Source organism: Anser anser (assembly GCF_964211835.1).
Source record: "Anser anser genome assembly, chromosome: 17".
Lineage (NCBI taxonomy): Eukaryota > Metazoa > Chordata > Aves > Anseriformes > Anatidae > Anser > Anser anser.
Window position 1 is genome coordinate 7487755 of NC_139738.1, and position 140378 is coordinate 7628132.

Here is a 140378-nt window from a genome sequence, read left to right on the forward strand (position 1 = left end):
CCTCCCCTGCACGATGCCTGCTCCTGAAAGCAGCTGGGAGGGTCACGCTCCCCCCACCCTGGCTTGTAAATCACAGCTGGTGCTGTGACGGGTCCCGGGGGGAACGGATGCGCCGCGAGGTTGCTCACGTGCCGTGGGAAGTTGCTTGCTTCCTGCCCTGGGCATCGCCGGGGAGAGAAGCTGCTCTTTGACAAGCTCCTTAATTAGCCAGAAAGTTAGGTCATAACCACTGCTGTGTCTCCCCTTGTCATGGTTAGACTCCAGGGCGTATGAAAAATTGAAACAGTACAATGAGCATTTAGAGGAGCTCATGTTAATTTTAGAGAATGAAAGAAGGATTTTTTTCCCCCCCGTTAATAATGATTTTTTGAGTGTTGAATACCCCCAGTAAAGGAAGAGAGAGGGGTCTCTTTTCAGTGGCTCTAAAAACACGTCTCTCAAGCACCTGTGGTTCAGGAGGGAGGTGCTGGGCTTGAGAGCTGTTGCAGCAACCTCCTGCTTGGGATATCTGGGGCTCTGGGAGCTCAGGCTTTGGTTGCTCCATGTCAGGGCAATACAACGGAGCAAAAAGCAGATTGCTTAGCCTGGGCAGCACAGAAAGAGTGCGTTCAGATAGGGAGCAGTGGGTGTGACACAAGCACTGCTCAGGGTGGTTTGGACAAGCTCTTGGCCACCAAGGAGCCAGGATTGAAGTCATCAGCTTCACGCAGAACCTGATGCTGTGGTGGGGTGTGAGCCACAATTCCTGGTTTGATTTCACTGCCCTAAACTCAAGCAGATGCTTGAGGTTGTGGAGTCCTTCCAGGGGTGGGGAGAGCCCCTCTGGCCCTTTGTGGTGTCCTTGGTACTTCACCTGGGGTCTCTGTCACTCTGGTAGCTCTGGGTGCCAAAGGACAGTCCTGGTGGCTCAGCCCTTTCCTGCAGCACCTGGAGGACTGGATGGATTGCCGTCGCAAGCAGTGTGCTCTGCAGGACAAGGAGTGCAGTATCTGTGTTAGCTGATTGCGGTATGTGATGGTGAGGACAAGTATTCGAGTGCTCTAAACCCTACTCATAACCTTAGGTATGTGTGTAAGTCCTGAAAAGCGATGTCTTAGGCTAAGGGCTTAGATGCTTGGGATATTCTGTGTTGATGAGATCTGGAAGGTTTTCCTCTGGTGCCAGTTATCTTTCAGAGCTGGAAGATGCCGGACTTGTTGCAGTTAGCAGTGGTGAAGTCCCAGATCCTGCCTCTCGGAGCAAAAAGCTCCTGGTTGTGAGGAGCTGAATGTCACTTACGTTCTTATTGCTTCTGGAATCTTCGTCTGGGGTCTCTGGATAGCACGTTGAATGCATTGACTCTTCCCTGTCCTTGTGTCTAGGTAATGAAGCCCTGGTGTCGAGGCTGAGAAGGGATGCTGGGTGTAGCTGTGGCCTCTAGTGGGAACTCCGAGCTGAGGCTGGAGGCCCACCAGGGTCTGCTTTCAGTGCAGAGAGAGGTGAAGCTGGGAGGGACCTGCCTGAGGTGCCACCTACTGCGAAGTATTGAAGTATTGTCGTGGACCTGTTTTGGCTCAGCTGCATTGCTCTTGGCACAGAGAGCTGCGTGAAGGGCTGAAGGGCACCAGGGTGCTTATAGCCCTGCTCTACTAGTGCACAATTTGGAAAAACAGACCCAGTTCAGGCCCTCTGCAGACTCCAGAGAGGAAGAGAGTGGTGCGTGACCAGGCTTTATCCCCTACCCCTTCTTTAAAACCCTCTTGGCCAAGTTATTTCTGGAGCTTGCCTGTTTAGCTGCTGTAAGGTTCAAAGCCTTGTTTATACAACAAGAGCGGTTAAAATAATAATGGTAAGAGCTGTGTGCGGATGTTTCTAAAAGGCATGGGAGCCCAGAAAATCTGTGCTCATTCAAGAATAGTAATTACTTGTATGGCTTCAGCAGCAGTAAAAACAGCCCTGCAGTGTTTCAAAGTTGAAAGCCTTTGCCAAGCTGCTGAAGGTGAATGACTCGGGTACACGGAGGCTGTCTCATTGCATTTCTCAGTTCTTGGCTTACCCTTTCCCAGGCACTCTGCCATCTCTTTGCAATGCCGAGCCTCTGTTTCCTGTGCGTCCAGAGCCATCGAGCTACTGTGAGCACATCACGCCTGTCCTTGAGTCTCTGGATCAGATTTGGGTCAAGGTTAGATTCTAACTTCCTATATGTGTGGTTGACCTCCACCAGCAAACAGGAGTGCTTGAAGCAAAGTCCAAGCACTGAGAAGTGAAATGTTGCGTGTTTACCTTTGCTTTGTGTGTTTGGTATAGGTGGAGTGGAGCGTGCTGGAGACCCTCACCACTCTTGCAGCGCTCAGGAGCTCTGCTGTGCCATAGAGGCATCAAGATGTAGGAGTCATCACAACTGATGGCAAGAAGGTGCGTTCAAAGGACAAAGGTCCTTTCAGATGATGTCTGTATGTGCATTTCATCTCCTGCCTGGTCTGTGGGAAAGCTTGCTGCTTAGGTGGTGCTGTGCATCCAGGTGATGACTTTATGTTTCAGATTCTGAGGAAAAATCCTAAATACTGGACAGAGATGTCAAAGGCAGAAGTCTCACCTTATACTCCTTCCCTGAGACTGACTTCAAACACTTCCCAATGATAATTGAAAATATCTATCCCAAGATAATTGAATTATTTTTTTTGTTGCCACCTGACCTTTCAATGAAAGCCAAATCAGGGTTCTCTACGACATGCATGCACGCTTGCCCATGAGCACCAGCAAAGTCCCCCAAATGGTCCAGCACAGGAAACCTGGCTTGTGATGGTTGTCTTCTAAAAGGCTAAATTTCCGCAGCTCTGATGCTGCTGATGTACGACCTGGTGTGTAGGAGCTGTGTCATCCAGCATGCTTAAAGTAGCTCTGTCTGACTGCAATGCTCCTGGCTGCTTTTCAGATGGATGGCCCTGTGAGCAGTGAAGAAATTCACATAGGTGTTGGGAAAAACCCTTAAAGCTTGTCACAAGCCATCTGGGTGGATAACAATGTATGTACAAGTCAGGCTCGCATTTATTTGGCTGGCAGGAGTAAATGAGGGAGGAGATGCAAGGGAGTGGATAGCGGTGGCCAGGGCTATGATTTCAAAGCTTGAATGGAGAAAGGGCATCTCCTCTGCCAGGGGAAGAGCTGCACTTGAAGCAATGCAGTGGAGCAGCAAAGTGAGTCAAGGCTTTGAGCCAAGTCTTAAGTGACTGGGAAAGAGCCAGCTGCCTTGGGGCAGGGGCTGGTGGATTAGCTCCACTTGCAGTGGGCCAGGAGATGGGTTGCTGGTGTGTTATCTCCACTGCTTGCCGTGGACTAACTGCAGAGAGAGCCCTTGGGGGTAGGTGCTGCTGGAGATGAAGCTGGGCTGTGGGCAGCCCCATGAAAGTGCACACATCAAGGTGCTGCTGGCTTTGGAGGAGACCTGGAGAGTCCTGCATCTTCGTGCCGGGTGGCCCCAATCACGGCAATGCACAAAGCCCCGCTGTGCTCTGATCTGCTGTAACGCTCAGCATCATCAAAGCACCAGGCAGACACTGGCTCTGCCAGCTTGTGGAAAGGCGGCCACCTCTGGAGCTGGGATTTCATGCAAGGTGGGTGCTTTGTGAGCTTCTTGTCCTCGCTTTTGGGGGAAATGTTTGAGAACTTCATCAGCCAGGCTGGGAACTGTCCTCTTTGCGTTGCTGCATCCTGCTCATTGTGTCCCTGTCTCTCTGCAGGATGGACAGGAGGGCGGAAGGTGCTGCTGGGGCAGAGTCTGCTGTGGGGCAGGAGGGTTCCCATCTGCAGCTTGTAAATCCCACAGGGGAGCTGCGCTTCTGAGCAGGGCAAAGTGCTTCTGAGTAACTGGAAGTGTACTTATAGCTTGCCCCAGGATGTTTGCTGCTAAGGAGATGCACACGGGGCTTCAGCTGTGAGTCAGTGCTGGTGTTCCTCACTTGACTGACCCTGGTTTGTTCCTGTTAGTGGCATGCATGGGCTTAAACAAGAGCAAAGCTCTGGGCTGTAACGTTGTAAGAGTTGGTGCCCTAACAAATGAAATAAAAAGCCTGAGGGGGAGCAGAGGTGCACAGAGGGACTGCACCAGGCTGCCGCAGAGTTGGCACCGGCCGGAGGGAGGGATGTAGCTGGGGAGCTGTGAGTATGTCCCTGCTGTCAGACTCACACAGAGGTAGCAAAGCTCGGTGCGAGGGGCTCAGAGGGTGCGCTGCCAGGAGGTTCATGTGGATTTGGTTAGGGGCGTGAAATAGCGATGCTGCCGAGCGCTCCTTTGCCATTTATCACTGTCTGGGCAGAGGGTGTGGGAGATGGGTGAAGGCAGCTGACAGCCCTACTTGGTAGCTGTAACAAATAAGTGAATAATGACAAGTGAAATCCCACCCAAAGCACAGTCGCATTCTCCGCGGCTCACCACACGCATTTCTCCACTCAATCCTGTCCTCTGTTTAGCACCTGCAACACCTCCAGCCCCGGAGAGAGGGGCTGTGGGTGTTCATCAGCTGCTGTGAGAAATGTCCTTCATTCCTACTTGGAGCTCCTTTTCGAGCTGAACTCATTTATTTCTCCAGAAGAGGATTTTGGATAGGTCTCCTGTGCCAAGATTATGTCAAAAGGGAGGTAGAGGAGCAGGTGAATTTGGAAGACAGATGCCTCACCTGTTATGTCATGTTAGTGTCAAGGCACAGAGATCAGCGTGAATAGACGTTAAGCTGGAAAACACAAGGAGGGGAAAAATAAGGCACAGACATAAGAAAAAGGGACTGTCACTGTCTGCTGGCTTGATGCAGGAGGCTTGGAGAGGCTCTGTAGCAGCCTGCGAGCACTGCGCGCTGGGCTGCTATTTGGGTTTTCGTTGCGTGCCTTGGCGTGGTAAGGGTCACTCGAAGGAAGCAGCTTGAGGAGGGTGCCTGTCACCAAATGCCAGCAGTCAGGTGAGGAGGTGGGCTTCTGGTGAGCAGTGCGTTGTGGTCAGGGTGGATGAAGGTCAGGGGTGGCTGGATGTGAGAAACTGAGCTTGGGGGCCGCTTGCATTGGAAGTGAGGTGGGAAGGGCTGGTGTCTCGGTGGGTGCACCTCTGCCTCATAGAAGTAGCGTCTTTCCTCCACAATCCCACAGCACATCTGAGGGCCTTTGCCTTCCCTTGGTGCTCTGGGGTCACCTAACAAGTGTTACGTGCCACTATCCCCTAGCAGGCAGCTGGGGACGGTGCACGTGTTCATGCTGAGCCGCGTCTTCGGCTCTTGAGGATAGAGCTGGTTTTGGATGTCACATTTGGGGGACAGATGGCATGGAGGGCTTGGAGGTTAAGAAAACCAGGCCTCAACAAGAAATAATCATTCTCAAACTGCTACCTGTGCCTTAAGCAAAGGACAAAACCCTCCATTCCCCTCTTGCTGTCCCTCTCCTCGGTGTCCTTTCTGCTGGGCAGCCCACAGGGCCTGGGTGCTCTCCTGCACAGGCTCTGGGCAGATGGAGCAGGTCTAAATCCACCCAAACACAATCTGCAGGGTCCAGAGAGCATCCAGCATCCAGCTCGAAGAAGCAGGGTAAATTCATCAAATGTCTGTGGAGTGGACTGAGGGCAAGGTAAGAGGCGAGATGCAGGTGTGAAGGAAGCGGTGGCAGGGCTGCTGTGGTAGCCGCTGCTTCTACTTATGTGCTTTTGGGGTGTTGGGGGTACAGGGAGGAAGAGGATTCAAAAAGAGAAGCTTTGGGGAAGTCCAGGGCAGTGCTGAGCAGAGGCTGGCTCTTGGGGCTGTAACTCTTCACTTTTAAGTGTGGGGCTGCCCGGCTTTCTTTATCCACCTCCTGTACAACGCAGCAGCAGTAAATGGAGTTCTGTCCCAGATCAGTGACATCCAGGTCCTGTGCATGCTACGTGGGGAAGCCTCCGCTGCCAAGGGAGTAAAGGTTGATGCCCTCCCCAGGGGTACTCCATGACTCTCTATTTGGAGAATCAAGATGATGGAGCAAGAGGCTTGAGGGCCTCAAGGCACTGCAGGAAGAACATCAAATACGAGTTCAAAGCATCTGGGGTAGGAAATCAGCTAAAGCTGGGCTAGGGCGATGAAACTACTTGAGACTAGCTGGTGTACAAAGATCACACTTGTGGCTTTTTCCTCCCACTGGTCTCTTGCTGGACCACAAAGCCCTCTGAGAAGTTTGCCTCCAGTTAATATGCTGCCTGATGAATAAGCAGCCGTCGAGCTCGTGGGTCTCCACCAGTCCATGTTGTGCAGCCACAGGCTAAGGGACGCAGGACACAGACATCTATCAAATGAAATGGTTTCTATTTCGGTAGTGGAGGTAGCTGTGATCAGCTCCAAGTCATGGCTAGTGATGCTTGGCAAGCGTGTGGCCGCTGAAATGGAGCAGTTCACCAAAGTTAAGCACTGTGGGTGCTGCGTTGCCACTCAAAAGGCAACAGAGTCTGGAGGAATTTACAGCAGGAGCTGTCAGTGAGGATCTCTGAGGTGGGGTTCAAGTTTACTTCATACACATGAGCACTGATGACAGAGCAGAAGCAGTGGCTGTGTTCGTATCTGCTCTGTGGTTGTGCTGTGGAAATACTCCTTTATCTCTGCGATAAAGTCATTATACATGTAAATGAGTATAACTGCAGCGTTGTCTGGCTCTGGTTTCTTTAAGCCATGGTTCAGTAACTAAGTACACATGCTTAGCTCTAAGAAAGCAGTACTACTTGTGAGCTTAGTGAAGTATTTGCAGGATTGGGACAGAAAACATCCAAATCCTGCTGCAGTGATATGACCCCACTGATTCATGCTCAGGCACTGAGAACAACCACCAGCTGTGGACAAACACAAGACCGACGAGCAAAGCCTGGTGCTTCTTTCCTGTGACTTAGCCATGTGCATTCAAATCGCCTTATTGACCACAGATGTGTTCCTTGCACAGATACTCATTGCTACCTGTGAATGTTCAGCAGTGAGGGATCCTGAAAAAAGCCTGCTCATCCTGTGGGGCAGGCTGGTGGTGATGTACTTGCTCCGTACAGCTTCAGTGCACTCAGTGCTGCTGCATTCCCAGGACTGGATATAGATCATGCATGTCATGAGGGGCCATGTGACAGGAGGAGAAACGGCTCTGTAGGAAGAAGGCTGTCCCCCCCCCACTAGTTACTCAATGCTATAAAAAGTTGCCCTGACCCAAGTTTTTCTTGTGCCTAGCCTCTGGCCGATTGTCTGGCACAGATAAATAGAGCTTGCATATGCAAAAGTGTAAGGGAGAGGAATAACTGGTGATCTGAAGATATTTATAATGACTTTGCTCTTCATCTCCTCTCCCTGCAGCCATGCATGTGACCCAGCCTCTGCGCTGGATAGACTTGTTATTGTCGTGTCTCGGTCACGGCGGATGCTGCTGACACATGATTGAAAGATGTCAAGGAGACCATCAAAGCCGGCTTCTCACAGGGAGCCCTTGTCTGCACAGAGTCCTTTGGACCGACATGAAATGAGTTTGAGGTGGTGGCGGGGAAGCCTTAAACAGGCAAGATAAATTACAAAGCCTTCTGGTCATTAGATGAAATAGTGTAGGGAAAATAAGGAACACAGGGGCCTTTGCTAGCTGATGAGGTAAGTTATAGACTGACATGTGCGCAGGGTGCACATGACAGGGTGCAGAGGAGTAACAGAGGCTGTGTCCTGAAGGCACTTGGGGCATGCACATGGGGTGAAGTCCCTCTGCCCACGCAGACTTAGGCAAAGCCCTTCCCTTGGTGAGAGAAGCCCCGGCTTGGATAGCTGAGCTAAACCCCTAAAATTCAAATATACCTTTAAGTGCTCATGTGGCTTCAGATCTCATTTTTACCAGATTCTCAAGCTGGTTGCTGGCACCTCTGCTTTTTCCTCCTGTGTTGGGCACCTGTGTGCCCCTCTTTGCAGTCCATCCAGCTCAGCACCAGGCAGTAATGTCCATCTCTAAATCCACCCAAAAAGCTTAAATACTTGTTGCATGCTTCAGGTTTGTCCTATTTCTGACCCTTCCCCAGGGTGAGAGCACTTTTTGTGTTGCTTGAGGCTCATGTCCAGGTAATAAAAATGACTTTCCTCCCAGAAAAAAAGGCAAAAATGGAGGGGAAGATGCCTTGCTATCTCCCTTCTGCTTGGTTGGAGAACATGAGCTGCCCCCACCTCCTGGGTACCTGTGTGAGGCTGTTTATCACAGCATGCTGCTATGCATACAGCTGGTGGAGCTCTGTGACTGAAATAAAGATAAGCACCCATTCTCGGGGGCTGTAAATTATTCCTGTTCCTGCAAACTCACTGGCTTATGACACAGGGCGCTCTTATATGTGAGCTGGAGCTGTCTGGATTTATGCCATGGGCCGAGCGTGCCAGATTTGCTCGGTTTTGCTCCAGTTCCACCGGGTGCTTGCAGAAAGCCCTGCCTGGAGAGGAACTATTCAACTGCTCCCTGGCCTGTGAATTTCCGAGGTTAGCCATGTGCTGCCACCCCTGCTTGGGTCCATTTTTCACTCGGGTGGTTAGTAACAAACGTCACGTGAAGAAGTTGCCGGCTGTGTTTATGGGCAGGAAGACTTCATCCAGCCTAGGAAATCCTTCCTGACGGTGCTCAGCACATGGAGTGTATTCATCCTTCTGCTGGAGTCCCGCTCCTTTGGTGGTGACCAGGAGGGTGTTGCTTTATGGGGAAAAGGTGTTGTGTGTTTTATTCATGCAGGTTTTTCACTCCTGACTATTAAACTGGTTCTCTGCTGCTCTAGCTCCTGTGTAAGCACTGGCTGCCACTGTGCTTGGGGGAAGACCTCATCAGAAGCAGAGGCACAGATGGATTCTTGGGCTCTTTGGATGAGATGTGCTCCAAGTGAGTTATTCCTTGCAGAGAGGAATGGTGAGGCAATGCCACTGCTGGTTTCCATACTTGTCAGACTCTGTAACCTGTGGAATATGTAGCTTGGTTAAATATAATACTGCTAGCATCACTTTCCCAGCTTGCAACACGCTTTTTCATCTCTTCAAACAATCTCACATTAAAGACCCAGCAGGAGGCATGCATCCTCCCCAGGGGAAGGTGGGGACTATGGGAAGTTCTCAGAGCTATCTCAGATGTCAGTGTTAGAGGCTTACAAATAAATGTTTTGGCTCCTCTTGAAATGCATCATGGATAAAAAATAATGCTGGACTATGTCCAACAGTGATTCTCCAGATCACAGGTGGGGGGGCTTGAGGTCCAGTGCAAGAAGCTGAATCATAGAATCATAGAATATCCTGAGTTGGAAGGGACCCATAAGAATCATCGATTCCAACTCCTGGCACCACACAGGTCTACCCAAAAATTCAAACCATGTGACTGAGTGCGCAGTCCAAACGCTTCTTAAACTCTGACAGGCTTGGTGCAGTGACTACTCTGCACTAAGCTGCTGGCCCCAAGACCTTTTGGAAGTCAAGCCTGGTCTCCATAATACTCAGAAAGATCACTGTGCCTTTACAAAGCTCTGGGTTGATAAGAAAGGTTGATGTTGGCTCAAGATATATTGTGGGCTTGAAAGGTTTTAGAGGCCTGGGTGTCTCGATCTAACACTGAAGTTGCTCCTCTGGAAGTTTGCAGTGTGGTAGCCAAAGGGTAGGTGGGACATGAGAGGACGTTTTAAAAAGATGTGACTCTAGATATACCCTGTATGTTGAGCTCTCAGCAAAGAGGTGCACAAGAGCACCCTGGAATAACTTATGGGGTCCTCTGACCTGAGGGAGGGGATGTGGATTTCTTTGTTTTCAGAAGCAGTTCAGAAAGCAGAAGCAGAAGTTCATCTTTGTATTGGAAAAAACAATAAAAACAAAGCAGAAGTGGCTTGGACCCTTCCGTTGGGGTGTGTTGACCTGGGGAAGCCACATGGGGAGATGGAGATGACCTGGGTGTCCAAATACTGGGGCTGGCTGGTGGGAAGGCAGATGAACAGATATGTTACCAGGCTGGTAGTTAACTAAATGGGGGATGCTGCAAACAGTTAAATCTTGACAAATGTAAAACTAAGCAGTGCCTAAGAGCATTTTTTTTTTTTTCCAAAGGCAAAAGCAGCCTTAATGAGACTAGCTGGTGGAAGGGGGTTCAGTGGCACAGCCAGCTGAGAGTGGTTCTGGATCAGATTTAAGTGTTCAGTCTTGCACAAAACAAGCTCTTACAGAATAAAACGTTCCTGGGCTTGATAAAGCCACTTCTTTGCAGTGCTGAGAAGAGCCATTGCTTCCTCCAGGGTTTCTTCTGAAACTGGGAGTGACGTCTCTCGTCCTCACACTTGAGAGGGTGCAAAAAGGGCTTGCAGGAACATATCTTCTCCCTCCTGGCCCTTGTTAGGCTCCAAGGCACTGTAGCATTAGTTCCTCCTGGCTCGCTGCAGCAGACACTGATGAAAAGAGCATCTCTTGTGTCCTAATTGGGAATGCTGTATCTACGTGGCCTTGGCTAAGGGGTGCAGCTTGTCTGCAGCAGCTTCTTAGGCCTTCCTCTGGACTGTCCAGCAGGGTCTTCTGCTTCCTTCCATTGACCTCCTCTGCACTGGGTACTTCAGACACCAAAAGGTTACCCAACATCCTAACAGATTTGCCCTGACCTGCTCTTCTGCTGGAGGCTTTCCGCAAGCCAGGAGAGAAGAGCTGATGTGATCGTTGCTTTCAAAATTACCAGTAAGTTCACATCTGGGCCAATTCCTAGCCCTGGGAATGAAAAGGAGAAAGGATGCAGAGAGAGGTGGAACTTAGAACTTTCCAGACAAGTAAAGGTTTCCTCCTCATGCCTTCCCCAGTGTATCGTGAGGTTTGTGCCCCTCTGGCTACCCCAGGTGATACCATCTCTCCCTTTATGTTGCCCAGAAATGCCCTTTGACTCTCATCTATCTGGCTGTGCCTCATCGATCTGCCGAGCTGCATTTTTTTCACATTCCACGTATTTAATTTTTTAGTGCTTGTTTTCCTTCCAGGGAACATCTGCAGCAAAGTCATGTCCAGCTTCCCCCCCATATGACAGCTTTGGGAGATGAATATAAGGCGTTAACAGCCTTCTGGCTGCTTAAAAATGAAAACGTGGAGAGAAATTAGCAGTGAGGTTCTTCACACCCAGGAGGAGGAGTCTTCCTGCAAGCTCACTTAAAAGCAGCAATTGTTATCGTGTTCCTAAATGTGGTTTTGAGTGGGTTGATGGGAAGAATATGCCACTGTATAAGCACTGAGCCTTGTCTAATAGTGATTTCCAATACAAGTTACGTGAAGACAGACTAAGGCAAGCTACTGCCTGTGAAAAGGTTTATTAGCATGGTGTGAAGAGCTCTTTCTGACAATTTCTGGGCACTTGGGAGGGATGAAATCACATAATGCCCAGTGCATTGGGCCTCAAGGTCCTCGAACTCAGTCTTGCCTTGCTAGAGCCAAGGGTCAGATCATAAATTGGTTGAAATTCACTGAAATGATTGTTTTTGAAGCTCTACTCTGCCCTTTCCTTCACTGTATGGGGTGAATAGTGTCAAGAAATGTGTCCCTCTTCTCCATCAGAGTGTAAGAGGAGCAAGGGTCTTGGTGTAAGAGCAAGGATTTGGGAACTGAGGTGAGTTTCCTCCAGAATTACTGTGGTGTGAAACTAATGCTAAAAAAGACTTTTATGGCCCAATCTCAGCTTTGAGCGTGTTCTTTTGCACCTTTGGGATTTTCCTGCAGAAACGTGCAGTCCTTTGCTATGGCAGTAAAGCTGCCCCCAGAAAACCACCGAATATTGCAAGACTGAAAGAACAAAATTTCTGAAGGATGTAAGCTGCAAATGAAGGAGGAAAGAAAAAAAGATATGCCACCAAAAAGGGCTGTTATTTATGAGAATGAGAGCTTGTCAGCTTTCTGGGGTCCTGATGCTGGTGCGGTGGCAATGTTGGACCTGCTGCGATGGCCCAGGTGTGCCCAGAGCAGGCAGAGCCTTGTCCTGGGGAGCAGAGGGAAGCAATTAACGTGAGACCAGAGAACACATGGTGCTTAGGGATGAAAATAATGGGGAGAAGGGGAGGAAAATCCCAATTCTTTCTGTGTTTGCACTTCTCTGAGAAGCCACTAGATGGCAAGAACAACCTGCCGGCAGCTGGGAGGCACTGCGAAGATGCTTAAAGCTCAGATGGTGATTTTTGGGGTGATTCCCTGCTGCATTTGACATTTGGGTGTCTCTTCCCCTCCAGCACCAGCTCTGAATGCATCCAAGATGTTGCTTGGACAGTTAGCTTAAGGACGATGTATTTTTAACCCTTCAGATGTGTGCATGGCAAGGCCAGGACAGGTCAGTGTCTGAACTTCTCTGCTCTATCAAACATTCTCCTCATCAGGGGAGAGAGAAATTTTCCTCTGATGCTGCATTTTGTCTGTGATTGACCAAACAAACAAACAAACAAACAAAACAAATAAAAAAAACTGTTTAAGCGAGCTTGGAGGAAATGCTGAGATCTCGCAGTCTTGTCATTGCACAGCCAGCAGAAGGTGCAGCGGTGGAGGGATGGTCTCCTCCCAGGTTGCTCTGTGCTCTTTGCAAGCTTTAATACCTCTTTCCATGCTTATTATTGGTCTGCCTGACTATTTTTCCTTTCTTTCCCCTCTGTCTTTCCTCTGTATCAGGGAACTGATATACTTTCATTCACTGCTAATGGGTAGGGCTCTGATAAAGGCTTCGGGAGCATTTGGGGCAGGACGTGGGCCAAGGGGAAACAGTGGGGTTCCCAGCACTGCTCTGGGGTGCTGGCAGTCTCCAGGGAGACCTGCTGGCTGGGCTGGCTTCATCCCAATATATATCCCGTTTGGTAGTTTAGTTCCTCTGGGCGAGGAAGAGAGCATCGGCCTGGGTCTTCTAGCCTTGAGCAACTGCATTTTAAGGCAGCTTCTCAAGACACATTCATTTTTCCACTGAGGGCAAGCGCTGATGTGCGAAAGGGGATGGTGTGGTTTTATGTGTTTATAAACTACTTGAAGACATCTCTGATCAGTACTCTGTGCTTTTTATTGGCCATAAATTCACACTATAGCAACACTTTATTGCACCATAAGCAGACAGGTGGCTACCTCTCTTAAAACCCTTAAAATGCTGCGTTTCTCACCGGCTCCTGGTCTTCATCCCTTTATACACCTCCCAGGAAGGGAAAGGGAGGTGTTTGCATGAAGCAACTTCAGCCAAATGCTTTAAATGGCAGCATATAGGAGATGGGAGCCACCTATGGGGGCTTGGTCTTGAATTGTGGGTGCACAGAGAAGGAATTAGGTTGCTCCAGCTGGAGGTGATGAGTGCCTGCACTGCTGTCGGTCTCACCATCCCTAGTGCTGGCTGCTGGAGAGGGGGACAAGGGCATTGTGGATCTCATGGGGGCACCATGGGATGAGGCAAGCAAAGCAGCTGTGTTTTAGGGGGCTCCAGCACTGAAAGGAGGATGCAGCACCCATGGGGACTGATGTGGGGGTTTGGGCTTCTGTGTGCCAGCCAAGGGCTGAGCATTTTCCACATGCAGATGTGTGTGAGAGGTCTGCCCCGGATCTTCATTCATCCATCAGGGGTCTCTGCGTGGCTGGTGAGCTGCTGGGCATGTGGCTGATGCTGCCTGCAGAGGTGATGCTAAATTAGCTCTGAAAGCAACAGCTCAATAAGGAGAGCAGAAAGGCTGTGGGTATGGATTTAGACTTCTCCTGCAAACGATCTCTGAAGTCTGGTACTTACTTTTAATGATTTCTTCGGCAGCTGCTGTTAGCTCCCGTTTGAGTGCCTGCTTCTATCTGTGCTGCGCTCGGGAGTTCATTATCTCACTTGATGGCAATGACTGAGACAAGGGAGTCAGCAGTGCGGGGGGTGTTTTGGGAGATGGAAACTTCATGTGTGCCTGTCGCTTCATCCTGCGTCCTGGTAGCATCCGTCTGCTTTGTGCTGCAGAGGCTGGGGTCATGCGGGAGTGCCCGGTGCCTGCTGGTGCTTTCGGCGGGTCGTGGTCGGGGGCTGTTAACGCCAGGCACTATTCTCAAAGCAATAAGAGGGAGCAAAGGGGGAGCTAGAGGTGAGAACCTGATGCACGTCATATTAGCCCTGTGGTCTTCCTGGCTTCCACTCCGTTTTGGCGGACCAAGGGCTGAGAACAGGGAGCTGGGAGCATGGAGGCAGTGACACGGAGGTGCCATAGGATGGCAGCCCCTGGGTGCTCTCTGGAGAGAGAGGAATCACTCTGGGGACTGGTAAGGACTTGCTCTTTGGTTTCTAAAAGCAGGGAGGAAGGTGAGGATGCTGCTTGCGCAGGCTGCAGCCCAGAAGAGGTCAGCACAGCCCAAGGATTGGGTGGAAGCAGGCAGGGGATGCGGGGCCACTGCTTTCCTGGGCAAACCCGCTCCTTGTGGGGACAAAGGGGGCACCGGGCTCTCACTGCTCTGCATCACCATCCCTGGTGGCATAACTCCTACCAAGCAGAGGACGTGAGTCTTGATAGCTGAAGCGGCCAGAGGTGGGGAGGGCTGAGATGGGAGATGTCCACGGCTTGATTGTCCCCTCCCGAGTCTCTCCAGATGCTCTTGGTTAGTCTTTTGGGAACGTGGCCCTGCAGAAACAGATGCTGCCCTATGCTGCTGCTCCCTTGCTCTGTTGTGATCTGTGGGGATGGTCTGGACTTCCAGGGTCCCAGGATGCTGTCATGGAGAGAAGTGGGCTTTTACTTAGGCATAAGGAGAAGTTTCTCCTGGAAAAAGACAAAAAAAAAAGCCAACCCCAAGGATCTGTACATGCGAGAAAGCAAGGAAAGTTTATAACAGCAAATGGTGATTTCAGCTCTGCTCCTGGGGGTTCTACTATGCAGCAAAACAAAGCTCACTGCAGCTGTTGTATATTTTCCTCCAGCTCCCCAACTTTGCTGCATTTTAACGTACAAATTCCAACCCCCCCCCCCCCCGGCATTTGTACTCTGAGCCCCTCCATGCCACATACCAAGCAGTGCAACTCTCTGCTGCAGTGGCAACAGGTGCTGCAGATTCACTCCCATCCGTCCTTCTGTCTTGTCTGTCTGTCTGCTGAGGGGTCGAGCCCCAGGGCTGCTCTGTCCCCCCCAGCCCTCACTGAAACTGGGTGGCACAGCGCCGAGTTCAGGGCCTGAACAGATGGTCCTGGCCCGTGCCAGAGCTTTGTGCCGGTGAGGGCAGGGAAGTGTCACGAACCAGTTGCTAATTAGTGATTAATCAGCGAGCTGTGCTGAAAGCAGGAGGTCACAGCAGATGATGGGAGAAGGGAGGAAGGACAAAGAGACGGGGCTCCTGGGAAGGTGTGGCTCAGGTGTTTGCATCCTTGGGGGAGCTGGCGGTCGTGGTGCAGGGGGAGTTTTCCTTTTTGGTGAAGCAAACCCCTGAAGGATGTGCTTTAGAATAGGAAATAAGTAAATATTTCTGGGCCTGGCCATCCAGATGGAGGTAAGGTCATTGCAAAGGGCTATAAAGGTGGAAAAAAAGTGGTGAGGGTGGTTTTGCAAAATAGCCCAAATAGCAGCCAGATTCCCTGCAGAGCTCTTCTTAGGTCATCGTGGGCTATCTGTTAGCCTCTTAGGGTGGAGATAGAAATTTCTCTCTTTCTCATGACCTGGTGTAAAGCCTTTGGAAATATCTTACCCATTCTTTTTTTTTTTCCTCTCTTATTCCAGTGTTGTCCTCAAGAAATGGGGAAAAACTCAATGGCCTGGGCTGGATTTCCTTTGGCCCAGCTGGCTGCGACACAGGGTGCTGGTTGGGGCACTCGGGCACGCGGCTCCTCACGTATCCCCACTCCTGTACCCAAACTCCATCTGCCAGGAAGGGCGAAGCAGATGGGAGAGCCTCATCCTTCCCTGCACTGCTTCCCAGCCTAACCTGCAGCCAGCTCGGCTCATCTTCTGCTCCTCGGCTCTTGGTTCTGCTGATGCCTCTAAAGAGGCAACTTTGCACCTTTCCCCACAGCAGAGAAAGGGAAAATAAAGCAGAAGGGCCAGTGCCAATAAAGCAAAATGAGGAAAAGGCTGTAAAGCCAAAGTGACTGGAGAGCTGAGCTGGCTTGGCATGCAGCTTGGTGTGTTTTAAAGGGAAGCAGTGCCTAATGCATCTGGACAGGACTGATGCTCGTGCTCCTCGTGGTTACGGGGCCCCCCCCTACAGCTATGTCCAGCCAAAATTAACTTCTCTCAACACAGCAGCATCTTCATGCAGGGCTGGGAGAAACCTGGGCTCTGTCTCCCAGTTTTTAGGAGTTCTGGTTGCTCCCCAGACCAGAAAGGCATCCCAAGGGATGAGATGAGGCTTCCAGGTCCCATTTATCACTCCAATTCGAGGTGTCTCCATCTTTCAGGGCTCTGGAGAAGCTGAGCCTTGTAGCAATCAGGCTCAGCACCTGCTTCTGGCCTCTTTTCCTTGGGCTTCAACGTTGTGTGTGACCTGGATTTAGCCAGGTTTTCCCTGGGGCATAAGCAGCCCACAATTGTGCAAAGTCTCCTTTTTTTTTTTTTTTTTCCATACACTGCAGTTCTACTGCAAAAATAAGGGACATATCCCCAGCCGATGCGCTTACACACTCAGTTAATCTTGTCAATGCTCGGGTCAGCGGCGGAGGTCTGTGGCAACAGCCTCCGGTGAAATATTTAAGCTAAATATGGTGAATGGAGTTAAATCCGGTTGGAGGCCGGTCACTAGTGGAGTCCCCCAGGGCTCAGTATTAGGGCCAGTTCCCTTCAGTGTCTTTATCAATGATCTGGATGAGGGAATCAAGTGCACCCTCAGTAAGTTTGCAGACAACACCAAGTTAGGTGCGTGTTTTGATCTGCTCGAGGGTAGGAAGGCTCTGCAGGAGGATCTGGATAGGCTGGAGCGATGGGCTGAGGCCAAATGTATGAGGTTCAACAAGGCCAAGTGCCGGGTCCTGCACCTGGGGCACAACAACCCCAAGCAGAGCTACAGGCTGGGAGATGAGTGATTGGAAAACTGCCTGTCGGAGAAGGACCTGGTTTGATTGGCAGCTGAATATGAGCCAGCAGTGTGCTCAGGCGGCCAAGAAGGCCAACAGCATCCTGGCTTGTATCAGAAACAGTGTGGCCAGCAGGTCTAAGGAGGTGATTGTCCCCCTGTACGCAGCTCTGGTGAGGCCGCACCTCGAGTACTGTGTTCGGGTTTGGACCCCTCGCTACAAGAAGGACATGGACGTGCTCGAGAGAGTCCAGAGAAGGGCAACGAGGCTGGTGAGGGGTCTGGAGAACAAGGCTTACGAGGAGCGGCTGGGGGAGCTGGGGGTGTTCGGTCTGGAGAAGAGGAGGCTCAGGGGAGACCTGATCGCACTCTACAGGTACCTTAAAGGAGGCTGTAGCAAGGTGGGGGTTGGTCTGTTCTCCCACGTGCCTGGTGACAGGACGAGGGGGAATGGGCTAAAGTTGCGCCAGGGGAGGTTTAGGTTGGATGTTAGGAAGAACTTCTTTACCAAAAGGGTTGTGAAGCGTTGGGATGGGCTGCCCAGGGAAGTGGTGGAGTCACCGTCCCTGGAGGTCTTTAAGAGACGTTTAGATGTAGAGCTGGTGATGTGGTTTAGTGGAGGACTTGGTAGTGTTAGGTCAGAGGTTGGACTGGGTGATCTTGGAGGTCTCTTCCAACCTAAATGATTCTGTAATTCTGTAAAGGGCAGCAAAGTGATGGTTCCACAGCCTTGATCACGACTCAGGCTTCATGTGGATGTGGGATGGGAGCAGGGGATGTGGGAAAGGAGGAATAGCAGTGCATCACCTTGTTGGTATCCACCCAGCAGATAAATAATTGCCATGTCCCAAGGGAAGCAAACAGGTCCTCGCACCTCCCTGTGGATGCTTGCCCTAAACCTTGACCCCAAATTGGTGCTTGTGCTGTCTGCTGGGCAAAACCGAGCAAAGGAAATCATCCAAGTAATCTTTTCCCTTTGCAAGCAGCTGGATGCTGCGATGCATTGATTTTAGCTCACTGACCTCTTTTCGATCTGGAAAAAGGCTTGGAGAAGGGGAGCAGGGAAAGTGATCTTTCCCCAGCCAGCTGGGAACCATATGGCTGCTTTGGAGCCGCAGCTCCGCATCCAGCCCCAGCCTTCCCTCTGTGAGGTTTTGCTCCTAATGGCTTTGGCAGGAGATGCCTGCTTGTGCTCTGGCCTTGCCAGGTGAAACCCGTAGCTGGGATGGGTGACAAAAGTGGGTCAGGATGGCCGCAAGGTCTCCGGTTTCCCAACCGTTGCCCCTCAGACCTCCTGCTCCTAGGCTCAAATTTGAGGCTGTTTCTGTGTTGCTGCTGTTTATTATCTTTAAAGCCAATGCTCAAGACAGCTACGGTGCTTGTGTGATGTGGATTAAGGTATTTGCAGTGCCTGGCAATGCCACGTCGGCTTAAACAGAGCAGTGCCCTTGCCTTACCAATGAAAACATCAAGGCAGACAGGCTAATGAGCCACCCTGCTTTAACAAGCATGTGTTTACAGGCCAGCAAAACAAGCAGAAAGTCAGAAAGCGTCAGGAAGACATGACTCTCTTTTATTAAATGCTGATTTTATTGCTGGTGCTTTTTCCAGCCATAGCGACCTGCTATTTCAGCCCTCGTCTATCATCCCAAATGAGGAAGGGAGGAAAAAAAAAAACCAACAACAATTAGCTGGAAACAAAGTACTCGTAATAGCTGCATTCTAATTACAAATAAAAAGCTCTCCAAATAGGCCTATCATGCAGAAATAAAAAATTTCAGATGCTTGGCTTGGTGCAGATGCTTTTCTTTGTGCAAGTGGCTGTTAGTGCTTCATCTCGGTTTGTTCGTTGAAAAGAAAGGGGAGAGCAGCTGCATGGTGAGCCCGGAGCTCTCCTCGCTGCACATCTGGGGCTGCATCCATGCCCCGGCTGGGAGCCCTGGGCTTTTGTGCACGTGGGGATCGGGGGGGTTGGGGGGCACATCCCAATGTGTTTTTCTCTTGTTTGGCTGCTTGGTACGTCTGAGGGGATGGGATAATGCAAGCTGGAGCCGGGTTTGTTGCCACAGTTGGTAGCAGTGGTTCAGGGTGTACAGATGTAAGGGGTGCAAGCCGCTATTGGATCAGGCATCCGATTTGTGCAGATGCATCGTCCTTGTGAGAGGGAGAGGTCCCTGGCAGGATGCAGCCTGTCCAGGCAAGGAGGGTAGCAAAGAATGCAAAGCAAGAAGCAGTCAGGGCAAGTGTTATATGAGCAGGGCTCATTTTGGTGCCGGTACACCTGGATCAGTCTCAGTCCGAACAACTGCTGCAGGAAAACCCCCCTGCTTCAGCAGACAATGATGGTGGCAAGGCTGAGGCTCTGCTACCCCACTGGGAGCCGCAAATCCCTGCCTGGTGTGGTTCTGGCTCTTGCTCAGGGCTTTCAGACCCCAGCAGCTCCTTGCTGCAGCCTCCTGACAGCAGATATCCAAAGTGCATCCAAATCACTGACCCTCAGGAACTGATGCTTGCAGGGTTTTGGAACCCTGTGCTCCTTTATTACAGCATGTGGTAGCTTCTTGTTGAGCGTGGAGTCAAATTCCCTTAAACTGTGTTATTTGTGGGAATTCGGGCTTTTTTTATGCTGGTGGCCTCTGGGCACCCCCGTGCTCAAAGGTGATGCCCCATATCCCAGCCAGCTCCTCTTCCTTGCTGTGTGCTTTCTGTATTGTGCTTTTAGTATCGAAGCCTCCCCTTGACTGCTGAAACCCAAAATACTTGCAGAGGGAAAGGTAGGAGAGGGGGAAATCCACGACTCCCATCCCGTTTGTGAGCCCAGCTCCCTCGCTAGATTTCTGCCTGATTCGCGATCTTATTGCTGAGCACTAGGGCTTTTGTGGAGGGGACTGTGACACTATCTTGGAAAAGGCATGTTGGCACATGCATCTGAGCGAAGGGGTGTGAGGAGGGAGTGTGAGGACAGGGCTCACTCTATGGGGTGCCAAAATATGGGGGATGCTGCTGAAGCCCCCTCCATCCTCGCTGGTGGGAGTTTTAGGGTCAGCTTTGCATGCAATAACTCATCCAGGACAAAGCGCATCAGAAGAACATCCAAAGATGCAGCTGAGCTGATGACGAGGCTCTGAAATGCCCATCAGAGTGAGCATGCGGAAATCCTGGGCCAGCGGCTTCAGAGCTGCAAGTCCATGAAAAGCACAGGGCTTGCATCAGGCTTCGGCCTCAGATTGCATGGGGCTGATGTCCTGCAAACACAACCCATGGGAAACTGGGAAAAAGGTCAGGAGGTGCCCCTCGTAGCCTCTCTGACTTTTGGGTTTGGAATTGATTTCTTGGCTGGGAATTGAGAAAAGAGGGGGGAAATCCATTATTTTCACCTGTTTTGAAGCAAAATGTGGTAAAATGGATTTGGAAGCGTTGTGAGCATGCTGGAGTGTTGGCAATGGCAGCAGCCCTTTGGGAGTGGAAACAGAGCTCCTTTGTGACAGAAATAATACTTTTGTAAAATTTCTTCTCTTCTGAGGGGGAGAAAAGAAGAAAAGGGGCTCTATTGTGGCCAAAAAGGAACCAAAAGCAAACCTGCTTCCCTTCTGAGGCTTTTAATTCTCCCTGTGAATATTTTGCTCACGGTTGATTGTTTCTTTACCATGGGCTGTAAGAAAAAAAAAAAAAAAAAAGATAAAAAAGCCACTTTGCCAGTGTTTTTTGTGTTGTTTATAGCAAAGGGGGTGTAAATCCCATTGCCTCCCACTGAAACTGAGGGACTGAAACCACTGCAAACCGAAAGAGAATCCATCCCTTTTTGTTGAAGGTTTAAAAAACATCAACAAAAAAAAAGCTGTCACAGAGTCGGGAAGCCTCAGCCGCGAGTGAAATTATGGATTGTGTTTGCGTGTCACTGATACTCAGTGAACTGCTATTGTGTTTATTTTCTAAAGATCTGTAGCCATCAGAGAAATGCAATGTAATTGCTGCTCTGTTTATCGACGGCAGGCAAGGAAAATCCATCGCTGCAGAGACTTAACGCCCTCACCGCCGGATCTCGGCCAGGATGAGGTCCCTGTTTTGCTGGCGGAGCAGAGAGAACATTTTTGGGGACTGCTCCACAGTCGGGGAGCAGTTTCCCCATCCTGCAAAGTTGCATATTCCCCTTGTATCTCGCCCCAAAGGCTCTTGTGGGGGTTGTGGCATCCACTGGGCTATGGGAAATGCCGGCTACAATTTCTGCCCTACCCAATCCTGGGTGTCTAGCGTGATTTTGGGTGCTTGCTGCCACAGCATCAGCTATCAGGAGTTTTCCTGCTCTGGTTTGGACCAGAAATCTCAGCTGGGGGCAGAAATGCCTTTCATCCAGCACAGTACCAGTGAGACTCTCTCCCTTAGGTTAGTATTTTCTGGGAAAAACCTGCTTTCCCCCTGTTTCCTCCATCCTGTAAGGATGTAATTCCCATCCTCCTGGGCTGTGCACAGCTCACTCCTGCATAGGCTGTGTGGCTCCGAGCTCTGCTGCCGCCAGCGTCCTCTGTGGGAGCAGCTCAGCCTCTACCTCTGGCAGCATTTAGCTCTTGAGCCTCCCCAGCAAGGAGGCAGCTTCGCCACAGCATCCAGCTGTTCTGCTCCACTTTTTTTTTTTTCTTCCCTTTGGTTTCAGCACCAAGATCTCCAGCTGCTTTCTTAGCCACTGTCGGTATCAATAGGCATGGTGTGGGGACTGGTGACCCCCTGAGATAAAGGCAAGTCCTCTGCCACATCCTCCAGCATTCTTCTTCCCTCTGCCAGAATAGGAAGCGCTCTTGAAATGTCCGCTGTTGGGAAGGGAGGGGAATCCCCTGGGAACTCCTGCAGGCTGGCAGCACCCCTTACCACACGATGAGTTATCGATCCCACCATTCCTATCCCCGACAAATTTCCCAGTTAATTACAATTGCCGTTCTGCTAATGCCTTTGTTTTGGATCCTAGGTAGATCCTACAGTGGTGGGTTGGAAAATGCTCTTAGTGCTCTGTAGGGGTGGCTTCTGCAAGATGCCTGGGTAGCGATGGGCGAAGTCCTTGGGGTGCTGATGCAGATGCTCTGGTCCAGCACCGAGACCCCTGTCTGATAGTCTGAGGGGGGACAGAGTAGCACTGGGGAGCAAAAGCACTGTGCCTAAACCTTCCTGGGGTTCAGCTGCTTTGCAAGGGAGCAAACAGCTTCCTGCAGAGCAGCTAGACATTGATGGGGGGGACACAGCTGCATTCTCTTCCCACAGCCCTTGCTGGTGGCATGCCAAAGCACACGAGCAGCGTGCTGGGGCTGCTCACCTGCTGCCTGCAGTGCCAGTTAATACGGGATTTGTTGAACTCGTTGGTACAAAGGGGGGCTGCACTGGGTTGGAGCCGGCTTGGTCCCCCCAGGACCTCTCGTGGAGCCTCTCTCACTCTTGGCACCGGCCCTAAGCCCTTTATCAGCAGTGGCCAGTCCGGGCACATAGGAGCTCAGCTGCGCTGCCTCACCAGCTGATAATGCAGGGGAGAAGGATGGAGGGGGTGAGAAATCCCCCTCGGTCCAGAGCTGACCTGAAAGAGCCCCCCTTGGGGCAACAAAATGCCTGGGGGTGAAAGGGATGAGAAGCTGGAGGGGCAAGAGATGGTGAGCCCTGGTCCCTGGGGAAGTGCCGGGTTGGGAGCGTTTCTGCTACTGGCTCCATGCTGACCTCCTTTAGATTTTGTACAACCCTGGGGAGCCCCAGCAACCCCCGCATGTGAAGGGAGGTGGGGATGGGGCCACAGCATCCCTGGAGTGTTAACCAAGCTGCTTTTTCAAAACATTTTTGGAGAGCATGAGACAGTCCCTTGCTTGGGCTCCTCTTGTCCACTCCATCCATGCATGGCTGCCATGCTTCACGGTGTTGGAGAAGCTGAAGGGTGAGGGTGCAGTGAAGGGGAAAGCAATTGGTGTCTGCTGCTCAGGTGGATGCCCAGCCTGGGGCTGGCCCTGCAGTGTCCGCTCTTTGGCGGTGGCATTAAATGAGATTGTAATAGGGAATAATAGCCCAGGGCTGGTCCAGGATCTGCTGCTTATCCTTCTTGGCCAGCTTCAAGCCATCCCAGAGCACTCAGGGGATGGATGCTTAGCTCTGACAAGCAGAGGAGGCTTGATGTGGAGGATGCTTACAGTGGGATGCTTTTCATTGGTTGGCCATCATAAATTAAACTGGGATTTAATGAAAACAAAACAAAGCAACAACAACAACAAAGCTGGGAGGACACAGGGGTCCTGCCCAAGGGGCACGTAAGGCAAGACAGACTCTTGCAGCCAAAGCTCCTCTAATGCTCAGGGTTGGTGGGATGACGGGCAGCAGCGGGGTCTCGGGCTGCAAACCCACTCCGTGGGGTGGGATCCAGGACCACCTGTGTCCTCCCATCCACCATCCTCAACGGGGCTCAGTGGGGAGGGAACCTCCTTCTCTCTGCAGGGCAAAGGAGCTCGCAGGGGCAAGGGATGCTCTCGCGGTGGGCAGCGTCTGGTCAACGTGGATGCACCAAGCCAGGGAGACGCTTGATGGCCAATGCTCTGCTGCTTGCCCCCAAGCTAGGATGCTAGCATGGGCCTCGCTAAATCTGAACCTCATCAGTTCTGAGGGTGGCACACCGATCTGGCACTGGCACAAACCCTGCTTTCAGGGAAAAAAGGCATTTTCTGGGGAATAAAAGAAAAAGCCGATCGTGGCACTTGGAAGGTGCTAGCTGAGCAAATGACGCTGTTTCAAAGCAACTTGACATCACCAAAAATCCTCCTATCAGAAAAACAGCGACTAATGAAAAAGTTACTTGTTTTGATGGGAACTGAGACATTTGGGGCAGTGACCTGGCATGGAGGTTTTTGTCCCAAAAGCACCTGTGCCCAGGGCATTGTAGGAGAGTGGTGAACCAAAATAGCTGGTATAATACTAAATGTGGTGTTGTCTAGCTAGGTATGTGAGAGAGAGCATCCCTCCAGATTGTCTCTGAGTATGGGGTTTGACCTCATGGTTGGCCCCCATAGGGGAGTTGGGGCTACTTTCAACAGCCCTTACCCCTGCCTGCCTCTCTTGCCTTATATAACCATCCCGTTCCCCCTTCTGCAGCTTTGGTTTTCCCTTCTCCCCCCTCCCCTTTGGGTTTTCTGTAAGTAAAAACCAAGCTTATTGATTTTGTTTCAGTAATGGAGAAAAAATTTGCCTTTGGCCTGAGCTTTCAGGATGGTAAACTCCAGCCAGCAGTGTAAGTTTTATTTTATTTTATTTTTTTTCCTTTTATAGCATTTCTAATCTGTGTTTATGATGCCAGCACTGACACATCCTAAACTATAGCATGGCTATAACCCCTGGAAAAAAACTCCCTGCAGGATTGAAATAGTGGCTGGCAAACATTCCCTCCTCGCTGCAGCTTGTGAATAAAAAGCCATCAATGCTTTAAGCAAAAGCTTGTGCTGGGGAGGGAGAACTTCTGCTGGAGCCTATGCATATTTTATCGCCGCGCTTATTCACTTTGAGCCCTTCTCCCTTCAAACGCCGCGCAGATTTTAATTAAATATTCGTTCACCAGGCTGTTATTCCAGCTTGGCCAGCCTCCAAATGACCGTGTTTTTTCCCAAATGATGGCAAGGGGATGTGCTCCATTCCCCCAGCTCCGTCCCCTCCCCGTCCTCGCCGAGGTTCGTCGTCCGCAAATGCCGCTAATTATGTTTGTCTGGCTGGCCGCCTGCTCCCCTGATAGCATCTTTCATTACCGCCAACCTCTCCGCACTCGCGAGGAGCTGGCTGGCATTCCCAGTGTGCTGGGAGCTCCGCTTCTGCTCGCGAGGCTCTATTCCCATCTTGCAACTTTGGTGGGTAAATCTGGGGGTGAGGTCTGCGGCGACAGGGTGGCTGCTCCCACTGAGCAGCTCCCAAATCCCTGAGCTCTCCCCTGGTTTCTCTGCCTTCCTGCGGGAGCTGGATGCAGCCTGTGAGCCCTGCGGGGCATGCAAGAGACCATCGAGCGTCCCTCGGGTGCCATGCAGGAGGATGGGTCCAGGTCATGAACAGAAAAGGACTGGTGGGAGATGTGGTGGTAGGGAGTTGTCTTGGGCAGAGCGAGCATGAAATGGTAGAGTTCTGTATTCTTGGTGAAGTCAGGAGGGGGCTCAGTAAAACTGCTACCTTGGACTTCGGGAGGGCAGACTTTGAATTGTTCAGGACACTGGTAGGGAGGGTCCCTTGGGAGCCAGTCCTGAAGGGCAGAGGGGTCCAGGAAGGCTGGACACTCAAGAAGTCTTCAAGGCACAGGAGCAGGCTGTCCCCGTGTGCTGTAAGATGAGCTGTCGGGGAAGAAGACTGGTATGGCTGAACTGTGAACTTTTGCTAAGTGTCCAGGAAAAAAAGAGAGTTTATGTCCGGTGGAAGAAGGGGCAGGCAACTCGGGAAGAGTACAAGGAAGTTGCCAGCATATGCAGAGAAAAATTCAGGAAGGCCAAAGCCCAGTACAAACTCAACCTGGTCACTATTATGGTCAAGGATGACAAAAAATGTTTTAATAAATATATTAATGGCAAGAGGAGGGCCAAGGAGAATCTCCATCCTTTACTGGATGCAGGGGGAAACATGACTACTGAGGATAAGGAAAAGGCTGAGGTTCTTAATGACGTCTTTACATCTGTCTTTACTAGCCAGACCACTTATCCTCGGGGTACTCAGCCTTCTGGTGGATGAGAGAAAGGCTGTTGGTGTAGTCCGCCTAGACTTCAGCAAGGCCTTTGACATGGTTTCCCACAGCATTCTCCTGGAGAAGCTGGCAGCCCATGGCTGGGACAGGCACGCTGCTGGGTTAAAAACTGACTGGGCGGCCGGGCCCAGAGAGTGGTGGTGAACGGGGTGAAATCCAGCTGGTCACCAGTGGTGTTCCCCAGGGTTGGTGTTGGGGCCCATCCTCGTTAATATCTTTATTGATGAGTTGGATGAGGGAATTGAGTGCACCCTCAGTAAGTCTGCAGATGACACCAAGCTGGGGGGAAGTGTCGATGTGCCGGAGGGCAGGAAGGCCCTGCAGAGGGACCTGGGCAGGATGGGTCGATGGGCAGAGGCCGTGGGATGAGGTTCAACATGGCCAAGTGCCGGGTCCTGCACTTGGGGCACAGCAACCCCACGCAGCGCTACATGCTTGGGGCAGAGTGGCTGGAAAGCTGTGCAGAGGAAAAGGACCTGGGGGTGTTGGTCAATGCTCACCTGAACACGAGCCAGCAGGTGCCCAGGTGGCCAAGAAGGCCGACAGCATCCTGGTTGTGTCAGGAGTAGTGCAGCCAGCAAGGCCAGGGAGGTGATCGTCCCCCTGGGCTCTGCTCTGGTGAGGCTGCACCTCGAGTGCTGGGTTCAGCTTTGGGGCCCTCACTACAAGAAGGACATTGAGGTCCTGGAGTGTGTCCAGAGAAGGGCTACGGAGCTGGTGAAGGGCTTGGGACACAAGTCCTGTGAGGAGTGGCTGAGGGAACTGGGGGTGTTTGGTCTGGAGAAGAGGAGGCTCAGGGGAGACCTCATTGCTCTCTGCAACTGCCTGAGGGGAAGGTGTGGGGAGATGGGGGTTGGCCTCTTCTCACAGGTAACTATGATAGGACTAGAGGGAATGGCCTCAAGTTGCGCCAGGGGAGGTTCAGGTTGGAAATGAGGAGACATTTCTTCTCAGAAAGAGCAGTCAGGCACTGGGACGGGTTACCCAGGGAGGTGGTGGTGTCATCATCCCTGGGGTGTTTAAGGAGAGGTTGGACGCGGTGCTCAGGGACACGGTTTAGTGGGTGATACTGGTAATAGGGGGATGGTTGGACCAGATGATCTTGAAGGTCTTTTCCAACCTTAATGATTCTATGGTTCTATGATCGTTAATGTCTGCTTCCAACTGAAGTCGAACAGCGTGGGTGCAGCTGCTGTCTCCTTCCCGGTTGCAAATCAGGCTCAGGATGGTTCCTCCAGCATCTTCTCCACTGAGGGGTGATTGGGCAATTCAGTGGAAGGGTGGAAGAAGCAAATGGTAGAGGACAGGGCCCTCCCAGCTCTGTATGGTTCATGGAGGCTCTCCCCATGGCAGCACAGATCTCCCAAAGCGATGTAGGAAACCCCCCAGCATGCAGGAGAAACCACGGGTGGGGGCTGAGAGGTGCCACCTCGCCACAGGCACCAGGGTGCCTCTTTCCCTTCCTCTGCCCTCAAATCCCACTTGGCTCCTCTGAACAACCTCAGGTACCAACACATGCTTGCTCCTGCATGTCATGAACAAGATGCTTAATTTGGCAGCTTGCTATGCTTAATATTTCCTTCATGTATTACATTGGTTTTAAATGCAAAACATGTCTGGATAAGCTCACTTCTTCACTTTTTGCTTTTTTTCCCCTCTGATGTAGCTGACACGTTGAAGGTAGCTGTGTTTAACTAATAAAAAAGATTTTAAAATGCTAGTTTTGCACTTCTTTAATTGACTTCCAATTTCCATTTGAATGCAGCCCGACACATTGCAAAGGGAAAAAGAGCTCCTGGTAAATAAGAAATGCGTCATTCACTGTTTTCTACCATAATCAAAAATGTAAAAATTAAGAATCTGAATCAACGTACATTAAACTATGTAATTGCCTAAATAAATGTGGCGGGTGGATAATGGAACTTCCTGATTAGAAGAAAACACCAAATTTATTGCAAGGGCTGTATTTGGTTGCAAAGCAGTGCATTTTAGCAGTTGCACCGCCTTAGGAGGGAACAGCTCTTCTTTTGGGAGGTAAAGGGAGCTGGTCTGGGGGACACGAGCACAGCGACGGGTGCTGGTGCCTGTGAAAGGGTGAACCAACAAAAAAAAAAAAAAGGTGCTTTGCCAATCTGATTAGCAAAAATAAATAACATCTTGATGTTGCAAGCTGCAACGAAAGAAAAAGCCATCTGGGTTTGAGTATTGCCTTGCATTTGTCCTTTTTCCCTTTCTTCAGTGCTGCTTTCCCCTAACCTCAGCCAAAATTCATTTTGCCCTCAAGCACAGGATTGCTGCGTGCTTTGTGCCCAAAACCAGCTTTGCCCTTCCCTGCAGAACAAGCACTGCTCCAGTACGGGACGTCCTCGATGCCTTCAATCTCCAAAATGCCTCCCCAGGCGAATCATGTTAATATTGGAGAGTGCAGGAGTGGGGGGAGAGCCTGGCCCCCACGGTCAGAGCTATTAATCTCTCACGGGCATGCTGGGGAATGAGAAAAAGCTGTTCTGTTTTTATTCGCTGTGTGCACACTCACCTGTGCAGGGCTGTGCAGCCTGGAAACAAGGAGTTAAATCATGGGTGAGACATGTGAGAAGGGCAGGGTCCCAGCAAAGCTTTTTGGAGCTGAAATAAAAGCCATCAGCTCAAAGAGCTCCTGCTGCCTACATTCCACTGAGCCTCCCAGCCTTCACTTCCCAGTGCCAAGCCTGCTGCTGCAGGGATGCCCAAGGGGTCCAGGCCAGGCTTTTGGAGGATGTGGTGGGGCTCGTGTTGCAGAAAATGGGGATGCAAAGGGGCTGGGCTGCTCTGGTGACATGGCCAGTACCTGGGTTTTGCTGGGGAAGAAGGAGAAACATATTGCAGCATGTGTGGGCATGTGTTGGGCTTGCTGCTCTGAGCGTGGGCTATGGAGGTAACCAAATATCAAGGAGCTAAGTAATAATAATTATAATTAAGAGTTTTTTCATTCCCCAAACTTACCAGCCCAAGCCTTCCCACAGAGAGGTGCTGGGATGCTGGATTGTACAGCCCGAGCACGTCATTGGTGGGGTGTATGAGGAGACCCCAAGGGTGACAGAGGTGGGGAAGTGCTATGTGCCCCAGGACCATGACAGATTTTAGGGGGGAGGCGCATCATCGCCCTCCACCACCAGAAGAATTGTGCTATATGGTGCGGGCTAACAAAAAAAGTGCAGAGGTGGGGTTAATTAGCATGGCTTTGCTTCCTCCCAGGGTCTCCTAACATGGGTGAGAAGGTTCCCATCGATGCCACCGACCATTGCGGGAAGCCCTTTGAGGCCATTTGCCTGTGCAGAAAGAAGAAATACATTCTGTGGGGTTGTTGACTTTGAGCTGTGGATTAATGGCTTTTGGTACCAGGTCAGAAACTATTCCGGAACACATGGCCATAAAACCCATGAATGACCGTGGCGAGCCCTGTACCCTAATTGTGCCATTTGTGCTGTTCACCGCAATGGCAAAGGGAGGGAATGCAACGAGGCAGCAACAATCCTCGGGAGAAAAGCCAAACAAATTGAGGATGCTTCCCCGTTCGCACCCAGAAAATGCACTCTGAAAGAACATTAACCTAAGCTGCAATCAGCAGCAGGGCATAAAAAGCAGCCCCCACGGGCCAGCCCAGCACCATCCCTCATCTCTAAGTGCTTCACACGCATTACAGAGTTCGTGCTTGACTAAGGATGTGGGGATGGAGCGGTTTGTCTGTCCGGCAGCAGCTTTTGTCCGTCTGGGCCTGAGAGTGTGCAGCAGTGGTGCGGAGCAATGAACGTGACGGATGAAGAGCCATTTCTCTTAACGGCTCGAGCAGCTATGGGAAGAAAATGCAATTACCCAAAGTGGGCTTTTGGCAGGACACTGGGGTGTAATTGGAGTGAGGTCGATAAAACCCCAGGAAAAGGGGATGAGAGGCCCTGATGCTGAACTGGCTGCTCGCAGTGAGGGCTCGGGTTTGCTTTTGGGTTCCTCCTTGGAGATGTTGCTTGTGTAGTAATTAGCAATGTAAAACATGCACCGGCCTCTTTGTTCCCATTAGGTTCTAAACAATGCACAACAGTAGCCTGTGGTTAATTTTACCAAATGCTTGCTTTAATTTTATTTAAGACCAGCTGTCTATAAATCTATAGTGTCCATTTACGTTGTGTGCATGTAAATGTATATCTATATGTTATTCCGGGCTGAGGATAAGGTAACGGGTAACAAGGCAAGGGTAGGAGAGGTACCTTCTGGGGATGCTTTGGTCCCCAGCCTCCTGCCCTGGGGTGAGGCTCAATGACAGCTTGATGCCGATGAGGACCAAACCTCTCTGCTGTACTTCTACACCCTAAACCCCCACTGTGCATTCGGTGTCCAGGTCAATGTTAAACACCTGGTGCCTGCAAAGCAGCTACTTACAGGGCAGTGCACAGCCTGCAGTGAGCCCGGGTTTGTTTGCATTTGAGGAAGCACACCTGTGTTTAAATACCTGCAAGCAAATGAGTCCACCCAGCTCCGGCTTTGCTCTTCCTTGTGTCCTCAAGGCTGGGTTTGTTAGTGTCTAAGTGCAATCTGTCTTCTCCCTTTCCACTTACAGGGATTGGCAGGATGCTGTCATGGTGGCTATGGGTGACGTTGCCCTGATAGTGTTGGTTCAACAGCATCAACAGCACTTGGGAAGTAAATGCATGCTGGTGGCTTCTGCTACCTGGATTTCACCATCCCATCGGGTCCAAGCTGCACGAGACCTCAGCATGGATGCTTCAAACCTGCACCTGCTCCATCCGTCCCTGTGGCAGCACCAGGACGGCAGGGAGCAGGCTGCCGCGGGGCGAGGGGAAGGGCTGCAGCTCCTTGGTCCCGAAGCGTGGCGAGATGTGGTCGGCCAAGAAGCGGAGATGGAAGCGCCGGCCGATGCAGTGGACCAAGCCACCGACCGCAGCGCACTGAAAGCAGGACGGGTAGGGCATGGCGTAGGTGGCACACTCGTACCACAGCTTGGCCTTGGCGCCGCAGCGGTAGACGCCGATGCCCATGCTGCGGTTGAGGTCGAAGCGGTAGATGAAGCCGTTGGTGCTCACCATCTCAGCTGTCCTGTCCTTGCTGCCGCCGGCCGGGCTGACGATCCAGCTGTCCCTGCGGGCAGCATAGCGCAGCAGCACGTAGCGCAAGGTGCCCCCTGTCACGTAGATCTCCCCGTCGCACACCGTGGCCGTGTGGGCCACGGCGAAGGTGTCATGGGGCAGGGGGGCGGTGAAGGTCCAGCGGTCCTGGCGGGGGTCGTATCGCTCCACTGTGTAGAGGCACTCCCCACCGATGGCATAGAGACAGCCGTCCAGGGCCACCAGCTTGCAGTGCGGCCGTGCTTGGTTCAAGGGGCAGATCTCCCTCCAGATGTTTGTCAAGGGGTCGTAGCAGAAGACACGGTTGGAGGGTCTCTGTGCACGGCCCGAGCCCTCACAGCCGGCCACCACAAAGAGGTAGTTGAACATGCTACACATGGCACACCCCTGGGAGACCACCTCTGGTGGCATGTGGCAGAGGTGATACCAGCGGTCCCCTCCGTCATCGTAGTAGCAGAGCCGGCTGGCGTGGAGGTCAGGTTCCTGCGTGCTGATGTCTGCCACGGTTACACACATCCTCCCCTTCATCCTCCGCTGGAGGATGAGCTCCCGCTCCCTGGCGTTGAGGCGGCCATAGATGGAGGGCGTCCTCAGCACCTGCAGGTAGTTGTCACTCATGACCTTGTAGGCAGCCTCCTGGAGGTGGCTGAGCTTCTTCGCCTTGGCCATGCAGAGGACCTCGTAGCAGTTCCCCAGATCCAGGAGGGTGTCCGGGGCAGGGGGTGACATTTGGAAGAAGTTGGCGCCAGCCACCAGCTCCAGCCGGGGGCTTGCTGGTGGTGTGTTGGCTGGCACTGGTGCACCGAAGCCCTCCATGGGAAGCTGGAGCTGGGGGTTTTCAGCAATCTGGAGGACACTGTTCTTGCGGCTGAAACTGCGAGTGGGAGCTGGGGGCTTGGTGGCAATCTCCAAGCTCCCCACAGGTGATGGGACTAAGGGAGAAGTGATGGGGTCCTGCATTGCCACGGGTGGTTGCTGGGACTGGGTGTCAGGTTCTGGGGTGACAGTGCTCTGCAGCTCCTCACTGACATGCTCCAAGCTCTGCAGCTCTTTGTTGACTTGCTCCAAGCTCTGCAGCTCCTCGTTGACCTGCTCCAATTTCTGCAGCTCTTCATTGACATACTCCGAGCTGCAGCTCAGGGCTTCTCCCAGAGGGGCATAGGGGAGAGACCTTTTCTTTGACACCGTCTGGGAGATGGACTGGATGTAGTAGTCATACACTTTGCCTTTGAGGCCAGGGGACATCTGTCTGGCCCCATCCTTCGCATTCCTCTCGGTGATGTAGTTCTCTTCCACCTGGATCTTCGCAAATGAGGAGAAAGAGTAGGAGGTGTCCGACCTCTTGTTGCTCGCTGTTATCATTAGCCCCAGGTCTGAGGTGACACTACGGGTCTGGATCACCCCCCTGCTCCCCTTCTGGCTCATGCCCCCGATGGCCAAATCCTGCTCTGTGCTTTGGGCACCTCTGTCATCCCCCGTCTGGGTGGAAAGCTCAGTGCATGGGCTGAGCACGCCGCGTCCGTGCCTGCTGCCCTCCTCCCCACTCAGCATTTCAGCCAGGTCCCCACCGCTGAAAAATGTAGGCTCCCCTCCCGGCTCCCCTCTTTCCTCCTCCTTGCCCACTGGCAGACATTGATCTCTTTGGTCCAGCACTTTCCGCGGCTCCAAGGCACTCACTTGGGCATTGCCACCACCTTGCCAAGCCCCACCACCAAAAACCTGCCTGCGCCGCAGACTTGCCACCGCCTCCCCATCTTGGGCAGTGTTTTCCCTTCTCTCCGTCTCTCCGCAAGCGTCGGCTGCCAGGGTGCTGCCTCCGGGGCTGCTGGGGGCCGAGCGGGATTTGTAAAACCTGTACGCCAAAGTCAGCAGGAGCAGTGCGGCGGCGGAGAGGACCAGCTTGCCGGCCAGCTGCATGTCGGACTGCCAGGGCACGGTTACCCGCTGGCTCATTTTTCCATACCAGGGCAGGCGCTGGGGAATGCAGAGAATCCGATTAATGATTGCCGAGCCCCCAGCAGAGCAGGAACACGCTCAGCCGGGAGTTTGGGGCAAGGTGACTTTGAGCGGGCGGGCTGGCAGGAGCTGGCATGTAAGCTTTATATGTTTGAGTAAGGTGGGCTGGGCTGGGCTCGAGTGCAGCCAGCGGGGAGCTGGTGACACAGAGCTGGCTTTATTAGCCTGGCAAACAGAGAGGCTCAGAGAGAAGCTTGCGGAAGCACAAAGGCGACAGGAGGGAAGGTATCTCCTCCGAGCAGCCCGGGGACACCACCCCGCTCTGTTGGTTTTTGCTATTTAATACTGGCCAGGCATTGGAAGGGGAAAACACTTTGCTTGGTCCAGGGAAGGTCCTTCTTCCCTGCTTTCCCCCCTGGGTGGGTGAAACCAGGAGGAACCTGAGCACGGGGAAGGGAGGGAGAAGGCAGCCCTGTGCCAGGCAGACCTTTGGTCTGACACCGAGCAGCTGCTTTGTGCCACTGAGTGACTAATTTGGCAGCCTTTGCGTGCAGCATGCTCGCTAACGAAGGGTGATGGGAAGTGTCCCTAAAGGCACCGAGCTCTGTCGGTGGTGAGCCTGGAAGCCGCAGGTGAATGCGGAGCCATCGGGAGAGGAGCTGCGGGCTTGGGGAAGGGGAAACTCCTGCAAATGAAGCTAGAGTGGAGGCAGGAGTGAAACTGCAGGCTGGGGGGTGGGGGTGGGGAAGGAGGATGAACCCTGGAAAGCAAACAAAACCATTGGAATGAGGAAAAAAAATCGGGAGGGGAAGGAATTGGAGAGGTGGGAGCCATCGCTTTGAAGTGATGCATCACCGTGCTGGGGCTCCTCGCGATGCACGTGGGGATGGCAGTGGTGGTGGTGGAAACTGAGGCACGGTGGATGCCAGCCAATGTCACGTCTGCTTCCTTCTCCCCCTGACCAAGAAGTCAGGAATGTGACCAGTTTCCATCTGAATTCCGAAGATTTTCGGGAATGACGCTTGATGTCCCCAGGTCCCCATGCCTGTACCACGGTGGGGGCGGGGGGAGGGGAGGAAAGGAGGGGGCTTGGGGCCGCCCTGGGAATGGCATCCTACAGCAGCCTCTGCTGAGCAGGCTGAATTCAAAGGGAAAAAATTAATTTCCTTTCCCCCAGGGGAATGATTCTGCGTGCTGAGAGATGTGCAAAGGAACAAGGCCCTGCGGAGACTGCACATCCCAAAGGCTGAGCTGGGGGATGAGAGGGAGAGGAGACCACGAGCTCTTCTGAATGCAAAACAAACAAACAAACAAACAAAAAACAAACCCCCAACCAAAAACAAACAAACAAAAAAAACCACCAAACAGCCAAAATGTGGCTGCTGCTGTTCTTCTGCTTGTATTCAGGGCTTCACTCCCTGCTGGCTCGGTCCTGACCTGATGGGATTTGCTGGAGAAACGAGCCCTGGTGATGCTAAAACAACTTCCCACGTGAGGTGTGGGCACAGGATATAATGGTGTCAGTCTCTTAGCTGAGAGAAGGGGAAACAGGCTCCGCTGGGATCTCATGCTTGCTGGCACCTGGGTTTCATTGCTCATAAGCTAACAGCAGTTTGCAACGCTGCTCACCTTTGTGCGGGGCTTTGGTTTCGGGGCCGTTGTGTCTTTGTGTGCAGCCAGTGGAGGACCGCATGATAAACAGCAAAATATTTATAGGAAGAGGGCGGAAGCAAACTGGAGAGGTGCTGCTGGACCAGATCCCAGGAAGGGGTGCTGGGTGCTGGCTTGGTTGGTGGGGACCCCTGTGTGCATCCCAGACATTGGCACCCCCTTTTATGGCGGGGTGTGGGGGGGTGCGTTTGGGAAGGTATCACCTTGTGCTGGGAAAGGCAGCAAGGACAAGGTCAGGGGAACGAGGATATTTGGATAAAGAGCCACACCTTGGTGCAGGGCGGGTGCTAGCATTGATGCATCCCACTTGCATCTCAAGCTCTAGCCCAGGGCCAAAGCAAGACCTGTCAAAAAACACCCAACAGCCCCACTCCGTCTTGTGCCAAATTGCTCCAGGGACCCAAAATCTAAAGCTGCTGGGGTCAGGGTGGCGTGTGGCGTGAGGCTGGGCAGGCATTTGGGGGCTCGGCTAACTGGCACCATGCACTGTGCAGAGTCTGTATGCCACCTGTATGCTACGTGTCCCCGGGGGCTTTTCCTCTTTTGCTGCCGTGGTTTTTAATCGGCACCGAGTTCTGCATAGAGGTCTTCTTGTGCAGGGCTGTGTGAATTATGCATGCGTTTGTCAGCAGCCCTGTGAACCCAGGCAAGTAACCGGGCCTGGTAATGATGGGATGGAGGCAGGGGAAGCACCAAGCAAAGCCCGCTGCTGCTCCCACCAGTATTTCCAGTCCCCGGCGAGTCCGTGTATTCCTGCCCTTATGTCCCCATCCAACATCCCCAAAGGCTGGGGGCTTCCCAGAGTTGGATGCACATCCTTGAGATGTAGGGCTGCGCTGCCAAAAGCCCAGCCTTGGGCATGTAGGGGTGTCGGGATGGCAGTGGTTGGTTTTTTTTTTGATCGCCGGCGGGGTTTTATGGGGCTTGGAAAGGCTGAGCGCTGTGCAGGGACTGCACTGGAGCAGGGGACGCGGTCATTGCGAGCGGCGGTGATGTCTTGGCACTTGTGATTCTAATTGAATGTAATTGCTGCCTCCAAATTTTGCTAAAACCTTTTCAAAGTCCCCTGAAATTAGGGAACATCGATAACGCTGTTCCTTGGGGTTTTCAGCTCGCATCATCCCTAAGAAGTGCGATTAATTTTTTACAAGCTAATCATATCTCTTAGGCAGATTGTCAGCGGAGGATCTGTCATCTCTCATCAATAATGTACCAACCGGAGCAGCTCCGTATCCTCGCAGCCTCCTGCATTATTCACTGCCAGGTCCTCAAAGAACTGGGGGGGGCGAGGGGGGTGGGACGGGACAGGGATTTAATTGATTGTCTCTGTAATTCCCTGCAGGAAGGCAGCAGGTGAAGGGTAAGAGGGGGCAGGAGGTGACAGCAGGGTCCAGGCTGTGTGTCCACGTGGCACAGGGGGTTTCTCTGGTGGGGTGACACCACTCTGTGTCCATCGCCTCTGCTCGTCTGGTCGGTGAGTCTGGACTAAGAGAGAGCAGCTCCTGCGCTTGGTGGGGTATCGTGAAAGCAGGCGGCACCTCTGCCCCGAATGAGAGGCTCATGTGTATCCCTGGTCATCGCTTGGGCTGTCCTGGTGATGAGAGGGTCCAAATCTCCATCCTTTTCTGCATGGTGCTAGATATTCTGCTACAATTGTGCCAGCATCACCAGGGGAAGAGCCGAGTCCCAGGTGGAGGGGTGGATTTGGGATGCGGGATGCTGAGCCCACCAGTTCATCGGTCCTTCCCCAGAGGTCACGTTACTCCTGAGAGGGTGCTATGGGAGGGGGTGATGCCTCCCTAATGCTCGTCGTGTCCATGGTTCCAGGCTAAAATGCCACATTTGCATTTAAACAGAGGTTTGGGTGTCTGTAAATCCCCGTTTTCATAGCGAGCAGGCATAATGGTTGTTTAACCAATTTTGGATGAGGGCCCTGGAGAACAAATGGGGTTGGTGCATCTCCAGCCTGCCGAGGAACATCTGCTCCGCTGGGGCTCTGCTGCCTGGTCCACAGTGCGGGGGTAAAAGCAAATAATAATGAAGAATTCCCAAAAACGTAAAGGCTCCCATCTCACCTAGGGAGAGGACATGTTCGGAGCAGCAAAAGCCTTTGGGGCAGGGAGTCCTGTGTCGCAGTGGGACAGCTGGTTTGGAGGGCTGGGGGGTCAAGGCAGCCGGCATCCTTCCTCACCCGAAAGGATTCGGATGCTCGGATCCCCTTGCTTCAGGATGGAAGTGGAGTCACTAATCCTTCTAAATCCCAGCCAGCCGGGGGCTCTGGAGCGAGCCTGTCCCTGTGTCGCTTCCAGCCCAAATTACAATGCTGGGTGCTTTTGCGCATCGGAAGAAACTCCTGAGCCGCTGTGTGTTTATTCAGCTCCTTGGAGGTTTGGAAATCGCTGGCAACAGTGAGTGGTAGGAAGTGAATCTGCTTAATAATAATTAATCATAATCGTAATAATAGTAATAATGCTTAGCACTAGTACAGGGCTTTGGAAAGCTGAAGCACCGCATGGCTGCTGGCTAATCCTCTAGGATTAATGGCTCCCGGAGGAAAACGCAGGGCAGCGAATGCCTGCGTGGTGCTGGTTTGGTATTGGGAGGGTGGTGCGGAGCACGGGGCTGGCTTTTTGGGACTCACCCTGGAGCTGAGACCTGGAGCAGCTCAGTGCATAGGTAATGCAGTAGGCTCAGGACCCTCCTTTCTGCCAGCCTGGGTGTGCACTGGGGGTGGCATAAACAGGGGAGGGAGATGTCCCCTGCTGCTTTTCCAAGGGAAATTGGGCCTTTGCATTTGTAGCATCAGAAAGCTTTGTGTGTTCCCCCCCACCAATCAGACCTTGCACAGTCCCTGGGTACCCCAAGGTGGTTCTGGGTACCCCAAGGTGGTCCTGGGAGCCCCAATGCAAGGTCCTGGGAGCCCCGAGGCAAGGTCCTGGGAGCCCCAAGGTGAGGTCCTGGGTGCCCCAAGGTAAGGTTCTGGGTACCCCAGGCAGTCTCTGGACGCTCGCCAAGTTCCCAGCCTCTACCCACAGGAGGCAAAACATTCAGCGCAGCCTTCTACCAGGGCAGATTTTTTTTTCCTTTTAATTAAATTGTCTGAGAAAGCCAAGACACAGACAGAAAGAGACCGAGACTGTAAATAACATAGGAGAGAGAGAGAAAGAGAGAGAGAGAGAGAGAGAGAACTGATTGACAGAGGTGTAAATGCCAGGTGGAGCCATACAGAGGAAGAGGAGGAGGAAGAGGCGAGCGAAGCTTCACGTTAGCTCCAGGATCACTGTTAGGGTGAGTGCCAAAACTAGTCTGAAGCTGCGGTGGCCGGTAACTGAACCTAGGCAGGGGGAGAAAAGGGAAAGAGAGTTTACAGAGCCACAAATCGATGTTCAGCTTCCAAGTGGGACAGGGCCAGCACCTCTTGGTTTTGGGTTCCCCCTCCTCTGGCCACCACTCACCGTTGGAGTCTTCTGTTCCACGGGGGATATTTGGGTTTTCTAATGGAGAGAAGCAGCAGAGAGGTGGGTTAGGAGGGACCAGGGGAGTGGGCACGCAGGGAGGGGGTGATGCAGCGGTGCCATACCGAAGACGATGAGGCGGGTGTGGGTGTCGGTGGAGCCCAGGGGGTTCTGCGCGGTGCAGCGGTACATGGAGCCGTTGAGCTCGGCCGGCACCCGCTCCAGCACCAGCTCCTTCCCAGCGTGTTCGGTGCTGCCATCCAGGAGCCGGCTCCCCACACGGGTCCACGTGAAGAGGGGCTCGGGGAAGACTTCGTTCTGCACGCAGGGGACACCAGCGTGGGGACCGTGACCCTTGAGCCAAGGCCACCCCTGTCCCGGCTTGGTGGCCACAGCGCACCCTTGAAGCGCTGGTGTGGATGCAGGGACCCCGTGACCCCACGGGGATGGGGGGCGGCATCACCGCGTGGGGACACTGACCTGGAAGCCCTGCACCAAGATGCGAACGGTGTCTCCAACGCGGGCTCTAGTTGGGGTCATGGTGATCTTCGGGCCTTTGGGAGCGACTGCAACAAAAAGGGACAGGGAGAAAAGGGGCGTCAGCCCTCGGCTGGGGTTAATGAGGGTTTGCTCAATGGCGCGGGGTGCGAGGAGGCTGAAGGCTGGATACCTGATGGACAGACTGCAGGCTGGCCAAATGACTGAGGGACAGGGGGCACGTAGCCTGCAGGCTAAGGAATGGGCCAGCAGGCTTGATAGATGGCTGCTATGGGCTGCATTGATGGCCAAGGACGCACTTCCCAGCCAAAACAGGGGTGGGCTGGTTTGATGCAAGGGGCATGGAGGTGGGCACCTCAGGAAAGTGTCCCCAGGATGAGGTATCCTTGGTGAGACAGTCACAAAGCTCCAAGAGCATGAAATGCCAAGCACCAAGCACAGCCCTGCAAAGATGGGGGACCCCCCGCCCTCCCCATGCCAGCCTTGGGGCTGGGGAAGGGGCTCTTGGCTGTACCTGTGCCTAAATCCAGGGCTCACCTTGATGACTTTGGTGCTGGGGAGAGACCAGTCCGCCAGTCCCCACCCTCTGTGTTGCACAGCATCACCTCTGTATAGCCTTTTTTTTTGGGCGCCCAGCTCATACTCGGGATACACACACGTATACATATATTTATCATACTATTTATATATGATGAAGGGGTTAACGGGAGACCTGCTGGGTCAGTCCAAAACCTCTGCGTTGATGGTGGTGATGGGACACACAGGCTGGAGGCATCTTAAGGGGTGAGGAACTGATCCCGACCAGACGTGGGGGACAGTGTGGGGTGAGCTTTGCCATTACACGTATTGGAGCTGCTGGAGCTGAAGCCAGTCCTGGACTTGTGTGCAGGGCAGGATGATGCCCAGTGCAGGAGTTTTAATATATTTCTGAATTGTTACATGCAGTCTGGGGTCCTTAATGAAGGTGAGGAGGTGGTGGGAGGGCTCCCAATTAGCAAGCAAGAAATGTAAAAAAAAGCAAAAAGTCAAAAAACCAAAAATATAAAATGCAAGAAATGCAAAACTGACTAAGTGGAGAAAAGCAATAAGTACAAAAAGCAAAAATGCCAAATGCAAAAAAAAAGGCTATAAATGCAAAAATTGCAAAAGTTGCAATAAATGGGAAAAAAAGCAAAATTGCAATAAATCACCCTGTCCCCCCTCCCCCAAAAAACAAGAAACCCCTCCAAACATGGCCACTGCCCTTACCGAGCGTCACCTCCGACTGCATGGGCATGGAGAGCGCCGGGTGCTTCACCTCGCAGCTGAAGAGCGCCTCGTTGTCGATTTGGGGGTTGAGGGTCCAGGTGAGGGTGGCCCGCGCCTCCACCGTGCCATCGCTCACGGGCGCGTGAGTGTGGCGGAAATAGTAGATGGGCTCCGCCACGTGCACCCAGCGCGGGAACTCCCGGCTCACCACGGTTTCGGGGATGGCTTCGGTGGCGGGGCCCCGCTCGGCCGCCAGCCCCCGGGGGGGCTCGGCAGTGTTGGGGGGCCGCCCACCCCCCGCATCCCCTTCGGCCGCTGCCAGCGATTTGGGCACCTTGGTGTCATCCAGGTCACGATGCAGGAGGTTGCGTGGTGCCCAGCTCCCCGCTGCGGCCGGCGGCTCCGGCAGCGGGGTGGCCTCGATGGGCTCCCCATCGCGCTTGAAGTACACCTGCGGAGGGGACAGAAGGGACGGTGAGCGCACGGGGACACCGCCAGCCATCTGTCCTTTGGGCAGCAGCGCACGGGGCTCTGCAGAGGGATGCAACGGGGCTAACAGGTAGGTAGGTGCCTTGCTTTGCCTCCAGATCTATTACTTCTGTTATATATATATATGTAAAAAATCTATATATTAAAAATAAAGATGATGGGCTCACCAGCGGGGCAGGCTTGCCGCCGGACACCACGCACACCAAGGTGAAGTTCTGCGCCTGGTAGCGGCTGAAGGGTGCTGGCGTGTCAGCGGCGATCACCGAGATGGACGTCGGTGGAGCTGCGTCAAGGATGCAGAGCCGGGACGTGAGCACAGTGCCCCCCCAGCCCCAGCATCACCGCCCCCAGCCCCCTGAAAATCCCTGGGGTTGTAAACTGGGAAGCTGTGAGCTGGAGGTCGCCCCTTGCTCCATCACTAAAATGCCTTGGTGATGGTTTCAGGATCGGTCATAGACCTTCCAATGGTTCCCCTCCATCCTCTTCCGGCAGCTGGGTGCTCACTCACCCGTCACTTATCATCATCATCATCACTTATCATCACCATCATATCATCATCACCATCACATTGCCATCACTGACACACTGTCATCACCATCACATCGTCATCACCACCACATCGTCATTGCCATCACAGCACCATCATGGAATGGGTTGCCCAGGGAGGTGGTGGAGTCACCGTTTCCGCAGGTGTTTAAGGAAAGGTTGGACGTGGTGCTTAGGGACAGGGTTTAGTGGGTGATATGGTGGTAGGGGGATGGTTGGACCAGATGATCTTGGAGGTCGCTTCCAACCTTAATGGTTCTGCGATTCTATGATCACCACCACATCATCATCACCACCACATCGCCATCACCATCACATCATCACCACTGTCGTGAAGGGCCTGGGACACAAGTCCTGTGAGGAGCAGCTGAGGGAACTGGGGTTGTTTAGGCTGGAGAAGAGGAGGCTCAGGAGAGACCACATTGCTCCCTGCAACTACCTGAGGGGAAGATGTGGGGAGCTGGGGGTCGGCCTCTTCTCACAGGTAACTAGTGATAGGACTAGAGGGAATGGCCTCAAGTTGCGCCGGGTGGGTTCAGGTTGGAAATGAGGAGACATTTCTTCTCAGAAAGAGCAGTCAGGCATCGGGATGGGTTGCCCAGGGAGGTGGTGGAGTCACCGTCCCTGGGGGTGTTCAAGGGAAGTTTGGACGTGGTGCTTGGGGACACGGTTTAGTGGGTGACATTGGTGGTAGGGGGATGGTTGGATCAGATGATCTTGGAGGTCTTTTCCAACCTTAATGATTCTATGTTTCTGTGATCCTCACCATCATCACCACATCACCACCACCCTCGCAGCAGCAGCAGCAGCGCCGCACTCACCCATCACGTTGAGGAATATGTTACCGGATGCCAGGACCACTTTCTCCCGCGTGGCTCGGTCATAAATCCCCACGTGACACTCGTAGGGGCCGTTGTCCGAAATGCGAACCTCGGGGAGGCTGGGGAGGAGAGAGGGAACTCACTGCCAGCCTCCACCCCGGCTGACCCCGTCCACGGCAGGAGGGAGCATCCCGCTAACGGTGTTGCTTTTCAGCAGCAATGAGCCGCGGATCAATAAACTATTAATAACTGCAAAGGCTTCAGGAGCGAGCTGTGTAATGCGGTTTAGCAGCTGGAGTTTACCGGCACTGACAGCTCCTCGGGAGGGTAAGTAATGGCATTTGTGAAAGGAGAAGCACGCAGGAGGTAAAGACACCGCTGAGAGCAAAAACCTGCGAACTGCGGACATTAAACGCCCGTGAAACGCCGACGTTAAAGGCTCGGATCCTACGGACCCCCCTTCTAGCTGTAGAAAAGAACGGCGAATAAAAAGTATCAAAAGCACAAACTCTGAGCAAACGTGTTCCTGTACAGGGCATGCTTTGATCTATATGGTATCTAGATTTTTATATGTATTTAAAAAAAAAAACCAGGAGAGGAAGAGACGCGGGAATGCAGCTGAGGTGGTAATGCTCCGGCCGGCTGCAAAGGAGCTGCCCGGCCATGGAAATTAGGATGTAGCCACCAAGCATCCTCCCAGAGTCATAGCCATGCCAAAACATCATCTGGCTGCCCCCAGCTTTCAAAAAAAAAAAAAAAAAAAAGGATTTTCTATCCCTAGTAAAGGATTTTCCGCAGCACTCAGGTGTGCACCTTGCGGGGCTTCCCCAGCTAAGGAGGAAACACGGCGGCAAGCAAAATTCGGTGGCTCCTTGCCGAAAGCCCCTGGCTGGCTTCCCACGCCTCCTCGCCGTGCGAAAGCCCTGCTAGCGCAAACAAGCCCCGCCGACGCGAGCAGTCGCTTGGCAGCGCCTTTTAATGGACGCGTCGCTCTCAACTAAGCCTCCGCCATCTGTTGCAGCCTCTAATTACCCACGCACGCGCGCTTTGTTAGCGGAGAAGAGGGAAGGGAGAAGCGGTCGGGGCGATTTTGGGCTCTGCTGAGACAGAGAGGCTGCAGCTGGGCTGCCCCCTCACAGTGTCTGCTTCTCGCTGCAGCGGATGAGCCCTTCAAGGCTGCAAGGAGATTAGGGTGCGAAACGGTCCTGATTGGGTCATGCTGAGGTTTCTGCAGCTGTGGTCCGAGAGAGAAGGGCTCCAGCCCTGCAAAGCCCCAGGGCTGCCCCATTGCACCGTGCGGCCAGGCTGGGAAGCGGAGCAGATGCCCGCTGGTAGGTGAGCAGGGATGCCACATTGGTGGAAGAGCCACGGTCCTAAGACACGTGTCCCCTCTCAATCCTGAACTGATTTTTTTTGTTTTTTTGCAATTTTTTTTTCTGTTTGCTCCTGGGAAACGTCACTGAGTCCCTGCTTTTGCCATCAGCATAGGAGGTGTGTTTATCCCCCAGGGAGATTGCCTCTTAAACTCCAATAAAGCCCTGCAAATCCCCCCCAGCTCTCACCCCTGCATGGTACCAACCCCTCTGCAAAGCCAGTCAGATGGAGGCTACCAAAAACCACTGAAATGCCACTAAACACACTCAAAAACCAACTTCACAGGCTGCTGAAGCAGCCACTAAAGCAGAAAGAGGCAGGGATTGACCCTCCCAAAAAGCATCAAGCCAATGATTCAGAAAATGGGCTCTTTTCATACCCTCTGAGGAACAGCTCCTCTCCCCCTGGGCATGAGGCATGTTGCTGTTTTCCTCTGAAAAAGGCAACCGAGTGCAAATACTTTTAGTGCAAACATCCTGGGCTGCATGGTAATTCGGACAATTCGCAAGCACCGCACCGACAATTACCGATGCTTTTAAGTGCTCGGTCCTAGGGCAGCAAAATTTTCTGCTCACAAATTCTATTAGTTCTACAATATGTGGAGAGAGAGAGGAAAAAAAAAAAAGAAAAAAAGGAGGTTTCTGAGCCAAAAAGACAGCAGGCTGTTTTGCAGGCTGCTAGGTGCGACGTACCCAAAAGCAGGTGAGTTCAGCACATCCGCACCCCCGTGGGACAGCTCATGGGATGCATGTGGTCGGGGTCTTGCTCCGTGAGTGGGGATGTTTTGCTCTGGTTTAACTCCCTGCCCTGCAGGACAGCAGTGGTTAAATCCAGAGCTGGGCAGAAATGCTGGTTTTACAGCAGGAAAACAAGGTTGTCGAATTTGGGAATATGTAATCCATTAGCGAAGCCTCTGAAACGTCCTCCAACAGTAATTAGTCATGTCAGAAATTTGCACAACAACCAACTGAGCGGCTCAGCACAGCCCGTGCTACGTGGGGAAGCAAAACTTGGGAGTGGAGCATCCCCTGAGCATGCTCTGAGCATCTCCTGGACATCCCCTGAGCAACCTCCTTGCATCTTTAGCAACTTGTTTGCACCTCCCCCCTTGTTTGCATCCCCCTGAGCAACCTCAGAGCATCATCCTCTGAGCCTCCTGAGCATCCTCTGAGCATTTCCTCAGCATCCCTCCGAGCAACCCCTGTGCATCTCCTGAGCATCCTTTGAGCAGCTCCTGAGCAACCTCTGAGTATCTCCTGAGCCTCCTCTGAGCATCTCATCTCCAGCCCTGCTTTCCTGCTTACTTTCCACTCTATATTCACATTTATTCCCATGCAGCCATCTAATGCACTTATTCCTACTTATGACAAAACACAGTTCCAAATATAACAGAAAAAAAAAAAACAGGAAAAAAATTAAAAAAAAATCAAATTGAAAAAATTAGAAAGACTATAATTCTTGCACACAGCTGGGCATGCATGCTCATCCAAGGGATGAACCATGTCAAGCCCTTTCCAAACCATATCGTGGACTTTTGCAGGCATGAAGCACCGCGTTGCCTCGAGGAAACAACTGTATTTTCCCCATCACACACAGGGACTTTATTACCCGACGCTGGGAAAAACGAGCTTTGAAATACGATTAGCAAATTCTAATTTAAAAAGGAAACAAAGACAAAAAATTGTGAAAATAAATACTTCGCCCCAGCCTTTTTGGCTTAAATTAAGTCTCCCCCTGACACTTTTTTCAAGCTCCAGTTTTGTTTTTATAACACCAGCAATAAAGCAAGTGTGTAATTAGTAATAAAGCTGACACTCCTGCAAGTGATTTCATACTTGGAAGAAATGCAAAGACGAGCTTTCATGCTGCCTGCTATATATATATATTATTTTTTTTCCAGACCTGTTTTTTTCTGCTCATTTCCACCTCTGGAACTCTCCACCAATGTTGTTTTTTTCCCCCAGGGACAGGCAGACTGTGGGGACAGACCCTGGATATTTGGTGACAGTGCATTAAAATATGACAATTTATTTGTAGCGATTGCAGTGCAGCAAACACAGCAAAAATAGAGGTGATTTCTCAGTGCATGCAATTATTCTCATTAGCAAAATCCCTTGATTACAGCAACCAGGGCCAACAAATCCCCATGGAAGGCCAAAGAGGACGAGTATTGACTTAACACCCTCAACCACCCCAAACTGGGGTAAAATTTAAAAAAAAAAAAAAAAAAGGCTTTAAAAAGCAGCTGGCACATTGAAGGAGGTGACATTAGAGCAGGGCACCAGCACTGGGACAACTTACCGCACCGTGGACTGGTAGACCAGGTCCTCCCTCTTCCTGTAATTCTCCATGTGCGAGAAATTGGTGGAAAACATGGCATCGAAGGTGAAGATCTTCTGCTTGATGGTGCCGCCATCGGTGACCTGCAAATAAAAACCCAACTGTGAGAGAAAGCAAAATCCTTGCGTTTCTGCCCGGTTATTGCTGCACCGGGGGCAGATATCGCATCCCCAGCCCCCAGCTCCAGCCGTTCCCTGGCGTCGTGTGGTGGTGGCTTTCCTCAGCTGGGCAGCTGAGCTCCACCTCAGTCGCTCCCTCACTGCCCCTCCTCAAAGGAAAAGGGGAGAAAATAGGATGGAAGGGGCTCAAGGGTTGAGAGAAGGACGGGGAGATCGCTCAACAATTATTGTAATGGGCAAAACAGACTCAGAGTAGGGAGATTAGTAAAATTTATTGCCTATTACTAGCAAGCTAGAGAAGTGAGAAACAAAGGAAAGAAACCAAAAACACCTTCCCCCCATCCACCCTCTTCCACCTCCTCGCCCTGAGCAGTGCAGGGCAATGGGGAATGTGGGCTGTGGTCAGTCCCTAACACTTCATCACCTGCTGCTCCTCCACGGTCCCTCTCTGCCCCTGTTCCACGTGGGGTCCCTCCCACGGGATGCCGTCCTTCCCAAAATGAGCCTGCGGGGGCTGCTTACAGGCCACCATTCTTGAGGAACTGTTCCGATATGGGTCTGTACCACAGGGTCCGTCCGTCAGGAGCAAACTGCTCCAACCTGGGTCCCCCACGGGTGGCAGCTCCCCCCAGACCCCCTGCTCCTGCGTGGGCTCCTCTCCATGGCTGCAGCTCTGGCCTGGGGCCTGCTCCTGCGGGGGCTCTCCACAGGCCGCGGCCTCCTCCAGGCCACAGCCACCTGCTCCAGCGGGGGCTCCTCCACGGGCTGCAGCGTGGAGATCTGCTCCGTGTGGGACCCGTGGGCTGCAGGGGGACAGCCTGCTCCACCAGGGGCCTCTCCCCAGGCCGCAGGGGAACTGCTGCTGTGAGCCTGGAGCACCTCCTGCCTCCTGCTGCACTCACCTTGGGGGCTGCAGAGAGGTTTCTCACTCCTCCCTGACCCAGACGCCGCTGTGCAGCAGGTTTCTTTCCCTTTCTTAAATCTGCTCTCACAGAGGCGCAAACAACTTCACTTACTGGCCTAGCTCTGGCCAGCAGCTGGCCCCTTACCTAACATGGGGCAGCTTCTGGATTCTTCTTACAGAAGCCACCCCTATGGCCCCCCGCTACCAAAACCTTGCCAAGTAAACCCGCTACAGGTTGTCATTTCTAACTGGAAAAAGGTTTTTCTTAGGGACTGGAGAGGACTCATCTCTTCCACATGCCCTGCAATGCCTTCTGGCTTATTTCTCCCCACCCCCCAGCCCCTGCCTCCCCGGCCATTGTGAGAAAAGAGGAAAAAAGAAAAGAGAGAAGAGGAAAAAAGCACGAGAAGGCAATGAAGACTGGTGATGGTATTTTGGGAGCTGAAACAGCTCAGATCAGTACATTGGAGGGTGATAAAAATTGTCCTTTTTGAAACAAAACCGGTGTTGGGCCCAGAAGAAGGGAAGTGAGTGACAGAGCAGCAGAGGAACGTTTTTTGGCTCTTCTGCCCAGCACTTTCCTCCCCGCTTGGAGAAACTCAACTTTCACTCCAGATTTTATCTTTTCCCCCTTTTTTATTGCACACAGGAGGGAAAAAAAGCTGTCAGTAAAACTGTCTCCTTAGATTTATTTGCCGAGACTGAGGCTTTTATTACAAAGAAAATACACACTCGCACGGACATGGGATAAAGAGCCGCGCGAAGAATTATCAGAGCCGTAAATCTCTGTCCGTTGGGAGATGAGGGGAAGTTTTCAAGGACAGATCCCATTCCCCCTGACTTTTATATACGCCCTGGGCTGGGTTTGGGGAGGTTCAGACAGAGGAGGAGAAAACATGTTGTTGCTGCTGCATCTGGAAGTGCCATAGCTCTTGGTGTAAGACCTGGGAGGGTTTTCTGGGGTTATTTCTGTAAGATGCAATAGTGGCACGGCACAGGACCAGCCAGGATGCCACACTCCGTGTGTTTAAATTGCGTTTTTTCTCCCTTTGTGCTGCTTTTGAGTGCAGTCGCTGTCCTAGGACGGACGCTGAGTGCCAGGGTTTGTTTTCAGCTCCTGGTTTTGCGAAAATCTCTTTGCAAAACCCGCTGTGGCAGCGGTGGTACCTGTGTGCTGCGGAGAAGTTTGCAATCCCAGGCTTTGCGAGAGGCGTGGATTCCTCCTCCCAGCAGAACAGCCGGCCAGATGTGGGCAAAGGCAGAGGAGCCAAAGTGCTGCATGAAAGCACCCAGAGAGTCCCAAGGAGGGGGCCAGAGAAGCGTGGCTGGAGGCTCTCCCCCCTGGCCCCCCTACCCGGTCCCTTGAGGTTGCCCAGTGAGGGAAGGCATTGCAGCCCGGCAGGTCCCAGGGGATTACAGGCAGCTAACAGGCTCCTCTGAAAAGGCGCACACAAAACAGTCTCTCTCCAGGGATTAGACCTACTTACAGCCTTTTATCTGCGCCCCAGGGTCAGGTTTTTTTTTGAGAGAGGAGCTACACAGAAAGTTGCTGGTGACTCTACCGGGGGTTCGGCAGCAACCCGGGTTCTCACTGGGGAGAAAAAGGATGGTAACTTGGCGGCTTTGGCTGGCGATTGCCCCATATTGCATGCCCCAACACCAAATGCCCCCCGCAAGCATCGCTGCAGAAGGAAAAGGGGTGAAGGCAGAGGAAAAGGTGCATTTACGGCACTGGAGCCGAGCTCAGCCTGATGCTGCAGGCTGCCTGCTGCATTATTTATAAACCCCAGCAAAAATCTTATTCCTGACAAAAACCCAGCGATTGCCACTGTGCAGGGAGACATTAACCTCCTGCTCCTTCCCGCTGGTGCGGATACAGCCCCTCCTGCTTCTCCCCCTTTTGCTCTCACCTCTCCAGTGACCCAGCTGTTTGCTGCCCCCAAAACACACTTGCACCATTAATATTGCTGGAGCCGCTCGTCGGGGTGCTAGATAAGCATCCCAGAGTGATGGATGGGGGACCAAGGGGACGGAGGCAGCTCTTCTGGAGGACAAGGTGGGTTGCAAAAAGATAGGAGGTGCTGTTTGCACCCAGGGCACCACCCCAGCATGGCAAGCTCTCACCCCTCAGTTCCACCTTGCTTTTTGCTCAGAGCACCACCGGGGGCAAAGAAACCGAGCAATTGAGGTTTTTTTGCCCAAACCCGGACGGTTTGATCCCACAATGAGCACCGTGACTAATCTCCACTGCCACCCCCCACCCCGTGCACCCAAAAGGGAGCATGGATGCTGGTAGCCTCTCCAGCATCGCTCAACCATGCGCGCACTTGGATGTGCATGGCCCCTGCCGTGGAAGGAGTGCGTGCAATTCTGGGAGGCATGGGGGTGCTCCCCGAAGCCAGAGTGATAACAGAGAGCCCAGACGTGGCTCTCAATACACTGCGCTGCTGCGTGCGACCTTCTCTCTCTGCCTGAGCTTGAGGAATTAAAATAGTTACCCATGCTGACATTTAAATTATCATCTCCGGGCAGCGGAGACGACCCAGCCGGCATGGAGATGAATGGCACGAGTCAGCCCGCTCTCAGTTACTGCCCCAAGATCTCTACATCAGTGCCGTGTTTGTATTTCAGAGCATTTCTCTGCAGCTGTAAAACCAGCGGCTCGTCCTGAAATGGGAGCGGGTTTATAAATCGGAGATGCGACCTGCCAGAAATTCAGTTCGGCTGGAAAATATGGAGACGGTGCTTCATTTCGGCCCGCGAGAGGTTGGAGATGCTTTGCAGGAGCAAGAGGTGCTGGCAGATGGTTTGTGCCTCCAGCCCGGCTCCTTTGGGCACAGCACCCCCAGATTTGCAGTCTTTTTGTTGCAGGCTTTCCCCACAGCATCCCTCGCCCTGCCGTCACCCTCCCCTGGAGCCTTCTGTGACTTTAACGCTGCCACCGGGAGACGCCGGCGTGGGGCTGCAACGTGTCATTGCTCCTAATGGGCAGTGGCAGTGGAAGCCCCCGCGGGGACCACGTGTTGTCACCATCGATCGGGCGGCGCCGCCAACATCTGGAAGGCATCGGCCACCACCTGCCTCGCACCCGGGGTTTGCCAGTTGCAGCTGCACCGCGTCTGTGGTGCAGGGTCCGGCCCAACAAGCCCCTCAGTGGAGGAAAATGCTTTGCAATCCCTGCGCTCCCGAGCAGGGAGCATACAAGCAAGAAGTGTGTCCTTAAGGGTGGGGAGAATGGCCCGTGGGTGGGATGGGGGATATGGGGTCACAGCACACAGCCCCTCACCTGCTAGTGGGTGCTATGGAGATAAATGTCTGTGCATGGGTGCTGCGGGGAGCAATGCTTGTGCACCACGGGTGCTGCAGGAGAGCAGTGCTCACGCACCTTGTGTGCAATATAGAGCAATGCACGGGCACCATGGATGCTATGGGGATTAATGTCTGGGCACCACAGGTGCTACGGGCAGCAATGCCCATACACCACGGGTGCAACAGGAGAGCAGTATCTGTGCACCATGGGTGCTATGGCGAGCAATGCCTGTCCGTGACGTGTGCCATGAGGAACAATGCCCACGCACGATGGGTGCTACAGCTGTGCGCCGTGGGTGCTACGGAGATCAAAGCCTGCACAGGGGCACTACAATGCCAGTCCCTGGCTCTCCGTTATTCTCCTTGCTAATTAGCCTGAGCACCAAACTAATGACGGGGGGGAGAGCCACTGGCACTGGACCTGAGGGCTCCCCGCTACCCCTGGTGCTGGATGTTGCTTGTCCCCAGGAAAAACATTGGGTCCCCAGCCAGGATCACCAAAAACCTGCCCAAGCCCTTTCTGCAATTGCCACCTCCTCCTCCAAGCCCCCAGCTGCGTGCACAGGCTCACCAGCTTCCCAGCGCCGACAGCTGCCCATGCAGAGCCAGCGCAGACCCGGAGGACTTCCCTCCCTCTCCTTTTTGTGTGTATTTTTTTAAGAGCTCTGCACTGCTGCAAAAAGTAATTTTCTCCCTCCCCATCACTTGCTGCAGCGTGGCAGTGACCATACTAATCAGGTCTCGAGAGCGACCCCCGAGACAGCCGCGATTGGAGCCAGCTAACAGCTTGACAGCTCTGTGTCTTCCCGCACTCATTACAAGCTTGTTTGCAAGGATGCCACCACCCTCGTCTCCTGTGAAGGTTTTGGGCACTCGCCTAACGTGCAAGACTGCAGCCAGGAGTTCAAACCCATGTTTGCACATGTCCTCAGGCAAATCACATCCTCTGGAGATAAATCTGCAGTGGAGGACGCAGGGGGGGAAGTTTGGATATTAATTAACACCTCTGCAGACAGCACATGTTCCTGTTTTTCCATGGAGAGGCTGCCTGAGTCCATGCTCCTTCCCCTGCACGCTGTGTCCTTTGCTCGTCCCAGGTGCCACAATCCATATGGTCTCCTCCAGCCTTCTGCATTTCAATCAACCCAGAGTAGAGCTTGTGGTGAGGGACAAAACCCCTTATGCATGCCCCCCCCCCAAGGGCCATGCACACACCCCAGTGCTCTACACCAAAGTGCTGCCATTGAGTTTGCCACTGCACTCCCCCCTTTTGCCTCACCCCCCGTGCATGCCATCTACACCTCCGGAGAAGCTTTGCACCTTAAAGTCAACGAGCTCTCTCTGCTTCCTATAAAATAAAACGAGGCAAACCAGAGCCCCCACGAGTCTCGGCGCTGCCCTGCATGACTGCTGCGGTGCCACGCACAAAAGCACTGTCGGGATGATTTACAAATGGTGTGAATATAACTCTGCAGCCCCAGCACCTCCACGCCAGCTTGCCCACGACCATCCGTCGCCTTCCTGCACAGGGAGGCGGCGATGGGGATTAGGGCAGCTGCAAAAGTCTGTGAGACAAAACAGGGGAGAAAGGGGAAAAAGCATCAAAATCAGGAGGGGGGTGAGCTGCTGCTGCAAAGTCAAAGCAGTGGTGGTGCAGCAGGCAACCACGATGCCCAGAGTGTCCCCAAAACCGACAGTGATGTGCCCTGGTGTCATGCCCTTTAGTACAAGAAACAGAAATTTGGTAAATTTGAAGATGTTCCTGTAAAAAAAAAAAATACACACAAAACACAACTTTCTGAATGCAGCAAGCACCCTGGGAAATGTGGGAAAACAGGCAAGGAAGGCAAAAAACCTGGAAGAAAGGGGGATTTGCAGAGATAAAAATAAAAGCTGGGTTATTTTTTTCCCTCCCACTCTCCCCGTGGCTTCCCCAAGCACAGTTTGCTCGGCTGCTTCAGCACGTCATCCCCTCGGTGAGGGCTCACGCATGCCTCCGCGCAGGGGGATTAGGCAAATCCAGCCCCAGCTCGCGAGAAAGTGGGTTAATCCAATATTACCGAGTGGAAAAGGGAAGCAAAAACCTGGTAGAGATGGCACTATGCAAAAAAAAACCTCTTCCTCCCCAAAATGAGGGAGAGATGAAACCCCACAGCAAGTTGCATTTTGGGGGTTGGGACAGTTTTTGCTTTGTAATTCAATATTTTTCCAATTATACACCCTACACACCTAAACACATGTATTTATAGCAAACAGCAGCCGGGACTCAATGGAAACGCGCACACCGCACACTGGCAACTGAATATACATCAGTAGAGCGAGCAACATTCCCTATTTATAAACCTCGCTGGCTGTGAAGAAGAGCTTTAAGGCACAGAAACTCGTCATTCGGGGAGCAGAAACAACACGGTAGGAACAAGAAAAAACATCCTAGAGCGAAGGACGGCCCTTTCATCCGGCACCACCAGCCCCATTAGCGGCTTCTTTGCCTCCTCTGTGAGCAAACCAAAGAGCTGAGTCTTCATCTCCTGCAAAACTTCTAGCTTTTCTCCGCTCAACCCACTTCATTATTTTTTTTTTCCTTGCTGTTGGTTGGTATCCTGAAATTCCCTTGGAGGAAGCCAAAAACATTGCCCCAGAGCCTTGTATCGGAGGCTTCTGCAGGCTTGGTGCAGATGGGGTAACGCTGATGCAGGGGGAAACTACAGTCTCCAAATTCCCCCTCCCCATATAAAAGCTGATGTTACAGACCCACAGACTAGCATCCTCCCTGGGCAGGTGTTTTAGGGACAGCAGGCAGAGATAGGAAAGGGAAAAGCTTTATGGGAAGGCTCAGCACGGAAAAGCCCAGTACTATTCCCTGAGCACCAACCGCCCTCAATTTTGCACCATTTCCCACCCCGTGTGAAAACCACCCCTGATTGTGCAGAATTTCCCCCTCAGCATGAAAATCCTTTTTGCTCAGTGGGGCTGATCCGAGCCCCAGCTCTGAAACCCGGCCACGGCCCCTCTGCAGCAACCCCACACACCGAACTGAGCCAGCAAGCACCGAGCCCCCCCCCCCCCCCAGGAAACACACCAAAAAGCCTCGGGATGATTGCAAAGCCATTTTCCACCTCTCCTCCTGGCTTTTCAGAGCCCGGCCGCCCGCCTCGTTGGCTTTTGTGCAAGGACAGCGGGGCGGCAGCAGAATCGATATTCCCATCATTGAGAGAGACGGCTGGGTTTCTCTCCGTCATCCAGCCTTGACCTTATGTCACGCAGGAGGGAAGCAGCCGGCTGGCTTCGTGTCCCTGTCCCCAAGGGCAGGGGACAGGCGCCGCTTACCCGGTACCAGACGATCTCCCGCATCTTCCCGTCCGTCTTGAAGTTGCATTTCAGCGTCACGGCGTCTCCCACCACCACGGGCGGCAGCGGCTCAATGCTGACCGTCAGGTAGGCTGGAAGAGAGAAAGAAGGGAGGAAAAAAAGGCCGTGAGCTGCTGGGGAAGGATGTAGCGAAGGGTTAAAATGCTTTGCTCAGGTGGTATTGGGGCAGGAACAGCTCTGCTCCAGACGTTGCTTCCATCCTCGTGTGTGAGCCTGCCTGCGTGGCGTCTTGCCCCTTGCAGCGAGGCATTTCGGCTGCTCCCAATGCACCAAAACAGGTACCAGCTGGGAAAAACCCTTCCTGACCTTATTTACCAGCTTACGGCACCAAAACGCAAGGGACAACCCTTTTGCCACTTTTCTCCCCAGCTCCGCACGACTGCCCAACCTGCCCACATGTGCCTGAAGCCAGCCTGGACCTGGAGGCTGGCACCGACCCGTGCACAAAGCTCTGACCCCGTGCAAGCCCTGAGAAAGGCTTGCTGGCACAGACGGCTCCGTCTGCCGGGTTCCCCCCCATTCCCTTTCCCCATCTTGCTTCTTCCCCTCCATTTGCTGCAAACCTATTGCGGGAGTGTGGAGCAGCCGGGGTCAGGAGGGCAGGCGACTACATTTAATTTTTGTTTTCCTGTACTTCCTCCAGCCGCTGGAAAATGCCAGATTGACAGCCCTGTGGATCCGAGCCGTTATTTAGCATCATTTGACATCATCTCCAACCAGGGCATCCCAAAACTGCCTCTAATCCACTGCAAAAATCCTTTTATTTAATTTTATTTTTTTGAACAGCTGCTCGTATCAGGTGGGAAAACAAGGAGCAAGTTTGGAAATCACCATGAGCGGTGCAGGATGTGGTGCAGGAACCGAAACTCCTTGGCAGAGGATGCCTGAAGCAGGGACTGGTGATTTTATTACCTCACTGCACCAGCCGGCACCTCGAGGCTTGTGCCCTTTGTAAAACAAGTTACCGGCGGTTTTGCACTGCACACACACCCGCCTGTGATGTGGCCCAGCACAACCCAAAAAAAAAACCCCAAAGCCCTCTTTGCATTGCTTTTCCAGCCCCCTGATGCGCAAAAGCAGTGCTGGAGCCCGGCGTGCTGCTGCAACCAGCTGGTTGCGTGGAAATTTGGGAGAAATGGGGGCTCTCTGCTGGGGGTGGAGATTGCTTTGAGCACGCGCAGGGGGTGCACAGGAGATGACGGCTGCATCAGGGGCTGCTTCCAGCCCTGAAATAGCGCAGAGCAAGGCCTGCTTCTGTAACTTTGCATGAATCAGGGAGGAGAAACACCCCATCAGATGCTCTTGGCCATCTATGGTTGATTTGGGCTACGCGGGTGGCGAGCTGCCTCCCACCATCAAAAGCCCTTGCTGGCCACAACCCAAACCACCGCAGAAAGCCGCAGTCATTCAGAACCAGCTCTCCCGATGATCCAGACCGGCTCTTCGCCTGCCCAGGGTTTATTTTAGCAGGCAAAAGCAGGGATTAATTCCTTTCTGCTGCCGTGGCTGCCAGCACAGCACACGCTCCTGCTGAATTACATGCACCACATCCATTGCAAGAGACAGCTGTGGATGGCAGAGACGGGAGAGGAGGAGGAGAAGGAAGAGGAGGAGGGTTGTGGAAGGGTCACGCAAGGTCTCCGCGGGTGCATCTCCGCCTTCCACGCTTCACTTCTGATATTTGCAAAAAGAGCAACAGGCACGAAAGCAGCGGGGGGATCGGGGCAAAGCAGGGCGCATCCTCCCCATGCAGCTCCAAAATGAAATCAGGGACGTATCCACGCCTCGGCTACACTCCGTGCCTGGAAAAGCTCTGCCTGTGTGTCAACAAATGTGGGGAGCCTCCGGGCTGGATTGTGGCTCCCTCCTGCCCCCCGTGTGGATCAACTGGGTGAGCAAATCAAGCTGGCGGCAGTGGCGTGAGTGACAGGTGACAAAAACGGAGTTAAGGCTGCATTTTGCCCAGTGCCTGCGTGTCATAAAAATGCAGGAGTCCCAGCTTGGCTCTGGTGTTTGAAGGCGATCCCTGTGGCCTTGCTCTGCCTGTTTTTTCAGGGGGTAAACTGAGGCACAGGGGAGAAAATGCATTGCAGAGCAGCAGAGCCAAAAGCTGCTGCTTTGCATCGCCTGCAGCCCTGCTCCTGTGCATGGTGGTGCAAAGTCAGAGCATCCCCACCCAAACCCCCGCACCGGGGTCTGCTCCCCAGCCTGCACCTCCCGAACGGCTCCAAAAGTCTGAATCGGTTCCTATTTTTTTGTTGTCACCCTCCATGTGCTGCAGAAGCCCCGCTTTGAGATGTCAGCCAGGCTACAGCCACCCACCTCCCACCTCTACCCTTGCTCAAAACCTATTTCCAAACCCCAAATCCAAAAGCAGCCACCACAGGGTTGCTCCTTCAGGGCTGGACCAACAGCATCCAAAAAAGCGCCCAACGTGCAAGCACCAGAACAGGTAATTCAGGCTTGGCACTGCTGGGAGGATATCGGCACCTCAAAAATAACTGAGCATCGCTGTGGGATTCTTCTGCACTTTGCAACGCCAAAGCTCTGGTTTCTTTGCAGCCTCCTGATTTCTTGCACGGGTGTTGTGGGGGCCGGGACCCCGCATGCTTAAAAAGCAGCAGATGCCCAGTTCAGAGCGAAAGCCCACCAGAAGGAAGACAGTGAAAAGAAGGAAGGGAAGAGCACAAGTGTGAGGGAGGCGAGCAAGGAGAAGCAGATGTTCAGTCCCTAGGGGAGTCAGCCCCCCAGATGCTAAGTACATGTGTAGAGGGGGAGAGCAGGGAAAATAAAGCCAGGCACTGAAAAAAATAAAAAAATAAAAATATAAAAAAAGCAGAAATACAGATGGACCCATCCAAAACCTGCTGGTTTGATGCATTTGATGCATGTCCCCACAGAAATCTCCTAGGTAATGTCCCGGCCCCTTCTTGGCAAGACACCGGAGCTGTGATGCTGATGCCAGCTTTGATTTCGGCTTGCTCACCACCCCTCTCCCCGTACCTTTTGCTGGCAGGAAAAAAAGATACCGAGATGGGTTTTTGCCATCCTGGCATATCGCAGTTTGCTGCTAATTGGGTTTCTTAAAAATGTACTTGTCATTGGCGGCGATGCTTATGAATCCTGGTGCTCATCTCCCCTTCCCCTCGCTTTCCAAGAGTGGGGGACTGCAGAGTGGCACTGTCCGCACCCCCCCAAACACATTTTTGACTTGAGGATCGTGGCATTTCCAAAAGTGGGGGTAAAAAAATGCAGAAAAAAGCCACGTGCTTCACAGCGGGCACTTGCAGGATCTCGGGGACGGTGCTCCCCAGCAATGCCCTAGCAAGAACCTTCTCCCCAGGTGATAATTGAGCTTTCTAAGATGACACAGCCAACACTTCATCAGAGCACAGCAATGCTGGAAAAAGGCTTTTTGCAGTCTAAAGCCCGTCTCTTCGCTCGTTTTCCCATGCTCAGGCCAACTATTAGCTGGATGGATTCTGCTCTGCATTTTCGCTCCCCAAAACGCCATTAGGGCAGGAGATGCTCTCATCAGGCTGCAATGAGAGCAGGCGCCAACCCAGCTCCAGCAGCGGGATTTCCCCCCAGCTCCTGCTCCGGTGCAACCTTAAGTAAAGAAAATCAGCCCTTCCTCTTCCAGGTCTCCGCTGGGGGAGCCGCAGTACTGGGGGCACAGGAGGGTCCCGAGGCAGCAGCCGCCTTGGTTCAGAGGGGTTCCCGCAGCCTAACACCACACGATTTCAGACTAAATTTGAGCTGTGCAAGATGCTCTTCATGTTTGGGAAGTTTGTTCTTCAGCTGGAAGAGCAGGGGGAGGAGGAAAACAGAGAAAAAAAGACAAATGGCCTAAAGCCATTGGTCTACACTTCCTTTCTGGTCCAAAATTTCCCTTTTTGTTCCCGAAAAAGGAAGGATTGCATGCTATTCATACCCTTAACGCTGCCAGGCTTCAATGCAAAACCCCACCAGCGCCTCTCCCTTCCCTCCCCAGCAGTGGGGGCTGAACCCACCCCATGTGGCAACAGTGCAGAAAGCCCCGCATCGGTCCCTGTTTGGGATTTTTTTGTTGGCATGGGAGAAGAGCAGCGTCAGGCACCGCTGAATGTGAAACCGTTGTCAGCAGGGCTGAGCACCACCTTTGTGCGTGGACAGGAGCCCGGCCCCACACCTCCAGCAGCCGCCGCGCTATTCGCATCTGCCACCACCTGCAAGCAGCTCCCGATCCCCAAGCTCCTCTCCTTTCCCTTCGCTCTTTTAAAATAAGACATATTTCAGAGCCAAAGATGTGCCATGCCACCCTCTGATTAGATTCTGACCTATGGAAATGCAGCCCTCTGATTAGATCGCATCCCTGGGGAAAAAAAAAAAAAAAAAGAGTATTTTTAGTGTTTTTGATAGCGAGCAGTGGGAATTCTTGCGACATCCAGTTAGAAAAAAAAAAAGGGAGGGGGAAGGGAGAGATAAGTGAAATGTCCTTTTAAATCAGGAGTGACACATTAATAAAAGCAGCACATTGTAACATGCTCAGCGCTTTCAATTACAGAATGGCTGCAAGGGAGGAGGCAGGTTTCACCCCGGCCGTGCCAACGCAGGGTGTGGGCGGCCGCCAGCGCCGATGTGCTCCGAAGTCTTGGGGTGGTGGGGATTTCAGCACGTCCCGCAGCGCTCCCAGCCCTCCACATCCTCACCGGTTGGTTTCAAGCTACGTCTCAAGCAATCTTGAATGTACGACCACCGCTCGGTGCCCCCATTCCCTGCCCGTTTGCCCTTTTCTCACCTGGTGGCGTGTCCCCCAGAAGCGAACGCCAAACGAGCAATGGGTTTTGTCCCTTCGCCTGTCCCCGCCATGTCCCCCTCACCCCCCGGGTGCCAACACGTCCCCCTGCGCGGAGGCACCAGGCCGAGGTATTATTAACACATCCCCGTTTTAATCAGTGCGTGATTAGCGGGGCTCATGCATAATTCACACCGAGCCCGCCACCAGCTTCTGCCACTCGCACCTCCAAACCGGGGCTGGGAGGATATTTTGGGGTGCAAATGCAGGGAGGGAGGGGAAAAAAGTGACCTGTCCCCCCCCCCCCCCCTCCCCCCAGCCCATGCAGGGCTGCTTTGCGTCATTTTTCCTCCTTTTGCTCCCTCTGCTTCCTGCTGTTCCTTTCTTTTCCTTTGACTCTGGCATCTCCCTGCTTTGATTTGAGGTTTGGCCTTTCTCGTTTCCTCCAGCCTTTTGTCTCTGGTCCTCACCTTTCCTCTCACTGGCTTTTAAAGTGATGCCAGCCCGGCCCCTGCTCTTTCTCTCCTCGGCCTTTTTTGTTATTCTCTGCAATTTTGCCCTCCCGGGTTTCTTCAGCAGCACGCTGGCACCCAGCAGCGAGCGCAAGGAAATCCGCCAGGTGCACAGCCCCGCTTTGCAAAGGGTTTTATAGGATTTAAAGCAGTGGCTGCCGGAGGAGGTGCCTTGCCCCTTGCAAAAGAGCCACCGAGGATGCTAAAGGCTTGCAATCCCCCCAGACAACCAGGGGGCAATCCTGCTCCCCATTCTCAAGCAGAGGAAGATGACAGCCAGCACAAGGGGAGCGCGCTGGTGCACGAGGTGAGGCCGAAGGCTCCATGGCCACGCGCAAAGCCCCGGGACGTGGATGTCACACGGTGCCAGGGCCAGGGCTGAGGAGCATTAAGCAAACGTGCTTTTACTTGCAGCACTTCGCAACATCTTGTTCATTAAAGATTAAACGCCAGCAGTTGCTCCCATTCCTGTGAGCACAGCAAAATACTTTCTCCCTCTCTCCTCGGCTCCAGCTCCAGTGATGCCTTATTTATGATCTTCCCAGGCAATTTACAATTATAATGTGATGCTGCCTCTCCCTGCCAACCCAGGAGGGCTGCGAGGGGCAAGAATTGGTGAAGGACCTGCATCTGTCCCAGTACAGAGTAGCCAAATTTTACTGAATCTTGAGCTTTTCCTCCTGGCAAGCTGCTGCACTGATTTTTTTTTTCACCGAAATGGAGGAAAAAGTATTTTAACACAGGTTTAACATCAGCGAGCGAAATTGGATGTGACAGATGGAGGCAGCGTCATGCATCCAAAGGAGACGGTCCTTTTGCTAAGGAAAAAGGAGGCTGGGGGGGAGCCCGTTCATGTTCCTAAAGGGATGATCTGGCTGCTATGCACGAGTTTTACTTAAATTTCCAGGTTTTCCTTACAACAACAACAAAAAAAAGACGAATTCCAACAGGGCTTAGCATCCCTAAAAAACCCACTGCTGCCCACCCAAATAATGAGCTGCATTTTGTAAAATCTGTTTTTTCATTATTTGTTCTATATTTTTTTTCTTTATTCCTGCAGTAAAGCCACGAGAGCTGTCGTCACCGGGCCACCCAGAGCAGGAGGAAAAACCTCGCTCCTGCCGCAAGGAAGAGCCCTGCTGGCAGAGAGCAAATTGTAGTAATGCTGTGTAAATAGGATATTAACAGGCCGACCAAACAATTAAAGAGCCGGTAATTAAAATTCATCTTCCTTCACACCGCAGTGTATTAAAGTACAAACATTTAATTAGATGCCTCTTACCTCACCCATTTGCATAAGCAGGAGGAAGCACTTTGCAGCTGCACCGCTAATTATTCTTTATGGGGGTTGCTGGACCACACCAGCACCTAAATCCTTATCTATGGTAGAGCCAGGGAGAAAACATACAGAATGTATACAGAGCATACACAGAATATTTTTCTCTAATGAAGTAGGATGCAGTAGGCATACTGAACTCTATGCTAAGCTGCCTCCATCCTACGGATGTATCTTGTGTCTTGTTAGCTCTTTGTAATTTTAATCAATAATTTTCATCAATACATCGATTGAGCGTGGCTGGTTTGGCCTTTCAACCCCTTTTAAATCAAGATTAACTGAGAAAACCACTAAAGGCAGGGCATTGGCGTCATCAGTTATAGAGGGACCCTTCATTAGGGTTGCTGGGGACAGACAGACCCTAAGGGGTCTGCTTCAATTAGGATTTCATGATTAAAATCTTTGCAAACTCTACAAACCAATGTTTTCTTTTTCAGCTCTGCCAGTCAGATTTTTATCACCGTGTCACACTCCAAATAGTGTATAATGCAAAAAAAAACCACAAAACTTACAACTATTTCCAACGCTGGTTCCAAAATCCAACTGAGACAGGACTTTGAATGCTGCCCACAGCTTGCTTTCTTTTTTTTTTCTTTTCTTTAAATCTTGCATTTCTTCCAGAAAAAAATATCCTAGCCAAAAAATAAAACCCATCCAAACCCCCAAACCAACAAGTAAAGCCTTATGTCGTGCCGTGCCATGGTACCCAAACACCACCAGCGTGCAGCCAGTCCTAGCATCACGGAGAACATCTCCAACACTGCGCAATCACACCAGAGCTTCCTAAAGAATTACACCAACATACCTTAAGAATTGTAGACCAGTTTTGTCCTCATTATTCAGCCCTTTTTACATTCTTATGGGTACAGACTGGATCTAGCATACCAGTGCCCATAGCCAAGCCCTGGGACGGCGCAGCACCAGCACAGGCCGCAGAGAAATGAAAAGCAAGGCCTAAAACAGGTTATGTTGGGCAAAAAACCTACTGTGAACACTTTGGTTAGATTTTTATCCACATCAGCACAGCCTCAGCATCGGCAAGGATGTGTGAGAAAGGGTCTGAAGAAAAAGTCATTTGTGTCTCAAGGCCTGAATTTCTGCAGACAGCCCTGGACCAAGCAAGAGGTGCTCCTCACGTTGCGGACAGGGAGCAGTCTCTGCAACGCGGCCTCATTGCCTGCAACCAGCTCGGCTGAGCCACCAGGCAATGCCAGCCCCCTCCGTCGTGCCCAGAGTAAAGTTATAAATGAGGTTCAAACAAGGACTCGGCATCCTTCCATCTGCTTCAGCACTTCCCCATCCTTCAGGCTGTGTCTTCTGGCAGTAAATGAGCTTGGACACAGAAAAGGCGGTTTGGGCCACTTTGGGCATGCAAATGCAATGGGTGATTTGGGACTTGGGAAACTTGGGAAGCTGCGGGGTCTTCTCCCTCCCCAGTGTCCATTTCCTGCCCCTTCTCCACCTCCTTCCAGCATTTCCACCTTTGTCTCTCCTGTTCCCCTACTACTGACTATTCAAACGCCAGCTCCATCCTTCACCAGATGCCCGCTAATAAAATGGGTGCAACCACCTGCTTTTTACAAGCCTGTTGTCACCTCCGGCGTGCGTCTCCCCACAAGCAAATCCACGTCAGATAGAGCCATCCACAGCAGCTACACGCCTTGCGCGTGGACGGAAACAAAACCTGCCTCAACGTCTTCATCGCGCCTCTCCAGCCAAGGCTCATCAGCAAGGCTGTTCCGGCTCACCGGAGCACAGTATGAGAAAGCCCATTTCTCGCTTGGCTCTTTCACTCGCGGCACTGAGTTAGCACTTGTACTACATCTCCGTCAAGCGAGATGTTTGTGTAAAAGCCCCGGGAAATCGGTCATTCCCACGAGTGGGTTACGGGCTTTTGCTCCGGAGACAGCAGGACGCGCGGCTGTCTTGTGCAACGCAACCCAGCCTGTGGCGAGCAACAAAACAAAGAAGAAAAAAGGGAAGTTTTGAGGAAGCTTGGCAAAACAGACAGGTGTTCGGCCAGAGCAAGCCCATGCGCTGCTACGACACCCAGGGTGACTTTGGATGCTCCATTTGGATGCCCAACAGATCCCTGCATAAAATCAGGCGATTTGCCAGAGAGAAACTCCGAGGTGCAATGCTGATGGTGGAAATCCTGCAGTCAGAAAGCCGAGGGCAGCATCCTGCCCACCCCGACCCGCAGCAGCCTTGGGGAGAGCTGAGCCACCGCAAAGCCAAACGCACCCATCATAAAATGAGAGATGCTCCAAATGGTGGAAAAGTGACAATTTTGGAAGATAACACGAGAACAATGAGGCTCGGAGGGAACCAATAGGCAGGGGACAACCAGGAGACGCAGGGTTTTGGGGTTATCTTAGTGGCATGAATGGGAAATATCATCCATTTGGGAAATATTTCAACATCCCTAAGGGTTGCACACTGATATTACTCTTAAATGAGCGTTCTTTCATGTGCACGCCCTTAAAGACCAGACACCCAACCAAAACCACTTGTAAACACCTGCTGAGCCCCAAAACCCGTAAATCAAACCCAAAGGAGAGCAGCCAACGTGGAGAAGATGAGTCTCATCACCCCATGCGAATTATCAGCAGGGTCGTGTTTGCTGCATTGATAAGTCTTCTTGATATATTGTATTTTATTAGCCGCTACCAGACCCTCCTGCGCAGGCTGAGAAGCCACGTACATAAATTATAGATTGAATATTTATCTCTTGCCACCGCGCAGACGTGAAGTATGTTTAGCAGCATTTACTCTAGCGCAGTAAAGTTTTATTTATCATTTCTTCCCCTGCCACCAGCGTGCTCAGCACATCGCCCTAAAGCCATCGGCGTACAATGCACGCCTCATCTCGTAATGATGCTGGGGTAGAAGGGGCGTGCTTTACTGCCACATCTTCACACTACTGGTTTTGACATTAAAATACAATGTTTTAGTGCAGTGCTGAAGTGGTTTATTGCTGCTGGCGTGATGCTGAAATTGGTGGCCGCGACCTGCGATGGGTTGTTAGGTTTGGGATTTCGGAAGGGTTGGACATTGCTCATTGCTCTTTTCCCTTTATCCCCATTTACAGGGGATTTGGCCATCATGGCTGCTTTTGTGAGTTTTCAGAGTCCTCAGTGACATCTTGGTCCAGGAGGGGAGGGAAATGGAGCCCGGCAGAGTCAAAATTCCCCCAAACCCATTGGTGTCACTGATTTGGAGTAACAGCTCTGCCTGCACCTCTCAGCCTCTTGCCAGCAAGCAGCTGCCAGTGCCAAAACCAAAACCCAAAATGTGCCAAGGTCAGCCAGGGCCCCAGATGCCCCATTTTTAAAATGGAGATCGTGCTCTTCGTTTGCATGTAGGCATATATGCAAATCAGGGCTGATTGCCATTCGTGCTGTTTGAAGAACCGCACACGAGCAATTTAAGGCAGATTCCTCTGAAGCAAAATGAGTTCGCTTGCACGCCAGCTTTATTTCCACCCCATGATCTAAAGATGCCAGATTTTGGCAAAATCAGGCTAGGTGCAACGGGTGAGAGATTCCACCCGTCTTGGCGAGGACACGCTTTCCAGGCACATTGCACTGGTTGTAAATGCCTGTCCCTCCCCTCCTGCCCCAGTTTTCCCCATCCCTAGTCAAGCAAACCCAGCTCCCGCAGGATTTCTTGCTTCCCTGTGGATTGCCTCCCTGTCAGCTCTCTTTTCCTTAAAGCATCGTGCCCCAAAGTGCTGCCACCCCGCTGGCCTCGATTGCAGAGGGATAATTCCCTCCTGTGCACCACTTCTGCTAATAACTCCCAGAAGAGATTGGCTGTTTCCTTTTTGTAATAGCACCTCATTGCTGATCCTAATTAACCTCTAGATTTGCTAAAAAAAAAAAAAAAAAGATTCGTTTTTATTTTACCCCATTAGTACTTTACCAGCTCTCCCACATGCTGCATCGTGCAGTAAGGACCTTTCCTCCCTTGCAATGCAGTACTTTGCATTTATTTCCATGGCATTTGCACGTTGTATTTCCAATCTAGCCTTTTGTGAGAGAGCACGATGGAGCCTTGCCCAACCGGTGATGGAGGCACCACAGACTGAGAACACCCCAAAACCACCCCAAAACCCTTTGCAATAGCACGTGGCGCCTCCCTGACACCTGGGCATGATGCAGGCTGATGCTCGGGGCCAGGAAACCTGGCTGCCCTGCAACCTTAGCAGCCTCCTCCAGGCTTGTGCATGCTAAAATTTCACAACCCCTTTGCTTTTTAGTTAGTTTTAATCTAGTGGCACCATGGCGAGGCTGGCGGATCTGCTGACCTCCACCCACTGCACAGCAAATCTACTCCTCCCTGACCCCCGGCGCAGATGCAGGGTTTAATCCAGAACTGAGTAGCAAGAGAAGGAGAAGGCAGATCATAATCCCAGCGCGCTCTGCAAAGGATTGGAAACGCTTTTTTCCCCCCCTTTTCATCCCATTGGCCGCCCCCTTCTCGCACCTCTGGTCTCTCCCTGGTTTTGCATCAGGAAGATGCAATTCCTGCGTGCGGTCGCTGTCCCTGAGCATCCCCCGGCGCTGGACCAGGCTCAGGGTCTTGTCTCCATCCAGCACCAAAAAAACACTGAGCCGAAACCTCCCGGTAGACTCAACTCATTGGGAAACACCACCAGCACAACAGAAAAAAAAAAAAAAAAGGCAAATTATTTGTATCCAAGCCAGTTTGTTAGAGCTCCAAACAAAGCACGATGTGTTAAAGATGCGGAAACCTAGGAACAATGTTCCCAAGTCCCCAGCAGAGCCCAATCTTCTTTTTTTTTGTGTGAAGTCGGAAGAGTCTGCAGGAGCAGCAGATCACTTTGCTGCTTTGCCCTGCATCGGGGTGAGGATTATGACACCAGGAGCTAATTATTTGAAACCATAGCTCACTTCGTTAATCTAGGCTCGAGCATAATCCCAGCCCGAGCTAATTAGCGGAGCTGGAAGCAGCTCAAAGCGTGCCTTTTGAAGCAAGTCCCACCTGTGCCTCAGTTTCCCCATTTGCCGGGGGGAGGGCAAGACCCACTGCTTTACAAAACCATCTGAGATCTAGAAAAGAAAAGAAAAAAAAAAGGAGAGAAAAATGTGAATACCAAAAGGGAATTACTAGAAACAAGCTCTATTCCTCAGAAAAATGCAATTTTGAAATTTGACATCTGAAACACCAAAATCCTCCCTAAACCTTCTCCCCGCCCAACTTTAGTGGGAAAAATAGAGGTTTGGGATGGGCAGAAGGGGGAAAAAATCATTTTCCTGAAGAGCAAGGATGAGGATTTAGGTCTGGATGCTGCTGTCAGGTTTCCCACCACATTACGAGTCCCAACAAGGGGTTTTGCTGCGCCAGCACCAAGCCGGCCAAGGAGAAGCAGGTAACTGGGAGCAAGATGATGAATTTGCTTCTTTCTTTCTCTATTTGCAGGCAATCCAATTATCCCGGACTTGTGATTGGTGACAAATGAGGGAGCTGTCCACTCCCCCCTCCCTGCTGCCTACCATTTGTAAGCTCTGCCCACGCCATCGATTCCTGCACGCTCTAACTGAGAAGGGTTGTTTTTATCATTATTATTATAAAATAAAAAAATAAAACTTTTTTTTTTCTATCTTCTGAATTTATGCACCCAGGGCATAACCTCAGGCACAGAAAAGGGGAAAAAAAAGCCTGGTGCTGGGCAGAAGTGCAAAGTGCTTCCAAAACCCCAAAGCCGTTCTGGCTAGGCAAAGCCGCCCCGCGTGGCCTCCCCCTTTGCACCCCCCAGCACCTTCTGCGAGCTGCGTGCGGGGCCGAGGCACAGCGGGAAGGGTGGGGGGGCGGGGAAGGGCAAGGAAAGGCAGGGAGGGAGGCTGAAGGCTGGACGAGGGGCGGCAGGATGGGATGGACGCCTGTAGGTCCTGCGTTATCCTAGGCGATCCCAAGGATCCCCAGCGTCGGTGCCCTCGCGGGTCCTGGCACAGTCCCGGTGCAGGGCCCACCCTCCGTCCCCGGCCCAGCCCCACACACACCGCCGAGCTCCTCCTGCCCCCTGCCGCCTTCCCACCAAGGGGTTGGCCCCCATTTCCTGGAGGGGGATGGCAGCCGGACCCCAAACCAGCAGGAAAAGCAGCGACGGTCCTGTTCTTCCAACAGCTCTGAATCGAGGCTCCCTCTCCCCTAAGCTGGGCTGCTTTTTCCCTGCAAAAAAACCCACCAAATCACCCCAGGGGACAGCCCCAGCATCGCCCTCATCTCTTGCTGGGGGCTTTTTGCCCTTTTCCTTGGCACCCTCCCATCCCCTCGGCCCCTATCTGCCGCCTGTTCTTCTCCATCTCCGACACCCCTCTCGGCACTCTCTGCACAAAGCTGGATTGCTAATTTGAAGCCACCCTCTTCTCCCCGATTTACGCTCCGTGATTAATAATCCCTTTGCTCTCCCAGTAATGCCGCGCCGCTAATAAGATTAAAACATATCTCCCTCTTACAGCACCGATTCATAACGCTGATTTACCGGCACTTCGCCGCCGCTACGGAAAGGATGCACATGGCTGTTACCTTAATCCCTATCCATCTCCGCTCCGTTGAGAAATAACTGCTAATTAATACCTTTCTGTCTCCTGACTGCTTCCAGATATGCTTGACTATCATCATTTGGCTGGCTTTTCACTGCCGATCTACAGGACTGATAGGGCAAACTCCCAGCCCTGCTTGCTAGGGATACTTCAGCTCTGCCAGGCAAGCGTTTGCATTTTTGGGGTCTTTCCCCCCAAATCTGCAACAGACCTTCAGGCCTCCCAGCGTGGGATTTGTTGCCCTGAGATGGAGCAAAGGTGCTGTCTGTGGGGAGGCTTTTCCAAGCACCTTTTCCATGGGGTATGCCGAGGGCTCACAGGGCCGTGCTGGTCCCCACCTGTATCTCAAACACCTCCACACCTCCCTGCAACCTGCATTTGTCTCCGCTTCCCCACATCCATCCCTTAATTCTGCATCACAGCTCCACACCCCCAAGCAAGTTAGAAACGGGGCCTCCCCAGAGAAACCCAACCGCCCCATTTCCTCCTGTTTCAGACTTTCCTGCTCTGCCACGAGAGCAAACTGGCTACTTCGGAAACAGCAGCGAGAGCAGCGAGAGCTTGGGAGGGGAGGAGGAAAAAAAAACAACAGAGCCTCTGATCTGATGAATGTGGCAGGGGAGGCCGATGCTCTGCTTTTAATAAAACATAACGAAGCGTAGGATCATAAAATATTTCCTTTAATTCAGTGCTCCCACGAGGGTGGGTAATAGAGGCTCGGTAATGCGGTAGGCTTTCCTCGCGGCTCGCCGGCAGGGAGACGACAGCAGGATTTGTTAAACAGCCCATTTGCAAGCCTGTAAAATGCTCTGCTTCCCACCCCAGCCCCATCTGGGGGCAGAAAGGCTGGGGCTGTGCATCCTGCTGTCAGCCCCCCGACTAGCCAGAGCACCCCCATCCTGCTGCGCATTTTGGGGATGGAGATGGAGACACCCTGCTCTGTCCAGCTGGCTTTTGGGGTGGAAAAAGGTGAAAAGACGATCAAGGAAGGATGTTCAAGTCATGCCCAGCCACCGTGCACCCCCTGCTTCTCCCATCCTCATCCTCACGGGTGTGCTGCACATATTTATACACCAATGCATATACCCACAGCTCCCAGGCAGTGTGGCATAAGTGATTAACATCCCCGTGTTAAAAATCTCTCTGCATCTGCTTTGTCCTACGCCGACCACTAAATATAACCATTCAATATGCTCTCTCCCTTCCAAGAGAGATAACATTGTTTAAATAAGCCCTTTAAATTTTAAAGAGTTGGGTTGTTTTCTCGCAGCAGGAAGCTTTTAGCGGATCAGGGGGTGGGAGGCAGGGGGGGGGTCTGTGCAAACAAACGGTAGAAAGCTGCCGTGGTGCACTGGGAAAACCCAGAGGCATGGGCAGCCCTCGCATCCTGGTGTCCAGATCCTGCCCCAGCAAAACCATTTCCCATCCCAAAGTCACCCAGATGTGTTTTCCTGCTGAAAAAAAAAAAATAGAAAAAAAAAGAAAAAAGAAAGAAAGATGTATTTCTGCGAGCAGAGGGGTTTAATTTGGAAACCAGGCTTCCTTGAGTGCCGCTGCGTTCCCACGCCACCGCTATAATTACAGCGGAGTAAATTCTCTCTCCGTCAGAAGGAAACCCAGCCATCTCCAGCCAGTTTGCATACATTAAGTCTTTCCAAATACCTCCTTAAACAGGAGAAGAAAGAAAAAGAAAAAAAAAAGCACCAATCCCAGCCATAATAATGCAATAAGACGCAGATATAGTTTGAAAAGAGCCACCTCTGCCAGCACTTGTGGAAAATATTTCATCGCTACATGCACATAAGCAAGTTGTAAGATGACGGCAGCCTGCGTGGAGCTGAAGAGCTGGAGTTTCCTCTCCACAAACGATTGCCTGTCTGGAATCCCAACCGGCAGTGGAAGTGCCTTGCTGCTGCTGGAGATGGATCTTCCGCATCCTTTCTGGAGCAATATTTCCCCATTACACGGTGACTCTCCATCAGATCCAGCCGGCGTTATTCATCCATCATGGAGCAAACCCCCCTCTCCAACACCTCTACATACACATTTTGAGGTGTTCGCCACAGTGGCGTTGCCCAAATCTTCCAGCCCCCCTCTGAGCCACTGCATCCTTCTGCGACGCAACGTGGGGAGAAAAGCGAGAAAAACAGCCAAATTCAGCCGCTGGCTCTTGGGATGTCCCTGCTGCTGCTGGAAGCCGAAATCACTTGGCCATCGCAATCCTCCTCCAGAAAAAAAGCCACTTCCGACAAAAGCAGGTTTTTTGTTTGTTTTTGTTTTTCAAAAGACAAGACCCACAAGAGGGCTCGCTGGGGAGTGCAGCTCACCCATACCCCTGCCTCACCTCAAAACTGGGGTGATCCCAGTGCTTTTGCAAAGCCAGAGCCTTTTCCCCCCTCTCCCACATTTAAGACCCATCTTGGCCCCCTGTGAGGAGCCAGTGGCTCCCAGAGCCATCGCTTGCCTCCCACGATGACCACAACCGCCAGCAGAAATCACCCCTTTCACACCGTTTTCCTCCTTTCAAGCAGCACCAAGGGCAAAACATCCCCTGGGGAGCAGCCTTTCCCAGCACTCACACCATCAAAAGCAGTGACGCTACCAGCAAAGCCAGTGTCATCCAAGCAACTCCCCAAAAAAGCATTTCCGCAGACGGCAGCGCACCTGAGTGCCACCGCCACGTCCCCCCATCACCCCCCATCCCTCCCATCACTTTGCTCCTACAGGGAAAAGCAAAGCCCCACTGAGGGGCATCCCCAGATTGCTCCTGCCCATCCCTGCACTGAAGTTGCCCGAATCGCTTTGCAAAGAAACAAACAGGTACAAATGCGTGCGCAAAGCGGGCGCATCCCGGCGGAGGAAGCTGCAGCTCCCATTTCCCCAGCCTGGGCTGATAGGACGCAGCAGCAGGATTTATCTGCAAGCCCAGGGAGGCGGAGCAGGGCTGGAATAACCGCCGCTAATCCCCTCTGCCCTCCCCTCCAAAGTATATTGTTGAAGGCATTATATAAATGGGAAATTATACAGAGGTTTGGGTAGGAGAGGAGCGAAATCCCTGCTCCATTCTCTGGCCCTCCGGGACACTGAGTCTTCCAGCCAAGAAGGGTTTTGCAGATGGAGATTTGCTCCCGGCAGCAGAAGAGACAAAATGTGTGGTCTGCAGGCTGGGAAGGGCTCGGTTTCAACATCCCTCCAACGGGAAACGTGTCTTTATCCTGATGTTCCCCAAACCTCCTTGGAGCCGAGGGGTAAAGCCCTGCGATGCTGGCAGCCAAAAGGCCCCCGGGCGGTCTCCGGCAGGCAGGGCTTTGCTGTGGAGCCAGCCAAGCGCTGGAAAGCCTCCTTCCCTGCTCAAAACCTCCCTCGCCCGGGCTGTCAGAACCCTATTAATGATAGTTTTGCTTCTAGCTAATACAGCGCTAATTACATTTCAAAGGACTGGCTCCAGCACTGGCTTCTGCTCCAAGCACCCGCCGCCCAGGTGTTCACCCGTCAGCATCGCAGATGCCGTCGCAGGGATGCGATGCCACTCTCTGGGTGGCCTCGGCAAGGACAGGGGAGGTGACGGTCACCCCAAAAGGGTAAGAGCAGTGGGACGGCCGTGGTGCAGCCCTTCGGGGGGACGAAACCCATTCCATCTGAGAGCGGAAACAAGTCAGACGCAAACCTTCCCGCTGCCAAATGGCTCCACACCCTTAAAAAAACAACCAAACAAAAAACAACAACAACCAACCAACCAACCAACCAAAAAAAACCAACCAACCAACCAAAAAAAACCCAACCAAACAAAAAAAACAAACATTTTTTTTGTGTAAAAAAAATGAAACGGCTCCATTTACCCCTTCCTTAGCACGGCTGCCTTTCTTTCGCCGACATTTGGTGCCGGTCGGTACCCAATCACCTGTTCATTATGGGCTTTGTGCCCGCTCCCAGCCACCACGTGCAGAAAATATAGGGCTGGCAGTGACAGTAACTGCACAGCGGGAAGCACTGCGGCGGGTTATTGTCCTGCACTTTTCTAAGAGCCCGCCTGCCCTTGGCACTTGGGCGATGAATCCCATCCCAAAGGCGGCAGGAGCCCAGTGCTGAAAACAAGCCCGTGATTGACGGTTTATTTTAGGAAGGAGAGGGGAAAAGTGGGAAGGAGATAATGCCGGGGAGATAATGTGAGTGCCAGCCATTAGTTAAAAACAAGCCCATCAGTACGCCAAGTGCCTCGGCAGCTAGCAAACAAAAGGGCAAAGAGAGCAGTTTGGCACGGAACTAACCCGGGCGCATCAGCTGCATCCTCCCGGCTCGGCTCTTTGCAGGCTGATTTATGAGCCGGGAAGTTTGCAAGGCGGGAGCTGAGCCTCCTGCCTCCAAAAACCAGGGACCTGGGGGCTCCTTCCCTTGAGCCTTCCTCTTCCCCAATGTGTGAGCAAAAAGCCTGACTTGGAATCACTGAAATCAAGCAAATAGGGGAAAAAAAAAAAAAAAAAAGGCAGTGAGCAAATCAGTGGTGGGTCCCAAGCAATGCTTCATCCTTCCTGTGCGTGGTCGCAGGCAGCTCCCAGCCATCGCCATCCTCGCCGGGGGCGAGGTCTCAGCTCCTTCCCCACCTCCCCAGGAGGCCTGCAGGAGCCTTAGCAGAGTCCTTACCCCGGCTCCATCCCGATTCACAAGCCATTAGCCAACGGGGATTAGGTAAAACCTGCTCTTATCCCCACAGGTGGAGAGCTTTTCATCTGCAGATCTTGCGGCGCTTTGCAGGAGTACGGCAAGAGCCGGTCAAGCGTTCCCAGTCCAGGATTTTCTGTCAGAAAAGACCATTTCTGCAATGACAACAGGGAAAAAAAAAAAAAAAAAAGGGAAAAAAAAAGCAGGTGGGGCATGTGAAGCCCTAAAACGTCCCCATGGGAAGGAGAGGCTCATGAGAGCATGAGTAGGGTCATGAGTGGATGCTCCATAAAAACTAACGCGCCGATGCGGGAGCTCAGCTGCATTTGCATGTTGCTGAAGCCTGGGTGCAACTCGAGGGAAGACCTTGCCTGGAAGTGCTTGAAGGCACCAGAGATAATTCACAGTGCACGCAGGAGGGCTGCAACGTATATAGCATATAGCACTGTACACATTGCATATACAGTATAGCACATTGCATATGTACTGCTTAGCATGTTGCATACAGCATTCGGCATGTCGCACGTTGCACACCGCGTTTAGCAGGTTGCATACAGCAACTTGCATATAGCAGGGGCTGCTTAGCTCTTGGAAGAAAAACCAGGACGTGTAATACAAGTCTGTAACACCAGAGAAGGGAGTAACATTTCTCCCAGACTCTGTGACCCACGTGAGTCCAAAGAAACCAAAATCTGGTAAAAAAAAAAATGCAAACTCCAGAAGGAGAAAATCAGCCAGACCTCAAGCCAAACCCTGAAGCACCTCTAGGCTTTTTGGAGGTGCCGGTAACTCCACAGGCTTCCCTGTTGCAGCAAGGAGAGGGAAATTTGGGGGATTTGTCCCAAAACTGAGCTCCACCACCTGGGGGAGCCTCAGAAATGGGGTTTAACGCATGAGAGTTTCAGCAGAAAAACGAAGCACAGAGTATCTCTGTACCCCAAATTGCTTGTTAGCTTGGAAAGGTACAAGGCGAGGGGAAAATACTCGCCTGCTTTACAGCTTTTCAAAAGTGTTCTGGATTCAAGCTGGCAGCTATAAACTGCTACAAAATGCAGCTGGTGGGGAGAGAAGGGAATACAGAAATTGGCCTAATTGGGAGAGGAGAAGGGCAATTAGCATGGTTAGGAGGGTTTTTGGAAGGTGTGCTGTCTGTTTCCACAGCACAGATTTACCCGGATGGCGAGAGGCTTTGCAATAAGCAGAATTTACAGAAATTGGTAGGAAAGGATAAAAATGAGGTGACCCTGAGCTGAACACAAGATTTGCCAGGGAAAGGCAGGAGCGGAAAGGCTGGCGGGAACACGCTACGGTTTTCCAGGTCAGTGCCATGCATTTGCAGGTGAATTAGAGCAGGTTTTGCCTCCACGTGGTGCAGAGGATGCTCCTCCTCTCCCTCGCTGTGCAGACTCCCACCGCACACCTCTTGTCTTTAAGCAAGAGACTCGTGCAGGTGTCTCCCATCGCCCCGGCAAACGCCGCATGCTGTGATTTTCCTTCGGAAAGGAGAAAAATGAAGCATTTCTCCACAATCCGCTCACCAACAAAACAACAACTGCAAAGGAGTTTTTCCAAGCTGCTTTTCTTTGCGGTTTGGGCTCGGAGAAGCAGCACAGGCATGGCCCCAAGGGCAGGAACCTGCAAAGCCCAGCACCAGGCACGCAACACGAGCTGCCCCGGTAAACCTGCCCTTTTGGGGCAAAGCCCAGCAATTTCCTGAGCAGCTTCAAACAAGAGGCCACGCTTGAATTTTCCCCTTCTTTCCCCATCACAAGAGGTTGAATCCGGAAGCTGAAGTAAAACGCTAAGACGAGGGCTATACATAAATATCTCGCTGAGATCAAAACTTGACATATTTAGCCCTCCTTTCATGTTTGCAAAACACAGCTCTGATTTTACACGGCTGTAAAACAAACCCGACCGCTGCTGATGAACATTTTATGGGAACATATTTCAGGCGACAAGCTGAGCGCCAGCTAATAAGCCAGCCCGGGTTTCAGCAATGCCAAGAAGCCGTCACCCTGCCTGCAGATGGGGCTTTCTGCCTTTCCAAAACCAGGGGCCCCGAGGCTACGGCTCCATCGTCAGCCACCGTCCCACCGCTCACCTCCCGCATACGCCCTCATTTTCTCATCTTGACGGCTCCTTAACCCACTTAGCCCTGCCCAGGCAGCTTTTCCTGGCCAAAGGGAGAGATCGAGGTTGTTTTAAAGGCAAAAAACTGTGCTGTGGGTGGGTGAAGCTTCCCGGAGGGATGCATAACGCTTTGGGAATAGGATCCAGCTGACCTAACGCGCATCAAGCAAGCAGGCAGCTTCGTTTGGGCAAACAAAAGGGTTTTTTTATGAAAAGGCAATGGATGGAAAACCCCCAAACGCTCCCACAGCCACGCAGATGCTGTGCTGGAGTGGAAGGGCTGCTGATGGGTCCCGGCGCTCTGCTCCGCCAGAGGATGCGCCAGCACACCTCGCGTGCCCCGGGACGGGGCAGCAACGGGGCAAAGCACGGGCAGAGAACGCACTGCGTGAGTGGCTCTGGAGCACGCACCGTGCAACACAGAGAGATGGCACTACAAAAAAAAAAAAAAAAAGGCAAGATTTGCCAGAGTCGCTTTGGAGGGGCGTTGCAGACGCTGAGCACAAGGGCACGTGCGCTTGTGGGAACGAGCAGCGGGAGCTTGCGTTCCCTTCCTGGGGGATGCAGCCAGATCCTGCTGCATCCCTGGCAAGCGAGGGGCTGGACCTCCCCGGGCACGTCCTCCCTCGCCACGCGCGGAGGCCGGCAGCAGCTCCAGCCAAGGATGCTGTCAGCCAAGGAAAAGCCATCTGCCCACTGAATTTCGGGAGCAGCTCTCCGCCGCTTGCCGGAGCATTGTGACGGGCATGCATGGCAATTATTATTATCGTTATTACTATTATTTTTGCTTTGAAAGCAGAGAGGAGGCACTGGGTTTTGGGACAGCGTTTCTCCACCAAGGGCCTGCGAGGAGATGCTTTGAGCAGTTCAGCCTCGGGATATGGGGAAACAGTGAAATCCCAGCGGGATTTTAAGAGCCAACAACAGGTTCATGGAAGTATGAGTCCGGGTCCGTGAGACACTGCCAGCTCAGGAGCCACGCTAGGATCCTCCTCTCACATCACTTCCCAACGCACAACCCCTGCCAGGGGCTGCCTCCGCACCCATGGGAAAACAACTTTTACCTCCTTTTTTCCCCCAAATCCATGCCACGAGCACGGGTTTACCCATATCCACTCGCTCACTCTCCCAGATCGGCAGCGGAAGAGCAATTGTGAAAATAAAAAGAGGCGAAACAGAGGAAAACGGCTCCGTGCAGTGGTGACGGACAGCTTGCGGACGCATTGTTCCTTGAAAATCCTCCACCTGCTCCCCAAAATGGGGACGAGCAAAGGGGGACACGGGGCACAGAGCTGCGCGACGCATCCCCACCCGCGGCTTGGGATATGGCCACGGCCACACGTGGGTGCAATCCCCAAAGGATGATTTTGTGCAATCCACAAGCCACAGGGGCCCCGGCATCCCAAAACAGAGAAGAATCGGCTCCTTTGTGCCAAGCCCGCAGAGCACGGCCGCTGCTCCCCCTCCCCACGCCCTGCAGCAGCTGACGGCGGCTTTACATAGAGGAAAAAGTGTGCTAGAAATTAAAAAACAAATCCAACCAGTGCCGAACGAGCTCTGCCACCCGAGTCCGTCTCCCGGAGCTTTGCACAGCAGCCGGGGCTTTGCCGCGCTCCTCCCACAGAAAGCGGCTGCTGCGACCCCACAGCGGGTGGCTTGGGTGGGCGCGGGGGGGCCGCGAACCCGGCACCTTCCAACGCCCCCAGAAATGGAAGCGAGCGGCTGCCCCGCAGCCTCCAAGCGCAGGGAGGGAAAAGTTTCCTGCCCTGTTCATTTCTGCCTCCTGGGAGCCCCCCGCTTTTTGGGGAGGGGATGCGAGGGGGGGTTGGATTAAACCTCTGCAAAGCGGGAGTTGCGATGGGCTTCTGGGAGCCCGGCTGGATGGGGGGGGGTCTTCTCCCTGCTGGGTACCCCCTCCCTCTTGCCTGCGGGGTTTGGGGTACCCCCGCATGTCCTCTTAGCAGGTACCCTATTAATGGGTGCCCTGCTAACAGCTCCGGTGCTCGTACCAGTTAATGGGTTCAAAACCAACGCCTTGTTAGGGGGTGCCCTATTAATGGGTCCAAACTGGGTGCTCTATTTGCAAGTGCCCTATTAACGGGTCCAAATCTAATACCCTGCTACCGGGTCCAAAAACAGTGTCCTATGAGCAGGTACCCTATTACTGGATCCAAGCCAGGTACCCTACTAATGGGTCCAGTGGGGGTGCCCTACTCCTGGGTCCAAACTGAGTGCTCTATTTGCAAGTGACCTACTAACGGGTCCAAACCCAGTATCCTCTTACCGGGTGCCCTTTACTAGGTCAAAATCTGGTACCCTATTAATAAGTCTGAACAGGTCGCTGTATTAGTGGGTTCCCATATTATCAGGTCCAAAACAGGTGATCTATTTGCAAATGTCCTATTAATGGGTCCCAACCTAATATCCCATTAACAAATCCCCTACTATGGCGTCCAAAACCGGCGTCCCATTAATGGATGCCTTAATACTCGGTCCAAACCTGGCCCCCCACTGATAGATCCAAACCGGCTGCGTATCAGTGGGTTCCCCTATTACCAAGTCCGTGTCGGGTACTCTGTTTGCAAGAGCCCTGTTACGGGGTCCAAGCCCAGTGTCCTATTTTTGGCTGCCCCACTACCGGCTCCAAACCTGGTACGCTATTAAAGGATGCCCTATTACCGGCTGCCCTATTCCCGGGTCCGACCCGGCTGCCTGCCCCCCCTAACCCCCCCGGGTCACCCCCCACACCTGCCCCAAGCCCCGGGGGGGGGGGATGCGGAGCCCGGAGCCACCGCACGCTTTCCGTTATTCCGGGGCTTTGGGGGGGGGGGGGGGGAGAAGCAGTCCCGTTTTTTTTCTTGTTTTTTTTTTTTTAGGGGGGGGGCACTCACCCAGCGCCAGGTCGACGAGATCCCACAGCAGCAGGCACAGGGGCAGGGGGCTCACGGTCCGCATGGTGCCCGCGGGGGGGGGGCCGCCCCATGGGGGCTCAGCGGTGCCCCGGCCCGGTGGCGGTGCCGGATGAAGGGCCCGGGGGGGGGCCGTGGGGCATGGCGGCGGGGCAGGGGGCTGGGCTCGGTGCCCCCCCCCCCCACCGCTCCTCGGTCCCGCCGAGCCGAGTGCTCGCAGCCCGAGCCCGGCTCGCTGCCGCCCGCCCCCCCCAAGCTGAGCCCGCCCCGGCCCGGCCCCGGGGAGGGGCTGGGGGCGGGGGGGGGCCGTGGCTCGGATGGGGGGGGGTGGGCTTTGGATGGGGGTCGGGGGGGCTGTGGTTTGGATGGGGATGCAGGGGGGAGCGGGGTATAGGGGTGCGGGGGGGCTGTGCTTCGGATGAGGGTGCAGGAGGGGGTGCTCAGTGTGTGGGGGCGGCGGGGGGGTGCATGGTATAGGGGTGGATGCAGGAGGGGCTGCGCCTTGTACAGGGGGTGTAGGGGAGAGTGTGAGGTGTATGGGGTGCGTGGTAGCTGGGGGGTACGGGAAGGGCCGTGCCTTGTATGGGGGCTGCAGGAAGGGGGCTGAGGTGTATGGGGGTGCATGGCTGCGAAAACGGGAGGGGCTGTACCTTGGGGGGGGGGGGTGTGCAGGGTGCAGAAGGGGGTGCACGGTACGGGAGGGGGTGCAGGACGGGAGGCGGGGTGTCTTGGGGGAGCAGGAGGGGGTGCTTGCACCAGACAGGGCTGCCCGGTCCGGCGGGGGGGACACAGGAAGGGTGCTGAATGCAGGCAGGGATTGGGGGGAGCAGGCTGGGATAGCCAGAGGGTGCTGGAGAGCAGCAGTTTGCATCCATCCCCCCAGCGCAGGGGGCTCGCTCCGGCTTTCATTCAGCGTCTCCCCTCTCCCTGCAGCCCCCAGGAGCAGGATCCGGCCCTGGGGCTGTTCCCCCCACCCCCCCATCCCCCTCCCAGTTATGCTCTGGCCTGGCTGTGCATCCCTCCATGGCCCTCCATGGCAGATGACCTTGCTTTCATCCAGCTCTCCACATTTAATTAGTTCCTGGACGTTTTCGTTGCAAAATTATCTTTTGCAATTGCATTTGACTTTCCCAGTCCCATGTGGTTGCCCTGTGTCCCCAACACCTTTTCGCACAGCCCTCAACCCCAGCTTCACCCTGACATTTCTCAAAATCCCAGGAACTCCCCTCGTTTCCAGTAGCACCGAGCCGGACTCATGCAAACACCCCCCAACGTCCTCCGTAGGGGTTCCGTCTGCAAAAAGCAGCCTCTGCGCTGAGACCAGCACAACCAGCAGCACCAGTCTGACAAAATCCACTGGGTTACGGCTTCTTTCTTAAAATAACCGACCCCCATAAAAGAAATCAGGCTCTGCATAGGTCAGTGCAAAATCAAATCAAATCAATTAATTGGTGAAATTCCTTTGCACGGGCTGGATTTTCTCTCCCCTCTCCCATAGCCTTTCATTCGCCAGGAAAAGCAGGGCATGCTTTTGTGTGGAGATGCCTGGAAATCAAATCTCGCTTTATCTGATGGCAGATTTGATAGCCCCCTCCCAAAGGCATCACATTTTCTTTAGCCTCACGGGACTATCATTGGCATCACATTTTCTTTAGTCTCATGGGACTATTGCTGACAGGAGGAGGAAGAAACAACGCTCACAGGGCTGCGCAACGTGGGAACCCCTGAGGACCCTAAAACACTTCCCTAAACAGCCAGCCCCAAGGTGAAGCCGAGCTGAGGTGCACAGCCACCCATGCTTGACCCAATGGGTGCTGTCAGCTCCTGGACAAGCTGCAGCTCCCAGATGCCGCCGTCAAGATTTTATTCTCTTGCTTTCCTGTGCTGAGCCTCCATCACTCAGCGTCCCCTTTTCTGTGCTGCTCGCTTTTCCATGCTCAGGAGGAGCATGGAGCGATTTTTTTCCAGCTTTCGATGCTGTAGCCCATAGGCGAAATGCATCAAGAGGCAGAGATGAGGCTCAAAGTGCAGAAGGGCCACCCAGACAAAAGCAGGGAAGAGAAGAGGGGAAGTTAGGGGGCAGGTGTGAGATATCCACTCCTCGCAAATCCTTCTCGACCCCAATTTTATCCCCTTGCAGCTCTGCAGCTGCATTTCAGGTGCAAAAGCTCTCCCCCCCCTGAGCAGGAGCAATGACCCAGGAGAGGCGTGAACCGAGCATCCCAAAACGTTCAGAGAAGGAGCCATCTTCCCCGGGCAAAACGTCTTTGACAGCCTCCAGATTTAGTACTGGAGCGCAAGAAAACACAGCGAGGAGCGTGCGGGCCGTCAGCCGGATCCCAGGACATTAGAGGAGACAGTAAGTGATGTAAATTGTTGGAAAAAAATATTGCCGTTTGTATTGGGTGTCTGGCTTCATTGGGTTTTGCCTGGGTTTTAATTTTGTGTGAATTCAGCGGCTGGTGAAGGCACTCAACTGACAGCCCCTGGAAAGGAGCAAAATGAGCCGGTCTGGTGGCGTTTGGTTTGGTTTTCGGAATAAGGGCTTTCCCACAGCCTGGTCCCGTTGCAACAGGCCGGCATCACAGAAAATCCCCGTTTGGGGATGGAGTCGCCATCCTCCAGCCTCACCCGCAGGCACCGGCAGCCGATGGCCTTCCTGTCCTTGGTGGATGGATCCGGCCCAAAAAACGAGGCCCAAAGCACTGTCCCTGGTGCCCTTTGGGAGCGTCTTAAATCCAGGGCAGAGAATTGCAGGCGTCTCCTCTGTCTGTAGATGGTGACCCTAATTTGACACAAAAAAGGCTGCGAAAATAGAAGTTTTTCAGCTCCTCTCTCGTGACCTTTCCAGAAGAAGCCTGTGTACTAATTAGCAGAGTAATAACGTGTCGAGGCTGAGATTCCTCATTAGCGTGTGAGAGATTCCCAGCTACATGACTGATATGCATCTACAAGAAAATTAACTTCAGCGCGAGGGCTCCGTAATCAAGATTAATGAGGAAATCGGCAAAGAGCAGCACGCGGCTTCGTCTGCCTGCGCTGCCCGTCCCCCCGTGCCCTTTGCGGGGAGTCGAGCGACCCTAAAATGGGCTTTTTTGAGGTGTTCCTTGGCAAAAAAAAGTCCTCACCAGGTCTGGGAAGGAACCAAGTTTTCCCTTTAAGTTGAAAAACTCAAGGAAATGCATTCACGATCGCAGCAGGTCCCCAGTGACCAGCTCCTGCACCAGCCCTTGCGATGCAGTCGCTTCCCACTACCATAGATATAGCACAGAGGGGTAATTAGCTGCGGATAATTCCCATTAACATTAATGGGGATTTCTCCTTGGTTAATTACCCCATTTTGTGCTGCAAAAATGCACCCCACGCCACTGCTCCCAAACCCCAGCTCATGCTCCCTTTGCCTTTGGCTTGACACCTGGTGCAAAATTGAACTGGATCCCTCGCACACCTGCTCCATCCCCGTGGCTTTTTTTTTTTTTTTTCGGATGTGGTGGGAAAGAGGGAGTTCTGGTGGAGTCTTGGCCGGAGAGGAGGAACCAGGACGTTTTGTGCTGCCATGGGGAAGAAGCACATCGGGCGGGATTTAAGGCATCAGCCGAGGCAGATGTGGTTGCGGCGGTAAGGCCAACCCTCAGACTCTGCCCATCTTCAAACAGCCCGATTTTCTCTACAGAAAAGAAGATTGATCTTAATTTATGGACCCCTACCTGATTCCCAATAGAAAAGGAGAATCTCCCCCCGCCTTTCCCGGCCCTGACTGCTGGTTCGCCTCTGACCCTTACTAGCATCATTCCATCAAAAATAGAAACGCAAGCAGTCAGAAAGCAAAAAAGCATCACTGTAGGCTAACCCAACACGCTGTGTTTAACCCCAAATGCTTTGCTTTGCTGCAGCAGCAAAAGTTCTAGCTATTTTCATCCCTTTTTAACAATAAAAAGCCATTGTAAAATGAAACATCAGTGTTCCCAAAACGCAGCTTGCCCGATATTTCTGCCTGAAGTTCTCCTCACAGCCAGAGCCAGCGCATCGTTTCCTTGGTTCGAAGCCTCACTGGGCTCAGCTCGAGCTTGTCTCGGTCGCGAGGAGCCCTGCCCTCCCGCTGCACTCATTTTTTGGCAGCCGGCCGAGCACTGGGTGCCCTCGGCCGATCCCGCTCCAGCCAGGCCGCGCCGCCCCTGGCAGGGAACCGAAGCTGTTTCCTCGACGCCTTCCTCCTCCCTCGGCAGGTCAAGCAGTCGGAAGGCCCAAGGAGCAAAAGGGCCACGTCGTGTAAGCAACGGGCTTTTCACCGCATCCAGGTTTTAATTAATACATGTAATTAATATGCTATAATTAACATGCTCCAGCAGCAACGCAGAAGGGCAGGAGCAAACCACAGAGCACCTGAATCTGCAGCTGTGTTTGCGTGCACCAGAGCCACCGCATAGAAGTGCTTTTATCCCCAGGTCTTTAACAGGATATATAATTTATACCCCAAAATATTAAGGTATTATTCCCCCAAAATTACTGTATTATATACCCCAAAATATTACAACATTATATACCCCCAAATATTACAATATTATATACCCCAAAATACTTTGATTTTATTTAGGCCAGCTCTTTGCCTTGGTTCCACCATGGATAATTCCCAAGGCTGGTGTTTGGGCTGTAATTATTCATATAAATCTGTGCCAGTGGCTAATGCTTTTAAGAAGTCCTTATTTCTCCACTCCAGTGTAATCACGAGTCCAGGTATTTGCTTTCATTAAATTATCGCTCTCGGTAATGCTCTGATATACGACTCTCTCCCCAGCATGCTTTTTGGCTGTATGCATTCAGTACACACATTGCAGGCAAAAAAAAATATTAAAAAATAAAAATAAAGAGGGCAATAGGGCTGTGCTCAGGCAGAGCTTTCCAACCAGCATGCATGGCTCAATGAGGCTGATCCTGCTCTGAATTAAAGGACTAAAAACCCACCGCAGCCACCAGTTCGGAGAAGTCCCTCCCAGTTCACACCAGTACAGACCAGTGTGAGATATCGGCTGCAGCGCCGTGATTTCTTCACAGAATCACAGAATCGTCTAGGTTGGAAGAGACCTCCAAGATCGCCCAGTCCAACCTCTGACCTAACACTACCAAGTCCTCCACTAAACCACATCACCAAGCTCTACATCTAAACATCTCTTAAAGACCTCCAGGGACGGTGACTCCACCACCTCCCTGGTCAGCCCATCCCAACGCCTCACAACCCTTTCGGTAAAGAAGTTCTTCCTAACACCCAACCTAAACCTCCCCTGGCGCAACTTTAGCCCATTCCCCCTCGTCCTGTCACCAGGCACGTGGGAGAGCAGACCAGTGCCGCCTCGCTACAGCCTCCTTTAAGGTACCTGTAGAGTGCGATCAGGTCTCCCCTGAGCCTCCTCTTCTCCAGACCGAACACCCCCAGCTCCCCCAGCCTCTCCTCCTAAGCCTTGTTCTCCAGACCCCTCACCAGCCCCGTTGCCCTTCTCTGGACTCTCTCGAGCACCTCCATGTCCTTCTTGTAGCGAGGAGCCCAAACCTGAACACAGTACTCGAGGTGCGGCCTCACCAGAATATATAAATATATATGCACCGAAAGGGGATCCTATAGCTCATTATGTGCTTATAGGAGAGGGAGGAATGTCCAGGCTATGCAGGCAAAATCCAGGACGCACGTCCCTATCTGTTCAGCCCCATCCCTTCCCCCAAGCCCATGAGTCAATATTAAGGCTGAATTTTCTGTTTTCCACCAAAATAAAGATCTGGGGGAATGCAAAAAAACACACCCTGATTTTCAAAACACTGCAGTATTTCACAACTGTAAATCACTCGGGGAGGTTTTCTGGGCTTGAATGTCATGTTTTTTAGAAAAATTGTGAGTATTTTGAAAGGATTAGCTTGGCCTTTCTCTCCCTCCCTGCAAATGGAAGGTTTCAGTTTTTCAGCTGGAAAGAACATTTTGTTTCAGAAATCCCTCACTTCTGCCTTAAAAAAAAAGAAAAGGAAAAAAAAAAAAAAACACAAAATTGAAACGTTTCAGCCGCCTCTGAGATGAAACATGTCAAGCTGCTAGGATTCTTCCCCCATACCTGGTGTGTGCCAGGAACCCTTCACATTTTCTGTCCATCCCAGAACAACTGTGTGCTGCCAGCTCTAAAATTGCGCTGCATGCGGGGGCTGTGCTCTTCCCAGTGTGCCCACCACCCCAGGAGCATCTATCCCACGGCATTTACGCCAGGCTCACGGGAGAACTAGGCTTCCAGCTTGGAAATGGACAACATAAACCGATTTAACACAAACTGATCTCTGAACCTTTTTGAAATCCTAAGGGGATCCTAACACCTCAACCAGCCCATAATGCTAAAAACTCTCCAAATACACGCTGGGCAGCCTCAAAAACAGAAAAGCACCCAAAAGGGAGAAGCAGTTTGCACGCAGCGGAGGTGGAAGGAGCCCAGCCTCAGCTGGTGAAACATCCCCCATCACTTTGCAAAACGAATCCTCCCAGGAGCTATATAAATATACAAGTGCACATGTACAGATATATATACATGGAAGACGTTCGAGAGGACGTCTTCACAGCTGCATAAATAGGCTGATGACAGCCAAGGGGTGGATATAAATAAGATTAAAAGTTGCAGGCACCCTTTCCCTGGCTTGTTTCCCTCCTCCATCCCAATATGCAGGATGACACGCATTTTAATTTTAAACTCATTTTCCAAGTCTTTGGCTCACAAAACTAATTGCTACCAATCGATGCTAGATGCAGGCAAAAAGGCTGCATTTTTCCCTTTTCCTCCAATACTTCCCATTCAAAAAAAGAAGAAAAAAAAAACCAAAAAACAGTAGTGCCAAATCAGGGTCTCTCGTACATTCCTCAGCCTTGAAAATGGGTTAAAAAAATGAAGCAATAACTTTAGGTTCTTTTTCTGATCTTGCCAATGCTGGCAGCCACACTGAGTGCTTGGTTCAGCTGTTTTCCCCCACATATGAGTAGAAAACAAGAAAATCATTATCAAAATGAGCAAGCGCTGAAACGAGCAGAAAACAGCCGTTGCCTGTTCCCCCATCGTACCTCCATGTTTGCTGCACAAAAATTAAAGTAGTTAGAGCAAAGACTTCATGGAGCCTCTTGTGATATGGCGGGATGAAAAAAGGATGCTCTGCCAACAGTGGTTTTTGCATTTTCCCACCGCAGGGTGCTGGAGCCCCTGCATGCCCAAGGGGGCTTTTTCCAAAAGGAGGGGCCGGGGCTGACACAGCAGCCTGGGAAGAGAGGGGACGGATCCAGCACAGAGAAGGGCATGGTGGCGTCGGGTTGTAGCAACAGCAGCTTTGCAAACGGTGTCAAAAAAAGCCAGATTTTGGTTTGGCGCTGGGGCGGTGAGCACGAGGGGGTGTTTGGCTGCGATGGGGGCAGCTGTGGTTGGGTTGGAGGTGGAGATGGGCTCATGGACAGCAGAATTGCAGCTCGTCCTGTCCCATCCCATGGGACGGTGCCCCAAGTCCTGCTGACTGTGGGGCATCCCAACCCCATCACGGCCATCAGCCCCCACAGGGTCTGTCCTGTTGGCTTTTACCCCTTTCAAGCCTTGCAAATTTGGGGCAAGCCCTCTCCCAGCTCACACCTTGCCAGCTGCCTTGCCCTTGCACCAACCAAAACCAGACCAGCATCCTCTGCTCCTTCAAAGGTTGCAAAATAAACCCCCAGGAGTGCAGAGGTTTGCAAAAAGAGATGGCTTGCATCCCCACCTCCTCCTCCGAGAATCCCTCCAGCAAGAAAATAGTGTGGGGTTTGCAATGGAGCATCCCTCCAGCAAACATATCAAGTGGGGTTTGCAATGGATCATCCTTCCAGCAAGATGGGGTTTGCAAAAGGAGCATCCCTCCAGCAAGCGATATGGGTTTTGCAGTGGAGCATCCATTAGGTGAACAAAGAATACTGGGTTTGCAATGGAGCATCCCCCCAGAGAGTAAATAACATGGGGTTTGCAAGCGATATCCATTGCAAGGAGTGAGGAGAGGGAGAAAATATGACCTGAGCCCCCTGAGCTGAGCTCGTGGCTGTCTTCAGTGACTGGAACAAATCCGAAGTGTCAACCAAAACCACATTAAGCATTCAAGGAGACAAATGCCAGGCCTGGGAATAAAGATCGGCGGTTCCCGTTTATTTCTGTAAGGTAATAACAACCCGTGCCTTCACTTTATGAAGTCGAATTTGTTACAGTGGATGAGCTGTAAGAAAAATCGTGGAGTTGGGGGAAAAAATAGAGACTATAAATACATTTGTAATTTTAATACACATTATCATGTAATTGAGAGGGTAAAGGAGGGAGCCAGCATTCAGTCAAGGCAACCTGCAGCCTCCCAGGGTTTTTTGGGTAAGCTGTGAGCCCCTGGGGACCATCACCATTCAAGAATCTTGGAGGTGCCCAGAAAAGCACAAAGAAAGGGGTAAAAAATACTTGCTGTGATTAGCAGGACCTATGCAAGGAGAGAGGACGGGTATTGTCCATGCCACTGGAGCAAGCCTGAAGCACTGCATTTGAAAAGCCCGAGCCCTATTCTGCAGAGCTGGAACTTGGCAGCTGTTAAAAATCGATAAAACTCCCATCTCTGTGGTCAGGGCCACGTGAACAGAGGAAACTTTTAGTGCAAAGCTCTGAGTTTTGCATTAAAACCCCAGCTGCTGCTCGATGCAATGGGGAAATTCCCTGCAGGTATCTCACCACCCCAAGCCCAGCCTGTGCAACGCGTTTCCAACCTCAAGCAACAGCACAGGACAGACAGACACGTGGACAGAACAAAAGCCACTTCCTCTGGGACTTCTTAGAGGGCTTTAAGCTGCCTTGAACCCATACATGGTTCCCTGTTTAGTCCCCCCCGAATGCGCATCTTCCTACACTTTGTTTCCTGAAACATTTTAACGGCCTTATCTACATTGCAGCACAGAAGCAAAATAAAATAAAATAAAATAAAAATTTTAAAGCTTGAGCATGGCTTCCACCCGCTTCAGGGGCAGCTGCAGATGACTGCAAACCACCAGCAGTTGGGCTGCCAGCGTATTTTGGGAGTGTCTCCCCCGCTGCACTTTTCCTTGCACAGCCACGCTTACGAGCTTTGCAAAACGGAGCAAGCAGCGATGCTGGGAGTGCTTGGAGCACCCAGCCACCTCCCTCTCCATGCCATTAGTCATGCTGTCTGGCTTTCTATTACCTTTTTTCAATATTTTATAGAGCCCTTTTCCCTTCAGGTAGCAACAATACCAGGGTCAGCAGAACCCAGCCCCACTGCCGTCCGCGGCACGGGGATCTCTGTTATTTGGTTACCGATGCTCACTGCTGTTGCTCGCCTGCGCTGCGCAAAGTGAAAAGGCTGTCAGGCCGTTTTTGCATCCGGCATCCTGCTCCGCCGTGCCCAAGCCTTGGGTGCTTGCTTGCGTTTCTGTGGAGGCTGAGCCAGGGCTTACGCAGCACAGGTTGCGCGCTGCCCATGCGCTCTTTGTCCACGACCTGGGGCTTACCCAGCACCGCTCGTAGGGGCTGTTAAGAGGGGTATTTGCAGCCCAGGCCTCCCTCCTCCGTCTTTTGGTTTCACGTCCCATCCATGCCGCCTCAGCTCTCTCCACATCCCATTTCACAAAGTTTGCTTCGCTCTACAGCTCAATACGCATAATCCACAGCCTGAAAGAATTGCCCCTAACCTTCACCACGGGAAAAAATACTTTTTTTAAAAAAATATATTTTTTATCTTTCTGCTGCAATTCATACGCACATCTGCCCCAAGCCACCATCGCTACTGGGACGGAGCTGAGCCGACTGCAAGACCCAAACGTTCCTCCTCCTCACCCTCTTCGTGCAGCCCATTCCCCACTTTACTTCCATGCAGCCTTACCTCCCCAGCCCATAAATCTGTGGTGCACAGAGAACAGGTTTGAAGCAACTATAAATTTTTACATATTGTCAGGGGAGCTCTTACAATGTCTGTATCACCTTGGGCACATAATATGTTTCGTGGAGCGGGGAGCATACATCCATCTCGGAAGAGAGCATTTGTTTTCTGCTCTAGATGCTGACTTCAAGCCCTGTCCATCACCCAGCAAGAAATACAGATAACAGGCAGCGCGTGCTGACACAAACAGGTGAAATTCAGGCTCGGGTAAAGTTTGCAACCACATTTTCCATTTATTTCCATGCGTCCGAGGCTCCTTCCCAAAGGTGCAAATGGGATTTGCTTGTTTCTGTGCTTGCTTCCCCCAACCCCAGCAGCAACTTATTTGCTTTCTGCTTGGTGTGCCTTGGAAGAAAGGTGAATTATGCAAGCTCTCCCAGCAGCCGGGTTAGTGAGTGCTCCTGCAAGCAGGAGGGCAAAAGAAGCTTGTTTTTAGCCTGGATCGAGGACGTGTAGGTTGATTGCTTAACATCCAGGTGAGCAACACGAGCCCACACATGGGGTTTGTAGCATCTCCTTAGCACGAGCCTTCCGAGTGGTAAGGGATGGGTGAGGGTAGGAGAAAGGATGCTTTTTGGAAAAAAAACTCAGAGTGGGGTCTTTGGGACAACCAACCAGCCTGGACCCAAATTTCAGGTTTGGGGCAAGAGGAGGGACAAGCAGCAATCACAGAGGATGGGTTTCCTGAGGAGAATCAGCTTAAAACAAGCTACCCAACAACACTGCTCCGGACCTGCTAAACACCTTATGGGGCAGCTTGTTGCTTTTTGCACCAAAGCAAACAAACAAACAAAAAGTGTTTTGTTTTTTTTTTTGGCAAAGACCAAGAGGATCCCACGGTTTGTCGCTGCTACACCAGAATGTGGGAATTGTGGCCAAATCTAGGAAAACAAAATGCATCTCTGCCCACAGCCCTTGCCCATGGCAGATGCTGAGCACAGCACAGAGGGGAGCAAAAGCAAGACCCTGGCTGCTCACGCACCTCTGCCTCTTTTGCCTTCAAGGCTTCCAGCATGGTTTTTACAGTGCATTTCTCCCCCCAGCCTTCACCTGCCAGCACCGTGAGCAAGACATAATACTGCAGTTTGTGTATCCTGCAAAAAGATATTTAATAAATATGCAAATCGCTCGCCGTGTCTCCTCGGGCAGGTGAGGTATGCGAATAGGCTGTGGTTAAGTATTAAATCCATTCACTGCCAAGTACCTGGAGAAGAGCAGAATAAACTTGCGCTGAAGTTTGCATGGAAACAGCATAAAAAAAAATGCATTTGGAGGCATCAGGGAGGGAGCGGGGATGCTTTTCTCATTGTAAAACAGGGGGCAGCCCTCTCACCTGCTTCCAAATCTGATATGAGATGCTACTACATGGTTCAGCATCAGAAACGGGGGAAATTGGCACAAATCAAAGCAGTTTGCTGCTTCACAGTGAGCAGCAACTAAAAGCAGGCTTGCATCTACTTTTTTTGCCCAATAACAGACTTTTCTGGGTTTTGTAATCGAGGCTGTACTGTAGAACCCACTGGCCTGGATTTAAGGGAGCTGGAAGAGGAAGCATCGACAACTGGAGTGAGGCAGCACGTGGTCTCATTGCGGACCAGATGCATGAAATGTTCCTTTTATCAATTCAGGTTTTCCCTGGAGGGTTTTTGCAATGTTTCTCAGTCACCCACTCCTCTCCTCTTACAGGACTGCCAGCACCTGATTTTTCATCTTTCCTCTACTTCGTATTTCACAGACCCATAATATCCTTCCTACCAGACTCTCCTCTTGGATAAATAAGTCCAGTCCTGGCAATCACTCTTCAGAGACGAGTTTTTCCAAGGCAGGCAAGACTTTATAAATGCTTCCCCCAAGGAACAAATCACCTTTCCCCCCTTGGGTGAGATGAAGTAAATAAAACACCGAGCAAACGTAGATACGGGCACAGGCAGGCAAATGCGTGTAGTGTCTTATCACTCCCTGGTCAGGAGCACACTAGTTTTCTCTTATGTTCACCCCAAACTCCCCAAACCAAAGAAAACTCTTCCCCGATGAGGTCGGTACTGAGGGCAGAAATAGGTGCGCAGCTCAGATTTAAAGCCAGACCCCCAGTTTAAGGGGTTATCCCTGTGCAATGCTGAAAGCAGCCCCTGCATTTGGCACTCTTGCCCTCCGCAGCAGTAGATTGCAGGGCAAGGGTTGCAAGAAAGCGTTTGCACCAACCCCGCACAAGAAAAAAAAGACTTTCTAGTACACAACGCAAACTTTGCAAGGCTGATCCAAGCGCCTTTTTATCCCCCTTCCTTTGAAAGCACCATGTGCTGCCCTTGCCAGCTACCTGCCTGCATGCAAAGCCTGCCAGATGGCTCATCGCTGCCCGTCCCAGCCGGAGCTCGAGGACATTCACAAGGCCCCGTTCATGCCAGATCGCTCCTACAGGAGCAAACCCCTCCAAAACCACCTTCTAGCAAAAGCGCAGAGGCAGCAACGCCTTGCACGGGCACAGAAACTCAGCCACACGTCGGAGCCACCCCGCTTGGTTTGCAGCAGTCTGGGAGAAGCCTCATGGGTAAAGGTTGTGCAGCCAAGCGTTGCATTGAGAAGCCTAAAAATGACCTTGAAAAAGAGACAGATTTTATAAGAGGGAAACAACTGCACTGTCAGGACAGTAGGGGTTTGGCTGACTGGATGCACAATTCGGCTTCAGCTCAAGCTGTGGTGCCAGCAGCCAAATTCTTCAAGGAAAAACATACAGAGCTGACCTTAAACGATGCAGGAGAGCAGCCAGGTCCTACTGAGCCCACCTTGTACCCCAACACATGCATGTCTCTGCTTCAAACAGAGGAACAAGCAGTATATACATATATATATATATGTATTTTTTGCAGAGCCAAAGAAAAAAATGTTTTTCATAAGAAGCATTTCAAATGGAAAACAATAAATAGTAAATTCTGAGCTGCTGTGAGCTCACACCCTGCTGCTGGCCCCAGCGAAACAGGAGTGGGGAGCAGGAGCACCACGCTTCTGGCACTTTTAAGAAAAAAACAGCAATAATAAATCAAAGTGAACCTCCGAAACCTGCCATGAAACAAGGAGGAGACAAAAGGGAAAGAGCGTGATCCAGCTAGCGCGGGGAGGAAGCCAAGAGGGGCTGGGAGCGAACTGCTCTGTGCGACCTCTCGCCTCAAGCGCGAAGTGATAGCCAAGAGAGATTTCTGCTTTTCGATGGGTTTTCAAGACTTTCAGAGGAGACCTTGCCCTCTTCAAGCTGTTTCACAGCCAACGCTGCGCTCTGCTATCAGACATCCCCATTCCGGGCACATCCTCAACCCCTGCCCGGCACACGGCTGTTTGCTTCGGAGACACAACCTTGGTCCATAACCGCAGCTTTACGAGGAGGAAAAACACCTTGAGGAATCTGCAGAAAATGCACTCTCGGAGGTCTCTCTCTTTCCTACTGCTTTCTCTATTGAATTTTTGCTCTCTTTGGAGATTTTGTTAGACATCTGCTCGCTGGTGAAGGCAAGGGGCAGCTTTCAGGGACAACGTGATAGCAAGAGCCACCAGCAATGTCCAACACGAACCCTTTCAGCTCCTTTGCACCAGCAATGGGACCACTTAAAAATAAACCTTCTCCCAACAGAAGTTTGGATTGACAACTAAAGAAGTAGAGGGAAAATATGTTACTCCAGCTGGAAGAGGTGAGGATGGAAGACAGAGCAAAAAGCCATGGAGAAGCAGTTGAATTTTAATGATATTTACTTTATTTAAAAGGGGAAAAAGGAAACCTTGGGCATTTGCATCTTGTCAAAGTGCCTCGCTGTAACACTGCCAACAAAAGGTGGTTGGAAAAAGGCCACAAAAGGAGCTGCCCCTTTGCATTTCTGCTCCGTGCTTGAGTTACGGTGCGGTTCCCGAGGACGCTGGGCTTATCGCTTCTGATAAGCCTCTTTTTATAGGTCTGGCAGAAACATGCGAGAAAGCAGTAATTAAATTTTCACGGCGGAAAAAGGCTTGTGCTTTGTGCCTGCATTTGGAGAAGTCAGCATAAAACATCAGGGTGGGCCAACAACGGGGGGGATCTCAATTGTATTTAGGGCAAGTCAAAAATCCTAGAAAAATGTAACACTTTCTGGCTCAAAAAGCAAGTGCAAGCCTGGGAGCACTTTCTGCACCCACGTTAATCCAACTGTCCCCTTTTTTCCCACTAAACATGCACAGACACCCTGCAACGTTTGCAAGCAGGAGAAGCGGCACCATCTCACCCCAACAGTCCCCAAGCAAGGAGACTTGCAGGTGGGCAGCAAAGCTGGTGCATGGCCAGAAAAGGGGTCGGAGATGCGAGGGGATCCCAAATGACCTTGAAAATGGATCAGGAGCAGTTGGAAATCTTAAGCAGAGAAGATCAAGGCCATTAAGGACGTGGGCAAGCAACAAGACATGGTGGCCTAGACGCTCCAAGAAGCCAACCCACCACTAGCACGAGCCTCCACCAACACATCACGCTGACAGATTTCATGGGTCATCTCCACAGAGCTGCTGTCATGGTTAGTCCAGGTCCAAGCAGCCCGTGGCCAGTGGGAAACCTCTTTTCCCAAGGCAGGGGACTGAAAAAAGTTGCCAAACACAGAGAGGCCAACTTGAGAGGAGCAGCACCTCCTCCCAGGGTGATACTCACCCTGACAAATGCCCTTTAGCTCCAAAGAGACAAAAAGCAGGGAAGGAAAAGGGATGATAAGCTATTTTCAGGTGGAAGTTGCAATGTGATGCCCTGTTTTGGCAGGTGCTTTATCAACCAGAGGAAGGGACCCGACTTTCGTCTATTTTATTAGGTGTTTTACTCCATTCTGCTGAGTACTCAGCTGTCTTGAGGCTCCAGACTTCCAGTCGTTAGAGGCAGTTATCTCTATGCAATTTAATTAAAGTCTAGTGTTTAATGACACAATGTGCCGCTAATTATTTTTCACTGGTTGTCAGGAGGCTTTTTTTTTGTGTGTGTGTGTGTGATTGCAAAGCAAAATTTAATTACGGCAAAGAAAGCACAGGGATACTATACTGAGGGCTGTTGGAAACAAAGCGTTGGGTGGGCAAGTGGTAGATCCAGCTCAATGAGGAGCAAGAGCAAGAAGTTTTGTCTGTAGCATCACCACCATGAAGGGTCACGAAATGGGGACCTGAGGGACCACTCGGGTGTGTTCCACTCCTGCTTGGCCAACACGGCCACGGAGAGCCTTGAGCATGGCAGAACGTAGGTGCAGCCTACATTGCCTTGTCACCTTGGAGATGTGGTCTGTGGAGGTGCCATAGCACGGCAGCAATCAGAAGTTTTTGGGGAAGCTACCACGGGTTGCAAACAGGTTGGGTGACGCCAATTCATAGCATGAGAACTGGAGACAGAAGGAGTTCATTCATGCTAGATGGGGCTCCTTGCATCAACACAGTAAAATACTGTCTTTTCTCCTTAAAATAGCTTCCTACACAGCAAGTCAAGTCTCTCTTTCAAGACGTCATTTTGGGGGGAGAATCTGTCTGCATCTCAGTCTGTTTCTTCTTTCTAGCTGAATTATACCCCCCCTTTGGAGCCTTCACTGCAGTGTACCAAACATATTCCTCACAAATTTCAGCGCTCTACAGTTTCGCTTCATCAGCAAAATGGGGATTTGGGAATCCTGCTTTTCCTCCCTGCCTCCAGCCTTTGTCTGCTGGGAGATTTCCCCTCTCTAAGCCTCAGTTTCCCTGTAAAGTTGAGATAATGACACACATTTATTTTGCAAATTGCTTTGATCTCTACTGTTGAAGGGTGTTCTGCAAGACTTAATTACATGTGTCACCACAAGCCTTTGCTGCACACATTAAAGTATCTTAAGCCGCCTAGCAATGCAGAGGAAATCTGTGCAGAGAGAATTAAATGTGCAATATGCTCATCTGAGAGCAGAGTTTTGCAGTTTTGAAGAGGTCTGGGGAAGTTTTGCAGCTGATAAGTAGCTTTGAGAAACTCCTTGTCGTTTCTGCATATGTTATTATGGTTTTCCCTTTAATATTAAAATATATCTGCTCAGCACCGTGCCATCCTTGCCTACTTAGAGCAGCTGGTAGCAGGTCCAGGAGCAAGACGTTCTTTTAGGAAGATGTGGGCAGATTCTCTTGCTGCAATAAGCCTAACTTTTGAAAGCTAAACTGTGGAAATTGTTGTTTTCTGGAGATCTTAGAAGCACCAACATTTGCGGATCACACAAGCAGCACACAGTGACACCCCGTAATTAGTGCTGGTCAAAACATGGAATTTCAGTTCCAGGAGTGATGCTGACATCCTGAAATTTGCGGGTTTGTTCCAGCTGCTGGAGGAGATGATATTGCAGAACTGCCCATGGACATGGTGCAATTTCAGTTTTGGACCAGTATTTCCAGAAAAGTCTCACTTGTGTTACAGAACACTTCTTGTGGAGCTTTAATGCTTTGTTAGCATGTGTGACAGTGACCAAGACATATAGTGTTAAAATAGGATGAAACCCTCATTTAACACCCAAAACCTGGGTGATCTTGGAGGAAGAGCCTGCAACAAGCCAAGTTGGATGATGCATTTCCCCAGCTGCACAGCCTTGATGAGTTGAATATTGCAAAGACATCCAAGATCATTTGGATCCTTCTGCCCACGACTTTCCTCCTCATCAGCCATCTGCTACCCTTGAAGGGCTCTGCTCTTTGGGGAGAGGTTTGTTTCTGAGGCTGGAAACAGCAAGAGAAACCATAACGAGAGCAGCTAAACATCCAGGAGAATTTTGGAGGTCGAGGATGGAGTCAAACCCAACGTGCTCCAACCATCCTCTGTCCAAGGGCTCTTCACCTTTGCACGCACAATGGGAAAAACGAAGAGAAAAGGAGGAAAAAGGCCCAAAATGCATCAAAAAAAAAAAAGGGGGGGGGGTGGTGAGGAAGGGAAAAGAAGATCAGAACAATTCCCAGGGAAAAGTGTCTGATTGCCAGTTCCCACCAGCACGGCAGGTTAGTGAGCGGCGGTGAAGGCTGGGCGAGAGCCGCCTGGGCAATTATTTTGGGGCAAGGAGCGTGGCTTGAGAAACTCGTTTCCATCCTTTGTGGATCTTTAATGAACCTTTAAAAAAAATAAAACAAAGAGGAAGGGAAGTGAAAAGCTCTCATTAAGGCTTTTGGCAGATCTGATTAGTGGTTTTAGAACCCAAAACAACCGTTTAATTGGTAAATCCTTCGGCAGCCAAGGAAAAGAAAGGGCTGGGCACAAAAGCAGACTGTTTTCCTCGTTGTTGCAGAGCTGCTTCCCTCCTCCCCGGGGAGAGGGCAGGGCTGGGGGATCGCCTTGCCAGGAGGACCTGCCAACAAAAATAAAACATCCAGCAGAAACTTCCTCTCTTTTGCCTTCTGTCCTGATCTCTCCAAAGCCCAGCGCAGTGGCATTAAGATTTGATATGTTTGGGACAAGGAGAAAATGCCTTCTTGGCTCATGCTGGCATGGTACCAGGGTTTGGCCATGAAATCATTAAGGTTGGAAAAGCCCTCCAAGACCATCTGGTCCAACCAACCCCCTACCACCAATGTCACCCACTAACCCCTGTCCCTAAGCACCACGTCCAGCCTTTCCTTGAACACCCCCAGGGACGGTGACTCCGCCAGCTCCCTGGGCAACCTGTTCCGTGATGATGATGTGATGGCAACAACATTGTGATGGTAACAAGGAGATGATGATGACGATAAGTGATGGGTGACTGAGCACCCAGCTGCCGCGTGGGGATGGCAAACAAGCAGGAGCTGAAGCAAGGAAGGGTTGGATGATGCCCCAGCATGGAGAAAACCAAAGTTCTCCACACCAGTTTTACCCCCAAATGGATCCAGAGCATTTCTACTAACTTTTGGTGAGCCATGTACCACAGGCATTGCAACACCCAGCCCCATAAGCACCGCACGCACTTTGCATTTCTCCAGCTCACCCAGCCGTGACACTCCATGTTGCAGTAACAGAAATCAATGAAAAGCCTCGAGGAGAACTACAGCAAGGTGGCCTTAGAAATACCGCACAGACTCAAGCAAGAGATCCGTGTAGTTAAGCTGAAGACCGGCTACACCTACTCAATGCTTTTTTTTTTTTTTTTAATTGATTTCAGTGTTTGGGAGGGGAAATAACAGTGGGGGAGCGGGGAAAGGATCACCAATAGAGCTGTTTTGTGCTCCTATAGGATTTGCATGCATTGAGCCTCACCTAAAGCAAGATTTTAGTGCTTAATGGCAATTCAGGCTGAAGCTGGAGGCTGCGGCCATATCTCCACACGGATGAGGTGGCCACATCTGCAAACAGCTGGTGGATGGGCTCGATTGCAGCGTCACAATAAAATAAAGTAAAATGAAGAGAAATGCCCTGCTGTGGAGCACCAGCACCTCCCTCCTGAGACAACACCATCGCTGCTCCTCTTGCAATTAAGAGCATCTCCGATTTGGACACTGCTTGCAGCAGCTCCTGGGGAGATACCACCTGTGCGTCAGCCCAGTGACCCTCGGCTGTTTTCTCTTCACTACAGCAGGCTGTGTACACAGAGCAGCATTAAAACCCGGGTGCCCACACACCTACTGCTGGACGTACGAGCATCAGGCGGTGTTTCCACTGTTCCTCTGTTGGCTCTGGAAATATTTCAGCACATGCTGCGCTCCGGAGGGCTGCAGGGAACCCATCACCTCCCTGCCTCCTGCCCATTTCGTGCCTGCTGTCTGCCTTCGCTGGCAGCGTTGCACCAGGGATTAAGTTGGCCTCGTGCCTTCCTTTCCATCCTTGGCCTTGAATGTCCTTTGAGCTCCTCTTAAAAAGAGATTGATTAATATGAAATTACTCAAACTCCATTTAGCCAGCGCCGGTTTTGACATCGAGAAGGAAAGGGGAGAATTACGGCGTCCAAGTCAAACATTTGCCAAATTAGTTCCTCTGCTAGATATTGTTTTGGATTTTGAGTATTTTTTAAAATCCATCATGCAGTAATTGTCTGATTAGCTCAGCATTGACTGGGCAAGGACACGCCGGTCTGATTTACAAGGAGCAAAAATATCTTAGGCAAATGCTTTTTTTCCTCAACGCATCCAAATACAAAGGGTAATTAAAAAAAAACCAGCCCGGCACAGGATGCCTCCAAAAGCTGAGAAACACATCCTAAGCTGCACAAGAGCATGGAGTTGGAGGGAATTTGGTGTCAGCTATCTGAAGGGGGAACCGGGGCTGGGAGGGACAGACGGCTGCGCTGGTGCCCGCTGGCCTCTTGCCACAGCCTTGGGAAATCACATTAGGGTGGCCACCGCTCCCTGCTTTTCCGCAGAAGTGCTGTTAATGCATTAATGCTTCATTTAGGACCAGGCCCATCAATCCCTCATCTCCCAGTAACTCATTCAGCCCCCCTAGGGGCAGAGTTAATGGGATTTTTCCGTGCTTACAAAGCCCCATTCCTGCTACGGGAGCATCGGGGCTCAGCACCCTGGTTCCCCTCCGCATCTGCACCACCAGCAAGGGCTCAATGCCCCAAAGGTTGTAAGGAGAGTGAGGTTGCTCCTCGAAATCTAGGGAGCCCAAACCGCAGCTCGCAAGGGTGCAAAATCAGCCAACTGCCTCTCCTCGCATTTCTGGCTCTCAGCTGGGCTCAGGTTAATCACAGGAGGGAGAAGATCCTATCTCTGATGGTCTCAAATTCACAATGACGCAAGACCTGTCATTGCACCGGTGCGAAGGAGCTGTCTTATAAAAGCAAAGCAAAGCAAAAAGCCTAACCGAGTTTCCCGATAAACCTCTCCCCTCCTACTCTTCCACATCGGCACCGTTAACCTTCCCCTTTCCCCAGCTCCACCAGGTGGGCGAGCACCACAGGCTGCCCCATGCAGGAGAAAGCCACCCCTGCCTCATTAGGCTCACCAAATGGTCTCGTTAGCACAAATACCCCCCCGAACTGACGATGCTCCGCACTCGCCCAGGAGCTTCCCACTCCTGCACGGCTGCGTTTTGCTGGTGGGTGAAGCCGCTCCCACGTCGCAGAGCACTTTGGCACGAAAGGCATTATATAAGCCCCGATATTAAGATGTTCAGCCCCCGTGGGCTGCCTATAAATAAGAAGAAGAGAGGGGGAAAGCAACCCCCCTGCAAGCCAGCACTGCACAAACCTACCCCCTGCACTCACTCACACAGAGGAATTTGGGGAGGAAAGCTGAATTTGGCCTCACAAAGGGGAAGGTGTGATGGGCTAAGTGCAGAGGGGATGGCATAAATCAGAGGTGAGATGAAGCCAGTGCACAGGCAGGCGCTTGGATATCGCTCCGCAGCTTTTGTCTTCATCTGGGACAGCAGAATGGCATTCACCACGCTCTCCCTCCCCGAGCCCTCGCTTTAGATTTATTTCGGATTCATTCACTTAGGGAGCTTCGCAGTGAGACGCCGAATGAAGTAAATGGACTTTTTCTCCCCCCCGACCCTTCCTGTCTCTTCCTAAGCTGCATTAATTTCCCAGTGAGATTTATTCCGGCTCCTTTCGCTCCTGTTACTGATGATCTTGGCTCTGCAATCGGTCGCCGGAGGATTTGCTCTGCCCTCTCCTTCCACTGCTCTCGAAGCACAGCGGGCTGTTGGAGCAGCAGAAATCCTTCAGCCTTTAAACATCACATCTTTCAGCAAATTCCCCATGCCTCAGGTCTAGTATGGAAAAGCAGAGACCCCGAGGGAGCTGTGATTTATTCAAGTTGGGGCAAGAGCGATGGAGCTGGAAGGACTCCAGTGACAAAAGCTTTGCTCCCACATCCCGACACCTCACAGGTGTCTGCATAACCATCCACCATGCAGCAGATTTCTCAATTTCTCCCCCAATATCTGCCTTTGCATATTATTTCTGGTGTCACAGAGTACGTGAGGGGGCTTGGAGCCTGCACAAAGCGTTTTAATTTTGGCTCCCCATCCCAAATGCAACTCCAGGGTTTACATCCAGTAGATGGAATTTATTTCTTTTTTTTTTTTTTTTCCCCCACCAACCCGCAGCCCTGGCAGCTTTAATGAAAGCTGAGACTGCAGCACGCTCGGGGTGTAAATACACATCTTTATGGTCCCCATAGCCTAAACAAAGGCTGCAACAGCCCCACAGCACCTTGTGCCACACTTCAGTCAGGGTGACGGGAGATGCTCAGCCCAAAAGCTACACAACAGAACAGCAGGAAAAGCTGCTGCCAAGGGGTGATTTGGGGATAAAACCTCACCTTTAAAGCTAAATCATTAAGCAAGAGACTACTGCATTGCCCCCTACAAAGTCAGCCCCAGCAAATCTTCTTAATTGAGATTCAATTGGGAGAAAAAATAACACGTCAGGAATAACCGTAGAGGTGATGGAGAGAAACGAGTTAGGGGGTGTAAGCATGCCCCCCCCCCCCCCCCCCATTTTGGGTTAAAAGCGTCACAAAACGCTGCTCATTTCTGTTTCCTAATGCCCCAGCTCTGCCCCAGGAGGACAGAACTGCAAAGAAGATTGGCAGGATACTGCAAAATGGGTCTGTTCTGAATAAGGGGAGAAATACATATGTATATGTCATAACCTCATGAAATACTGAATACTGAAAGCTTTTAAAAAATGATCCGTTCAGTCACTGCATTTCACTCTGCTTTTCTGCTTTAACAGTTTCATGCTTTCTTTCCCCCTACTCTTTTTCTTAAAATTGGAAAAGGAACCAACATTTTAAACATCGGCGTGCAGGAAAAGGTCCTGGAGTGGATTTGTTCTTCCTAATTTGAAAAGAGCAAAGCAGAACCTCTTGCTGGCTTCCAGCCTTGTCCTGTGCTGCATCCCCACCCAAGCAGCCTCAGCACCAAAAAGGGGCCACGAACCTCAGAGAAAGATTTTGGGATGGATTTGCTCACACGGAGGAAGGTTTGAGGGGGGGGGAACGCAGTGCCAGCTCACATCCCCAGCCCGTTAACCTTCAGCCTTCCCCCCCCATTCCTCTTCCTCGCGGCCTCCAGGCGAAGCGAAGCCCATTAGGGAGCTGTGGGCTGTAAATCATCCTCTTCCCATCACGCCGAAACGCCCGGTCAAAAAGGGAAGACAGATGGAAATCTTATTTAAACATTTTGTAAGTCATTCTGGTACGTTTAAGTCTTTCTTCATTTGCAGCGAGTCCTGCTCCTGTAAGCTGTGCGCCTGAAAGGAAGACGGATAGCTGAAATAAAGCCTCTAATTGGCACCTTTTTCCCTGTCTTCGGCCAATTTCAGGACTTAATAATGATGAATAAGAAGGCGACGAGGGCTGGGCACATGCAGGGAAACAGGCTTGGCTGGGGAGGAGGTAGCAGGACGGGCACATCCCCTGCCGTCCCCTCTCCATCCCAATTTCCCATGAAAATAGGAGTTCCTATTTGCACCTGCTGCTTTATCCCCTGCATTTTGCCCCCCATCTCCATCTCCTGGATGGGCGATGCTCATCGGTAACTTTTTTTTCCTTTTCCCTGGGGGCTAAACCTCAGCTGTCATCGCGCAGCCAGCTTTCTGCATCGATTCAGGGTGGATTTCCTAAAAATAAGCTTTTCTACAAGCCTGCGGCAACCTCCTCTGCTGCATGGGAGCATCCCACGCTCCTGCGGCTGCTTACAAAGCAATGAATATTCAGGTTATTTTGGCTATTACCAGGGCTGAAAGCCACAGGAGTCCTTTCACCTAATAAACTCAATTCTCTATATCCACGGACTCCTCTTAGTTAATAACTTTGATTCCCCATGGACAACAGAGCTACAGATGTATTTTTGGGGCCGAGCATCGCTCTCAGTCCACAAAACCCCTTCCTCCCGACCTAACGTACCCTGTTGGCTTCTATCCAGTTTATGAAAACTGCTGCTGTGCTTGGGAGCTTCCATCTCTCCCGGCCCAATATTCCTGGTTAATGCCACATTTTTGGTTTTGCTAATTGCACCGTACCTCCCCCCCCAGCCAACATCGGGGCCAAATTGCACTTGAACCAATGCTTTTGGGCAATGAAAGAAAATGTCCATTTTCCCTCCCTGTCCCCTACCCTGCACATTTCAATACATACTGTGTAAAAATATTGCAAATTCACTCAGTTTTGGTCCGCTTAATGGGTGAGTGCTCCAGCTGGTGGAAATCCAGCCAGGTCTTCCTGATGGCCAAGAAGCAGAACGAATTTACAGCCGCTGGTGGAACGTCACCAACTCGGTATTTGTCATCTGCTTCTAGGAACCAAAAATATGCAAAAATATGCAAAATAAACTTATATATATATAAAAGGAAGAAAGAGCCTGGAATTGAGGAGCTGGTTTTCTTTTTCTTCAGAGTGATCTGCTCAGCCATGAGTCAGTTGGGATGCCTGTAATCTCCTGCATGCAGCACCAAGAAATCCAGGTTTTTGCCCAACAAGGAGCACCTATCCCAAGCAGATAACCACCAAGCTCAGAAATCTGTGTCCCGCAAATGCAGAAATTGGATTTCACTGTTGTCCTCAAAGAAAATACGGATTTCTCCATCTCTCTGGAGAAAAACTCCACCAAGAGCAGCAGCCTGGGTTGTCTGAAAAGCTGCAGTTTAGGCTTTTCTGAAATGTCTTCTTATACATTTCAAACCCAAATTGAAAACCAAATGCTTCAAAGCAGGGGAAATAAATAAATAAAGTGCTTCATTTTTGAAAGAAAAGATGAAACAAAGTATTTCTGCTCTCTCTAGACCCATCTTCCCAAATGGGACCCTGGTGAAACCAGCAGCATTTTTGCAAAGTATTTGGATTTTTATAGATTATAATTCAATCGAAGCGTCTCCAGCCAGCTTGAAAGAACCCCTCTGGATGTACCAAACCTCTGCACTATTCACATTAATAAAAACCCATGCAAGTCTGCCTCCAATGCCAGATTTTGCAAAAATTGCCTGGGGTCCAAAATACATCTTCAGAAGCCAGCTCCTTGATTTTGAAACTTATAACTCTAATGTATCAACGCACCCCAGTGCATTTGCTGCTGCTGTTTGTAGGTGGGACCTTTGCGCAATGCCTGCACAAAGCAGGGCTGGGTCTGAAGATGAGAACGAGCTCTGTCCCTTGGTTGTTAGCCTCACCTGTGGCACCTGACAGTGGTCCCAGTGCTGTCTGCCACCAATAAACACCATTTCGGGGTGAGATACAGCATTTTGCCTGCTGGCAGGTGTCTGTTGCCCTGCCTGGCAGGTGCGAATGAGCTCTTCATTGCAACTTTCTCCACAAGCATCTTCTAGCGAGAGGTCATGGTCACGGAAATGGGCAGCTCAGCGGCACTCCAGGTGCACAGCCCCGCGCTCCCCCTTGCCACCAGCACTCCCCAGCCAGAGCATCCCAACCCGGACCCATGGCCACCCTGGTGCTGGTGTCGGTGTCTCCCAAACAGCTGGGACAACCCCGAGCTCCTCAAAGCTTTAACCTGCTGGGCTTCTGTATGGAGAGAGAAGATGGGGTTTGGGGACCGGACATCACCGCACTGCAACAGAGGGGAACGGCTGAATTTTCCATGCTCCAAAAGACGTAATATCATCAAATGCATCATCCACGGGAGATGCCAAGGTGCAGCCTGGCCACATTACCCTGCTCAGACAACTCCATGCGAGCGATGGGACGCACAACAGCTTTGTGCTCTTTCCCCCCCACCGGCTGCGCAGTTCCAGGTTTCTGACACTGCTGATTATCTCAGTCAAGTGAACACAGGAGTCCTCCTGAAATGCTGATTGCAAAAATCAATCGGCATTTCATTTTAATTGACTCTCTGGGCTGCGCAGACAAGCACGTGCTGCTTCCACCTCTCCTCCTGTGCTGGGCCCGCAGCGCAGACAGACAAACGGACCATCCCGTCGTGGTCAGACAGCACGGGTCGATCCGGACTCTGGCGAGCATAACAGCCCATGGATTTGAGGGCAAGATGCTTTCAGCACCGAGAACAGCTTGAATTCAAGTAAACGTCACTTTTTCTCTCCCTCCCCAACCAAATCACAGCCTCTCACTATTGCTACCAGCTTTGAGCGCATCCGGCAGGCCCACGTGCTCATTGCAGGGAGGAGGACAGCTGGAGAAACACAGGAGTTACGATTTATTTTTCTAACACGCGAGGATGGGGATTATGTGATGTGATAGATGCCCCAGCTGTGAGGTTGCACTTTGAATAGGCAGCATTGATAGCTCTCGACTTCAGGAGTTTGCAAGCAGCAAGGGATGCTGAGGGAACGGCCCTGCCCTGAGCCCTTGGTCACGCAGAGAGGTTTCTGGAGGGATGCGTTTGGCTTTCCTCGCGCAGAGCTGGCCAGGGTGAGCCACAGCCCACCGAGGGCATTACCTGCTAAGCCCCCTATTTCTCCTGCCCACCTTTGCCTCCTCCACGGGCCCAGGCACAGCAAGTTCCAGGTGCACAAAGCAGATCGATACCCGCTCGTTCGACCACCTATGCTAATTCGCAATTTGGATGCGGAAACCGCTCGCGCATCGGTGGCAATGAGAAAATGAGCAGAAAGCAGCGTGTCAAGGGCGTGCTAGGGGCTGAAAGCAGGCATGGATCTTATGGAAGATGAGTGAGACCCAACCCAGCCTTAATTTGGGCTCTGCATTTAGCAGGTGCTGCTTAAGTGACCCCGTATTTTGTAGGAAGGTGACGCAGCTCCATACGCCTCCCCTCTCCCGTTCCTGCTCTAATACCCACCAGGTCAGTCAGACGAGGAAAGGCAACGAGGGAAAAAACAGGACAAAGCAGCTCTGCACCTCCACAGGCAGCACTGAGGTGCAAATTTGCTCTGTCTTCTATATTCCCCATTGCACCAAAACCCAGCCCCTGAACGACAGCCTTCCAATGAGTGGGGAAAAAACAGAAAAAAAAAAGAAAGAAAAAAACGCACAAGCTAAAAAGAAAATCTCTGCGCACTCCCTTTCCCTTAACGGACGCAGACACTGATGTAAAGCAGCTGCTTGATAGCAGTTTTTGGGGAATATATATCATCTGAAAGGATAACATCCAACGTGATGATGAAACCCTACTACCCATCACTGTGCCACCCCTCCCATTCCCACAGCTAATGCACTGACATCTGCAAGAAGGATGCTTTTATTTTTCTGTTTTCATCCTCAGCCCTGAAGTCCCCATTCGTTCTTCCTAACAGGAACCAATTCGCACGGCAGAGGTGTCTCATCTGGCAAAAGCCAAATACCTGCCTTTGGGCTCCTAAAGCAATCAGAGGATGCAGAGACTGAAAGCAGGAACTCAGAAATAGATCCCAAAATAAGGTTCAAAAACTCCATCTGGCTACTTGATGCACATGAACTGGTCCCCATCCTCCTGGGGTTCCTCTTGTAAAGGGCTACACTTGGTGCAGGGTTTTCGGGGATGCTCAGGCAGCTCCATTTGCTTCACCCCAGTTTCCCTCCTTTTCATTTGAGCAATTTGACCAATTCACGAAATCCCATTTTCACAGCAAAATTGCAATGTGCCAAAAATCACACCGAGCTCAGCAGCTCCCAGGTACAACCGCTGCTCGTGCCAGCTGTGACCCCAAAACTCAACCCACCGCGAGCGTTTCCTTGACAAACAGCCCTCTGGAAGGTGCTTAGGAGCAGGAGTCCCCAGTGGCTGCTCAAAATCCATTGAGGAAAGGGCCACCGGTCCCCATGCCACCATGTGGGTGCTGTGGGGACAGCGCCGGGCGGAAGGAACCCGTCCCTCGGCATCCCCCCGCTTTGTGCAGAAAAAAAAAAAATCACATTATAATTATAAGTTAATTAAAGCAGAAGAGATCTAAGCCACTTTAGACAGATTAATGATATGACGAGTGCCAGAAATTTTCCCCATTTTATGCGTCGACCGCATCACCGGGGCCTTTCTCCAGCTTCTGCCGCTTTTGTGCGTGCCAGGCGAACCTTTTCACTCCCCCCCCCGCTGCCCTCCTCGCTCCTTGCCTCTCCTGATGGATGAAGGATTTGAAGTCCTAACAGCTGCGGGGATTTGTGTGGGGAAGAGAGGCGACATTCAAAGGATTATCAAGCGAAAAAATCAACTCACTTCAAAAAAAAAATAAAGGAGAGAGGGTTGGGGAAATTGCAGGCACACACAGAGAGATGGGTGTGTGTATATAAATACATATAGATGGGGAAAAAAAAAGAGGGCAAGTTCAGCAAGAGGAGAAGCCAGCTGGTGTCCTGCAAAATGGGGGGAAAATGAGGCATTTTTGGGGATGCTGAGCACAGCAGCATGCCAATAAATAAATAAATAAATAAAAATGAGCGTTTTACAGCCTTTCAGCTCTCAGCCCTCATTTTCTGATGTTTTTTCCCTTTTCTTCCCCCGTGGGTGTTCTTCCCTGTGCTGGAGCAGCGGGTGCCCCCAGGGACCACGGGCAGAGCTGGGGGGGGGTTCTCTCTAAAAATCTCATTCTCTCTCTGCCACTGCCCCCGAGGACTGGGTTTCCACAGGGAAAAGCAGGCTCATATTCAGATAAAAAAAAAAAAAAAAGAAAATTTGCTATAAACACCCCCACAGACACACTTGTGGGGCCAGGGGCGTTTGCTTTCACCTTCAGATTGCCTGTTTAAAAGTCAGTTGTGGATGCAAAGCCCTACACCTTTAGTGAGGGTTAGGAGAGGGAGAAGGCTCCATCTGCAAGCAGAGGGGCTTGTGCTGAGCCTCGTCCCCTCGAGGGCAATCATATACAAGTGCCAGGCGTCACTGGGGACGTCTTGTCAAAAGATAACACATTGGATGGGATGCTGAGAGATTGCACCAGTTGGAGAGATGAAAAATAATAAAAAAAAAAAAAACACAAAAGGTATTTAAGGGCTTCCAGCTCAGGTTTTCTGGGGGTGGTGCAAAAAAACCTAACCAGGCATACATGGCCCAAATTGAAATCTCCTAGGGAAGGAGAGAAATTCAGCAAAGGGAACCTGAAAAAATGCTCCAGAGCCTGCCCCCTGCCCTCCCCCCAAAATGGCTCAGTGGGAGAGGAAGACCACAAAAGCCCCCCCTAAAAGTATTTCTGTGTCTGCATCCTTTTTCCCAAAGGACATCCCTCCGCTCCCTTCACTGTGGGACTGCAAGTGATGGGGGAAGCCGACTTTGGTAATCACTGTATGGAAATATCTACAGGAAAGGCTCTGGCCGGGCAACAGAAAGCTAGTATCAGGTTAGCTGTCTACAGCTGAGGTCATTTAAAATAAGAAAATGACATTTACAAGCAATTTTAACTAAAAGCTCATTCAGACGTGTCAATTAAATTGGCTTTCTGGGAATTTCTCACATTCGGGTTAGAGCAGATTGAATCCTGGTGCTCCTGTAATAACTACTGAAATCCCGTTACATGTTTCAGCTGTTTTACACATCCCGCCTGTCTTCAGAACAGGCCAAAACACATAAACTGTCACTGGAACAAGCAAGGGACCACTGCAAACCTCGCAGACTGAATTCGCTTCCAGGGATGCTGCTGGGAGCAGGGGTTTGGCCGTGACCGTGCGCCTTCTCCGGCATCAATCACCGCAAGCCACTCATTATTCCCCAGATGTTGTGAGCAGCCGTGATGTCACCTCCACGCACCCGTCAATCACACCTACATAATCAGGACAGCTGATTGACGGCTTGGGATGAGGGAGTAAACAGATACGGTGCTGATAGCACTTTCCACCCGCTGAGTGTTTTTTTTTTTTAAGTGGAAGCGAACAACTAATGCAGCGACAGAAAAGCCTCCGAGCTGCTCGTCTGGGAGCTTTTCACCGGGTTGTTGTCGGTAGCGTGGACCTCTCAGCAGGGTTATATGGGACTTGGACACAGCCTGTCCTCGTCCAGAGGTGCACTGCAGTCCGTGACGCCTTTGCATGGAGCCATCAGATATGCAAAGACGCTTCGGCTACAGGCAGCCGGTGGCAACAGGCAGGCTTGAGGGGCAGAGGCAGCATCACCCCACCGCTCCCTGAGCGCCAAGCCCCAGCTCTTAACCCCTGGAAACCACCATCGGGAGGAAGACTACCCAAGAAAGCAGCAGCCCACAGCGCCACATCCAGCTCAGATGTCTGGAAGGACATCTCAAAAGCAGAAGTCATGAATGTTTTGTGGTCGCAAATATTTTACATGGGGGCATCACGCGAAGGCGATGCGACAGCATCCTTCCAGAGGAGCCCCAGCACTGATGCACCAGCTCCAGCCTGAGACCCAAAAACTGGGGAACAAGGAGCTTGGTGAATCCATGGGGACGAATCCAGCACATCCTGCAACGACAGCATAGCTGCTTTGGAAACTGAGAATAAAATGCAAGATCCCAGATCTTGAAACTAATCCATTAACAGCAATTAGCCGTGAAATCTTCCGGCAAAGCAGGTCAACTTTGCGATGACATTAAAGAGGATTTTTTTTCAGGTCAGGGCAGAGCAGCTTTGGGAGCCAGCCTCGCCCACCCGCTTCCACATGTCCGAATGAGGACATAAGTCACTCGTACTCAACACACCTCCAACGAGGATAAACCTGGCTTGTTGCACTCGCACCACCCAGACGCACACCTGATAGATGGGACCACCGCGGCCCTCGATGCTCAGCATCCCCCTCTGCCCGGGTGACGCTCGTGTGACGGGGATTCACCAAAACCCCCAGGACACGCCAGCCTGGCCACAAAACACCTCTGAAGCAGCAAGTTTGGGCTCACGCCCTCCCTCAAGCTCGACCTTGGAGGTGGCGTTGCCGAAGGGGTTTTCCTCGCGGTGCCTGCCGGCGTTTCAGCGAGTTGACATTTCCTTGGCGCGGAGACGCTGCCGGGTCGTCCCCGCGAACAAAGAGGAATTAGCGGCTGTTGCGCAGATCGAATTTTATATCTGTGTGCAGATAAACACGGATTTTGGCTCCCTGCCCAGGCCGCCGAAAGCTTTTATCTCCTGCAAAACACCAGGGACTGGGTGAACTTTAAAAAAAAAATAAATAAAAATCCTCGTTTCCCACCTCCTCCTGCCAGCTCCCTCCTCCAGCCGCCGAGAGGCGTTGTTTCTTCCTCACTATCGAGTTCATTACTTAAAAACAGCATTTTCCCAGCTTTGCTCCAGCCGTCGCTTAAAGGGGAGAAACCCCCCCAAACCGCCATCCTGGGAGGGGGCTGATAGCATCACTTGTCCCCAGAGCTTCCTCAGCCCATCCGTTTTCCCCCTGCTCTTTCCTTTATATTTCTTGCTCTTCCTCCACCCCCAGTTCCCCATGCTAATTTATGGAAATGAAACGATGCCTGTTCCCAGCCAGGGATAATAAAGGAGAGTATTAAAAAGGTGGGGGGGGGGGGGAGGAAGCACCGTAAAGGGGGGGCTGTAAATACTAATTGTTCTATGAGGAGAACATGGTTTATTTTCTTGCTGAAGGGAAGGTTACGTTTAATTAAATCTGCTTATTCTCTGCTGACGGGGCTGGCGTTCTAATGAGCCCTGAGCCCGCGTTACAGCGGAGGGGACACCAAGCTCCGACTTGCCCTCGGGGGGCAGAGCTCACAGGCATTTGGGGGGAGGCTGCGAAGGAGAAAGGGGGCAATCCCTGTAGCAAGCAGGATGCGACTAGCACCTTGACGCACTGGAAGGGGAAAGGTTGAAGCGTGCGCAAACGCAACAAAGCGGCACTGCTTGCTCGCAAACACGCGCGACACGCACTCAGGCATCGTGCAACCCAAAAGCGCAACTTCTGGGATGGGGCGGGGGGGAGGGCGCACCTTTTGCTCCACTGCAGGTGATTAAACTCAGGCCGCTGGGTGCTGTAAGGCAAGGAGACACCTACTCGGCCCCTCTGATAACATCTCGGGTCGTTCAATTCTCATTGCTCCAATAATCCACATCTAATTTGCCGTGAGCCCTGCACCGAGTCTTTTGGCACTTCATTAGGGCGCGTGAGCAGCATTTCATTACCGACTGTGCCCCCCCACCTTCCCAGCAAATCTCATCAAAAATCCCAAATAAAAACCACGGTTGCAACCCATGGGAGGTTTCGTGCCCCTCCCCAGGGCATTTGCCTTTTGTCTGCCCTCGATTTTTGGCAGCACAGGGTGGAGGTGTGGGTAACCAGTGCAATGTTTCCAGGGCCTGAATCCGGATTTATCCTACGTGCAAAATCCAAAATACTCCCGTGGGGCAAGGGGTCACTTTCACAATGCACGTGCAGGGGGTGATGCAGCTTTTTCCCCTCTCACTTACTCGAGCCAGGCTCTGAGGTGGACAGAAAGGGCTGAAAAGCGCCAAACGCGCGTCCTCCTTCAGGAAAAGCTCAGCTTTGTCCTTTTTGAGGTCAGAATTGCAGGACTTGGCAATTCCCGGATGGGGGGGAAAGCTTAAGGGTGGAGCTGCCCGGCCTTTGGAGCATCAGAGAGGATGCAAAGAGAGGGAATGCATCTACACTAATTTAGTAATAACGGGGTTGGGGGAGATAATCAATGCGCTGTATTCCTCACGTGAACCAGTGACAGGGTACCCCACGCAAGCCTCGGATGCAGCCCATTCCAAGCGCTCACGAGGGCGGTGGATAAGACGAAGTCCTGCTCTGGGCTCTGGAAACAACTCGTCCCCGCAGCCCAGGGATAGATGAAGGCAAGATGAAGTGACGCAGAGGGAGGGGGAGTGAGCGCAGCCGGGAGTTATTTATAGGAAAGGCTTTTGTGCGGGAGGAGACGCCGCTGCCAAAAAGAGATTGTAAAAATAATCCTGGAGACAGGTGCCGCTGCCTTTGGGGAGGAGGCTGCTGCCAACGACAGCTTGGAGGAAGTGCAAGGTAAGAAGAAAGGGGGAAAAAAAAAAAAGAAGTACGATAAGCTGCATTTCTCTGCTTCATCTGCCTCCCGCTCCCGTGCCGAGAGAAACCCAACCCTTTGCAAAAGCATCGCACCAAGCCATTTCCAAGGAAAGCATAAGGAGAATAATTCCATGGACCTGATTGCAGTTCCCTGCAGGTTTTGCCCCACTGCTAGAAACCCCAAAACTGTTGGGTCCTAAAAAACATTTTCCATGGCTGAGCTTACACAAAGAACTTAGTTATTAACTAAAAAAGAAAAAAAAAAAAAAAAAAAGCTTTAACTTGGCCTGCAAAGCTCTTACTGTCTCGGGGAGGAGGGAAGAAGGAAAACCCACAATATTTTCAGGAAAAAAATAAATCTATTTTTCCTGGTATTTTACCTGCAGCAGCCCTGTTGGCTACACTTGTGCTGCATTTTGCCATGAGTAAGGGATCAGCCCAGAGCCAGGTCTGTCCTGTCCCCACATCACATGGGTGCCACTTGCGCATATATATAGAGAGAGATGCACATATTATATATTTAACAAATATATATATAAATTTAAGGTGTGTAAAATTTAACATATATATATAAAAATAGGAAAAGGCACCGCAAATGGAGGAGGGGATTAGTCACAGCGTGCGCTTAAGCACGGAAGAGATGCAGTCGAATAACATCGGCAGCCAAGTGGCATCTCGACGCCTCGGCCTTTCTCCCCTCCCTCCTCCTCCTCCTCTCCGCACCAATCTGTCTCCTCACCCTCTTTTTGGAGCAGCTTTCATCAACTTGTCACCGAGCGACGACAACCAGGGCCGCGAGCAGAAAAACAGCAGCGAGGAGAGAGGGACCGGGGTGTGTGGGGGGGCGGGAATAAAAGGAAAGAGAAAACAAATTCCAGGACGCACCCGAAGCCTGACGCTCTGCCCAAACAGCCCAAGGCTGGGGAAGATGCTGAAGTGGCCGTGCTTTCGGCTGCGGGAGCAAGCGATGGGCGCTCACGACCAAGCCACCAAATGCAACAGCAGAGGCAAGGAGAAGGGACGAGCTCTGCTGCAAGCACCCAAGATGCGTCGTGCTCATCCCCCCGGCTTGTAACGAAGGAAAAAGCCGGGTGCCAGCACATGCTGGAGTGGAAGGAGTTTTCTTTGCAATATGGGGGAAAAAAAGCCTTGCTTCTATCTTTCTTCACCATTTTTTTTTTTTTTTAAGGTCTGAGAAACACAGGAGGCCAGGAGGAACGTCTGCCGTGGCCGGGCTGACAACGGGAGGACAAATGAGAGCGTTTAGGCAGTAATTAGGCAGTAATGACCTACTCAGAGGTCTCCACCACACAGGAAATAGCCTGAGCTGGGACTCGGGCGATGCGAGCCTGAGTGTACTCAGCGATTTATCAGGTTATTGCTGGCTCGCGGGGAACCAGTGACCGAGTCATTAACCCTCTTATGGGCTCCTGCTTTTCATAGATAACCATTTTAAATAAAAATCCTTTTTGAAAACCAAAAAAAAAAGCAAAAAGTACCCTTCAACTTCCTTCAAACCAGGAGCTGTTGGGCTCCTTTATCTTCCTATAGCAGAGCGAAGAGGCACCGCCTTGGGTGCAGGAGGATGCACAGCCGCCTTCACAGAGCCGGTGTACACAGAAAAGGGACTTGAGCCCCACGTTCCCAGCTCCTGGGGGTTTTCCTCCACGCCTGGTGAGTGCACACTGCCGCCTGAGCAGAGCCTTTTGCAACACTTCAGCATCTCCCCATGGCTATATATAGATGCTCTTACTTACTCTGGAGAAATTGATTGTACTTTGGCGACGGGGGGAACAGACAGAAAAAAAAAAAAAAGCTGTCTTTGTCCAAGTTTCATATTTATATACTGCCAAGCTCATGCAATTAATGAGGATTTTGGCATGCTGGCTGAGCTTTTGCTGCCGCCTCCTCGAATCCCTTCCTGCCAGGTGCAAAGCTGCCTCGGCCCCCAGCGAGACCCTGGGACCTCTGCGGGCACCCCCAAAAGCAACTGGAGAGGCTGAAGGGGCCCCTGCATGTGGGTGAGCACGCCACCCATTTCTCACTGCGGATGGGATCCTGGCCCTTGCAAAGGAGCTGGAAAAAAATGCAGCCATCCTGCATGAGGTTTCAAGTAACCCCGTTGTTTTGGGGGTTGGGTTTTTGTTGTTTGTTTGCCTGTTTGTTTATTTGTTTGCTTTTTTGGCAGGGTGGGAAGGCTGCAAAGAGAACCCCCGTGCTACGATGGGAGCAAAGACCCCACAAACATTTCTGAGCTTGGCGGTGACAGAACCTGATTTTGGCTTTGAACCCAAGTCCGAGGCTTTGCTTCCAGTTGACTCACTCCTTGCAAAGGTGCAAGTCGGGTAAGGCAGCTTGCAGGCAGTAAAGGGATCAGGCCTTTTTCTTCCTGACTTTCTGGCCAGTCTGGCATCCAACCAAATTGAAACCCAAGGTGGGCTTCATCTTCACCACCCGAGATGTTTTTTAGGTATTCACATCTTGGCCATGACCTTCACCACCTTAACAGTCAAGGAGGAAAAAAGGAGACATCCTTTATCTTTGCTTTCTTGCTTTACACCAGCACAAGCTAACGGCACCCTGAAGGCATTTATTTCTCTGTGCTGATCTTTGAGAAAAGAGGCACAACCTGCACGGGTACCGACAACTTCACTCCAGGCACCAAAAACCAGGCAAAGAGCATCCCATCTCCTGCAGCATCCCGGAGCGGGTCCTGGACGAGGTTTAACAGAACCGATGGAGATGCTCATGGGAGAAGCAGCACGGAGCATCCTTAATTGCCACTACGCCCCGTTTGCTCTCCAAGGTGGCATCATCTCAGCAGCGTCACCGCGATGCCTCATCGCAGCGTTAACACGCTGTGACTTACCCGACATCTGCTCCGCTGGCGCCGCGTGCCCCGTGCTCGTGTATTAACGCTACTGATCCAGTCCTCGACCTGTCACCACGCCTTAAAATCAACCGCAGGACGACTCCGGGCTGCACGGAGCAGCTTGCGAGCGGCGTGAATAATTTACGCGCAAGATGTGCAGCAGGACGCGGCGTCGCTGGAGCGGGGATCCCGTGGCCCAAAATCTGCTTCTGCACACAGGCAGCTGGGTGGGAAGGGGGTTGTCACCTGGAAAAGGAGAGGTGGCCTCACTGAGGACAGGGAAATGCAGCCTTAAGGCCATCCGTGACATCCAGCAGTGTCAGAGCAGAGCATGGTGAAATGTATTTGACAAACAGCTATGTCGCCGAAGAACAGAGGAAAAAGGTTAAATAATGGTAAAGAACGTGGAAATAAAGCAGGTCTTGGCTGGGAAAAAGTGTTTGCACTGGCTCCAAAAAGTGATGCTCCGACACAAGCAAAGTTTTCCCTTCCTACAAGGAAATCTCTCTTATTTTTGTGGGGTTACTGGCACTAAGTGCAGCACAAGGATGTCTGCAAAATATTGGACAAAAAAAATTTTTAAAAATGGACAGGCATGGGATGAGGTGGAAAGGAGAGATGTAACACGATGGGTACAGTGCCCCAGGCAGCACCAGCCCTTTATTATTCTCCAGATCTTAGCACTTCACCCCCAAACTTCTCCTCTCCCCAAAGCCATTTAAATCCACATCACGCAGAGCGGGTACAGCCAACAGCCGTGCAAATCCCACGCACTCGAGATGGAGGAAAACAGCCTCGAAAGGGGCTTCGCCTAGCACCACTTGTACTCAAGAGCCTCACATTTCGTTTTCATTTATTTTCCCCATTTCTTTAGCATACACAGAGAGGAAGGATGCTTCTAAAGTGTCGTTAATGACCTTGGTGCGGGCAGGGATAGGGGCTGCACTGCAGCATCTGCACATCCCATGGTGTGCCTGTGTCCTCCTGAAGCCCCTGACCCCATTAACAGGTTTATCCCTTAAATGGGGAGGATTATTTCTCCCCTTCTTTCCTTCCCAGAAATCAGAGGCTGAGCAGGAGAGAGAGATGCTCGGGCTGACCCAGGAGCCTTTCCAAGGGCTGAACACTAAATCACCACTCTTGGGCCCAGTTGCACAGAGCTTTCTGTGAGGGGAGCTGAGACTTTGGGGCAAAACAAAAGCAGGCAGATCGTTGCTGCTGCCTGGCTTCGTGGTTTGGGGCTGTAACGTCTTCCCAATGATTTCTGCCAGCATTTCTGATGCATGAGCAGCCTTCCTCGGCATGTGGATGGGAGCAACCTCCAGTGTGACCTACTGAGCCCTGTTTAGCAAATTTTGCCATTTTTCCTGCTCACAAACCACCAGCTCAACGATAGTGCATCTGTTAAGAAAGATTGTTATTTCTTACTCTTTCCCAGATCATTTATCCAAAAGAGATTCCATTTTATTTTATTTTTTAAACTAGAGACATTTTTCATTGTAAAGCAAGAGAAACTAATGGGCTCAGCAATTCAAAACTTCCCCCCTCAATGCACCACTTTCAGCCACCTCTTCCCCAAAATCACGTGCAGAAACCCAATAGCATTGGCAAAAGGGCCGTTGTCGCTGCTGCTCACCCCTTTCTAGTGAAACATGAGCCAATTTGCAGGATTTCACAGATTTTTTTTTGCCCCCACCAGAACAGGGAAGATTACAAGTTGGGAGTTTCCCACATCAGCTCTGGTGTCATCATTGTTCGTGGTGCAAGCACAACGCAGGCAATTTTCAGCTCTCAGAGCACCAGCAAACCTCTTTCTGCTGGGAAAAGGAGAGGAAAAAGTTTTTGGGGCAAAATCCTGGTGCAGGAGGTAAGTGCATGACTACTGCCCCCAAGTAGGCTTGCAAACAGCACTAGTAAACGCATTTCCTGCAAAAAAAATAAAATAAAAATAAAACCACAGGAATGGGCAATGCACAGCAAAGCTGGACGGCTGCAGGGGGATGGAACGGCACGGCTGACACTGCTCCCAGCCCTGCCATGACCAGAAACGTCCCCAAACTGAGACACAGATAACCAGGCTGGGTGCACAGCCCGCGGGGAAGCAGCCACCTCCCCGGGACATTTGCCAACAATGCTGCCACCCGTGGAGACCAAAAGGCCACACACACACCGAGCCAGGGCTTTTGGTGTCAGGAAGACGCCGTCGTCACCTGAAGCAGCCCTGAGAAGAGGGTGCAGGGTCACCCGTGAGCCTTCGGGTAAGGCCAGCCGTGCACCAAGGGCCCCGGTGGGTGATGGATTTGCATCACTTAGAGGCATGCTAGCTCCTGGCACTGTCCTGCGCATTCATGATTTCAATTTCCTCCCATAACCGGCTTAGATTTCCAAAGCAAATCATTTGCGACTACAAAGCTGCTCCATTTTGACAATTTCGGAACATAAAAATCTATTGCAATCACTCGAAAACGTCTTCAAAGTAACGCTGCTGTCAGTCAATCACCCTTCCCCACCTGTACAAAGGCACTCGGCGGAAAAATCTTTCGAACACACCGACAGCGTTTAAGCTGCTCTCCTTCCTCCCAAATCAAAAGATTGTTTTCAGAAATTTAACAGCTTCCAAACATGTCTGAGGCTTTCTGTCATCGCGTTGTTCTGCTCTGTGACCACAAAGACTTGGAGAAAGATCCATTATGGCTTAGAAATGCCCCAAACCCCAGCTTTTCCCTCCTGACTGAGTGCAGTGGCATCCCTGCTCTCTGACAGGGGACGCGCTGGTCCTCGGGCGCTGCGCATGCAGACAGACGTTACGGGGCAGGCTTGGGGCTATGAACAGGCTGGAAACCCCCTGCAAACCCATTCAGGACCAAACCTTCTGGCCCTTTTGCCCCCTGCACCCCCCTCTTGCCTTTCTCCTGGCAATGCCTGCAAGCCCCCACCTCGCCGCTGACTCTGCATCCTCCTGAACACGTCGATGCAGCCCAGCTCACTTTCAGCACAATGGCTCAGGCACCGCAATAAGACTTTAATGAATTTTTTTAAGGGGTTATTTAGGCGTAAAAAGGGTTGTGAGTGGAGCCGGTAACAATCTATTGAATCTGTGTTTGTTTTTTTTTTTTTTTTTTTTGGTATGAAAAATTGTTTTAAGCTAAAAAGTGCGCGGAGCTGGGAACTCTCCACGCTTGTAATTCTTTACTTTAATGCGCTGTTTGACAGCTCTCGTGATTACGATGTTTTTAAGGCTTCAGCTCCTGGCATCTCATCATCACGCCAGCGTCTCAGGCTTTGGGAAGAGAGATGCAAGTTTCTCCCCCTTGTGATTGCAGAGAAAACCTTGGGAATTCAACCAAAACGCACCCGAGCTGGAAGATAAACGGGGAGACCCTCTGCGTGCAGCTGTTCTTCCTTGTTATCTCCCAGCCCAGCTAATTCCCACCAAGCCGCCGCTAACCCACTTACCGCATGAAGCGGCGCATCCAAAGGGACTGTTTATTTCTTCCCCCAGAAGCAGGCTGGGCAAAGCAGCCCTTCTCCACTCCCGGCTGGCACGGATCCTGCACCCAGAGGGTGCCCCGGGGCCGGCTCTGCTTTGGGAAGAGATCTTTATGGAGCGTTTGTTATGGTTGCAACCGGCCCACATTCAATGGGGAACCCAAAACCCAGGAGCAAGATGGGGTCAGGTGGCTAGATGGGCAAAGAAGGCAAGTCTGTCCCACCAGAGATGCCCCCCGAGGCAACCAAAACAGCAGCAGGTAATGCAGGTGGGGAAGGGGAAGCAGCCTGGTTTCTCTCTCCGCCTTCCCGAGCTCCCAGACCCCGACGTCTCCACCCAGACAGACAGACAGACAGCCCAGCCACCACCTCCAGCCCCGGTGGTAATATCACCGCCACAGCCACATGTACAACTGCAGCAGGGAGAGAGCTCCTCCTCGCTCAACTGCAGCCATCGAGAGGGAGCGGCAAAAAAACTCAAAATGCAGAGGGCGAAAGGGAAAGGGAAGAGCTGAAGGAGGCTGGAAACACCCCACAAACAACACGACTCCCAAACTGCACCTAAATTAAAGCATAGCATCATTCTGCGGCCACCTTGAGCAATGCCAAATGCTTGCTTTTCCTTCAGCACCAGGGAGATGGACAAGTATGGGAACATCCATATTTTCCCAGACCCCATAGGAGAAAGCCCTGGTGGAGAATGCTTTCCCCACGCTTCAGCAGCACCAGCTCTGACAGCCACAATTCCCATTCCCCCCCCGGCCCTGCGTGCAGACCTCCAGATAAAGGCACGCTCATATTTAAAAGACACTTTTGCCTTGTCTGCACTTTCCTGGCTGATAACAAAAGTGTATTTACACTGCTGGATTTTAATTTAATGAAATAACGCTTTCTTTCCCTCTTTAAAAGCCTGGTTCTTGCATTTATTTCCTGCCATCACCCAGTTAGTACTTGAAGTGAGCAATTCAGTCCAGGAACCGAGGAGCATTGGTATAAAACACTTAAACTACAGAAGGGGAGAAAGCAGACAAGGCAGGGCACTGCAAATCCTAGGGTGCAAGCGCTGATAGATGTTAGCGGTCAAGGGTGAGATGAGAACAGCTGCCTATAAATTAACTCCACCCATGCCTGCATACCTGTGCCCCTGCTGATCTAGCAGCACAGTACATGGCGTTTGGGAGAGATACAGGGGAAGAGAAGAAGAGGAAAGCACAGAGGGGATCAATGGGCACAGGCAGTATAAATGGGGAGGAAAGGGCAGCTGGCCCCACAATTCTGCTGTCCTGCTCCGTCAGTGCCAGGATGCGAAGCGGGAGAGGAAAAATAACTTGATAATGCAGATTTGCAAAGAGACATACAAATGGCACTGAAGAAGGACAGTTATCTTCTCAGGAAAAATAGCTTTAGCTTTTTTCCTCAAAGTATTACCCTTAAACCAGACCACGTAGTTCGGATAAGTTTGACACCAGCCTGCATTAAGTCCCCAGTACACCCAGTTCCCCAGCACCCTGCTGTTTAGGGGAAAAAAAACAAACCACTAATTGGGCACATGATGTCATAATGCCTCCATCAGCTTACAGAGACCTCAGGACTCCCCCATCTGTTACTCTTCCCTCCCCATTTGCAGAAGTCCTGTGACTTTCCTTCTGCAAACCCGCACTGCTACGTTTCTTTCCATTTACCCTCATGTGCATTAGGGAAACAAATTAAGCTTGAAGCAATAGCTCCAAATGGCACGGCTGGTTCCTGGCTGTCTATTCCCCAGGGTGTTCTCCAGTCCAGGAGCAATAGCTTGCATTGCCAGCAGGCAGAGAAGGGACCTAAATCTGCAGAAAATGCACCATTTTTCTCCCTAGCAGCCCAATATTCAAGCCTTTAAGTTACAAATCAGAGGCTGGTGAAGGGTGCACCAGCATGCAAACACAAGGAGCCCTGATGCGTAGTGAGACAACGCCCTGCGCCTGCTGCACTTTACACGTTGGCTTGGTAAAAGTCCCAACAAGTAAATTCTTGGTAAAAGAGACCTCTAGGCAAAGCAAATCCCCCTGCCGCAGAGCAGACCTGCCTCTTTGATCGAGTTTTCAAAGGCAAGAGGCTTGCACATGAAACACCCGCTGCAATCAATGAGCCGAGCTCCATCCCACCGGGCCCTGCTTAAGCACTGCTTAGCGAAGCCACCTCTTTGTTTCCCTGTCCTGCCGTGAATTTCATAGAAAAAAAATAAATCCATTTTGCACAACGTTTGCACCTTGCCTGGCAACTGGATTATGAAACTGGGTCCAAAAGGGTGGTCTTCCTCCTACCCAGCCTCCCCCAGTTGCTGCAGGTTTTTTTTGCACGCGTGGCAGGTCTGGGCTGGTGCAAGGCACCACAAGCAGGGCATGGGAGAGCTGGTGCTCACCTGTTGGAGCCCTGAGAGCAAGGTGAGGCTGCAGGATGAGGCCAAGGGGTGCCGAGCAGGACAGGACCCGATGCTCCCTCGAGTATTGAGGTCAAGAGTGAAGGCCGAGCGCGGCGCAGCGCCCCAAGTACGGCACCTGCCAATGAAGCTGCTCATCAGGCCAGGCAGGAGGGTGAAGTACAGCAGAGCCCCAAAAGCAGGATATTAGTATTATAGGGTGTAGGGGAACCCAAACCGCAGGTCTGGGGGTTCAGGGCTTGACTCCGGAACCAGGCTTCGATCATGGTGCAACAGCTCGTGCTGGATGGGACGTGGGAATGACCCACAGCCACCACAGACCCTATTTCAAGCTTGTTCCCCCCAAATCCAATACACACGCCTCACATTCATGAGAAACATGCCCCCAGGTGACAGCCAGGCATATGGCACTGCCACAAAACGTAGCAGGGCACACGTGTCCTCCCACCCCACCTGGCCCCGGCCCCTCCTGTGCCCCATCCACCAGGCACCACAGGCGAAGGATGTATTCGAGCGGCTCTGAAAAGCTGGGGAGCAGGCTGGGAGGTGCGGAGCAGCTCCGGCAGGCGGCCTGAACCCCCTAACACTGACCCCAGCCAAGCCCCATAGGAAGAGAACAACCCCAGACCTATGGATGGCAGCTGGGGATCGCAAAATACTGAGCGCGGCAACCAAAAATTGCCAGCAACAACCCTGTTTACATCATTGCCAGGAATTGCAGGGGAAAAGCCCTCGCCCTGGGATGCCGAGCAGCCACGGGGATTGTTTTAGGGCTGCAAAGAACAGGGTCAGTCCCACCCCTGGCTCAGGTTGGAAAGCCCTTCAGTACTGATTTCTACTGCCCTTTCCCTGCGTTTAATGCTTCAATGCTAAAAACAATCCCCCCAACAGCAGCTGTAGGGACTGGAAGGCAGCAGGACATACAGGCAATGCTAAAACCATCCCAGCGAGGTAAGGGTCAAAGCACACCCTCCTTCCTCACGTTCACCTTCTCCAAAGGCCCTGCAGAGCACAGGCCCCTCTCTCAAATTCATATGTGACAAAAAGCCGTACAAAAAAAAAATCCCACTCACAAAATTCTCCGAAAGACCCCAGTCCTAAATAATACTAGTTTTTTAGAGGAACATACCAGGAATCCATGGCCTTGGGAGGCTCCCGTGGGTGAAGGCCTCAGCTTCCCCTCTCCAAAACAGAGTACACCAGGACTTTGTCTCCTCCAGGGCGCAGGGTAAAGCAGGCTGGGACCACACTCTACCTCTCCTCTCTCCCAAAGCAGCACACACCATCAATTTGGGGGAAAAAAGCCCCAGGGCACCAACAGCAAGAGCCTCTGCCACCCACCCAGCCCCAGGGAGCCGCAGGTGATGGCCACAGCTGGGGGCAACGAGCTGCAACCCCTACCCCAGGCTGCCTGTAGACCAGGGGAAAGTGCAAAAACGAGGAGGAAAAGACCAAAAAAAAACCACCAAAAACACCACGAGGAAAATATGAAGACCAAGGGGAAGGTGCAAAGCTCGGCTGCTCCGCAGCAGGACCCGCGCCCTACTTTTTGCCGACGCCCCATGGAGGATTTCCAGCTCCTGCAGAGCTCAAACCCAGCACCCGAACCTGCCCCACATGGGGCTCAGCTCCTCCAGCTGGGTGCAGGGATCAGGGAGGTCATCATTCAGCCGCTCTTTTCCCCAATATTGCAGCCGGCAGGTCAAGGAGAGCACAGCACACAAATTCAAGGTGCCCAGCACAGCAAAGGGACAAATCCAGCGTAAATGGGGATAAAGCAGGGAACTGTGCAGAGAGCCTAACAGGCAGCGTGCTTCTCCCCCCCCCCACCCTCCGTCTCAGCACTATAAAGGGGAGCAGGAAACCTAAGGAATTTTCTTGCATAAAATAAAATAAATTTTTCTCCCTCCCTGCTGCATTGCAACCCACCCACCTCCCCTTTGCAAAATAAAAAATACCATATTGCTATGTTTGGCTGAAATAAAGCCAACATTTGCCAACCAAGCACGCCCGGCACTTTATTAACAGAGATTTTTTTTTGTTGTTCATTTCCCCAGGCTGGCTCCGACTCGTGTCACCGCCTCAGTGACACCAACGTAAATAGGAGCACGATGCTCACCTTGTTCAACAGGAGGAAACAAATAGGTCAGGCTGTAAAACAAGGGCAGCCTTGCTCTTGGGCATGAGGATGTGCTCCTGTTCCCGCTCAGGAGAGTGGCTTCATTTTTGGGCAGCTGTAATTCGGCAAGTGGAGCAGCGGAGAGGGGACAATGGCCAGATCCAGCAGCAATTTATGTATTTAGTCCTTGCTAATTGCAGCAGCGGCATTAGCATCACCACGGAGGTGCTTAAGTGCTTTGCTGGATCACTTTATGAGTTCAATGAGTGAGATTTTCAGCATTTATGTGCCTTTTGGGAAGGCCCCTTTTTTTTTTTTTTTTCTTTCCCCTTGTCTGCATAATGGGAACATTACAGATGGGGCAAATCCAGGAGCAACTTCAAGCAAGTCATTCACCAAGAAAGCCCTTGAAGTAAATACATTCAGGGCAGGGGGTAAGCCCAGCAGCAAGGGCAGTTCTGAGCAAGGCACCACATTAGCCAAAAGCAGGCTGGTTTGGGGGCTGCAACACCCCCAGGCTACTGAATATACCCCAAAAAAAGTGCTTAATTCATCTGCAGCAGCATCCCATCCTGTCGACAGTTGCACTGCTCCATCTCAGGGGATTATAGTCTTAAAGAGAAAGAAATCTCTTTTTTTTTGCTGCTTGCAGCTTTTCTCTTTCACTCCTGGACCCTGTTGCAAATTTATTCAGAAAAGGGGAAAAAAAAAAAAACAACGCGCAGGAGCTGTTCCCAAAGAGAAACTTTAACTGAGGCCAGGAGCCCTGGGGTCATTTGAGGCTGCACAAAACAGCAGAAGTTGATGGTGGAGTAGGGTGGGAAGAGCCAGAGCATCACGTTATGGGATGGAAATTGCAAACCCCAGGGGCCCACAAAGGGTTAAGCAACCTCCGCTGCCCTACATGAGCCAAAGAAGGGAGAAAAATAAAATAAAATAAAATAAAGCCATTACATCCCATCCACGCCCAGCTAGCCCATTGGGTAAATGGGGGAAAATTGCAAGAAGGCACGTAATGACGGCGAGTTATTTCCAAGCAATGATGGAGGATAACTGTCATTACGGCCAAACGCGGGGAAGGTCAAATGGGTTTATCCCAGTGCATGTGTGTTCTGTGCAAGGAGGTGCAGCAAAGGCAGATTCCCCCCTGAACATCGCAAGCAGGACATAAATTGGGGTTTTACTTAATTAATTAATTTAATTTTAGTACATGTAACAGGAAGCAAAGCCTCTGCAAGGGCGCAGGAGCCAGTGCAAAGCAGGGGCCAGGGGGTGCAATGTTGCCATGCTCCTGCACTGGGAAATTGTTTTTGTGGGGAGTTTTGAGCCTCCCCAAATAACCCCAGGGCATTCTGATGAAGAGCAATTGTCCAAAGCAAGGCTGGTCTGGGAAAATCCAAGCCTGTGTTATGTGTGGGGTCAAACTGCCCAAATTAGGGGTGTTTGGGGCTGCAAATGTGTTCCCATGGACTGCTGCCCTGCTCCTGCTTCTGCTGTCTTCACATCTGCTCACACCCTGCCTCCAGCAGCTCAGTTAAAAACATTTACTAAAAAAATCCCCTTTCCTATGAAACTCAGCAGAGATATCAGCTTTTAAAGTTTTCTTGGTGAAAGAGATGAAAAAAAAAAACCTTCTCCAAGTCCACACCAGCAGGACACTGGGATGACATGGGAATAAGACTGGGGAAGAGCCAAGACACAAAATCTGGGAGCACCAAACCCATCCTAGCTCCTGCCAGTGACTTGTTATTCAACTCCCATTAGGGACACTAATTTTTATGGTGGAGCAGACTCATCTCCCTGCTATAGGAATAATTTAATTAACTTGGAGAAATGTAATTAATTCTAATTGTTCACGATAATTCATTGTTTAATATGATATTAATAATTATTAAAAAAAAATCCTAATGCCCAGTAACTGTCCTATAATGTGGTAATTAAACTCTCATATAAGAAGTGCTTAATTTAAAGCGTTTGGAAATTGTTTCTGGTCTCCAGAGCCCGAATCAGCGACCCAGGAAGAGGCGAGAGGGGAGGTGGAGCTGTTACCCTGAACCCGAAATCCATCTGCAGGCTTTCATTTGGGTGGAGATGCTCTCTTTTCCTTGGGTTTTGCCCTCCTGAAATCACCTGCAGGGGTCCATCTCTGCTCTCCGTTTGCGTGGTGCACCCCGAGGACACTGTATTGCCCTCCCCTTGCATCCCCACCCAGCGCCCTGTGCACCAGGACTGGCTACCCCAAATATGTGGAGAAAAAGGAGGAAAAAAGGCCAAAAGATCCGGCTGCGTTGTAGGGATGCAAAGCCTGCTTTGGGGTTTTCTCCTCTTGCAAAGCATCAGGGCGGAGACATAACAAGCTCAAGGCATCACCACGGTGGGGACAGGTGTGGACCTGGTGGATAAGCAGGAGGACAGAGTTTTCTGCAGCCGCCCTGAACGTTTTAGGGCAAAAGAATTCATTTATCTTGGCCATGTCCTCTGTAACTGTCCTAAGTACTTAAATATACAATTTCCATCAAGGAATTACATGCTGCTGGCAGCATTTTAAAGAAGAGAAAGGACCCCCCACAGGACTGTTTGCTTTCCTTGAGTGGCATCATCTTCAGCGAAGGATCTGTCCTCTAATTGCACCATCTGTGCTTTGGGAGGATGTGATTCCATCCCTTGTTTTGCTAATTTTTTTTCCTCCCCTCTCCCCTCCTTCTCTTTTTTTCCTTCCCTGGAGAAATTGCAAGGGATTTTTATTTTTTTCCTCCCTTTTCTCCCCCAACCCAAGCCTTTCCTGCTGAACCTGGCAGTGCAAGAGCACTGAAGCCTGCCACTGAAGGCTAAACACCCTTTCTGTGTCTCACCCGTGTGGTCTGAGATCGAGGATGCAGCCAAGCACTCTGTGCTCTGCCCAGTTTACTACATGCCTGTGCACTGGTGCAACACAATATGGGTTATTTCCACGCGCATTTTGCTAAATGCAAAAGTAATTGCCAGCCTGGGGTGCAAAAATCGCTTCCTGACCCCATCAGGGTGCAGCCCATGCTGGGGTGGGCTGGGAAGCCACCAGCTCACCTAAGTCCAGGACTTGTGCGCTCAGGCCCGCTAGCCACAAGGGTCGGTGCTCCCAGTTTGGGGCAGTTTTGCAGGAAATGGGTAATGGAGCATGCTGGTGGCAAAGCAGCACCCAACTGGGTGCAGGATCCCACTGCACCATGCATGTCCCCAGGTGCATCCCCACGGTGCACACAGGATGTCACAGCAGGAAGACCTTGGCCACGAACCAAGCAAGAACACAATGGGGCAAGCCACAGTGCCAAAATGGGGTCAAAAGGAGCAGATTTGGGGCAAGGAGGTTGCACCTGATTCTGGCTGGAAGCACATTTGCTTGCAGAGCACTCATGCAGCCAGTCCCCTGATGAGCTACAGTCACACCATCAATGCCAGCACTATTAACTGCTGCTGCAGACTGTTCAAACAAGAGCAGAGATGCTAATGGGGATGAATTTTCAAGCCTGGAGCAAGATGTATCAGCCTTTCCCAGTGCTTAAATAAACAAGTGGGTGACCTGGCCCCAGCTGCTGACAGTAACAGCAAAAAGAGAAGGATTTCTTCCATGCAGTTCAATTCATTTTGTGCACCTCATAAAATCACCAGGGTTTCCTCTGTTTTGCTCTAAAGGCTGAACATTGCTTTGCAAAGGCTCCAGGTAGGAGTGAAAGTATCGCTCCACACCCCATAAATCCCTGCTCCACTCCTGGGGAAAGCCCGGCCGCACAAGGCAGGAGGAGAGAAGAGGAAAAGTGAAGTCTTAAGGAGATGATAACCTGGTGATTTGAAGAGGGAGGAATCAGGAGGCTTTGCTGTACTCACCGCTCCCCAAACCAACAATTATGTCCTAGCTGGAAATGACAAAAACCATCCCTCCATCCTCCTGTACCAGGAGGCAAAACTGCATTTCCAACACAGCCCTTGCACAGTGTAGGGGTAGGGCCCCAAAAGCCCTTTTTTTTTTAACCATTAAGGCATTGATCTCCACCTATCCCTTGCGAAAAAACAGCTTTGTTGCTCTCTCGGGGGCCAAAGACGCACGTCTCAAGTCACAGTGCGAGCGCAAAGCCTTTGCTAAAAATACCTCGGCGGAGCCGAGCTCGCCACCGCCCGCTTTGATGAGGCAGGAGACAGCAGCTCCCTGCGCCATCGGGAGCCATCATTAGCAGCTTGCATCTGCCTGGCTGGCAGCAAACGGCTCCTTTTCCATGCGGACGTGTAAAAAAGAAAAAAAAATAAATAAAAAAAATATTAAAAAGCGCTTCATTTGTTTTATTTGCCAGCCCGGCAGCTCTTGCAGCAGCCCGGGATTTGCTGCACAACACCTGTTTGCTCCCTTCCCACCTCCTTCACAGGTGGGTCTTTCAGTGCTTGGGTTAAAAAATGATGTGTGGGAAAGGAGAGATCTGCCCTGATGCTGAATAGCAGGGGATGGAGATGAAAGGGTGGGAAGGAACGGGAAACAAGGCCCTCGGGCCAAATGTGGTGGAGCAAAGCGGGAGCTGGGCGACTCCGCAAGGTGCGGGAGGCTCTGGGACGCCAGCCAGGTCTCATCGCTGGGTGCACGGAGGGAAAGCACCAGGTCTGATGGACTGCCTGGGGAACCCCCTGTGCCCGGACCTGCCTTTGGTGTTTCCCCAAGCAACCCGCCATCTGCTGCGGCACAGCACGAGCCACTTGCCTGCCCCCGGGAGCATCTGGGCAGAGCAGATCCTTGCAGGTGGCGGTGGCTGCCTGTCCCCCGAGCCAGCATCAAACGCTTCACCTTGAAGGGGTTTTGCATCAGTCTCAGCTCAGCCTTTGGAGGCTCTGAAGGCAGCAGTGGGTGGAGAGGAGTGACTACGTGGTGTCTTGCACATCACAGCACCCTCCCTTTCTGCCATGTTTGCCCATAGCCCAACATCTTCCCCATGCACGTTTCTCACTCCAAATCACTCTCAACCCTATAAAACCCTACAGAGCTACAAGAGCTGGGACTCCAACGAGCCTCCAAATTAATTAGCGGGGTTTGTTTTGCGTTGGGAACAGGAGGACGGAGTGGAGAGACCAGCTGTTGGCCGGGCACCAGCTTTGCAAAGGGGACGTGGAGCCTTAATTACTCCTTTCCCTTAACCTCGTTGCACCTTGAGGTATTTTAACATCACTTTTGCTGGCACTGGGGATTGATCGATTGTCCCTCCCTTGGCATGCAGACGGCCTGATTAATGTAAAACTAACCAGTCGCTCCCAACTCTGGGGAATTAATCACTTAAATGTGGGAATTACTCAATAAACCGTTCAAACACGCAATAAACCAAGCCATTAAAAATTAATCGCTTGACATCCCTGCCACGTAAACAGAGCTAATAAGATTCGGGCAGGGAGCGAAGAGGGGGAAAGCGTCCCGCCTGCACCCTGGGAGCAGACAGGGTGGCTGTGGAAAAAGCAGCCACGGCTCAGCTCGTGCCTCTTCTCTTGGATGCCCTCCAGCTTTGCAAGCTCTACCTGCGAGGAGCCGGCGCCATCTCACATCCGCGGGAGCTGTGTTTAATTAGCGAGGCACGGTCGGGGAGATGAGCCGTGCTGTGCTGGAGCAAGGGTTCATCTCCCATCCCATCTCCTCACAGCAGCAGCCCCGCCAGCTTGCGATGCCTGCATGGATTGCCCAGCTCTTGCTCTTCCGTCCCCCTGCCTTGCACGTTCTTGTTTTTTGTTTTTTTTTTTCTTTCTTTCTTTCCACCCCCCCAGATAATGGCATTGAGAATGGCATTTTCTTCCAGCCACTTCTGCAGGCTCAACCTAGGCAAGGACTGGCAGCTCCACGCTGGTGAACCGGCTTCATCTCCCCCAGGAGAACGGAAAGGGGGTTTATTTTAAATCCCTTTCCTCCCATAATACATCTGACACTAATCAGGGTTCCAACCCCATGGGAATCAATGATTAATGATGTTAAATATAGCAGGAGATTGCGAGGGTAAAATTAGGCACCATGCATAAAACATCACAGCTCCTTGTTAGATAGTCAAATTAGACTAATGGTTTGATGTTCACATGGGCTCTGGCCCTGTAATTACGGACGGACCGGCTAACCTCCTCCCCAGCTGTATGCAGCTTTGATGCTGGCAACAAGAGGAGAAATGTCCCAGGCTCGAGCCCTAACGAGAAGCCAGCGATCAGCACTGCCATCAGTGCCCTAAGGTGTGCAAGGACAGGGTGGAAAGCTGGGCTCCTCTGCACTGCAAATATCAAGGTTCGGAGGGGACAAATGTGCTACGTGGCCCTGTAGCCCGGTGAGGCATTTGGGAATAGCACCGCTATGGGTCGGCTTTTCCATCCCTCCGGCATCCCTCCGGCAGCATGGCAAGGGCTGTTTGCTCAGTGCCCATTTACAAAATTGTCTCACTACCCCATCTACAAGCCTCGCAGGTTTGCGCCACCATCGCCCCCAAAGCACCAGCCCCAATTACCCCCTGAGTGCTAATTAGACTGCAGACAGAACTATTAAGGAGCACAAAGACAAAGAGAGAGGGGACGGGAAAGCAAAGCAGTCAAAATACATAAGCAGTTCCTCCACAAGCATCGCGGAGAACACATATCTGGTTGTAATTAATCTCATTATCTGGGAAAGAAAGAGACGCGGAATGGTTGCGTGCCTTGAAAGGGTTGTCAAAATTCGAGGGTGGGAGGGATAAGCCTTCGGGAGAGTTTAAGCTCGGGTAGCCACCAGCCTTAAAGCCAGTTTAAAGGCAGATCAGAGTGACAGGGAAATAAAGACAGGAGTAAACTGGCCCGGAGAAAGCAATTTAAATAACATTTGCTTAAGGAACGAGACAAAAATAGCCCGGGAAGGACGAAGCAGCTGCCCATCATGAAAACGCGCTGCCCCGTCACGGCATGCCCGTGCCTCCTGCACGAGCAGCGAGCAGCCAGGCAGCGGCTGGAGCATCCCCGCACACCCTGCAGCCCCCAGGGCCTCATCCTGCCGCCGGCCCTGCTCCTCCGTGCTTCCCCTTGCCCCGGGGACCTGTTGCTTCATTTCAGCCCCAGATTTCCGGCATGAGTGGGAGGAGATCTCGAGGGGTTGCAGGTGGAGGATTTCTTTGTTCCTGGCCATCCTGCAGAGCTGGAGCCTGCTCGTGCTGGGACTGCACCCAGAGCACCCAGCCAGCAAGGTATTTGGGAGCAGGAGGGTGTTTCTGGGCAAGCCAGAAGGGATTCAGCTAGATCCATGCACCCTACAGCCCGGAGCTGGGCTTCCATACAGTGTCTACCCATCAAAACCAATGTTCTGCCAAAAAAAGCCCTTATAAGCCATTAAACAGCCATAGGGCAGTGGTAACGGGAGGTGCTGGATGCAGCTTCACTCTTGGGCATTGGTGCTCTTCAAGACTTCAATTTTCCTTCCCAACAACATACTCTGGGGGAAAAAAAAGGGGGAAAAAACACTCTCAGAGGTGATGCCCCACACCCACGCTGTGCAGCAGAATTGTTGCAAGGTGAAGGTGGGTGAATCCCAAATCCATGGGCACCCTGGCCCCAAAAAGGCTTTGGATGGGAAGAATGGCTTGCCCAGCATCACTGCCACAGCAGGGACCACCAGGACCACCTATGGGGGGGCTCCCATCACATGCACAGCCCATGTCCCCCATCTTGGGGTGAAAAAGCCCTCAGCAAGTTGCAGCTGTCTGCTCCATGCCATTTCAGAGACTGTCAATTGTTTGGAGAAGAACAGATTACAGCCTGTCAGGGAACCTGAAACCGAGCCAGGCAGGGAGTGTTGCTGCATTAAGCCCCCGAAAACCAGTCAGCAGATTAAAAATAATAATAAAATGCTTTCCCTCCATGGGCTGCAGACATGGGGATACATTTACAGTTGGAAATGCCCCGTGCCCCACGCAGACAGCTATAGGGGAGCCAAGCTGGGATATCGCCATGCAAGTACCGCAGCCCCCAGCCCCACAGGCTGAGATTCTGGGGCTGTTCACTGTGCTTTGGGCAGGCTGGCAGCATGGGGCAGACCTCCCTCATCAAGATAACCCCCAGTTTGGCAGCAGGGCTGGGGGGGGGTAAGGTTGGCCAGCCTCACTCTGCCTGCACATCACATCGCTCCAACACAGCTGAGTCACTGTTTAGGGGCCATCAAGACTCCCCCCCACCAAGGTAACCAAACCAACCAAAATCCTCTCTCTCTTCTTTTTTTTTTTTTTTTTTTTTTTTTTTTTTTTTGATTCAGGAATAAAATTAACAGAAAGCAGGAGGAAATAAGAGGGGTGCAGCCCAGATCTGCCTTGCCCCCAAATCACAGCGATGCCGGCACGGACAGCGCATCACCACCAGCAAGAGCAAAGGACCTGGCTGCTTATGAGCAAGGATTCTCCCAGAGCAGGCTGGGGGCAGGATTTTACCTCCCAAGCTCCAAAATCCTTGCTGAGGACGTGCCTGCTCCTAGCTCAGACCCTGCACCCCCAGCTCCTCACCCTTATCCCCCCCAGGGGAGTTTCTTTTCCCCACCGCTATCGAGCATTCCCGCAGCTCTGGCTGGGGTGCAGAGGCACTTGCTGCCTGCATCCAAACCTGGCCAGCACAGCCCTTGGCACAGAGAATGGCAAGGGGGGATGCCTCACACCAGCACCCCCAAAATAGCTGCATGCACATCTGGAAGCAGTTTATCAGGGAGAAAAATCACAATCGCCATCAGCCCCCTGTCCCCCCAGATTTCCATCCCTCGGGGTGACCCAGATTTGCTCGCGGCTGTGTGTCCTGGTGGGGTGCAGCTCTGCAAGGGTTTGGGGTCCAGAGCCAGCAGACCCCGCAAGCCCCCCCTGAGCTTTGCTGCAGATGACAACAGCTTTGCCGAGGCGTGCTGGGAAGGATGTGGCCACTTGACAGATTCGGGTTTGTCAGAGGGGGGTTTCAGGCTAACAACCTGAAAATTGTCGTTTTGACAAGGACTTCAAAAAGCTCTGGCACAAAGAGCGTTTAAGCCTTGTTTCCATGAGAGGCTGCTGCAAGAGCACTTTTTCCCTTGCCGCCCGCAATCCTATTAGGACGGCTCGCATCCAGCTTGCTGCCCTGAGCTGGCAGCGGGGATCTGACCACAAACCACATCCCGGTGTGCGTCTTTCTCCCCCCCGCCATGCACCGCTGTGCCCAGCCCATCCAGCTCACCCTCCCCGACCTCAGGCATCCCCCTCCTTGCTCCCTGCAGCCCCCCAAGATTCGCAGCCCTCGTGCCCGGCACTGCGGTGCAGAAGCAAACCCGCTGCTGCACCCATGGTCCTGAGCTGCCAGGAACGGCCGCATCCAGCCCGAGGAGGAGCAGCAACCAAGTGACTCTTATTAAGAGTCCAATAATGTCCAGGAGATTGCAGCTTTGATAAGCACTCCGCTGTGCGGCTGGGGTCAACTGCATTAGGAAAATGTAATTAGGCTAATAAATTCTTGACGGCTTTTCCCTCCTCTCCAGGGGTACGAGGAGCTCACCAAGCCTCATTAGCCAGGGAAGCTGCAGTTCCCCGGCTGGGGTGGATTTCAGATGTGATGGAGCCGTGTTTGGGGGTATGGCAGCAAACTCAGCAAGCAGGGAGTAGTCCCTGGACTCTTCAGACCAGTTCTCCAGCCTTACTGGTCCCAGTCACTGCCATCCACGAGTGTAATGACCCATGTAGGGTTAATCCTGTGCAAGGTGCTCTAGGTGATCCTGCTCTGCCAGGGGGTTGGACTAGGTGATCTTCAGAGGTCCCTTCCAACCTCAGCCGTTCTGTGATTCTGTTAAAGCTACTGGGCACAGGCTGCAACCAGCAGTGCCCCACACCCCCAGCCACCTCTCCCCCTCTTTTAGCAAGAGTGCCAGCAGCTTGGGCCACCCAAGCAATAGAGGGGCTCGCCTAGAGCCACTCCGGAGGCTCTGCTCCACCTGGTACCTCCCTCCATGTCTCCCAGCCCCATGATGCCAAACCACAGCAGCTACTTCTCAGCTCACCCAGCTTCTCCTCTTGGCAACTTTTGCTGGCACAGCCCCTCACACCAGGAATAGCAATGCGTGCGGAGGTCCAGCTCCCACAAACAATGTCGCCTGATTAAGACATCTGCCTAATATCCTACCCCAGGAAGGGGAAACTCCAGCTCCCATAGCAGTGTCTCACATCCAACACTCTTTCCCTGCACCCTGCATGCCCACCAGCCCTGCCAGCACTGTGGAGGGTGACCAAAAGGTGTTTGCATTGCAGATGCATCCTTCAAAAAAGCAGCCAGAGGCAGGACAGCCCTTGGACTCCTGCTCAGCATCCCTTTATCACTGCCGAAAAAGCACGAGCTGCATACAGTCAAGCTTCAGCTATGGCATGATTCTCCACCCCCTGCCTGCGAAGGTAACAGAGCAACTGCTTCATAGAGACATCATGAATCAGCCTTTAATATAGTGCACGTTGCATTATTTTTAGCCAGGACACTCTTGTATTATGCTAGTGCGCAGGAATCAGACCATGAAATTGGCTGGATGCAGACTAGTCTTGTTTGTCAGCGTGAACGGGCAAACAAGCAGCTGAGCAGTGCCAGGGTGAAATGTTGAAAGCATTTAAGTGCAATTTTATGGCACCCGATATCAGCGAGCGGGGCATTGGAAAGGGCGCAGCGTGGCTATCAAATGACGCGCTAGGCAGGGGGTCCTGATAGCCCTGCTCAAGCCAGGGGCAAGGGTTGCCCTAAAATTAACCCACCGACCCAGCGCCAGAGCCTGGCGTGGTGCCTACAGCAATCCGGCGCTAAACAGCGGCTACAGGCAAGGCATTGCTGCCTGCCGAGCTGAATGCGGGAGGTCAGCCCCTGTCTCAGCAAGCCAGCACGTTGTGAGAAAGCACGAGAGCAGGGAAACCTTGTTCCAGGCTAACTCATGCCAGAAGGGCCCTCGGGGTGGATTTGCATCCCTTTGGGTTGCAGCCGCTCCTGTCCGCGCCAGCGCAATCACCAGCTGCTTGACGCCAACGGTGCTGCGGGGGGCACCCCAAGCCGTGCTGGGGCCAGCGGCAATGCTAAAACATGGGGAAATGTCCCCGGTGAGCCCCAGACAGCATCCCGGAGGCTGCCAGCACCTCCCCTCTACGGCGTCAGAGGAAAGGAATTGGACCCCGAAATGTTGCTGGAGGGCGTGGAGCCAGGAGGAAAAACAAACCCATCCAAGAGAGCTGAAGAGGGCAATCACGGCTCTTCTTGCAGCCCAAATTGTTAGTTTAGCAAATCACCGTTGAACAGCCTGTGTTTTGACATTTCTCAAGTGTTTTGCTTCCTTTCCTCCCAAATCAAGGTGACTGTTTCCAAGACCAAGCGTTCGGCCAAGCCCTTGGCTTTGAGAAGCGGCTGGTCAGCGCAATGTGGGGCTCCCCAAAACGCCTGGATGGGGACGACCCCATCACCCCTGCACCTCCATCCCTCCCTCAGAGCCTGTTACGGGGCTGCAAAACCAGCGTTAGCCAAGGCCGGAGAGCCAGGGGAACAAACCCCCAGTGCACGTGCTGGGACCTCATTCCCCCCTCCCCTTCAACACCCATCACCCCGCGTCACCGCAGGAGGACCAGCCGAGATCAGGGCAGCTGCGAGGGGGGTGCTGGCAGCAGTACGGTGTCTCCACAAATTAACGGCGAGCAACAGGAGCGGAGCTGGCAGCCGGGCTCGTGCTGAAGATGCTCCTTCAGTGCCGCGTTCACGGCAGAAGTCAACTGGAAGCAGAGGTCAGGTCTGTCCCGCTGCTTCGGGGTTAATCGCTTCGTTAAGGCTTGGGTACCGTGCTTGCTAGCATTGCATTTGGCAGAGGCAATTAGCCGGTATTTATATCACCCGCAGCGGAGCATGCCCTGAAAAAAAGTGGGGGAAAAAAAAAAGCAGGATTTAGTGCCCGGAGCCCTGGTCTTGTGGTGGATCTGCCAGCGCTTACGGAGCTTCACTTGGAAAGGCTGCGGCTGAGCTGATTGAGGCCGACTGAACCTGAACTCAGCCTCAGCTGCCTTCACTTGAGCTTATTTCCACTGCTTTGCTCCTCTCTGCCGCTGTATTTGATGTCTCGCACTCACCGGGTCCCTGGGGGCAGAGCCGAGAGGAGAAGCTTGCGAACTAACACAGATTTTGGGAGGTTTTTTATCATCGCTCCCAGGACCGACTGCTCTCTGTGCCAGAGCCATGTAGCAAGGCTTTGATAGCGAAAGCTGCAGCCCGGCGGGCCGCTAGCTTCCCTGCCTGCTCTGTAAGGCAAAGATGCCACAGGGGATAGTTTGCATCAGAAATTCGTCTGCGGCTCGTCGGGGAAGCCGAGCCAAAGCGTTTGCTGCCGGCGATGCCTGCGGCTGGCTTTGGTGGCTATCAGCACTAGGAGGGCACGCTCACCCTGTGCAAGCTGCTCTTCACCTTGCTTTATCCCTAACAGCAGGCGCAGTTGCCAGCAAGAGCTGCAAAGGCGTGGAGGAAAGGTGCATGGTGTCCATCTGCAAAGCAGCTTTTAGCAAAAACTGCCCAGGCTTTGGTCCAGCTAATGGCGACCCCATGCCCCTTGCAGCCCCACATTGCCCCTTGCAGGCCCACCTTTGCCCAATCCTCGCAGCTTCACGTAGGCCCAGGGAGCCCCACGGGAGCAGCGGCACACCCCAGCGAGGCATGTCCATGCACCCTCCTTCACCCACCGGGAGGTAAATTATTGAAAAAAATAAGATTGCCTTGGAAATGTCAGGGGCATGGTGATGGGAAGCAACGTCAAGAGCTGTTTGTGTGCCACAACCATGCTAAAGCTACGATAAATCCCGTGCTGAGGATGCTATGAGCAGGGCTGACAGCTCGCAGGGAGACGCGAGGCAGGTAGGCGGATGTTTTCTAAACTTTGCCAGTTGAAGACTCAAGGCCTGTTATCCCCTTTTGCTCTTCCCCATCACTCCTTGCTGGTGTTGCTGCCAGGTGGAGTCATACGGCCCCAGCACCCATCTGGGGGAACCCCAAGCCCCCTCAAATCCCAGCTGGGACTGAGCCCAAAGCACTATTCTCAGCTCCAGCAAGAGCAATGCACATAACTAAAGGAAACAAGGCATTTGGGGAAGGACCCTGCTCCTTTGGGAAAGCCAAGCCTGGCTCGAAGGAGAGGGTAAAATTGAGTTTCAAGGCAATCTGAGCACTTTGAGTGGGGCCTGAGGGCGATCTCAGCCGAGCTGCATGCCGAGCTGGCAGCCAAAACCATGCAGACCTAGCTCTGAGGCTGCAGTGTGGTTTTGCAAGCACCTGCCTGCCCTGTGCACACAGCTCATTGCCTATGTCACCTCCACGTTGCAAAAACACCCCCCAAGCCAGGGTCCCCCCAAATCACCAACCCCTTAGCTGTCATCCTTGCCATACCCCCAGCTCCGGCTGCACCTCCCTGCCCCGCTGCTGCAGAGTCTTTGCCCTTCAGCAATTGCAAAGGTAAAAGAAGAGAGGTGCGGAGCTGGAAATCACTCCCCTTTGCTGCTGCAAGCAGTAAGAAGTATCATCATCTTTGCAAGCATCCGCGGGGCACGCAGTGGGCAAGCTGCCACCCAGCTCCTTTGCTCTGGAGGCGAGGTGCAGAGGGGCTGCGATGGCTGGAGCTGCCCCAGGCCACAAGCCCAGCCCTGCCTCGCACAAACCTGGGATGCTCCTGAGGATGCAGCTGGCCCCCATCTCGTTAAGCATTCAACAGCATTTGGATTATTACCTGCTGTTCGGTTGGGTTTAATCTTTCAAAATTGCCAAGAAAATTCACTTGTAGGAATTAAGAGGGCACGAATATTGCCTGTTAGCTGCAGGAGGCAGCTCCATCCCGCTGCTCTCTATCGGTCCCCCCCGCCGCTTTGTTTAGCTGAAGCTTTTTGTGCAAACACGGCCGTTTTTACAAGCGATGCTCCTGGGCTGACCCCCTGCAGCAGCACAACCCGGGCACGGCTCGAATGCTGCAGCGTTTGCAACGCAGCCAGCCACACGTGCTGCGGAAAATCAGCCAGAAATGCAGCTGCGGCTTGAAATATCCCAGTCCTGTTGCTGCAAGGCAGAAAGCCCCCCTGCAGTACAGCTGGTTTAAGCACGCAGGCATCCACCTGCAATGAGCTTTGCACATTGGCACCCATCCCTCTGCATGCAAACGCTGCCTCCTCCCTTGAAGAGGTTTGGGCAGCCCACCCCAAAGCCTCCAGTTGCCCTTTTGGGGCATCATGCTTTGCCGCCAGCTCGTTTGGAGCAAGCACCAGGTTGAAAAAACTCGTTGAAGCAGTAAGGCATAGCTCTGCATCCCATCTCTTTCCAGCAGCAGCCATTTCCCTGCTGATCCCAGCCGTGCCTGCCTTCAAAGAGCAGCAGAAGCACAGTGGTTAACCCTCTGCTTTGCATGGCCAACCTTGCTAGCTTCAATCAGGGCAGATAAGCAAGAAGGCGGGGTGAAGGACACCAGCTCCTTGACTTCTCTGGAAGGGAAGCAGATTTAGGGGACAGAGCACAGCACACCAGCAGGTTTGCAAGTCCCCAAGCACAGCGGGGCTCCCAAAAATCTGGTGCATGTGCTGCACCACCTGCAGTAAAACTGCATCCTGGGGGACCCTGGAAGCGCAGCAGCACCCAAGCACCAACCTGTAAACCTCCTGCAGCAATGAACTCAGCCAGGAGAGCCATTCCCTAGCACAGATTTTCCCGTGGGATGCTGCTCCCAGGGGTCTGGGCAGGATAATAAGGAAGTCTGAAACCTTATTTAAAAGTCACTTCTGCTCGTAATGGAAGGCACTTACCCCCTCGGATACGTCATTCGCCTCGCATCGGTTTTATTGCTGGTAATAACTCCCAGAAAGTCCTCAACAGATGGAAATTTTATTTGGCTAATCATTGCTGTCTGAGTTACTGTGGGAAGGCGCTGGCAGAGGTTTGCAGGTGGGGGGGCAGAGAAATGGGGGTCGGGGATGGGGCTGTGACCATGGGGCCACCCCAAAGATTTGCAGTGCAGCCCCCTCCACCCCAGGCAGGCAAATCAGTGATGCTGCAGCTTTCCTGACCTGGCCTAGGAATTTTGCATGACTGCAAGTTTTGCAGGAGGTTTTTACTTTAAAGGGGGCATTGTAAAGCCCCCAGTGTCCTCCTGCAGCCATCCCCATATGTTTGCAAACATAGTACATGCAGGACCATGACCATCTCCAGCCCTGCTGCCCCAGGGTGTGAGTCAAAGCAAGATTGGGCCATGTGGAGACCAGAGACAAGCAAATATTTGTTCTCCTTGCACCTGACAATAGCTTGGCACCAGCTCCCTCTTAGCAGGGTTGTCACTGGCTGCCTGATCCCCTCCACAGATAACAGAGCAGCAATTTCTTAACCTATTTTTAAAAGGCCGAGGATGAGGAAGAAGAAAGAAAATGCAATTTTATCCTGCCCAGGAGAGCCCTGATTCCAACAATCAACAAAAAGCAATTTTTTATTCCCCCCCAGTTAAAAAAGCCTCTCTGAGCCGTTTTCCTGCATATGTCAACTGCCAGCCCGTTCATTTGTTAGGCATGCATTACAACCATGGGATATATATATGTTGATATCCATAGGAGGAGGTAGTGCTGCATAAACCTCTCTATCGCTGCTGTACATGTGTAACCACTCTTCAGCTATCCTTTTATATATATATATATTTTAACAGCTGATTCCCATGTAAACTGCTCCAAATCTCTGCTTTCTGTAGGGAGCATGCATGCCAGCGTCCCTGCAACAGCAGTGCGAGCCTGGGGCTGCTGCAAAGGGGTTCAGGGCCTGATGTGGAAGGATTTGCCTTCACTTGGGCGAATTCTGGAGGAATTAAGCCCAAACAGGGCACGTGCATAAACATATAATAATTATAGATGTACCAGCTCCCAGCTCAAACACTTCCTGTCCAGATGCAAAGTCCATGAGCATGACAGAGGAAAGGGACTGCCCACGAAACCACCCTGAACCCAAGCTGAAATTAATTTATTGCTATAATTAAGATCTGCTCAATGCCAGCAGATCCCTTGAAATAAAGGGTTGGGGTTACATCCCCCAAAGCAAAAGCACAGGGGCAAATTGGAGCCTCTCCTACCTGAGGGGAGACAGACTCACCTGCCTGCAGATCAAGCAGAACTGAACTCTAACTGCATTCAGGCAGCACTGCTGGAGCACAGGGCATGGCTGGGGGGAGAGGTGCTGTGCTTGGTCCTCGTTGAAAGGAACAAGGTGCTCTGAATTCCCCTTTCTTCCTTTTCTTTCTTTTCCCCTTGCCGAGGGTGCCCCCTTGCTAGGGGATTTTGTCAGGGGAGACATCAATGCCAGCGCTGAGCCTGGGGGATTTAACTGCTTGCTGCAGCAAGGAAATCATTCACAGAGCAGGTCTGCTTTGTCAAGTATTTATTTCAGAGCAAAGCTTGCTTTCATCCTGCTCCAGCAGCCACTTGTTGCGTTTGATGGAATAATTTCCACACCAAAAACCCTCCGGCCACCTCGCCTCCTCGCTGCCAGCAGCTCAGAACTTAATAACCACGCACCTTCAGAGAGACCCCAAATTCATCGCGGGGAAACGCCGTTCTCCTTCCCCGCTGCAGCGGCGCAGGGGCCTTCGCTCGCTCCATCTGCATGCACCGCGCGTGCCCACGTGTACGCAGCCAGCCGGGTGCTGGAGCGGGCTCCCGGCACGGTGCCGCTGGGATGCCCGATCTCCTTCGTTTGCAAAGGGCTTGTCGCCGCTGCCTTCCATCAGCAGGCATCTGGGCGGTGCAGTGTGCAGGGACACCCAAGCACCTGGGGGACTTCGGAGGGGACCAGAAAGAGAAGGGGGTCCGGTTGCCTGCAGGTGTAAGGAAACATCAATGCAAAGCCATCGGGTGAAAGTAAGGGGGGGGGTTGTGGCAAGCTTGCTCTGCTAGCAGTTCACGTCTGTGTATATTTAAATGGAGAGGCGTATGAGCTGAGTGCTCCTAAATGCAGGCTGGGAGGAGCGGGGAGCATCAGCCAGGGATGCAGCACCCAGCCCTCACCACCCAGCCCCAGCTCACGCACCCTGCTCTTCTGCAGCGAGTTAATTGCTTCCTCTTTTAATTGCTCCTTTCAAGGCAGGTTTCTCATCCCTTCCCAAGTCTCAGGCGAGCCTGTCTTCAGAGCAGTCCTGCCTTTGCAGCTCAAAGCAATTTCTCCTTTGCTCTTTTCCCCCTGGGGCTCCCGCGCCGCTTGTTATTATTATTATAGATTTATATATGTTTTTTTAAAGACTCTCCTCCAAAGCATGTCCCGGGGGCAGAGTCACCTCCGTGCCTTGCCAGGGAGGAAGACGGGGACCCTTTGATGTCCCCAGCCCTTGCCAATGCAAATGCCCCTCCTGCATCGTCCCATCTTGCAGATGAAAGCCCCTTTCTTGAGGAAGGTCACCAAGGAGGGGGGAAAAAAAACTAGGAGGCATCAAAACCGCTTGATTAAAAGTGACGGAAGCGAAATGGCTTCACTTGCATCTCACAGGGAAGAGGAAGGAATCAAAACACAGATTTTAGAGCAGCCCCATCTATTTGCAATCCTACAGCTGGACCACAGACCCCTCCTGGAAGCTGTAGCTCTCAGGGGTTTAATTATCCGCCCCAAAAATATTGTGGGGAAGAAGGAAGTTTCTCTTCCAGTAGTTCAGTTCTTTCCTAACCCACCCTATTCCAAGGTCCGCGCCGTTAGGAGAGGAGCTCTGTAGGACGAAGGGGAGCACCACGCAGCTCACCACGACTGCACACCGTGTCTCTGTCCTCCAGCCGGGACCCAGCAGAGCCTCGATGGCCAGGGCAGTCACGCCAGCACGCCTGCAGCAAAATATACGTTTGCTGCCCTGATGATGTTATAGCTTGCAATTGCATTATTTGATGGCACGGGACACGAGCGAGGACCTTCTGTGGGGCACAAATACCACTTGGCCTCGCTTAAATATCTTTAAATCTGCCCACCCACACCAGCTAGGGCAAGAATCAAGTTTGATGTGACTGAAAGAGGAGGAAAGCAGATCCCGCTGCAGCTGCACCAGCTTTGCAGACTTCGATGGAGACAGTGCAAAAAACCACCTTAAAACTGTTTTCTGCTGCTCTGTCATTTGTCTTGGAAAAATAAGTTTGTATTTCCCTTAGACTCAAGGCCATGAGACCCCTTATGCCATAAGGTTTATCAGGAAAATGAGAAAATAAGTGCCACTTGGGAGGGCAGAAAGCCTCCTGCTGGTTAGCCAGTGCTAAGGGCCGCTCTGTCCCTTTCCCAACCCGCCCCCACAGCGTGGGATTGCAACACTGCTTCCTCTCCCCCCAAAATAAACCCTGGCCACAGATCATCTCCGAGACCTCCCCAGCCCTGTCAAGTTGCATTTACATCGCAAAAGTGCTCAACAGCCGTACCCAGGCAGAAACAAGGCCAAGGCTGCTATTTGCACAGCCTAGCATCCCCAAAAAAAGCATCTGTCGGTGAACAAAGCAACCCAGTTCATCCCTTGCCCCATATCCTGCAGCTCCAGCATCCTCCTAGCCATGCAAGGCTCCTTCCCTACGTGTTTGCCCTAAAAGTGAGCCCCGAGGGAGGGCGATGAGCTTCATTTAGGGGAGCGGGGCATTAATTTCTCATCCCGACTCCCTAACGACTCGCTAATTGCAAGGTAAGCAGGGTGGTGGCTGAGGAGCCGCAGCTGGGAGGTGAGGAGCTGGCCGTCCCCTCCCTGCCCAGAGGATGCTGTAATTTGGGGAATGGCAACGAGCTGCCACCGCGGCCACCTGCTGCTGGTGACAGTGGGACAGGGCTTGTCCCTGTCTGCAGCAGGACACCCTTCCCAAGCTTTCAGCCACGGCCTCCCCCTCCACAACACATCTTTGGGGGATGCCCTGGGCGTCTCTAGGAGGTGACACGAGGCCACCCCCTGGGAGAGGCCGCAGGGACACCCTGGGGGAAGACCAACAGGGAGCCCCTAGGAGATGCCACCAGGACACCTTTGGGGCGTACCAGTACAGCACACCCAGGAGATGCCACCAGGACACCCATTGGATACATGAGCATCTCCTAGGAGATACAACCCCAGCCCCCCCAGGACATTTCCTCTCTGGGGGGCCAAGGTACCCCCCCAAAGCTCTCCCCAGCCTCTTCCCGCAGCAGGAGCTCACCCCAAGGGCTGCAGCACGTCCCCAGCTGGCAGCTGAGCCCCAGTCCCACCAGGGGCCTGGACCCCTGGCACATCCACATCCCTCCACTCAGCTCCATCAGACAGAGAGCGTGCCTGTGCGTAATTCGTCCCCTGACCTTCAGCCAGGAGCTGTAACCAAGAGCACGACTCCAGCATCCCTCATGGGGAAAGCCGCGTGGTGCTGGCCACCATCCAGACCAAAGCAGGGGGAGCTTTTAAACCTCTCATGGGGCTTTGGCAGGGCAGCAGTTAGCAAAGCTGTCAGTCTTCATGCTCATTGCAATGCAGACGGGGGCCAAAGTCCGTCGGTGGCCAGGGTCTGGGCAGGGCTTGGCACAAAGCAAAATGGATGGAGAAGGAGAAAGGTGGGAAGGAATAAATCCAGATGCCTATGGATGGAAAAAGAGCCAAGGATTTAGGTGGAGGCTTCCAAATCTGAAGGGATTAAAGCATCACGTGGGAAGGCTGATATTTTCCCATACCTTTTTTTTGCCATGCTGTCACAGCAACCACCTTCTCTTGTCTTCCATAGGATGGCATCAGTGGGATCCCTGCCACCCCCATCCCCATCAGCCCCTCGCAGCACCCCTGCACAATGACAGCAATCCACTGTGAGCTTGCATTAGAGAAGCAGCACAAAATCTCCCCTAAACCAGAGCCCTGGGGTTTTATTTTGAAAAATATTCACTCTGGGGGCACAGCTGTTAAAGGTAACTTTCTGCTTAAGCATTTGCTGGGAGTTTGCAAACATCATCTGCAAGAAGCGTGCCGGCTGCCCCAGCACATTAACATCTGAGCAAGATAATGAGGCTGAAGAAAGCGATCGTTAAAAGGGATGTCGAGAAGAAAAAGGAGGATAATAGTAAATAAAAAAAAGCTTAGGAAGATGAGTCTTGGTGCGGGACACCCATCACCAACTTGGATTTATGGGAGCAGGCTCAAGCCTTACAAAAAGCACCTTATGAAGGGTGTCTGCCTAGAAATATTTTGCATTTAATGCATTGAAGTGCACTTTGTGGCTAAAAAGATTCCTATGGTGCTGCAGGATCCCCAAATGGGCTAATAGCATCTCCTCTGGTGCCCACCCACCATCCCCATAACCTCCTGGGCTCCTGCAAGTAATTTCTATAACATCCTGTTGCTACATACAGAGTAATTCCCCAGCTGGCATCGCACACAGCATTGCAATATAAATATAGCGAGATTTAACGTGGGGTTGCAATTGCCCAGCGTAGTGCAGGAGCTCCCTATTGCCATCCATGCAATGCAGCAACATCCCTGGAGGACCAGCTGCTTTCCTGCATGCTGACCCCAAATGCACTGAAACTGGAAAGAAAAAAAAAAAAAAAAAAGGAAAAACACAGTGGGAGAAGAGCCACGACCTCCTTGGCACCATTCTCCACCAGCGTCAAACTGGTTTCCACCAGCTGCATGGCTGGTCTGGGACCTGGCCAGCCCCATTCATGTTGTACTCTGATGTTAAGATGGGGAAAAAAAACTTAATCAGAAAAGACTTTGAGGGGGGGGAGGAAGCAAAGCACATTTTATGGCTAATTAGAAAAATACTCAAAAATTGGTCCAGGACAGATAATCTCTGCTCGCCAGCAGCACGAGCCGCGCTGTCCCATTTCAAGGTTGAGTTGCCGGGAATATCAATCTGATAATTGTAGTGCTACAAATGAAAATCAAATTGAAGCCAGTTAGAGGATCACATTATAAATTGATTAAGTCCGCGGACAACTTTCCACCTCCCTGGCCTTGGGTTTCTGTGGCACGAACAGAGAGCTCTGGGTACCAGAGAGGCAGCAGAGCACTTCCCTCTGCCCATTACCCCCCTCCATCCCACACCATGTCTGGGCAAAATAAAAGCGATCTTGGGGCTTCCTGTTGAACTTTGAGCATGAGGATTGCATCAACCCGCTGGGGTGCTATCAGCAAAGCTAGAGGGATAGCTGCGATGGAAGGAAAACATCTGCTCTCAAGCTGAACAGGGTTACAAAATCTCATACGGAAACACGCTGGTTCCTATGGATTTATTCCTATGGGGTTTATTTCCAGGCTGAAGTTTTGGCAGTTCCCAAACTGCCTTCCCTGCAGAAACAGCTCCCTTGCTCAGTGGGAAATCCCCAAACCAGCTCCCAAAACGTGGGATTTCAATACCCCAAATCCTCAATTCACAGTCACAAAAAGGGTTATTTTAGCAAAACCCCATTTCAGCACAGCCAGCACCTGATGAATGTTCACACCTCTGCTTTATTTCTGCATCTCCAAGTGCCCCAATATATACAGATTCCTTCTTTATACAGGTAATAATATACACCGTATTTATATATATATTTATATATATTAACACGCATACACACATGCCTTCGGCCAGAGCCCAGCACAATCCCAGCGCCTCCAAAGCCCGCAGGGAGGTCGCCATTCCCCATGTTTAAAACCCCCCCTCTCCCAATGCACAAAGCTGGTTTGGGGGGGGAAAAAAAGTCCACTTTTAAGTTTTTCCTTTTCTTTTTCTGTTTGTTTCTCCTTAAAAAAAAAAAATAAACAGGGGTTCCACACCCGGGGTGCAACCACCCCCCGGCAGCTTTATGGGTGGATTTGAGGTAGGCGCCGGGGGGAGGGGAGCGTGGGGGGTCCCCAGGGTGCTATAGCATCAGCGGGACCTGCCAGATGAGCAGGGTGCTGTCAGCCTCGCCGCCCCGGCGCTGCGGCTCGGCACTGAAGTTGCGGTACCCCCTGCCCCCCGAAATGATGGCGACAGAGGAGATCTCCTTGCGGGGAGCGTCACGGGCACAGGGCCGGCTCCGCACCCAGACGT

General features: G+C 52.0%; 3 protein-coding genes and 3 long non-coding RNA genes across 14 annotated transcripts in view; 1 reads left to right on the forward strand and 5 right to left on the reverse strand.

Annotated features, from left to right (window-relative positions):
• The first annotated feature begins 1910 nt into the window (after positions 1-1910).
• On the forward strand, positions 1911-8848 carry LOC310882938. The gene is made up of 3 exons (XR_014573235.1): positions 1911-2161; positions 2287-2394; positions 8747-8848. It is a non-coding gene; the product is annotated as an uncharacterized lncRNA (long non-coding RNA).
• Positions 8849-29757: 20909 nt separating this feature from the next.
• On the reverse strand, positions 29758-35681 carry KLHDC7A (kelch domain containing 7A). Of its 3 annotated transcripts, XM_083802927.1 has the most exons (3): positions 34371-35681; positions 32509-32759; positions 29758-32087 (listed from the first exon to the last, which is right to left on the reverse strand). In XM_083802927.1, the coding sequence occupies exons 1-3, from the start codon at positions 34432-34434 to the stop codon at positions 30426-30428; spliced, it is 1977 nt and encodes a 658-aa protein (XP_083659053.1). In that variant the 5' UTR covers positions 34435-35681; the 3' UTR covers positions 29758-30425. The 3 variants fall into 3 exon arrangements, with proteins under 3 accessions (XP_083659053.1, XP_083659051.1, XP_083659052.1); XM_083802925.1 differs by having other exon boundaries at positions 29758-32759; positions 33597-35680; XM_083802926.1 differs by having other exon boundaries at positions 29758-32759; positions 34371-34386.
• A 23-nt stretch (positions 35682-35704) lies between these two features.
• Positions 35705-76053, reverse strand: IGSF21 (immunoglobin superfamily member 21). Its single transcript, XM_083802928.1, has 10 exons — positions 75762-76053; positions 52843-52955; positions 45145-45266; positions 41470-41588; positions 40270-40385; positions 39614-40064; positions 38348-38433; positions 37993-38185; positions 37868-37906; positions 35705-37746 (listed from the first exon to the last, which is right to left on the reverse strand). Exons 1-10 carry the CDS (start codon positions 75823-75825, stop codon positions 37673-37675), a joined length of 1377 nt encoding a protein of 458 aa, XP_083659054.1. The 5' UTR covers positions 75826-76053; the 3' UTR covers positions 35705-37672.
• A 32632-nt stretch (positions 76054-108685) lies between these two features.
• Positions 108686-117588, reverse strand: LOC310883100. The gene is made up of 4 exons (XR_014573324.1): positions 117397-117588; positions 116250-116385; positions 113816-113940; positions 108686-110605 (listed from the first exon to the last, which is right to left on the reverse strand). It is a non-coding gene; the product is annotated as an uncharacterized lncRNA (long non-coding RNA).
• Positions 117589-128940: 11352 nt separating this feature from the next.
• On the reverse strand, positions 128941-138660 carry LOC310883101. 3 transcript variants are annotated; one of them, XR_014573327.1, is made up of 4 exons: positions 136785-137103; positions 136059-136205; positions 134494-135214; positions 128941-130253 (listed from the first exon to the last, which is right to left on the reverse strand). It is a non-coding gene; the product is annotated as an uncharacterized lncRNA (long non-coding RNA). The 3 variants fall into 3 exon arrangements; XR_014573325.1 differs by lacking the exon at positions 136785-137103 and adding an exon at positions 137538-138660 and having other exon boundaries at positions 134494-136205; XR_014573326.1 differs by having other exon boundaries at positions 134494-136205; positions 136785-137109.
• Positions 138661-139793: 1133 nt separating this feature from the next.
• ARHGEF10L (Rho guanine nucleotide exchange factor 10 like) overlaps positions 139794-140378 on the reverse strand; it is a 26095-nt gene continuing 25510 nt past the window's right edge. For all 5 annotated transcript variants that reach the window (XM_083802405.1, XM_083802406.1, XM_083802407.1 and 2 more), the window contains one exon: positions 139794-140378. This exon is cut by the window's right edge and continues 315 nt beyond it. In XM_083802405.1, the coding sequence (XP_083658531.1) occupies positions 140206-140378 (173 nt within the window). In that variant the 3' untranslated portion in view covers positions 139794-140205.

Coding starts and splice junctions, on each gene's coding strand:
- KLHDC7A (XM_083802925.1), bottom strand. CDS start 32,738: ATGAGCCAGCGGGTAACCGTGCCCTGGCAGTCCGACATGCAGCTGGCC.
- IGSF21 (XM_083802928.1), bottom strand. CDS start 75,825: ATGCGGACCGTGAGCCCCCTGCCCCTGTGCCTGCTGCTGTGGGATCTC. Junction 45,267..52,842: donor GGGAGATCGTCTGGTACCGG/GTAAGCGGCGCC, acceptor TTTTATTTGCAG/GTCACCGATGGCGGCACCAT. Junction 37,907..37,992: donor CACCCGCCTCATCGTCTTCG/GTATGGCACCGC, acceptor TCTCTCCATTAG/AAAACCCAAATATCCCCCGT.